The sequence below is a fragment of the Nuphar pumila genome, chromosome 4, assembly GCF_984573655.1.
Source record: "Nuphar pumila chromosome 4, dmNupPumi1.hap1.1, whole genome shotgun sequence".
Classification (NCBI taxonomy): Eukaryota; Viridiplantae; Streptophyta; class Magnoliopsida; order Nymphaeales; family Nymphaeaceae; genus Nuphar; species Nuphar pumila.
Window position 1 is genome coordinate 121,130,418 of NC_143252.1, and position 121,896 is coordinate 121,252,313.

Below are 121,896 nucleotides of genomic sequence, written 5' to 3' on the forward strand. Positions count from 1 at the left end.
TTACAAGTTTCACATCCTCATATGTCTCATTTGTTTTGTGACAATCAGGCTGCCTTGCATATCATTGTCAATCTTATGTATCAAGAAAGAACCAAGCATATTGATATTGATTGCTTGTAAATGAGAAAAAATTGCTCAAGAAATTTCTCAGGTTTTATGTTCATATTGAGGAACAAATAGCAGACTTGTTTACTAAAGCTCGTGAAAAGAAGCAATTCCATCATCTAAGGTCCAAACTGGGTGTTTGTGATCTGAGTGCTCCAGTTTCAGGGAGAGTGTTGAGCTGGCAGGAAGTGACAATATCGGATCCATATCTCATATGTTGAGCTACAACAGTTATTCTATTCGTCTTATGCATAATTTTTGTTGTAAATTAGTTTTCTTTTTTTATTGCCATTTTTTTATTGTAAATCTTTACTTTTTAAAGGCCAAACAGGGGCATTGGTGCACCAAAATATTTTGCTTAAGAAACCTTTTAAAAATTACATAGATGTTTTGTTAGGTTTCCATGTCATTTTTTAAATTTTCAAGACATTCTTAACATTGTCTCTATCATGCACAAGAGAGAGATTAGGAAAATCCTAATAAAGTTACCAAAATAAAATTATGGAACATATTAAAAATTATTGAGATAGATAGATATTAGGAAAACTTATCTTAGTTATCTACATGAGGATATTAGAGAGAGACAGTAGGTAAATCCTACCAAAATTAAAATTGTGAACTATATTAACAATTACCTTAAGTTAAATATGGATAAGTAACCAAGAGAAAGAGAGAGTATTGATCATTTAAAGAATAGCCAAATTATACCGTTGAGCATGAAATTCATTAGGCTCCTTCATCCTATTTATTAAAGGGTCATACCCATGATGAAGAAAGTGAGATTTACTATTCTTATGGATAGGGTGCACATGAGCCGGGCTCGAGGATCTTAGGCTCAAAATGCTAGGCTCGTTCAGAAAAATACATGAGCTGAGCCTGAGTGAAGCACGAGACTGGCTTGGCTCGGCTCGAGCCAAGTTGATTTTTGAAAAAAAAAAATGGAAGGGTGGAATTTGAATTCAAAACACCCACCTTTCCCGTGGACATCAAATACACAAACCACTTGGACAAAACCTTTGTTTGTACCTTTTATCCAAAACAAAATTATACATTGTAAGCAGTGTCACCTCATTGTAACTTGAAACCTTCAAATTTGTTCTCCTGGCCGGAGGACTGTCAGCTATATGGTGTGATGCCCGGTACCGAGAGAGATGTGAAAGAAATTTTATTCAACAAGACAACAAAGCTTTATTTTTCCAATGGGGACAAGGAAAAGCTAGTTTTGTCAGCCTATCAAGAAACCTACTCATCCTCTTCATTGAAATCAACCCCTTGTTGGAAGGGAAGGGGAGGGGGAGAGGAGAGAGGGAATTATTAGATCAAATATATAAATCATGATGATACTATTAGAGCAAGTCTTAGAGATAAATGACACTGGTTGAGTAGCTTCCTTCAAAAAAAAAAAAGACTGTTTGGGTAGCAATGAGTGTCTTAATTGTGATTAAGGCATTTGGTATTAGTCATAATGAGCAATCATAGTTAAGAACCCAAAAGAGGTGTACATTTGCCATTCATATGATCAGTCTTGTGGCCAACTTTCACAGGATTTGAGAGAGAAACATTCTCTAATGAGAATCGCAACCACTACTTGCACTTTCTCGTGTCGCACTAATCTTGAGAAAGTTTTGTGATTGTGATTCGCGGGAAGCTGAGAAAATCCAAGAATTGCATGGGGTTTTAAACTTGTCCAAAGATGTAATAACAGAAAGTTGGTAGGGTGATGCTTTATCATGGTTGGAGAGAGCACGTAAGTTTGGGTGGTCTAAAAAAAAGAAAAAAAAAGTGGGTGGTGATGCTACCACACGGTGACTCAAAAAGATGCTGGCAAAACCATTAATAACCAAAGATAAGCTTGTTTTCTTACATATGCTCTATGTCATATGGCATATCTTACTGGTCTAAAGGCCATTAATGATCCTCATGATGGAACATCGGAACAAACTTTGCAGTTACTAGTAGTACTAATGAGTCTAGCTATCATCAAGCAACAGCCATAAAGGTTTGGCCCAAGGTTGTCAAACTAGGAAGCTAGAGATTTTAAAATTTATTGGAAGCAGGAAGCGAAATATCAATTTGAAAGCAAAATATAAATAAAAAAATAAAGCAATGTGGTAATTGAATAGGAATCAAACAAAAAACAAATAAAATTGATTATTCTTATATTTCATGAATTTTCAATAAAAAATTTAATTTTTGTTAAAATCTATAACAAAAATGGTTACCAATTTAGAAAAAATATATGAGAAGTGATACGAAGCATGAGAGAAAATACATGAAAAATATGAAAAGAAATATAAAAAAAACATATAAAAAGAATAGACCATGTATATAGGAAGCATAGAACATGCAAGGGGAATCGAGATTCACATAAAGTTTCAGAAGTGAAGAGTATTGCACTTCTGAAATGAGTTTTCAAAAAGCATATTTTTCACCTGCCTAAGAAGCTTCCGATAACTTTGGTTTGGTCCAACATTATATATGTTGTTAATATGTAAGGTCCAGAACTGAAACGGAGTTGAACATGCATCTCGTAATCAATGTCAAATATGGATCTGATATGAAAATAATAAATACAATGAAATGGATCAACTCTATTATTTTTATATAAAAAAAGTTTACATTGGTTTTGATCTATTATTTTCAAAAGGTCTTCTCTCTCTCCACAGGTTTGTTAAAGTGGATATGAGGACATTGTCTGTTGGCACATTTCTAGTTTTCTAATTTCAATGAATGTCATAACAAGCACTAGCAGTTACAAGTCCACTTTCAAAAGCCATTCATGCATATTAAAAATATATACAAGTGACTCTTCCAAAAGAGTCTTACAAGTAGAAAGAAGAAACAAATTCATTTTTTCTTTCTCACCCTCTTCTAAACATAGATCAGACAGCATATTCTCAGTTAATTACTTATTTGGGAGCACTGCATGCATGTAGCACTATCATCATTTAAAAACTCGCCGGGTCAACCCAGTGACTCAGTTGACTCGACCTAGATCGCTCACTCACTAGGTCAAAAATGAGTACAAATTCATTTTGTACAAAATTCAGACGAGCGCGAAGTCATGGACAAGTCAACCGAGTCATGAGCAAGTCATGCATATATACATGCATAATATATTTTATATATAATTATATATATTATATAAAATATAATATAAATATTATGCATATTATATATAATATATTGATAAAATATTATAAAATATGTATAGTATATATGTTTATATATTTTATATAAAATATAAAGTTAACGTGACCAGGCCGAGTCACCGAGTTGACCCGATTGAATCACCGGTCACTCTAAGATGAGCCGATTCCATTTGTTAAGTTTTTTTTATGATAAAGGAACCCTCACTGAAAACCAGGTCACTAGCGAGCCCACCTCCCTGCAAAGTAAAACTCCGGGTTGGGCCAAGAACACTGGCATATAGGCCAATGACATACATCTGAATGTTTTGCATTTCCTTATTGATGCAGCCCATGTGAAGCATAATGGTTCTGAAAATGGGCTGAGCTAGATGGTCCAAATCAGCATTGGTCCAAATTTTCTTCTTAACTAATATGATTTGAATTTTCTTACACTTTGCATTGACGATTGGTACTAAAGCATATTCTAGCAATAGACACACGCATACTTGTAAACCAAGCTAAGAGAGTAATGAGTAGGTCTTAAGTTGTGTTATCTAGTAAATTGTCATAAACAAGTGCAAAGTTTCAGGTGTTCGTCTAATTTGAAGCTACAAGTGTGCTCACTATATATCTTACTTAGAAGAAAACATGTACTAGATTAGGCATTTTTAATGCGTAGATATGTTTTTTGAGAAATTGAAATTCAATAACTCAGATTACATTAAATGAAATAAAAAACAATTTTTCTTGTTAATTAAATTGATTTGATCTGAAATGTGGTTTCTGGTAAAAAAGCAACGATAAACACACATGCAAGTTTGGATTAAGCAAAAAACACATTTAACTTTAGAAGTGTCTATAGGACATTTTGACATTAATAAAACAGTTTATATGAGATGTGTGTGTGTGCACTACAAGAAAATTGTTAATTAGCGACGGAAATTAGCGACGGATTTTTCCCGTCGCTACTTAGCGACAGATTAGCTAGAGATAGAATCTGTCGCTAATTTGCGACGGATTAGCGAGGAAACGACTTTTATCGCTAATCTGTCGCTACTTAGCGACGGATTAGCGACTGCATGTTTTTGTCGCTACTTTTGATTACAAGAACACCATTTTAGCGACGGATTTAGAGAGGGAACTCTGTCGTCGCTACTCCGTCGCTAATTAGCGATGGAGTAGCGACAGAATATATTCTGTCGCTTTTTTGGTATTTGGGTTTCGCGACGGCTTCGCGACGGAATTTTTCCGTCGCTAAGCCGTCGCTAAATGTCGCGTAAATCCCTAATCCCATCCCTCTTTCTCTTTTCCCTGTTTCGCTGTACTGCACCCTCCCGCCGCCCGTCGGCCCTCGCCACCGTCCGGCCACCGCCGCTCGCCAGCCGCCGCTCCCCGTCCACCGCTCGCCAGCCGGCGCTCGCCAGCTGCCGCTCCCCGTCAACCTCCCGCCACCGTCCGGCGAAGCGCAGGTTCTTCTTCTTCTTCTTCTTCTTCTTCTTCTTCTTCTTCTTCTTCTTCTTCTTCTTCTTCTAAACGCAGGGGGTACGCCCCTTCCCTGCCGGAAACGGAGGGGGTTTAACCCCCTGCCGTGCTTTCCGGCAGGGGGGGTCGACCCCCTGCGTTTCCGGCAAGGGGGGTCGACCCCCTGTCGGAAAGGCATGGGGGGTCGACCCCCTGCCGGAAACGCATGGGGGGTCGACCCCCTGCCGGAAACGCATGGGGGGTCGACCCCCCTGCCGTAAAGGCACGGCAGGGGGTCAACCCCCCATGCCGGAACTGCCTTTCCGGCAGGGGGTTTAACCCCCTTCCCTGTTTTGAAAAGAATTTTTGTCGGCTGGGCCGGCTGGGCCGGCTATGGCCCTGTCATAGGCTCGCCTAGCACCCAGCCGACTGGGTGCTGGGCCTGGCGCACCTGCCAGCATGCTGGCAGTCAGCCGAGTGCTACTCGGCTGGCTGCCAGCCAGCCAACAGCCACCAACGTGAATAAAAAGATTTTTTTTTTTGAAATAAAGGGATCATACCCAGCCGATCACTCGGCTGGGCCAACAACGAGGGTTCACGGCTTGACTTCGGCTGGTCTGTCAGCCGACACCCATACCACATCGATCGTGCCATGGATTTCTTTTTGAAAAAAAAAAATGAAAAACAAGGAAAAATATCAATATAACATAGTGGATTCGTAGATCCACTGATTCGCCATGGATTTCCATCAAAACATGCATGGAAATCCTACCTCTACCCGATTTCTCAAACGTTTCACATAAGAAAATGCCCGTACCTTGAGAGAAATACCCGATTTTTTTAGTTAGTGTTTCATCTTGTTTCATGATTAGTTAGTTTGTTACTTAATTTGTTTTGTTTTTGTGCAGATTTTTCAACGGAACCAACTCGTGCTCGACCACCTGTGGTAAGTAAATGACAAAAACAATGCAAATCGGGTAAATACCCGTGGTGAGTAAGTGATGCAAACGTATCACATGTTATTTAATTTATTGAATGCAGCACTTTATTGTTCACACACTCACTTAGTTGTTGATATCTAGGACTGCTTTGTTGGAGTTCGGAGATCATGCTGAGCATGATTTTAATGTAGAAATATGGAAGTGTTCTTATTTTTGGAGTACGGAGTCCATGCTAAGCATGGTAGTAGTTAGTGAGATATTGAAGTGTGTTTGCTGCAGGTACATGTTTGCCATTTATTTGATATGAATGATTATGATGTATTGCAATGTTTGATGTAATTGTATCCATGCTTGCATGTAGTTACTTTCAATTTGATTTTGACTTCCATGTGAAATTTTATAATAAAAGCATGCTTCAAATGATTGTATCATGTCATTAATAGTTTGCACATGAAAATATTAAGTTATCAATGCATACATCAAAATTCTTGTTATTGTTTGACATAGTATATTGCATGATAAATTTGATATTTTCTTCATCGTCGCATTCTGATTGTTTTTTTCTTAATTCGTTAGGATACTATTCGTAACATCATACGACAGAATGACTGCAAACCGTGAATGGATGTACCGTAGGATAGTGGACAATGAGTTATCGCATGAATATATGGATGGTGTCGATAGCTTTATTGAATTTGCAACGGCGAGTGTCAGTACGGTAGATCCCACAGGTCGGATTAGGTGTCCCTGCAAGATTTGTAAGAATAATCGATTTGTAGAACCTCATGGCGTTAGACATCACCTATACAGGAAGGGTTTTGTGAGTGATTATCAGAACTGGGCGTTTCATGAAGAAGAATTTAGAAACGATTTTGATGCACGGGTGAATGTGGTGCACGATAATCCATATACGAATTTGATATTTGATGCTGCAGGAACAGAACTGGGTTCTGCTATGAGTTCTAGTGATGTAAGAACTGTCGTAGATGAAGAATCACCAAACGATGCAGCTAGTAGATTTTATGATTTACTTAAAGATGCTGATGAGCCACTTTGGAACGGTTGTGAGAGTCACACTATCTTGTCTGCAGTTCTTCAACTAATGAATTTGAAGTCCGAGTATAATTTGAGTCAATCATGTTTTGACCGTTTGTGCATGATTGTGAAGAGTATGTTGCCTAAAGATGAGAAATTGCCACAAAATTTCTATCGTGCGAAAGTTATGGTCAACGCTCTAGGTATGGGTTACAAAAAGATTGATGCTTGTCCAAATCACTGCATGTTGTATTTCAAGGAGCAGGAAAACGACATATCATGCCCGTCATGTGGGCATCCTCGGTTCAAGCCAAAGACAAGAGGCAATGGTAGCACGAGATCAAAGGAAGTTTCATACAAGTCGCTCCGCTACTTTCCTATCACTCCTAGATTGCAGCGATTGTATATGTCTTCAAAGACAGCTAAACACATGAGATGGCATGCAAATAAAGTTCGACACGATGAAAACAAGATCACGCATCCTGTTGACGCTGAAGCTTGGAAGCACTTTGATCGTACTCATCAGAACTTCGCAATGGAAGTGCGAAATGTTAGACTCGGTCTATGTACAGATGGATTTAATCCATTTGGGGGTAGATCAACTCCATACTCATGCTGGCCAGTATTTGTAACTCCATACAACCTTCCACCAAGCTTGTGTATGAAACGTCCAAATCTTTTCTTGTCTCTGTTGATCCCTGGTCCGACCTCACCTGGCCAAAATCTTGATGTATATCTAAGGCCATTGATTGATGAATTAAAAGTACTGTGGGATGACGGTGTTACCACGTATGATGCCCACAAAAAACAAAATTTCAACATGAAGGCCGCTGTTCTATGGACAATCAGTGACTTCCCTGCATATGGTATGTTATCTGGTTGGAGCACACATGGGAGGTTGGCTTGTCCGTACTGCATGGAGGATTCCAAAGCTTTTAGATTGAGGCATGGAAGGAAGCCTTGCTGGTTTGATTGCCATCGTCGATTTCTACCCAGCGATCATCCGTTCCGACGTCAAAAGAATGCATTTACAGCAGGCACAACTGAAATGGAAGGTCCATCCTCAAGATTGTCTGGCATAGAGATTTTAAGAAGATTGCGATACTTTCCAAATGTATTAACAGATGCCCGCAGTCCTACACCCTTCCGTGGATTTGGGAAGGAACACAATTGGACGAAAAAATCTATTTTTTGGGAACTACCGTATTGGCCGACCCTATTGATACGACATAATTTGGATGTGATGCATGTAGAGAAAAATGTGTTTGATAATGTGTTCAATACAGTAATGAATATTAAAGGAAAAACGAAGGATAATCCGAAGGCCCGTATGGATTTAAAATTAATATGTAAAAGACCAGAATTGGAACTCAAAGAGTATAATGGCAAAGTACTGAAACCAAAGGCGAAGTACGTGCTCGGACCTGATCAAATAAAACATGTATGTCAATGGTTGAGACAACTGAGATTTCCAGATGGATATGTCTCTAACATTGCTCGGGCTGTGAAGATTGACGATGGACAGTTATATGGGTTGAAGAGCCATGATTGTCATATCTTTATGCAACGATTGATACCCCTAGCATTCCATGATATGTTAGACAAACCTATATGGGGGGTATTGTCTGAGTTGAGCGGATTTTTCAGAACATTGTGCGCATCGGAGGTCATTGTATCAGATGTAAAGAATCTCGAGGACTCTGTCATCACCACTGTTTGTCTGTTAGAAAAGATATTTACGCCAACATTTTTCGATGTTATGGAACATTTGATCATACATCTGCCATATGAACTAAGGGTTGGTGGCCCTGTGCAATATCGATGGATGTACCCATTTGAAAGGTATATGTTTTTTTATATTTGTCTCTTTAATGACAGATATTTAAAATTTGAAATGTATATTCTTGTCAGATGCATGTTCGACCTAAAAAAAAAGGTTCGTAATAAAGCAAGAGTAGAAGGCTCTATTTGTGAGGCGTACACTTTAGAAGAGATTTCAAATTTCTCATCTATGTACTTCGAACCTCATATTTCAACACGTTACACATGCCCGCCCCGTAACGATGATGGAGAACAAGTAACTGTAGCTGACAAGCTGTCGATATTTCAACGACTTGGGCATGCATTTGGTAGTTGCCGATCAAGGCTATTGACAGATCGAGAGCAAGATGCAGCACACATCTATATTCTTTTTAATTGTTCAGCGATCGACCCATACATCGAGTAAGTATATGTATATGCAACTCAATTATAAATCCTTTTATGTTCTATATGTGGATACATGGCTCGGTAATATAAGTATTTGTGGTTTGCAGACGATTTGATCTGGAGTTGCAAAGCAAAGTTTCACATCTCACTAATGCAGAAGTACAAAAAGAACGTGAAACTAAGTTTGTGGAGTGGTTGAAACAGTTGGTAAAGAAGCTAACATAAATTTTGTACTTATAAACAACACTAAGTTACTTAATTGATCGTGATCACAATAATTGTTTATGTCTGTGCGTAGGTTCGCCATGGTGATGTTAAAGATCAAGGAATATGTGATTTAGAAAATGGTCCGACCAAAGTTGTGCAATGCTACAACGGGTATATCGTAAATGGTTATCGATTCCATACAAAAGACTACGGTATAAACAAATCAACGATAAATAGTGGCGTGTGTGTCAAGGGTAGCAGCTACGGTGAAAATGAACATGATTACTACGGTGTTATAGAGGAAATAATGGAGTTGACTTACTTAGGCATGAATAACAGGGTTACGGTATTCAAGTGTCATTGGTTTGATCCAACTGCAACAAGACTCGACAAAGCTTCAGGCATTGTGGAGGTGAATCATAAATCCAGGTTTGGAACATATGAACCATTCATATTAGCCTCGCAAGCTCAACAAGTTTATTATACTTCATATCCGAGTATAAAAAAGTCAGATAGAAATGAATGGTGGGCAGTTTGCAAGGTGAAATCCAAACTATACCCCGAGTATGATCAGTTACAAGAAGATGAGTTAGCTGAAGACAGTGATTACTATCAATCAGATGATGTCTGTGACTTCGCTTATGGTCACGATGTTGCGCATGATATGCATGTCATATCTCCATTGGCTGATGAAACATTCATAGAGGAATGTGATCCAAATGATGTACCAAGTGGATGGGCAAACAATGAAGAAGAAGAAGAAGAAGAAGAAGAAGAAGAAAGTCAAACTAGTGACGAGGAAGAATTCTCAAGCTAGTGAAAAAAATCTTATACTACAAACCTCTATTTAAATGCATTGTAATACTTGATGTGAGTTGTATTGCAATACTTGGTGTGAATGATTAAAAATTTTATTTCAATGTATTGTAATACTTGATACGAATGATTCGAATGCATTGTAATTTATCTGAATGTATTATAATTTATGCAATTAACGAATGATTTGAATTAGTGCAATACTTGATGTCAATGATTTGAATTATTTGAATGCATTGCAATGCTTGATGTGAATGACTTGAATGCATTGTAATACTTGATGTGAATTATTTGAATGTATTGTATGACATATGTTATTTGTTAGAATATGGTTCGTGGAGGTTATAGTGGTCGCTCATCCAGTAGTAGCCAGGCTCAACCTTCATCTTCACGGGCTCCTGTGATAGGTATATCATATAACTAATTAGATGCTTGATTAGTTCAAATGCACATTCTGAGAACTTGGTGTGTATTTTTTTACAGATGATGTTGCGCCTGTATACGACCCACCTACACCAGTTGATCGCACAAGTCAACAGCCAACACAGGAAACAGGGTCTTCACAGGCTGGCACAAGAAGACTCATTCGAATAGTGTATATCGATAATCGACCGTAAGTATTTTGTTTTCAATTATTGCATATCTTTTAAATATTTTATATTGATATTTACTGTGTAACAATTCATGTGCAGCACGAGGTTTGAGCCACAAGAAGTAGAACGGGAGATTAGGAATTCACTTCTTCAACATCTACCAGGACCAGTTGCTCAATGGAAAGAGTACCCAAAGGAGGTATTAGACAGATTGTGGTCCTCATTCATGGTATACAGTTGTTCCTCATAGTTAATGTGTTTCATATTTAATTTATTTAAGCAATGTCTACTAACTTTCTGAAAATATTTGTAGGCTTCGAATCGCTTTGCAACTACGGTGGAAGAAAATGATGCAAGGAAGGTGTGGCAGAAGGTGGCTGCCAATCGATTTGCAGACATGCTGCACACTATGAAGACTGCAGCAAAAAAAGCATCTGGCGTAGTAGATGATCCATTACTGTGGAAGGGCCATGGTCCTATTACTATCAGGAGAGATTACTGGGATGAAATGTGCGATATGTGGGCGGGAGATGCATTTAAAAATCGCTCTGCGAAGGCTTCACAAAATCGATCGAAGATGCCCGAAGCCCATCTACACACAGGTGGATCTAAGACATTTGGGAGCCACCTAAAGAAAATGGTAACTCATCAATATATAATATTAATTTTATAAGTATAGTTGCAAATTTGTGTACTAAATCTTTTGTCATTTAACTTCGCAGGAAGCAGAAAAAGGAGGCAGTGTACCATATAAGGATGTGTTTGTAGAAACACATAAACGGAAGACCACGGGAGTCTTCGTATCAGAGAAGGCGAGAACGACAACGGTATGTATTAATTCTATTAATAATCATTGCAATATATATGCAAGTCATCATAATGTTATCATTAATTATTAATGAATACTTTAAACATTATTTTGTAGGAGGCATATGAGCAACAAATGGTAGAGCGATATGGTGAAGACGCTACTCAGCATCCATCATTTGATCCTACAGCATGGGTGACTGCAGCAGGTGAACCCAAAAAAGGTCGCGTGTTCGGGTTTGGGAGTAATATGAATACTTCACCAGTTATTGGTTCTTCCAGTTACGGCTCACCAACTTCTTGCGCCGACATAAGCTCCAAGCAGCCGACTATTCTTTCTGGTGATGATGTACGCGAGATCATTAATGAATCACTGAATAACTACTTCCAATACACCGTCGCCCCCTTTCTCCGAAATGAGATCAAGGCCGTTGTTCAGGATAGGGGATCTTCGATTCCAGGTCCCTCTCAGGTATAATCACATATATAGTTTTTTTGACTATCTTAAAGCACATCTGAGCATGGTAGAATCACATATAGAGTTTTTCTAGATGCCTTAGAACACATATGAACATGCTATAATCACATATTCAATTTTTTTACTGCCTTAGCACACATATGAGCATGATAGAATCACATATATATATATATATATATTTAACTTTTTGTCTGTCTTAGAGCACATATGAGCATGATAGAATCACATATAAAGTTTTTTTGATTGCATTAGAACACATAAGCATGCTATAATCACATATTCAGTTTTTTTACTGCCTAAGAACACATATGAGCATATTATAATCACATATTCTGTTTTTTGACTGCCTTAGCACACATATGAACATGCTATAATAACATATAGAGTTTTTTAACTGCCTTAGAACACATATGAACATGTTATATATCATTTATGATAGAATCACATATAAAATTTTTGGCTTTGCCTGCCTTAGAGCACATATGAGCATGCTATATTCACATATTCAATTTTTTTACTGCCTTAGCACACATACGAGCATGATCGAATCACATATATAGTTTTTTGCTTGCCTTAAAGCACATCTGAGCATGGTAGAATCACATATAGAGTTTTTTTATATGCCTTAGAACACATATGAACATGCTATAATCACATATTCAATTTTTTGACTGCCTTAGCACACATATGAGCATGATAGAATCACATATAGAGTTTTTTTATTGCCTTAGATCACACATGAGCACATGATAGAATCACATATAGTGTGTAATTTATTTCATTATATTTTGTTTATCAATACTGACTGTTCTTTTCTTGTGTAGGCTGCTAGCGATAATCAGGGTAGTGGAGCTGAAGGGACAGATAAAGACAATGAACAAGAAGACGCACAAAATCTTGGCGATGATTAGAGGACTGTGTTGAAGAAGTTCTATTTTTTTTATTTTTCCTAATTGTAATTGTTGAATTGTAAATAATTAAACTTCTTAGTTTTAAGGTGGAACGATTAATTATTATAGATACTTGTTATATGAATTTTTTTGTGTGGTTTGTTTTTTATTTACAGGAAATATAAATTGTACAGGAAATATAAATTGTACAGTTCTCCGTAATTAATTTTTAAATAAATTTTTTTTGATTTTTTTTCGTTTTTGCGGCGGATTAGCGACGGATGATTCCGTCGCTATTCATATTAATCTAGCGACGGCTTAGCGACGAAATTAAATCCGTCGCCACGCCGTGGTCGCCGTTTAGTACCGGCGGATTGGCGACGGAATATAGCGCTCGTTATTCCGTCGTAATTAGCGACGGACTTGGCGACGGAATAATTCCGTCGCCAGTTAGCGTCGAAATATTCGCGACGTAAGCATACTGTCGCCGCGTTGTCGCTAATCCGTCGCTAACATGGTTAGCGACGGATTAGCGACGGATTAGCGACGAAAGGTGGTCGTCGCTAATCTACTGCTCTGTTGTAGTGGTGTGTGTGTGTTGGTGGGGGGCAGAGAGTAAATACTTGGTTCTCTTCATACTTTTTTACTTTTTATAGATCGTATTCTACAAATGTGATGTACATATTTGCTAAGAAATGGGTTTTGAATCATGTTATTATAACATGTAAACAGGTTCTTCAAGAGCTTCTGAAATTAACTCCTACAATATGCCAAAATTTCATGACTTAAAAAAATGATTTTTAGGAAAACCAAGATCAACTTAACCGCTTAAACAAGATCCCTAACTCAGCAGGAAGCCGTAATGCAAAGCTCATCCTCAACAGGTCAAGAACTAGGGATGGCAGTAGTGGACCGAGGCAGAGGCGGGGGACAAGGTCTCTACCCTCACCCCATCTCAAAATCCTACTCTCCATCTCTGACTCCATCCCCTCAAGGGTTTTGATTTTAACCTCCATCCTCATTTCATTTCCACCGTCCTCGATCCAAACAGGATGAGGCAAGGCGGAGCCTCATTTCCCCTAGGACCATTGTCATCCTTAAAGAAGGATTGGGGATGGGGGCAAGGCGGGGATCGGGACAGGGTGGGGAAAAGTGTAAGTCCATCTCGGCCTCCATGCCCGCACGGGTTCTGATTTTAACCTCCATCCCTGCTTTATGTCATCCATCCCCGGTCTAATCGGGGCGGGCCCCGATTCCCCTGGTCCACTGCCATCAAGATCAAGAACATGCAAATTAAAGCAGCAAAACATTATTTGTTGTCCACCATTAATCTTCTATTTTTCACATTGTTCTTTGTTTTTACACCTCTTACCTTTATAAATCACGCCTCCAATCAATTCTTAAATTCATAATCCTCAGTCGAGAACATGGTTTTGCAGATGTCAATGAATGACTAACAAATATGAAAAATATTGACCGACTAATATCGAAAAATGATGCTTGGACATCTCAAGGTCAAACCTCAGGCTGCAATTGTAAGCCCAATGCCACTCTTGGGGCCACAACATGTGAATTCACAAATTTCTTGGAAAAATACATCATGAGAAAATGGATTTTCAGTTATTTAATTTATTAAAGTTATTGTTTGATATTAATATATAAAATATATTTATATTTAAAATATTATGAAAATTATAAATTAATAATTACATGCTATATCTTGGATGAGCCCCATCCCTTTTTCCATGTTGTCCATGATCCAGATAAAGGGTATCGGAAGGGTTTAAAATGGACAGCTCATAGTGAGTCATCTCATGGCTGAAGATTATTTTGAAAATAGTCAAAACCCTAGATTGAGAGTTTAGACAAAAAAAAAAAAACAACCACCACTCACCTTTCAGCTAAAAAAAAAAGTTACCATTCTCAATATAGTGAATTTTTGTTAAAAAAACTATCAAAAAGAAGAATCTAAATTCTTTAGTCCCTTACAATCAAAGATTATTCAAACCCACCTACATTCTGCAGAAGGAGTTAAATGCTCCTAGTCTTTGCTACCTAATGAAATGTATGTATCACAAAACGCCATAAATTCAAAAAATAAATTAAAATCCAGCGAGCCACATAGCGACACACCTCATCAGAAAAGCTTACAAAGCACTGTAATTTTTTACAAGCCTGCTTTCTCCTTAAAGAAGTGGTAAAGATGAACGGCATCCAAGGTGGGCCTTGACGGTAACATCCTTTGACATGATCCTTCCTCTTTCCTAGCTAACCACATGGCTGAAGTACGGCACCATGTGTTCACCTATTCACTTTTGTTGTTTGTTTACTCGAAGAAACTGTCCAGGCTCAGAGATCCAGCCTCTCTGGCTCTCAGCCTGCCATATTTATGGTTGTCCTGTCATCATAAAACTCTAAGGGCTTACCCCTCGACCCCAAGAGAGTCGCCAAGCTTTGGCTTAAGGGAGTGACGCCCATGGGATTTGAACCTATTCTAATAGAATAAAGGTTGAACCCTAAGGGTCTGATTAATATACGGAGTCAGGTATGGGTTGTGAATTTTCATACTAAAGAGTCTGCCCCGAGTTACAACTTAAATTTGCAAATTTTCAATCTAAAAAAGGATAAAAAAATATAAATTTACCGGGTATGGTTCAGGTTTGGTTCATGTAATCTCCAGGTATGTTTTTTCTTATGGTAGGTCTAATTGGACCAGATACTAGCATCTCAAATCAGGTTTGGGTATGGTTTCACTTGAATCCGAACCAGAGGCGGAGCTGGGGGGGGGGGGGAACATGGATCCTAGCTACGCCACTGATCCGAACCAAACCCGACCTGTTGACACTCCTAATCAGATTTTCAAGATCAATAGGGATGGCCATGAGATTGCCATAGAAGTTTGCACAAAGACTATAAGGGCTTTGGGCAACCTGAAAAGATGTCACGAGTTCAAAACTCATTGTTGCATGCCTATGGCATGAGGCCTAAGATGGGTGTACTCTCCGGTAAGCAAAGGAGAACTGTCATTTTTAATCAGAGTATCCAAACGACAAAAAAATTTGATGAAATTGCCTGACCTTTAGGCTTAGGGCATCTCATTCTGTTAGATTTGGTTTTGGATGAATAAAAAATGATGAACCTGACCACAGTGAGTGGTCAGTAGATCATGATGACTGGACCCATATGTCTATGTATTCTGACCTGGGCCCGGTCGTTAACTCGCTGGACGAAACTGGACCAACTAGGGCTGGAACTAATAGAGTTCAGACCTGGATCCAACTTGTATATGCATGCATAGATCCAAATTGAAATTTCCTTTACCCGGACTACACAGACTCCTCCAAATCTGGCATGGAAATGGTGTAGATTTTTCTCTTTCGATATGGGACTCGGATCCAAACCATTACCTGGATCTGTCATAGTGTGTGCTTTTAGCGAATTCGGGTGTCAGTTTTTTCTGATGTCTAGCAATAAAGTGCCAAGACAATACACAGAAAGCAATATGAAGTGAGTGTGGTAAAACCATATAAAACTAATATGAAAGCTTATTATAAAAAATATTATTTTTTAATATAAAAAGTAAGAGAAAGTTAGTGAGAAGTGACAAGAAACGAGAAGGAAACGTCAAGGAAGCGGAAAAAAATTGATTTTCGAAACGATGAGGAAACGAGCTTCCCACTAAAAGAAATCGAGGTCTCATACTTCAGAAGCGGGTTTCTCAAAGCATCCCCTCTTTTTCTAAGAAGCAAAGAGTTTCCAGCTTTCGAAACGAGCTACCTGAAAAAGAAAGCTTTTTCATGTAACAAGAAGCTTCTGATAACTATGGACTGCAGCAATATGGGTGATAATTTTAAAAATATCACAAAAAAAGTGTGATATGCGGGTTGCTCCCCAGTCCCCCGCATAATTTTAAACACCGAAAATATCGTGATATTATTGTTTATACCAAAATATAATTGTTTTATAAGAATATTTACCAATGTTTTGGTACAAAACAAAAGAATTTGGCTGCCGTTTTTTTTGTCGATTTAAACTTTCGTCACGATATCTGAACCTGATCAGCAGGCTTGTTTTTTTAAGAGAGAGAGAGAGATCATTCAACATGAGCAGATGAATGGTCTAGATTGCATGGTGGGGTCCAACAAAACATCATATCACTCACTGCCCATGAATTAGCTGGGCTCGTTTCAGTGTGCAATAAAGCGTCATGGTGGGTCCCACTGCAACTCATGTCAGCTCAATGATCGCATTGGTCCAGGGGGTTCTGTTTCCGGTAGGGCAGGCCAACCCATAACGGCATAACCTGACATCTTGTGAGCCAAGTTAGCTGGGGTTCTTCAATGTGGCTGGTGTGGTGAGTAAGGGTAGGATGGCAACGGGTCGGGTTTGGTTCGGATTCAGGTGGAACCAGACCTGGTCTTGATTTTTTGGTATGGTATCGGGTTCGGACAAAAATCTAATCGGACCTATGATAAGAGAAACCATACCCGAGGCTGATAAAAACTACATAAACCAGACCCGGATCATACCCGATAAAATAATATATTTTTATCATTTTTGCATTGAAAATTTGTGGGTCTTAATCGGAACTAGGGTTGGGCCCGGGTCTGGTATAAAATTTCACAAACTATAACCAGGGCCTTCTTATTTATCACCATACCCAGACCCTATACGGTTTGGTACGGGTCAGGTCCGGGTAAACTTGACCCGTCGACACCCCTACCCGTGACCGTGAGTGTCAAAGTTGTCCGAATTAACAGGGACTCACGTCAGCCCAATAATACCCTTTTGGTCAATAGGGGTGTTGTTCGATGTGCCTTACTCTAGACCAAACCGTTAAGACTTGTGGGCCATCATTGCTCCCACTCTTTTTGGATCCTTTTAATACGTCACAGTGACACGACCTTTTAGAGTTTGTGTCATGACACGATTCTGACATATCATCACAACTTTCATACATTACATACGAACATTATTCTAATATTTTTAGTACTTTGTAATTATATTTTTATAATAACATATTTTTATATGATAAAATATGAAAAAACATGCTTTTTTTTATTATTTAAAGCTTAAATATTCTATGTTCTCGTGTCGTGTCCTATATTTCAAAATGGTACCTGAATCTGGAGCACATGATTCACAAGTCCAACAAAGGCCCAACCTTTTGAGAAGCATCAAGACTTTGCCCCTTCAGGCTTCACATGTACTAGTATTGCTTTTCACCCAAGCAAAGTCTGCAATGAGGATGAAAATTTACCATACTTTCCCTTTTTTTCTGGAACTTTTAAAAGCACCTACATGATTTGGCCGATTTTCCGGATAACTGTAAATCCAGATAAATGGAAGATGATGTAATATTGCATTGTGAAGCATATGATGCAGAGTACCCCAGCTTATCCCACAAGCTTTAACATTTGTGTGGCATGTCCAATCGAGACTAAGGGTGTTAATGGGTCGTGTTTGACCTCAGCCTGACCCGTACCAAACCTTATAGTGCCAAGGTTTGGTAATAAAGAATGAGGTCTGATTAGACCTAGGTCGGACCTAAAGGGTTTGATTAATATATGGATCTGGGTATGGTTTGTGAAATTTCATACCAGACCCGGGTCGGACTCCATTTTTTTGTTAAGACGGAGATTTTTCAATGTAAAAAAGTTAAAAAATGTTATTTTACAGGGAATGGACCAGGTCTGGTTCATGCAATTCTTATAGAGTCTAGGTAAGATTGTCCACGTGGCAGACTTGATAGGACCTAGTTCCAGACATGGTACCCACACTTTTAGTCTGATCTGGGTTTGAACTCACCTGGGTCTGAACCAGATCCGACCCAACACACCTAATTGAGACCATTTATCCACATGAATGGTATACCATAGGATGTTGCAACTTGTTACATCCTAAGTGTGACCTAGCTAATCAGATTATATTGTCCTTTGGACATCAATTATCATGGCCATCTAACTAGAGGGGTGAATCCAAACTCATCTTATATATTGTCCTTTGGGCACATAAACTTATCCAGAAAACTTTGCATCCCTGATATGTGTCCATGGGATTTGTTTCAAATGTGACCCGGACTCAGATACATGCCATCGGGATCTGAGTCTGAGCTCCAAACCCATTTGCATCCCTGATATGTGTCCTTGGGCCCACATTATGACTGGGGGCTGGGCCACGAACGTACATTCTGCTTTGATTAGCCAAGAAAAGGAGAATGTGGGGCCCATGGACACGGGCTCCCTTGAAACTGGCGCAGTCGAGCATGTTCAGCTGGATCACGTGAACGTACCAAGGACCCTTGAACCATTACCAAAACCGATGATCTTGAGATTTTCAACAAAGAAATCATTAAATTTCCAGGATATTCCTGGATTTTTGGTGGCTCTGAAACATAAACAGTTAAATACTATACCTTTAAACTATTACATTTTCTTGATTTTTGATACTCGTAGTAATTGGGCAAGTGCCACCAAGATTTTTGGTATTTGGCATCTCCAGTTACCATCAAATTGTAAGCTTTCAGGACCCACATATCAATAATTTCTAGATTTTCATGCATTTCCAAAACCTGGAAGTCCTTTCAGCTACGGTATCCAACCCATTGCCAACTTATCCGACCCAAAGTTCTGTGGTGGATATCTACCCGAAACCAAACTCGATTTTTATAATGCTGGTATCGACCCATTTCCCTGTGTTAAAAACCTAGACTCAACGAATATTCAAACATTGCCAACTTCAACTTATCCCAATGGGTCCGGATTGGTTCGGACAATGGACCGACCAATTACAGTTATGTTCCCATATCCCCCCATTAACAAATATCATCGCTATTTTTTTGTCTCTTTAGCAATTACCGTAAATTTATTTATTTTTAAATCCCAAAAGAAAAATAAAACATTATTTTTCAAAACGTTTCTTATTTTAAAATATTTTGTTATTAACTCATTATTTATCCAATAGAATATGTTTTAAGCTTTGACATGATTTCTCATAGTTGACCCGGCCGAGTTGTCTCGGTTTCGGCCTTAACCGAGTTAGAGAAACAATATAACTCTTTGCCGGTTCAATCAAGATTCAGTCGAGTTTATCATTGACTCAGCCCAGTTTTTCACTGCCATATAGGATAAATTGGTTTTGTTTAAAATTCAAAATATTAATTAAAAGCATTTAAAGCTTTCTATTTTTCAAAGTTCCAACTCGAACTTTCCAAGAAAAATGTTTTGTGTTGTTGGTCACGGTTCTCTGTGGATGAGAGGATCATAAATAGCATTCAATGGAGAGAGATTGAGAGAGAGAGAGAGTTAATGACTTAAATGATAAATATTAACATTTTTTAATAATAGAATCACGATAAGAATGAAAGATTTTACCAAAGATGACACTATTCAATGCATCTTAAAATCTTTCATCCTCAGAATACAAATATCATGATTAAATTGTGATATTTATATTTTATCAAATATATCAGAATATTTTATAATTATAACTCTAATTTACCATTTAAAATAGTGAACTAACATATCATATTTTTCAGCAATATTTCATAATACATTAAGTGTAACTTAAAAAAAAAATTTCTCTCTCGCCAAAAAACAATAGTCTAAAAATATCGCTACTCAGTCACTATGTGCATATTTATATAAAAATTCTAAGTTGAATGTATTGTTATATATAATAAATCACACTTATATGTTAATTTTTTAAAAATTTGTATTATAAAGTATATATTTATCATTTATTTTTAATAAATTAAACAAAAAAACCTTAACTTGTCCAAGTCACCTAATTGACTCGCCCGAGTCACCAAGTTACATGCAGCCGATAGGATACCGAGTCCTGAGAATGCCAACCATGTGCTTTATTATTTTAATATTTCAAAGTTGCATATATTTTCTCAAAAAAATTTCAAAGGACAATTTTTTTTTAAAATTTATCTTGAGGTTTTCCCTCGCCAAAGGAAATCCTCACACTGGGATTTATGACATTGCCTATACCAAGAACCAAAATGGGTCTCCTAAATCCAACGTCCCCGACCCGGATATTGAGGATCCAACGGTCATCTCCTAGACTCCAACCCGCTCACCATCGATTGACTTCTGTCGGTGGGCACGTGTGCAGGGGAGCCAGCGGGGCCCACCGAACCAAATGAATGAACCGACCGACCTCCCCGGCTCCCTCACACGTGCGAGGGTCCACCACGGGGTGCATCCGTGTCTTCTGATTGGATTATTTGGACGATGTAGGGCCACATTGATTGAAGGAGCAGTCAATTCAGGGCCACCAAGGCAATTTTCTCAGAACAAATGGGAAAGATAAAAGGGGAGGGAGTGGGGAGGACGAGGAGGAGCAATTCTGACGTCGTTAATGGCGATTTGGTTAAGGTAATTAATCACCATTAAGTAGGAAGGTTTGGGTCTCAGCCCAGGTGGAACGAGAAGCAAAGGAGCCAACGTCTAGATTTTGTCTTCCATGGGGAGGAGGGAGGAGCATTCTTGTCCTCTTTCTCCCTCTACCCTTTGTCTTTTGGGCTCTCCCTTCATTTCCCCTTCACCGTTGTATTAAAGCCATCACATTCACACACACGCATTGGCGAGGAAAGATCACCAACCTTTGATTTGGAGTTCGGGGAAATCGTGGATAGTTTTTGGGGAAGGCGGGTGTCTTCAAAAAGATGGTTACTGCTTTCTCATTCAGTGGGGTTGCCTCTTTTTCTTTGTATTTCTTTTGATGCATTGAGTTCTTTTATGGTTTTCTTGGGAAGGTGGGTGGCTTCAGATTGATGGGTTCTTGCTCTTTTGTTGGCTTTTTCACTAGTTGGGGTTCTCTCTTTTTCTTTGCATCTCTTTTGATGGATTGAGTTTCTTGGTCTTCTTTTTCTTCCTTTCTGGATATTTGTTTTAAGGGTGTTTGGTGTTTGTGATTGTGATTGTGGGTTTGGAGGCTCTCTGTAGAATTGGGCTTTTGGGTAGAGGGTGGTGACATTGGTTCGGGAACTTGCGTTTAGCTTGGATGAGTTTGTATTTTTCTTTTTGGGGTGTGATGTGTTTTCTTGGATTTTCATACAACAGTGTAGTTTTTGGGGATTCTTTCCTTTTTTTGATGATTTGATTTGCGGCATTGTTGTTAAGTTTGGGGTGATCCGATTTTCTTTTTAGGAATTGTGTTTATTGTTTTTTTTTTCGCTTTTGTTTAACTCACCATTGTGGCTCATTTGGGTATAAAGTGATTCGATCACTCAATGGGGATGATTTGAGGTCCTCTTCTTTGTAAAGTTTACATTTTTGTCCCTTTTTCCTTTTTTTGTGTTTTCAGAGATTTGGTTTTTGATTTGTTTCTTGCGTTAAAAATTTGGGAATTTGTAAGAGCTGGGCTTCCTTGGGAGGAGGGCATAAGGGCCAACTGGGGTTTTTGTTTATTGCTTCTTTCTTTTCCTTCAAGGATTTTGGGGATCTGTTTGGTGTTTGGGTTTTGGAAAGATTGAATTTTGACGAGACCTCGGGCGAGTCTGGGCTATTGATGATAAATCATAAATGGTGATTCTCAATGATGGTGAGATGAAGGCTGAGAAACTGAAGAATGCAATGCTGTCTCGCTCAAGATTCCAGATTTGGATGGTCAGAGCAACCACCACCGTCCTTCTGTGGACTTGTGTGGTTCAGCTGACCGCATTGGGAGACATATGGGGCCCTAGATTGCTCAAAGGATGGCCTCCCTGCTTCACTCAGTTGCAAACGGATCAATCGTCGCCCATCGAAAGCCGCAAAATTATGCTTCCTCCCAAAAGTGAGTATTTCTCCCATTTTCTCCCCATTCATCTGCTTATATTTTCCTTTAATAGCTTGGATTTGCCGGGACCATGATAATACTCTCATTAGCTCATATTGAAAATAGTGTTTGTTCATATTTATTGTAAATCGATTTCTTGTTTCTATGAAAGTTTTGATCTCATTCTTTGTTGAGAAGAAATTTTCCTTGTTCCAATTTTCATTTTTTTATTTTTTATCTGTAACACCAAGATTTGGATGGGAGAATTGCTGCTAATTTATTTGGTGGATTTTAACCATTCATATTGAACATCATTCTTGACTTCATCTCTTATATGATCTGTCATATTGCTGTAGGATATTACAAGAACAATGGTTACTTGATGGTTTCTTGCAATGGTGGTCTTAATCAAATGCGGGCTGCGGTTAGTTTGCCAGATGCTTGATGTGTTCAATTGGATGTGTTTTCACCTATAGTTGCCGGCTGTTGTTGTTTTTTTTTGTTCTTGTATTAAAAAATTGAGGATTATTAAACTGCAGATATGTGACATGGTTGCTGTTGCAAGATACATGAATGTAACGCTAATTGTACCAGAGCTGGATAAAACCTCATTTTGGGCAGACCCAAGGTTAGGGCCTCTGCTTTCTCTGTATCTTGAATATAATTCTTGTTGATTCGGTTTGCTTTTCATTACTGTATCTTCTTCAGTGCCTCTTTCACACAGCTGATTCCCATGGATATATTGCAGTGACTTTGAAGATATATTTGATGTAGATCATTTTATAACATCCTTACGTGGCGAAGTTAGAATCTTAAAGGAACTGCCTCCAAGGTTGAAGAAAATATCTGATCAAGGAACTGTTTTCTCAATGCCTCCAGTTAGTTGGTCTGACATATCTTACTACCTTAATCAGGTTGGATTTTCTCTGTTTGTTGAGCAGTCCAATCTTTTCATGCCTTCAGAATTAAGCCCCTTTTGATTCGTATGCTAACTATGAGCACATTTTCTAACTCCTTCCAAATAGATTTTGCCATTGGTAAAGAAGCACAAGGTTGTGCATTTGAATAGAACAGATGCTCGATTAGCTAATAATGGTCTACCTACGGATATTCAAAGGCTGAGATGTAGAGTAAACTACCATGCACTGCGTTTTACTTCTCAAATTGAAGAACTGGGGAGAAGAGTAACCAAACAATTGCGACAAAAGGGACCAATTTTGGTCCTCCATCTTCGTTATGAGATGGACATGTTAGCTTTTTCTGGTTGCACTCATGGTTGTACAAATGAAGAAGTGGATGAATTGACACAAATGCGGTAAGTTAGTCAATGTGTTGCTTCATCTTTTTTAGTTAAGTTTTTGATGCCTCAGTCATGGACAATGTAAACCACATGCCTGTAGGTATGCATATCCATGGTGGAAAGAGAAAGTTATTGATTCGGTACAAAAAAGAAAAGATGGACTCTGCCCTTTGACTCCAGAAGAAACTGCTCTTATTCTAAGGGCTCTTGATTTTGAAAAAAACATACAAATTTATATTGCTGCTGGTGCAATATATGGTGGTGAACGCAGAATGGCTAGTCTTTCATCTCCATATCCTAATATTGTAAGTAGTAGAGAGCACCCATTTTTATTGAGATTGGTTGCACGCAACCATCTGTATATTAATACACAAACTTCATTGGTTTAATGTATTGAGGATGTTAAGTGTCCTAGGACTGAGAATTTTCTGCTTGTTGCTGTTGCTGTTTCTGTTTCTGTTTACTGTTGCTTTTGTGAAATTATTTTGGTGGTGCTTCTCCATATTGGTTGATATGTTCCCGTGATCAATGGGCAGGTCAGAAAGGAAATGCTGTTAGAATCTTCAGATCTTAAGCCTTTTCGAAATCATTCCTCACAGATGGCTGCAGTGGATTATATGGTTTCATTAGAAAGTGACATATTCATTCCCACTTATGATGGTAATATGGCCAAGGTTGTTGAAGGCCATCGAAGGTATTTCCTCTTCTGCTTTATGCGTGAAATTTCAGTGCATATTCCTTTACTAAACTTGTTACTGTCTCTGGTGTTGAACTTGAAGATTCTTGGGATTCAAGAGAACAATCTTACTGAGCAGAAAACTCTTGGTTGATCTTATTGACCGGTACACAAACGGATCCCTGTCATGGGATAATTTCTCGTTTGCAGTCAAACAAGCTCATCAAAATCGGAATGGAACTCCCAGGAATAGACTAGTAATTCCTGATAGACCCAAAGAAGAGGATTATTTTTATGCCAACCCACAAGAATGTTTGCCTTCATTGGATGATGATGATGACATGCTAAAAATCGACAAATAATTGCTCAGTTCCATTTTTCGGTGTCTCAAATAAAACAGGGACAGTGTTAGGAACTTAGGATGCTTCATTGAGCACCAACAGAAGATTTGCGACTTCTTGAATGGGTTAATAAGGAGGTGGTTGAATAGTGTACTGCTTGGTCTGGCCCATGTATTTATTGGGAAATGGTTGCTGAAAGTGGCTGAGACAGGAAACATTTCAAGACATCTGAATGGTTTCTCAGTTGGTTACCTTCTGTGTATTGTATTGTTGGATCAGACCACAACCTGCACTCAGTGAAAGCAAGGAATGGACGTGTGCTTAATCATTTGGGGCTTTCTTCTTCCTGTCCATGAGCAGGAGTTCTTCGGTAAGTCCATGGATTTGAAGAAAGGGACATCGAAAACTGCTCATTGCTTCTATGATTGGTATATCTTGTAGTATATTATGATTACATGTTTCTTTTCTTTTTTCAGTTTTTTACCTCTATGTAGCTCGACTGCTTCACACTTTTCCAAGCCTCGTAGGCTCGAGAGGAAGATCCAGAGTTTTAAGTGAACGTTCTTAATGAAAGATTATTCTTTGATTATTCTGCAAATTATGATGCTTCATATTGCTGGACTGCTTTGGATGCACCCTATGTGCTAGCTTTTATAAGAATGGTTGGTTGCTCCATACAGCAAAAATAACACTACCTCAGACAAAGATAACAAGTTCAAATCATTGGTGATTCTTCATGTCAGCTGCCTCTCTTTTTTTCTTTTTTGACAGGTATCACCACTTGAACTGTGGTTTCCCCTCGTTAAATATCAACCAAAAAAAAGAAGTCCAGGGATGACCCAGGTTACTTGGCAAAATGATCTTATGCCTGCCTGCATGACGAATTACTGCCATGAATTGCTTTTGTGTTGTGTGACTCTCTCCTTAGGGTAGATTGGATGATCTGCCAATTCACCAATTGCTGGTGTTTTGAGATTGTCATCAAATATTCCCTTCATGTCTGTTCCTTGTGCAAACGAAGCGGGGTCCATGCTGATAGCCCCCATGACCTCTGGAATGGATCGTGACATGCTCATACAAAAGTCGGTGATTTGGCAGATTACTTGATCTGCTTGCCTCTCTCCTTTCCCTTTAGGCTCCAAAAAAATTTATGACAATAAACTATACTAGTAGGTACATTTTTTTTTTTGATAAACTACATTCATATTCATAATTAGGAACCTTGGTTGAAACTAAACAATATGTTTTCAGTAATAAAAAATTTATTTATAACGGCAAGAATATCATAATAAAATGCATGTAACTTTATTTGATATAAAGGTCAAAGAAAGAACCTTTTATAATAGTGCAATGTAACTAAGCTAAGCTTCTATCTTGAAATGCATTAAAAAGGACTTGATAAAGGAATACAAACATCTTATAAATAAATAACCAATTAATTAGTTAATCCTTAAAAAAATCTACAATGAACATCATAAATGTTTTATAAATAATTAGAACAAGTACATGCCACTTAAAATGAAGAAAAACACAAAACATATTTAATAAATTTTGCTTTTTACCAATTTATCTTTATCATAAGTTTTTCAAATAAATTTTAAAAAATTTATATATTAATGATTACTAACAAGTAATAAGTATTTAATTAGTGAATAAGATCTAAATTAATTGAAACAAATACATGCTAATTGAAATAAAAAGAAAAAAAATACATGCTAGTTGAAACAAATACATGCTAATTGAAAAAAAAAACTAAAACTTTCATCTATGCTAATTGAAGAAAAACTAAAATTATATTATTCTAAGTTCTAACCAAAGTAAAAAATTAAAAAAGAAAAATATAAGACACCCTAAGAGCATAATCTAAATTCATGTTATTTAAACAAATAAAAAATTGAAACACTAATTCATACCAAAGAGCTAACTCTATGGTTTCCCTATAAATTATGGAAAAGATAAGTAGAATTCATCCTTAGTCTATACTTTCTCTAAATGATTTTTAGTTTTATAGACTTCTTTAGAAAATAAATTATTTTTACATATTTTATCTCTCAAAACTATATCAATAGAAAGTCAAAAAATCTTAATTACATGCATAAATAAAGTCCTAAATTGACTGATTATCGAAACAAAAGGATCTAAGCTCTGGAATAAGTTAATACATCTCAGTCTCAACAAAAAATTCCAACATAACACAACCAAATCCGCAAAAACTAACTAAAAAAACCGATCTTCATAAAAAAGAACTCAAAAACTCTACAAAAACCCACAAAAAGAAGAAGGGATGATGATTCCAATGAGAATCCTACAATTTTACCTGAAAGATCTGACGGAATGAATGCACATACTGATGAGAAGTAGATGTCATTTTCAGACAAAGAAAGGAGGGCAAAGCAGGGTGGGTGGGGTCAAGTCGTCAGGGGCGGAGCCTCACAGAGGGCGAAATAGGGTGGGTGTCTGGGGTCAGGGGCGGAGGTAGGACAAGGTGGGTGGGGTCAGGCCATTAGGGGAGGAGCCTCGCAGAGAGCAAAACAAGGGTGCTCGTGCCTGGGTTGGTGGGGTCAGGGGCAGAGGCTAGTAGGGTCAGGTGACTCATGCATTTAAGGGCAGAGTCGTAGACGGGGTGGGCGGGGACAGCAAAGGTAAAACAACCTGGTTTGAGTCAAAACTCAGGCCACAGAGCCTCATAGTGACTGGGTAGGGTCAGCTAGTCAACAGTCGAGCCTCGCAGTCGCAAAGAGAGAGAGAGAGAGAGAGACGAAAGAGGATCAACATTATCACTCATGAAGATCAACAAAATGTTGAACCCATGAACCGAACAAAATAGAAAAACAAAACTAAAATATAGAAAAACAAAACCAAAAGAAAAGAAAAAGAAACTACAGCCAGTTAGCAACAAACAACAAAGCCAAGCTCAACCAGGATCCTCTGGACAAGAAAGAACCACCGATGAGTGAACGTTGTTCAGACAGAATGAGAGGTCTCTAAGATGCATTCGTAGAATCGCGTATACATCAACCAAGATTTTATGGACAAGATTATTAAGGATGACCGGAATTTGATGGAAAGTAGCATCATTGTGTGCCATCCAAACAAACCACCAAGTAGTAAGCAACCATGTCTTCCAGATCAGTCTCCACTGCTTGCAACGTCTAATTTCAATAGGGCCTAGGAGCAGATCAAGCGTAAAAGACTCCTCTTTGACAATTACGTTCGGAGATCTCCACGTGCTATTAAATAGGGCCACGAAGATTGGGCAGGACCAGAATAAATGAAAAGTAGTTTCTTCAGCAGCTTGACACAACACACACCAACTTGGAAACTGAAAGCCCAACTTCTTTAAATAACTGTGAGTCTGAACCCTATCATGCAAAATTAACCAAGCCAAGACCCGAGATCTTGGGGTAGGGCCCTTACCTCATAACGCACACTCAGGGAACCAATCTGCCCCTGGGGGGAGCAACGATCTATACACTTTGTGAGTGTGGAACACACCATTTGGTGCAATAGCCCAATGCAACCACTGATCATAATTACCTGCATCCCCAATTTGATCTCTGAAGGACGATAAGGCTCTCAGCCACATGCTTCGCAAGTGCGAGATCGCCAACCCCCGGGTTCCATGACGAAAAATAGATAAATCAGGAGCACCATATTTAGCATGAAGCAAACGAGCACAAGGAGAACCTGGTTGATGGGCCATCCAACATTGCTTGGCCACAAGAGCAATACTCCTCTGTCTTGGAGCAAAAACACCTAAGCCAGCCATATGCTTAGGTAACATCACCGTTCGCCAACCAACCAAATGACGCTTACTCTTAGGTTGACACCCAAACCAAATAAACTCCGTCATTAAACGACAAATCTGCTTCTCCACGCCCACAGGCATCACGAACATTGACATGAAGATTTCAGGGATAAAAGAAAGAACATGTCTGATTAAAGTCAAACGGCCAGCAATGGAGAGATAAAACGTCTGCCACGAAAAAAGCTTGTTTTCACTTTTTGAATAGTTGGAGCCCAAGCAGCAGAAGAGAGGCACTTCACTTGTAACGGCAGGCCCAAATACGTTATCGGCAACTCAGAGATTGCACAATTGAAAATCCGTTGACCCGCTGCAAGCATAGGATACTGAACATTGAACATAGAAATAGAGCATTTGCTATCATTTAGGGAAAGCCCAGAAAGAGAAAGAAAGAACTGGAGAATAAGCTTGAATCTAAGCATTTGCTACACGTTTGCTCGCCCAAAAATAATCATATCATTAGCATAAATAAGAATATGGTCCGAAAAATCTGGAAGATCTAGAGGATCTATCAGGCGCTTCTCCGCAGCATGCTTAAGCAACACCACGAGACCCTCAGCAATGACATTGAACAACAAAGGCGATAGAGGGCAGCCTTGCCTTAGTCCACGCCCCAATTTGATCTGACCACCTCTAGTGTCGTTAATCTTAATCATGACCTAAGCATTAGAGACCAATTCCCTCACCCACCCAGAAAAACGATGACCAATGCCAAAATTGGATAACATTTGAAATAAGAAGGGCCAATGCACAGAATCAAAGGCTTTATTAAAATCTAATTTAAGAGAAAAATAGGCCTGACCACTAAGATGTAAGGAGTGAATGACTTCAGAGGCCAAGATGAATGAATGTTGAATCCTCTTATTGTGGATAAAGGCGAACTAAGAGTTCGAAAAAATTTGGTGAGCCACGACCTTCAACCTATTAGCCAACACCTTGGCAATCATTCGATAAAGGGCACTCATAACAGAAATCAGGCGAAACCTAGAGATATCAGTTGCAGCATCATCTTTTAGAATTAAAGAAATAATTGCCAAGTGGGTTTGAATAGGCAATCTGGAGTTGCGACAGAACTTATCAAACATGTTAATAACATCAGGCTTCACACAAGACCAAAAAATTCTGAAGAAATCCACATGAAACCCATCATAACCTGGAGCTTTCCACCCAGACAAACCTTTGATTGTCCTAAAAATCTCATCTTCAGAGAACTTCATTTGCATAATTCTAGCTTGATCTTGCCGAATCGAACCAACAGAAACAGGACCAATGTCACCCTTCGCAGAAGGGAAACAAAATATAAATCTTTGAAATACTAAGTGACAGCTGAAATAACGTGCTGATTAAGGGACGAAACATTCCCAATGGTGATTGATGGGATGACATTCCTCCTCTGACGATGAGAAGCATATGAGTGAAAAAATTTAGTATTACCGTCTCCGGCCGCAAGTCATTTCACCCTTGCCCGTTGCTTCCATCTAATTTCCTCTTTGACCCTCCAGTTCTTCAAAAGCGTTGATAACTCAATAGATCTGGCCTGCAAACTTTGCAAGAGCGAATCAGATAGAGACTCCGGGGAAGATATAGTTTGATACAATGCTGAAATCTCTTGCTCCCAAGCAGTCATTTGTTGAAATTTAACCACATCTCGATTATGGAGTCAAGCTTTAATATCCTTAGCGAGACGAGACAGCTTCTCATGACACCGGATAGCTGCCCACTGCTCATTGGAGGGCTTGTTCCAAGAGTCTGAAATAATAGTATGAAAATCTGGCTCTTGGAGCCACCATTGTTCAAACACAAAACTCCTGGCGTAATTAAAACCACCCCCCCAAGTAGTGATTAACTGACCATGGTCCGAGATAGAAGGATCCAGCAAGACACATTTAACATCTGGAATGAGATCAAACAAATTTGGAGTGACAAAAACCCTGTCAAGGACTCTGCAGCATGGGCGAATCCGCCTATTTGACCAAGAGTAACGCTCCCCAATAAAAGGAATTGGGTAAAGGTGATGCCGATGAACAAAATCTTGAAAACCTCGCATAGATGGATTGGGAAGAACGAGGTTATTAGAATCCTGAATAGACAAAACGCAATTAAAGTCTCCCATAACAAAATGGTACTCCCCGTTTGAGACAACGATCCTATTTAAGTCGTTCCAGAAAGCAGGCCTCATGACAGCGTGATTAGGGTCATATATAACAGTGACCACAACCCTCCTGCCACTGTCTTGCAACGTGAAGGCAACAGACAAAAAAAATAGACCCATGTCTAGTTGAGAAATATTTAAAGATTGCTTCCCCAAAATAAGGATATCACCGGCATGGTTGACCGCAGGCTTAAAAAAATAGTCAGCAGAGAGAGAGAGAGAGAGCTTTGTTAATCTAGGGTAAAATCGAGGGAGAGAGGAGGGATTCAATGAGAGGTTACAAAAGGAGGAGGGGGGATTGGGTCGGCATACATGGGTCAGGGTGGGTACTGCTCACACTTACCCTGACCCATATCCCTCTTAAGGGATTTCTCTGATGAATGTGGCTCCACCACTGGTTTTTCTCTTCTGGTAAGCAAAACGGGGGATGAACCCATGTTGAATTGAAGCAGGAAATCCACTCAGTTATGAGTGTGACCTAAGCATCAAGCCATCTCATTCAGCTCCATCAAACTTATTTTGATGAGTATTGATTTTTTTTAGTTAGAAACTGCTCTAGGATCATAGACCTAGTTGTAGTTGTGTTGTCTCTGCCTACAGTACTTACAGTTGATGTCTGGCCAGCATAAAACTTTGAGGGCTTACACCTCACCCCCTGGAAGTCGCCAAGCTTCAGCTTGCTCGGGGTGCAACAACTATGGGATTTGAACCTAGATCACTGCTTAGTGGCTTAGGCTTGATAATTTAAAATTAAAAGATTGATATATATATATATATATATAGAGAGAGAGAGAGAGAGTAATGGGTAGGTGCTAAATGGGTTTTTTTGCTCTTCCATATTTTTTTCGCAGTTCTAACCCTGTAAATGTCTTGGGCATGGCCGATTGATGAGGAATCCACGATTGGATTATGTATTTTTTATGAAAAATATGATATTTGGAGACTTGAAAATTTACAAAGATTTTGGACCATTGATTTTTGGAACCTTATAAAAGCTCACCCATGTATCGGAATTGGACATTTAAAGAGATGATCCCTCTAAAATCAAGCACATAATCACATCTCTACGGTTAGAATTAAAAAAAAAAAACTGAAAAACCTATTTAGCACCTACGCATTACCCTCTCTCTCTCTCTCTCTCTCTCTCTCTCTCTATATATATATATATATATATATATATATATATATATATATATATATTAGTGCATAGATTTATGATCACTTTCGAACATGACCAAAACAAACATCCGTTGAGCATCCATCATGCGTGCGATGGATACTCAATGGAAGTATTTTTGCGTTGGGACTTTTAGCGGTGATTTTTGTTGCCGCTAAAGGTGTTATTCGTCGGAACCTTGCACGGTGTGTTCGTTATGGTCATGTTTGAAAGGGATCATGCACCTACACATTTTTGTATATATATATATATATATATATATATATATATATATATATATATATGAATGAACTGACAGAGAGTGTCCATCACAACGATGGACGCTCTGCACGAGGTTTTGCCAAATAACACCTTTAACGATAGCAAAAGTCGCCGTTATAAGTCACAAGACAAAAACACTGCTATTGAGCGCTAACATAAACCACACTCACACGATAATATAAACCAGACTCACTATACACCAAATAAACTTACACAATCACAAAGCCGACACCTATATCGACAATAACCTCTCTATTCAAAACATTGAATAGAGACTCTCCTCTTATTGCCTTTATATAGATTACAATAAAAGTCCAATACATTTAGATTAGCTTTAGAATTAGGAACACTAATCTTGGCCTATTTGAGCTGTTTTGAAACAATTATTTATTTTGTATCACAGTTTTGAAACAATTATTTATTTTGTAAATCAGTCTATTTGAGCTGGCTTAGTAGGTCTAAGGCCTAAATTATATTATTTTCAACTCAGAAAAATATATCTTTTGTAAACGAGCTAGCTCAAGCTCGGCTTTTGTAAATGTGCCCAGCTCAAGCTTTTTATGAACTCAAACTCGGCTTGGCTTGACGCATGAAATGAGCCTAACTTGAATACACTTTGTTCAGTTCGTTCAACTTGTTTTCCAGCCCTAGTTGCCACCCATGAAAAACATCGATCTGATATATATCCTAAGTTAAATCTATAATAAACATCGATCTTCAATCGATTTCTATTTTATTTTTTTTTTAAGTACGCAAACTCACGTGTTTCTGGTTGTCATTAAAAAAACAAGTTTCGTTGCTGGGATTCGAACCCGGGTCTCTCAGGTAAAAAGCGAGTATCCTGACCAACTAGACTACAACAGATGGTTGATTAAAAATAATCTGTTACATTACTCGCATTAAATTATGAAGGAATTTTTCAAAACGGAAAAATATGCTCCGTTCACGTGCGAAAACGTAAAAATAATTCCGTTGCCGGGACTTGAACCCGGGTCTCTCGGGTGAGAGCCGAGTATCCTAACCAACTAGACTACAACGGATTGGTGAAATCTTGGCTCACTTTAATTTATATATTAATTTCTGATTGAAAAAGGTGGTCCATTTTTTTTTTCTCTTTTGAATGCTAGGATTTGGCCCTTGATAGAAGCACGAAACTTATTGTTGAGCCAGGAAACCTTGTTTTTTCTATAGTTTGATATAGTTTAACCAAGTTAATATTTGTATTTTTAGTTCTAACCTTTTTTTGGTTTTTTTTTTGCTAAGGAACAAACCTTGGATCGTGGTTTTCATATGTAAAAATATGATTTTTTATGCCATAAGATTTTTGTACATTATGGGCCATTGATTTTTTAATCTTTTGAAAAACATACTTATATGTCATAATCATGTGAATCAAAACTCATTTTCTGTTAAACAAGCTTTATAGATCACATCCAATAGTGTGAGATCTAGCTACCAAAAAAAGGTAAAAAGGTAAAAAAATGAATGCAATTTCTACTTAGCGGTTTTATACCTTCATTACTATCAAATATTAACCTTATATTACAACATTTGGATGATTACGTGACTTACGTCTAAGAAAGAGAGGCAAATTAAGAAAAAAAAGAACTCAAGGCAGCAGGAGAGAGAGAGAGAGAGACTCACCACGTTGGAACTCTAAAAACTTTTGCCGGTAGAATAGGTTCTTTTTTTTACAGGCAAGTTGGTGTTAGGCAGATGCCCACCAGTTATACAAAGTACCATTGGGATTTGAACTTGCAACATCCCAACACAAGGTGAGGTGCACTCACAGCTCCTTCCAAACAATCGGAGCCCCCGCTGGTCAATAGAATAGGCTCTACTGATATATAGAGATGGCAGTGGACCTAGGGAAAATGGGCCCGCCCGGCCTCACCCCGTTTGGGCCGAGGATGGAGGACATGAAACGGGGATGAAAGCGGGTATGGAGGTTAAAATCAAAACCTGTGCGGGGATGAAGGCGGGGATGGAATTAGGCTTTCCTCCGCTCCGCCCTATCCTCGTCCCCCATCATTCTTTAGAGATGGTAGTGGATCGAGGGAAAAGGGGGGATGAAGGACATGAAATGGGGATAGAGGTGCGGACGGAGGTTAAAATCAATACCCATGCCAGGATGGAGGCAGGGATGGAGGGTAGGATTTTGAGACAGAGCAGGGTTGGAGACCTTGTCCTCGGTCCTCTAGCCCTGGTCTACTGGCCTCATGGTGGCATGTAGTTGTCAGTGGCAACTATGGTCACCCCAATGAGGTTCTCATAGCATTACTCTTTGGGAAACACTAGTGGAACCCTCTGTTTATCTTTTTCTTGAAGATGTTTATGACCTTTTTCATTTTTTTTTCTTGAAATTACTCTTTGATGCTCTTGTGATACAATATTCATTATTAGCCGCTTGTATATTTTGCATTACTAAGCTTTTATTTTTGTTGTTCAGTTGTTATCAGCATAACAATATATAAAAATTTGTTAAAACATAGATCTGGATAGTTTTTACCCTCAAAATTGTCATGTGATCAAAATAGCCCATTATAATTCCAACTTGGCCCATGTTAAGATCCATGTCCACATAATCAACTCAAATCTGATTCCAATGACAACTTGTTCTCTGAAAAAGCCCTCATACCTAGGCTCATATTTATATGCTAATGTTTGGACCATAGTTAGCCCAAATCTACAAATACCACTGCTTGGTACATTTTTTTAACGCCAATCCCAAACAAGTTGAGAAAGATTCGGTAAATTCATAACTGGAATTTTAAAATGCTCCCAAACAAACAAGTTGAAAATGTAAATCCCATAATATTTGAAGAGTTCGTAGTTGCCTAACTAGCTACCTCTGACTACTGGCTCTCAAACAGTGTTGATGGTGGCACATGATGGTGATGATGATAAGTAAAATAATGAGAAGGCCATGATGTTAAATTGAAGATGAGTTAATATACAAGAGATGGAAATCTAAAAGTAATTTTCCAAAAGTAAATTTTGTTACCCAAACGCCAACTTCAATTCAATGCTCTCGAAAAACAAGTGTTTGAAAATTTTGTTTTAGGGCACATTTGGAACAAAGAAAAAATCTCATAGGAAAAAAAATTGTGTATGAGAAGTTTTGATATGATAATTTGTTCAAATGATTTTTTTTGCTTGTTTGTGTCATAAAAAAAATATGATTGGAAACTTTCTCTCTCTCCACATATCATCAACATGTTCTTTTGAAATGCCCCATCAATGACCATTTTTTTGAAGCATTCTACTTGGTTCTCAACTTAATCATCAAAATGAGATGCCCATCAACGACCATTCTTCTTGGATCTCGCTCTAATTCGTGCATATATATCAACAGCATAAAAACATTGCCTGCCAAAATTTATTTCAGATCAATGCATATACGATAAACTGAAAAGAAACAATGGTATAGGGAAAGATCGACATTTGAGACATTTTTTTGCAACACAATATACTGATTGATGGATTTAATGTGTTGGAACAAGAATGAAATTTCACGGTAATGAATGCCAAGATTCCCATTATCATATTAAACTCAATGACATAATTTTCCTATTTGCACCAGCTGTGGCTAAAAATTCTTTGTCATGGTCAAAACTTAGAGAGCAAATCATATTGGAAGAATTTAATAATCCCCTGCTTTAAGTCTACCCGCACTTTTAACCTACTGATATTTAACAAGCCCTCAAGAAATGGACCGACCAATCCATCAATTTCTTCTTCCATTATTGGGGCATTCTTTGGTAGCCAAGTTGTCAATGGAACTGAAATTACTTCCCTCTGTTCTCATATTTAATCCTCGACCAATGCTGCTGTGTGGTGCTTTTGTTCTGTACTTTCAGTGGTAGCTTGATCAGTTTTCACCTTGTAGAAACTAAGCTGTTTTTAGTTTTTTGAAGTTCCTTGTTACTCTTAACCACATTATTGCTTGAAATGTTTGGACCTGCATATGATTTAAACTCATCATCACTGAATTTAGAATGATAGAATCTCATTGAATCTTGATTGTCACTGGAAAATCGAACATGATCTAGCTTTTCCAACCCCAAATTTTGGTTCTAGTCCAATTCCATGGAGGAACTTCTATTTTTCTTCAGGTTAAATTACTGATTTAAAACTTCCTTGATATCAAAGGATAAGCAATAGACCATCTCCTGCAATCTAACTGCACTTTATTGCTTTCTCTAATGCATCTGCAAAAAATAGTATCTATTGTTATTCTATTTCTTCTTTAATCTTTATTGAAGCTTCTCGCTCCTCCATATTATCTGTGGGTTCATCAAGGAACTCTGTGTAGCACCTCAGTCATTTTCGGTAGCTTATTAGGTTGAGGGTGCAATAGCCACAAACAAAACAAGGCTCCTTTAGGCCATTTGAGCAATTGCGGAGTTGGCAAAACACAACGATGAAGGTTGGACATTGTTCTAAGTTTTTCCTTAAATGTGGAGAATAGCTCAAATAAAAAAACACCATTTTGATGATTTCACTTCTTTGTGGTAGCAGGAACAGCGTAAAACGTGAAAACTCAAAGATCCAACCCAATGCGTCCATTGCATCTAATAGAAACATGGAAAATATTCCACAAAACACAAAACCGCAATAACTCTTAGTGTTCATGATATTCGATTATCGTCAAATGAAAGCAGCTTCAGATAAAGATCACGCCAAACGTGATAAATAGATAGCAAAAATTGTGATAACGATAACAATTATCTTATCTTATTGTTTGTTGTTATAACTGTCGGTTATTTTGTTCTGCGTTAGTTTAATGTATCAGAAATAAATCCGATAACGGCTTACTGATTTTCTCTAAGTATCCATCTTCACATGGTATCAGAGCCGGTTTTCTAACTCTACTATTATCTTCCTCAAAATCCGTGTGAGTGCATTCATCAGCATCTACTGACGATGCAGATGTGATCGACAGTCCCTGCACATGTGCAAGTCCGGTGTCATCCTGTCCGACAACCCAATCATTTGTCGAGACCTGTTTGTTGTTTGTTGTTGCGTGCTCACACCGTCAGCAATAGTAGATCTGCAGACCATCCCTGCACAGCGGTCGTGATATTACGTTATCACATTCATGTTCTCCTAACCACAATTTGCCATGGCTTGTGAAAATGTTTTAGCCAATATTCAGAATCAAGGGAGAGATACAGATTCATCTCCATACTACATCTACCACTATGATAATCTCAGTGCAGTCTTAGTGTCAGCCCAGTTAGATGGGGACAACTATTAAATGTGGAAACAAGCCATGATAATGGCATTAAGTGCAAAAAACAAGTGTGGATTTGTGAATGAAAGTATCTCCCAACCACCCAACGACTCCTCTGAATGACCACAATGAAGTTGCTACAATGACATGATTTTGTCATGGATCCTCAATGTGTTAACAAAAGACTTTGCTTGCAGTGTCATATATGCCGAGACGGTCAAAGATGTATGTGTCGATCTCAAAGAAAGATTCTCTCAAGGTAATGTCACCCGCATATTCTATATAAAGAAATTAATTACAGAACATCGACAAGAACAATCGTCCTTGTCTACATATTTCACCAGTCTAAAAGCCTTATGGGATGAACTCTCATCCTACTCTGGAGTCACCACATCCACATGTGGTGCGTCCAAGGAACAAAGTATCACCCAACAACAAGAGAAAGTATTTTAATTCCTCACGCATCTGAACGAAAATTTCACTAACATTCGAAGCCAAATCCTCGCCATTCAACCCTTACATAACATTAGTAAGGTGTACTCCATGGTACTTCAAGAAGAAAAACATGATTATATCAGCCTATGAGTAATCCATTTGAACCTGCAGTGTTCTATGTCAGAAGTAATGCTCACGCTCCAACCAAATTTACCCTTAATAGCCGCTACCCTGAAAGAAAAAACTGAAACCAACCTAAATGTGATCATTATGGCATGCTTGGACATTATAAATCCAAATGTTATGCCCTTCATGGCTATCTTCCAAATCACCCTAAAGGAGGAAGTTCATCCAATATGGTACTTAAGGACCCAAATAACGATCAAAAGCTTGGATCCTACCTTGCTGCTTTTCATGGGTCGACACCAAGCGCTAATATTGATCACAATATACTACAAATATCTGAGGAGCAGTTCAAGCAAATTTCTTGCTTTTGTCAATAGGGACTATACACCTGCTTCTGTTAATCTTGCAGGTAATGCCTCTCTTAATCATGTAAATAATGTGACTTCTTGGATCATAGACATCAGTGCCTCTGATCACATGACCTCGCAGCTTCATTATTTAAGTAATGTGACGACCTTAGCAAAATCAAAACCGGTTAACCTTCCAAATGGTCAAAGTTTGATGGTTTCTCACATAGGTGACATGTTGGTATCACCCAATCTAAAACTCTCAAATGTCCTTTGCATTCCAAATTTTCATTTTAATGTTCTTTTCATAAGTACACTAACTCAATCATTGCAATGTGCTGTGATTTTTTTTCAACCTTCTATGTTTTTTAGGACTTTTCGTCGAAGAAGTTGATTGGAGCGAGTAAAATGCAGGATGGGCTATACCATCTTTCAAATGTCCCAGTTAGTCGAGCCTTATATGTCGGATCTCCTTCTGATTCTCGTATTTAGCATATGCGACTTGGACACCCAGCCAAAGACCTTATTTCTTTTTTATCACGTGATAATCCTAATATTACTCTCTATTCTAAACCATTTTGTGATGCATGTCATAGAGCAAAGCAAACTCATTTACAATTTTTGGTTAGCACAAATAAAAGTGATTCTCCTTCTGATTTGATTTATTGCAACATATGGGGTGCTTACACTACAAGAAAAACTCTAATTAGTGACAAAAATTTGCGATGAATTTTTTTCGTCACAAATTTACGATAGATTAGCTAGAGAAAATTATTTGTCGCTAACATTCAAATTATTTACAGAATTAGCGACAAAAACATTTTGTTGCAAATTCGTCGCTAATTAGCGACGGATTCGTGATGGAACAATTTCGTCTCAAACACCGTCGCAACTTAGCGACAGATCAATAGGATAAATTTTTTGTCGCAAATCTTTCATTAATTAGCGACAGACTCGCGAAGGAATTTTTCCATCACTAATTTCCCCCATAAAACTCTAATACGAGCCCCTTTCTTTCCCATTCCGTTTCATCCCTCGCATGCCACCCACTGCTCATCGCCTATTGCTAGCCGCCCACCGATCGTCATCCATCGCTCGTCGACCTCTTCCTTTGACTCAGTCCCCCTCTCACCTCCGCTCCCCTCTCTTTCACTCTCATCATTTTTTCGGCCGACAAGCTCCATCCAGCAACCCCCTTCCAACCTCACCCCGTCTTCCTCTCCCGACTCTGGTCTCTCTCGTCTGTCGATACCAACGTCGACTCCTTTCAGGTAACCCCTGACTCCCCTCTCTCTTTCCTTTTTCGTTGGTCGATGAGCCCCTTTCTTTTCCTCCATTTCTTTTTTCGCTAAAAAGAGGTCGAGCTCCCTAACTGTCTCTTTGTCTTATAGGATGCAAGGAAGGGGCTCGGCCCCCTCTCTGTTCTTTTTTTGCCAGGGAGGGGTTGAGCCCCCTCCCTGTCTCTCTGTCTTACGGGATGCGAGGGAGGGGTCGAGCCCCCTCCCTATCTTACAGAATGTGAGGGAGGGGCTCACCCCCCTCCCTGTTCTTTTTTAGCCAGAGAGGGACAGAGCCACCTCCCTATCTCTCTGTCTTACGGGATGTGAGGGAGGGGCTCAACCCCCTCCTTGTTCTATTTTTTCTAGGGAAGGGTTGAGCCCCCTCCCTGTCTCCCTGTCTTACGGGATGTGAGGGAGGGGCTCGACCCCCTCCGTGTTCTTTTTTCGCCAGGGAGGGGCCGAGCCACCTCCCTGTCTCCCTGTCTTACGGGATGCGAGGGAGGGGCTTGACCCCCTCATTGTTCATTTTTTGTCAGGAAGGGGCTGAGCCACCTCCCCGTCTTTCTATCTTACGGGATGCGAGGGAGGGGCTTGTCTCCCTTCCTGCTCTTTTTTCGTTAGGGAGGGGCCAAGTCTCCTCCCTTTCTTACGGGATACGAGGGAGTAGATTATTTTGTATTGTATTGTTTTATATATTTGTGTTTTGTAGGTACGTAGCTAAGCTAATTACGTGATGTTTTGTGCTAAGCATCGCATGCGATTAAAAATGCAATGCAAAAAGAAATAAAAAAAAATGCAAAGGCAAAAGCAATGCAAATCGGGTAAATGCCCGTGGTGAGTAAGTGATGCAAGTGTATCACAGGTTATTTGATTTCTTGGATGCAACACTTTTCTGTTCACACACTCACTTAGTTGTGGATATCTAGGACTGCTTTGATGGAGTTCAAAGATCATGCTGAGCATGATTTTAATATATGAAAATATAAGTGTTTTTATTTTAGAGTTCAGATTTCATGCTAGTCATGGTAGTAGTTAGCGGGATATTGGAGTGTGTTTGTTGCAGGTACATGTTTGATATTAATTGTTTTGATATAAATGGTTTGAATGTATTGCAATGTTTGATATGATTGTATCTATGCTTGCATGAATTTATTTTCAATTTGATTATTCCTTCCATGTGAAATTGTATCATGAAAACATGTTTCAAATGAATATATTGTGTTATGAATGGGTTTGCACATAAAAATGAATGATAAGTTATCAATGCTTTAAACATGCTTCAAATGAATGGTTTTGCACATGAAAATATTAAGTTATCAATGCATGTATCATAGTTCTTGTGATTGAATGACATTATATATATATATATATATATATATATATATATATATGTGTGTGTGTGTGTGTGTGTGTGTGTGTGATATATATCAAATCATTACATTCACCATGAATGCATGATAAATTTGATATTTTTTTCACCATAGCATTCTTATGATTTTCTTTTAACTTGTTAGGATAATATTCGTACTATCATAGGACAAAATGGTTGCAAACCATGAATGAATGTACCGTAGGATACTTGACAATGAGGTATCGCTTGAATATATGGATGACGTTAACAGTTTTATTGAATTTGCAATAACAAGTATCAATATAGTGGATCCCATAGGTCGAATCAAGTGCTCATGCATGATGTGTAACAACAATTGATTTGTAGAATCGCATGGCATTAGACATCACCTATACAGGAAGGGTTTTATGAGTGATTATCAGAATTGAATGCTTCATGGTGAAGAATTTGAAACAATTTTGGCGCACAGGTGGATGTGGTTCACGATAATCCATATGTGGATTTGATATTTGATACCGCAGGACCAGAACTGGGTTCTGCTATGGGTCCTAGTGATGTACCAACTGGGGTAGAGGAAGAAGCAGTAAACGATGCAGCTAGTAGATTTTATGGTTTACTTAGAGATACTGATGAGCCACTTTAAAATGGTTGCGAGAGTCACACTATCTTGTCTGCAGTTCTTTATGTAATAAATTTGAAGTCCGAGTATAATTTAAGCCAATCATGTTTTGACCGTCGGTGCTCTATTGTGAAGAGTATGTTGCCCAACGATAAAAAATTGCCATAAAATTTTTATCATGCGAAGGTTATAGTTATTGCTTTAGGTATGGGGTATCAAAAGATAGATGTTTGTAAATCATTGTATGTTGTATTTCAAAGATCAAGAAAATAACATATCATATCTGTCATGTGGGCATCCTCGGTTCAAGCCAAAGACTAGAGGCAATGGTAGTACGAGGTCAAAAAAAGTGTCATACAAGTCGCTCCGCTACTTCCCTTTCACCCCTAGATTGCAACGATTGTATATGTCTTCGAGGACAACTACACACATGAAATGGCATGCAAATAAAGTTCGACATGTAAAGACAAGATCACGCATCCTGTTGACGCGAAAGCTTAGAAGCACTTTGATCGTACTCATCAGACCTTCGTAATGAAAGTGAAAAATGTTAGGCTCAGTTTATGTACAGATGGATTTAATCCATTTAGGGGTAGATCAACCCCATACTCATGTTGGATAGTATTTTTCACCTCATAGAACCTTCCTCTAAGCTTGTGTATGAAGCGTCAAAATCGTTTCTTGTCTCTATTGATTCTTGACCTGACGTCTCTAGGCGAAAATCTTGATGTATATTTAAAGTCATTGATTGATGAACTGAAAATATTGTGGGATGACGGTGTTCTCACGTACGATCCCACAAAAAACAAAACTTCAATATGAAGGTTGTTGTTCTATGGACAATTAGTGACTTCTTTGCATAAGGTATGTTATCTGGTTGGAGCACACATGAGATATTGACATGTCTGTACTGCATGGAGGATACAGAATCTTTTAGATTGATGCATAGAAAGAAGTTGTGTTGGTTTGATTCTCACCATCAATTTCTACCCAATGATCATCCGTTCCGACAATAAAAAAATGTGTTCAAAACAAACACAACTGAAATAGAAGGTCCACCTACACGGTTGTCTGGCATAGAGATTTTAAGACGATTATGATACTTTCCATATGAAGACTAATGCCCGTAGTGTGAGGCTCTTCTTTGGATTTGGAAAGGATCACAATTACACAACGAAATCTATATTTTGAGAACTACCATATTGGTCGACCTTATTGATACGACATAATTTGGATGTGATGCATATGGAGAAAAATATGTTTGATAATATGTTCAATACGGTAATGAATGTCAAAGGAAAAATGAAGGATAATCTGAAAGCCTGTATGGATTTAAAAGTAATATGTAAAAGACCAGAATTGGAACTCAAAGTGTATAATGGCAAAGTAATGAAACCAAAATCAAGGTACGTGCTTGGACCAAATCAAGTGAAGCAGGTATGCTAGTGGTTGATACAGTTGAGATTTTTAGATGGATACGTTTCTAACATTGCTCGGGTTGTGAAGATAGACAGGGGACAATTATATGGGTTAAAGAGCCATGATTGTCATGTTATCATGCAACAATTGATTCCTCTGACATTCCATGATATGTTAGACAAACCTATATGTGGGGTATTATCAGAGTTGAGTCGATTTTTTTATAACATTATGTACATCAGAAGTTGTAGTAACTGAGGTAAAGAATCTAGAAGATTCTGTCATCACTACTATTTGTCAGCTAGAGAATATATTTCCTCCAGCATTTTTCGACGTTATAGAACATGTGATCATACACTTACCATATGAACTTAGGGTTGGTGGTCATGTACAATATCGATGAATGTACCTATTTGAAAGATATTTGTTTTATATATTTTTCTCTCTAATGCCATTAGAAATTTATTGTATTACAAGATGTATATTGTAACGCCCCAACTTTTTATAGTAAAAAAATTTTGGAGTAAATTTTTTTTTTTTTTTGAAATAGCAGAAGTGCGTAAAATACAAGTCGGGCGCATTACAGGGTAAAACAGAGAAGTACTAAGCATACCATTCATTAATTAAAACATTAATGTCATTAATTACATCCCATAACAGAATTGTAAATCTACTAATCAGAGTTCAAACATAAAATACTGAATAAATGAGATCTCTTGGCTTTATCCAAAACGACACCCCGATGCTCCAATTAGTTGCTACCTGAAAAACATTTAAAGCAGAAGGGTCAGACTCCCCTGTCTGCGTAAGAAGCATTATATTTATATGTGGTGCTCAGTGACCTGTGTACAAATATGTGCAAGTACTGCAGATATAACTAGCATGGAAGTTTATAACATTCTAAGAAGATGATTATGCTTTCTAATTCATGATACAGTGCAAAAGATGACTGAACTAGATGTATATTTAACCACATTAGTACAAGCTGTAGATTCCACAAGTTTTACTAAAGTCAACTCAACATAATGTAATTCTTCAGAGATAAGTTTCTAGTCAACTTAAATTATTTAATGCTTATCTTACTCTTACCCTGTGGGTACGCACGGGCATAGACCTCGTAGCGGACCGAGACCATACGGGGGTCTATTATTTAATAACCCGTATGACTAGCCGTACGGATATCCAAAGGGGACGGTCAGTGACCGAGAGAGAACTCTCCAGTGGCTAGAACAAAAATTAGGATGCACCCTGTACTTCTGCAGAAGACTTGGATCTACCACCTAGGACATACTGGTAGTCCTGGTCCCCTAACTTCGTGGACTGGGGACCGGGTGAGACGCCTAGCTCTCACAAGAACAAGAATGTCCACGAAGCTTGTACCACCTACCCTCTCAAAGGTAGACCATGGGTCCAGTAACATACACCATCTTTCAGGTGTACCCAGAGCCCTGGGAAACCAGTAACATATACCATTTTCAGGTATACCCAGAATCCCACATATTTAATTTATATGTGTATAAATTTTCATTCTTGTTTGTTTGGATCCAGTAACATACATCTTCTTTCAGATGTACCCAGAACCCTGGGAAACCAGTAACATATACCATCTTTCAGGTATACCCAGAATCCCATATTTAGGTTATGTGTGCATATATTTTTTATTATTATTTATTCTCATGTGCAAGTCATTGCACCACAGGGGATTTTCAAAACCCCAACTCATACTCAGGTTGATCTTAGTATATGCACATTACCCATCGAATGCCTCAAAGGCACCAACCACAATTTCTCATAATTCTGGTTCAACTTTGTGTTGAGTACTTAAACATTCAGCATTTTCAGTTTTGTTTATGAGCTCGAGTGTACGTTTCGTACCCACACTGGTTATGCCGCAACATGACATTATCCAACTTTATCATGTGTGTTCCATGTATTGGACATAATCCTAAAGTCCATATGTGAATCACATATTTAGTTTACCATCGAAACTATTTCCTTCATAGATATTTCAATTGCATTCCACTTAAAAAGTCTTTAGAAAAACTTTTCTAAAAGAACCCTTCACGAAAATCATTTTAGAAAACTCTTTACTCAATTTTTTGATGTTTATTAGTCGACCAATAGGCTCACCGGTCGACCAACCTTTTTTACTTCAAATCTTCTAAGCAAAATGTTATTTTTTTGTAAAATTAGTCGACCGAAGAATTTATCAGTCGACCGGACAGAATGTCTGTTTTCTGGAAAAGTTTAGCAGCAGTCGACTGAAGGGTTTATCAGTCGACTGATCATAAAATTAGTCGACCGAAAGTTTAATCAGTCGACCGGACAGAATGTCCGTTTTCTGGAAAAATTTAGCAGCAGTCGACTGAAGGGTTTATCAGTCGACTGAACAGAATATCAATTTTCTAAAAATTTTAGCATCAGTCGACTGAAGGTTTTATCAGTCGACTGATCAGAATATCTATTTTCTGGAAAAATTTTAGCATCAGTCGACTGAAGGTTTTATCAGTCGACTGATCAGAATATCTGTTTTCTGGAAAAATTTTAGCATCAGTCGACTGAAGGTTTTATCAGTCGACTGAACAGAATGTCTGTTTCCTGAAAATTTTAGCAGTAGTCGATTGAAGGTTTTATCATTCGACTGAACATATTATCAGTCGACTAACTATTGTCTCAGTCGACTAATTTTGCCATTTTTTGTAACTTTTAAAAGGGTGTATCTTTTTATTTTTCAAACATTTTGATCATTCTAAATGGACTGTTTTGCCACCCCTTTCATCCTCAATGTATGGAATATTTCAACTATAAATATGAGTGCATTCCACACTCAAAAACATCGAATCCAATCGAATTACCCAATATGAATGATATATCTTTATTTTACCATGATGTGAAATAGCAATCACGTATACATAACTTCAGATTTGATTAAAACCATTCAATCTACAAGGTATGAAAGGTGTATTGAACAAGAAAATACAACCAAACAATAATTTCATGAATAATAATCCGAGATACTTAAGGTTCCACGCCATTTGCCTACTTTATTTTTGTTTCGATCTTGAATCTGTCATGGCTAACACCCACACCAAAAATATATGCATTTTTCCTACATAGATTTGGACTGTAGGTTTTGATATGAGTACTACATATCACCAGGCATACACATAGGAACATAATGCCCTTACCAAGAACACCACAGTGCCCCAACGTTGGCCAAGGGTGAGAACCATTGGCTGAACCGCTACATATTGACCTATTGGCGAGTAGGTGTTTCAACTCATGCCACCTGGGTCTCGAGGCCCTAAACCTACCTACATATAGGTGGTGCTGGTCACGTAAACTCCATGATATTGCAACATAGATGTGCATCAAGGCATCAACCACTTACATACAAATAACAATGCTCCTTACCTCTTTGGAGTCTCACGACGGCAAGGCTGCAATCCCTTCTCTTCGTTAGAGCGGCACCCCACGTCGATAATGGATGTTCACGCGTTCAGCAAGGGAGGTCCACACAGTCCACCAATGGAGGTCGACCACCACCGTGAGAGAGAGAGAGAGAGAGACGTCTAATGTAACTCCTTACCAAAATCTCTCATTTAACTCCTCTATTTAGGGGGAAGTTACCAAATTTTCAAGGCATTAAAACTTCACCCAAATCTTACGTTTTTGGTGGGTGATGTCTATTTCCAACAATGCCCCCTCCTGTCTTTGGCATGATTTCCTCTAACTTCCCTCACTACTTGCTTTATGGGTACCCCTCTTCCATGTCACCTGGGATTCTCCTCAATCTTTGGTAGAGCTAGATGGAAAAGCCAAAAATTTAGGCTTAACATAATCCCACGTTTTTACCCTTTTCACCAAGGTAGAAAACATCACTTTCTTGTGAAAAAAAATAATTTGTGCACAGGGGGTTTTGAATTGAGGTTGCAACTCTACAACCCTGTGCGTCCTACCATAACTCCACTTCACCACTTATTGTTTACTTTTGCGAAAATATTCTTTTTATGTCATATTTGGACATTTTTCCTTGTTGATGGATTTCTTCCATTTCCAAGTGGATTTTTCACCCGTTGGTTTTAAACTTGCACTTGCTTACTTTAAATGTGCTTCGGATCTCACGCTATCATCCCGAAAGCATCGATTTTCCTTACTTGGACTCGTGAACCGGGTCGGATCATCGGATCTCGCCAAGATCCGGATCCAAAACCACTTGTGAGAGTTTGTTATCGGTTTCGTTCTAGAAACCACAAGTCATAAAAATTGTACTGTCTAACTTAAAATCTTACTATTTCCCATAACGGATCCCTTTTATTCATTTAGAATTTCATAAATTTCACGGGTTTTACATATATTGTTGACAGATGCATGTTTGACCTAAAAAAAAGGTTCAGAATAAAGCAAGAGTTGAGGGTTCAATTTGTGAGGCGTACACTTTAGAAGAGATTTTAAATTTCTCATCTATATACTTTGAGCCACACATTCCAACACATTACACTTGCCCACCTCATAATGATGATGGAGAACAAGTTATTGTGGATGACAAACTATCGATATTTAAACCACTTGGGAATGCCTTTGGCAGTTGCAGTCAAGACTCTTGAAAGATCGAGAGCAAGACACAACACAAATCTATATCCTTTTGAATTGCTCAGAGATCGACCCCTACATTGAGTAAGTATACATAATATGTTACACTAAGTTTTCTACGTACATGGTTCGGTAATATAATTATTTGTTAAGTGCAGACGATTTGATCTAGAGTTGCGAAGAGAACTTCTTCATCTCACTGATTCAGAATTACAAAAAGAACGTGAAAATAAGTTAGTGGCATGGTTGAAAGAGTCGGTAAGGATGATGACATGCATTATTTTTATGTAAACAACAATATGATACTTAATTGGCCATGTTTACAGTCATTGTTTATGCTTGTAGGTCTGTCATGGTGATGTTAATAACCAAGGAATATGTGATTTATAAAATGATCCGACCAAAGTTGTATAATGTTATAACAAATACATCGTAAATGATTATCGATTTCATACAAAAGACTACAGTTTAAACAAGTCAATGATGAATAGTGGCATGTGTGTCAAGGGTAATAGTTACGGTAATATGAACTTGACCACTATGGTATTATAGAAGAAATAATAGAGTTTACTTACTTAGGCATAAATAACAGGGTAACTTTATCCAAGTGTTATTGGTTCGATCCCACAATAACAAGAGTCGATAAAGTCTTAGGCATTATGGAGGTGAATCATAAATCAATGTTTAAAATATATGAACCATTCATATTAGCATCGCAAGCTCAACAAGTTTACTATACTTCATATCCGAATACAAGGAAGTCAGATAAAAATGAATGGTGGGCGGTTTGCAAGGTGAAGTCTAAACTATACCCCGAGTATGATCAGTTACAGGAAGACAAGATTGTTGAAGAAGGTGATTACTATCAATCAGATGATATGTATGACTTATCTTATGGTCTCAATGTCAAACATGGTCTGCATGTCACATCTTCATTGTCCGATGACACACGTATAAAAGAATGTGATCCAAATGATATACTAAGTGGATGGGCGCCCAATGAAGAAGAAGAAGACGAAGAGGAGGAAAAGAAAGAAGAAGAATATGAAAGTCAAACAAGTGATTAGGAAGCATACTCGAGCTAGTGAAATACAATTTGTAATGCATACCTTATGTTTAATGTGAATGATTTAAATGATTTGAATGTATTGCAATGTTTGATGTGAATGATTTGAATGTATTTCAATGTTGAATGTGAATGATTTGCAATGTATTGCAATAATTTGATGTGAATGATTTAAATGTATTGCAATGATTTGAATGTATTGCATGAAGTTATTTTCAATTTGATTGTGTATCCATGAAGATATAGAGTTATGTAACTGATCCAAATAAAATTTTTATTTTTTAGAATATGGTTCATGAAGGTCACAGTGGTCGAGCACCTAGTTGTAGCCAGTCTCAGCCTTCATCTTCACGGGTTGCTTCGATAGGTATTTCATTTAACTAATTGTATACTTGAATAGTTTAAATATGCATTATGTGAATTTCTAACTTAATTTTTTATAGGTGATGTTTCACCTGCACATGACCCACCCACACCATCTATTTATACATATCTCGAGACAATGCCGAATGTAGGGTCTTCTCAGTCTAACACACAACGACTCATTCAAATAGTGTATATCGATAGTCGACTGTAAGTATTTCATTGTCACTTATCCAGTACTTATCTTATAAATAGTGTATATTGACAATCGATTGTTAATGTGTATCAATTAATGTGGAGTGTGAGGTTCGAGCCACAAGAAGTAATACGAGAAATTAGAAAGTCACTACTGCAACATCTTCTAGGACTGGTCACTCAATGAAAAGAGTACCCGAAGGAGGTGTTAGACATATTATTGTCCTCATTCATGGTATGCAATCGTTTATCATAACCAATGTGTTTCATATTTAATTTTTTTTATAGTCATGTGTGTTAACTTTCTGAAAGTATTTATAGGTTTCGCATCGCTTCGTAACTGCGAACGAGGAGAAGAACGCGAGGGTAGTGTGACAGAAGGTAACTGTCAATCGATTTACCGACATGTTGCATAATATGGACACTGCAACAATAAAAGCAGTTGGTGGAATAGATGATCCACTACAGTGGAAGGGCCATGACCCTTCTACTATCAGGAGAGATTATTGGGAGGAAATGTGTGACAAGTAGGTGAACAATGAATTTTGAAACCACTCAACAAAGGTTGCACAAAACCGAGCAAAGATGCTCGATGCCCATCTACACACAGGTGGAGCTAGGACTTTTGGGAGTCACCAGAAGAAAATGGTAACTCATCAATATATATTGTCAAGTTTATAAGCATTTATGCATACTTTTTAATTGATTGTTTTATCATTTAGCCTCGCAAGAAGCAGAAAAAGGAGGCATTGTGCCTTACAAGGATGTGTTTGTTGAAACACATAAACGTAAAAGCACGAGAGAGTTTGTATCAGAGAAAGCGAGAGCGATACCAGCATTTATTTATTGTATTAATAAATATTGTAATATACAAGTTACTATGAATTATATTATCATAAATATTGTAATTCTTAATTATCAATTCATATTGTAATCATTACTTTGTAGGAGTCATACGAGCAATAGATGGTAGAACGATATGATGATGACTCCACTCAGCATCCGCATTTTGATCCTGCAGCATGGGTGACTGCAACCAGTGAACCCAAAAAGGGTCGTGTGTTCGGGTTTGAGAGTAACATGAACACCACACCAGTCATTGCCTTTTGTAGCCAGGACTTTCAGAGTTCTCCTACCAGCATCAACTTTCATCGTCTGATTGACCCTGCTATGTCTTGGGATGGTGTCTGTCAGCGTCTTGAGGAAAAAATGTGTGCATTTTTACATGAAATCATTCTCAACCTTGTTCATAATGAGTTGTGCAACCTTTTTCGGGATAGGAGAACTTCGTCTGAATTCAACATGAGCTTCGGTGCCCGTCAGATATAAAGATTCATATAATTTGTTTCTTGTCGCTAGATTTCAAGCTAGTATATGCATGATTGAACACATATAAGCATGATTTTATCACTATAAAATTTTTTGACTGCCTTATAACACATATATGCATGATTGAATCACTATGAAAGCTTTTTGACAACCTTAGAACACATACAAGCATTCTTTCATCACTATGACAACTTTAAAACACACATGAGCATGATATTAGCATATATGAAAGTTTTTTACTACCTTATAACATATATATGCATGATTGAATCAATATGAAAGTTTTTTGACAACCTTAAAATACATATATGCATGATTGAATAACTATAAAAGTTTTTTGACTGCCTTAGAACACATATGAGCATGATTGAATCACTATAAAAGTTTTTTGACAATCTTAAAACACATATGAGCATGATATTAGCATATATGAAAGTTTTTTGACAGCCTTATAAGACATATATCCATGATTAAATCAATATGAAAGTTTTTTGATAACCTTAGAACACATATAAGCATGATTTCATCACTATGAAATTGTTTTACTGCCTTAGAACACATATATGGATGATTGAATCGCTATAAAAAAATTTTACTGCCTTAGAACACATATATGCATGATTGAATCACTATGAAATTTTTTTGACAACCTTCGAACACATATAAGCATGATTTCATCACTATGAAAGTTTTTTTGACTGCCTTATAACACATATATGCACGATTGTGATACATAACACAATTATTTGACAACTTTATAAACATTATATGCATGTGTGAATCACTGTGATATTTTTTTGACAACCTTATAGCATATATCTGCATGATTGAATCACTATGATTTTTTTTTTGTCAGTCTGAATTCTGTTATTGTCCTTTACTTTACTGATAGTTTATGTGTCATTCAGCCATTTACTTTGATTTTATTAGACTAGGTGCATTGCATATAATTTATTTCATTATATTTTGTTTATCAATACTAACATTTCGGTTCTCTTGTAGGATGCTAGAGATAATCAACGTAGAGGAGCTGATGGAGGCATGGATGGAGGGGCAGATCGAGACAATGAAGAGGATGATGCCCCAAATCTTAGCAAGGATTAGATTCATCTGTTTAATTTGTTTCACGTACTTGTAACTAATTAGAACTTGGCAAGGACTGTACTGTAGCTTATAACTTGTGTAAAATTTATTTCACCTGCTTTGTATGTATTTTTTATGTGTACTTTATTTTTTATACACAAGTTATATAAATTGTATAACGAGAATATTATTCGTCGCTAATATCCGTCGCCAATTTAAATCAGTCGATGTTTTGCGACAAAATTTAATATGTCGCTAATCTCTTGCTCAATTGACGAGGGACATTAGCGACAGATATATATTTGTCATTAAATTTTAACGACGGAATACATTCCTTCACAAAACCAAATCAGACCTTATTTAGCGACGGATTAATGACAGACATTATCCATTGCTAATTAGCAATGAATTAGCGACAGATAAATTCTGTCACATTTTAGCAACCAAGATTATGTGACGGTTGATTTCCATCGTTAATCCGTCGCTAAACACGTTAGCAATGAATTAACAATGGATAGCGTCTGTCGCTAATCCATATTTTTCTTGTAGTGTTCTGCTATACCATCACACACAGGCACATATTATTTCCTTACCATAGTTGACAATTTTTTATATTGCACTTGGACTTATTTAATAAGGTATAAATCAAATACATATTATTTTTTAACAAAGTTCATTATCATGGTCAAAACCCAATTTAACACACATGTAAAGAAAAATCGCACCGACAACGACGCCAAATTTCTTTCTCACATAACTCAAAATTATTTTTACCAAAATGATATAGACCATCAACGAATCTGTGTTGGAACTCCCCAACAAGATGCTAAAGCCGAACGCAAACACTGACATCTTCTTGAAGTTGCACGGGCATTGCGATTTCATGCTAACTTACATGTTTCTTTTTAGGTGGAATGAATTCTCACTGTCACTTACCTCATTAGCCGCATGCCTACTCACGTTTTGCATAACAACATGCCCCATGAAACTCTTTTTCAAATCAAAACAAAATACAATCACTTGCATGCTTTTGGGTGTCTATGCTATGCTCATAACCTCAATGCATCCAAGGGTAAATTTTCATCTAGAGCCAAACATTATATTTTTGTTGGTTATCCATTTGGGCAACGCGGATATCGCCTTTATGATTTGGATACTCATGACATTTTCACCAGTTGTGACGTTACTTTTCATGAAGACATACTTCCATTTCAAACGTCCAGTCAGCATCCACCTACCACGACACTCGTCATACTCGTACCAGTCATGACTCTCATATTTGATTTCCCTTCACCACCTGACTCTCCCATTGGTCTCGTTAATGAGTCTGCCGATGATAGTTTTCTCACCTTCCTCAATTATCGGTTCAAGTCCTCCAATGCAGCCTCCTTCCTTGTATCAATCTACCCGTCCACATCTGTGTCCCAACTACCTCTTCGACTATGTCCGCTCTTCTGCATGTACATAGTGCCCACGTGCACTTTACTCGGCTCCAACGGTCACCTCTCTTCAGGTATACCATACCCCATTGCCTAATTTTTACCTACCCACAAAATTAATCCTCATTTCACATTCATCTTTGTTGTTCTTAGAGAGAGGAAACCTCGCACGTTTAGCAAGGTGGTACATAGTCCATATTGGCAACACACAATGTCTACAAAAAATAAAGTTCTTGAGGACAATGGCACTTGGACTCTTATGTCCCTACCACCAGGTAAGCGCCCTATTGGGTGAAAATGGGTCTACAAGGTGAAACATCAAGCAAATAGATCTGTGGAGCGGTACAGAGCATGTTTGGTGGCCAAAGGTTACACCCAAATCGAGGGATTTGACTATCATGAGACATTTGCCCCAGTGGCTAAACTCGTCACTATATGTTGTTTACTAGCCTGTGCTGCCATGAGAGGCTGGTTCCTATGTCAACTGGATGCAAGCAATGCATTTTTACATGGCGACCTTGCTGAGAAAGTCTACATGCACTTACCACCCATATTCCACACTAAGGGAGAGCATCAAGTGTGTCGGATTCACAAATCCATTTAAGGTTTGAAACAATCCTCCCGTAATTGGTTCAACAAGTTGTCACTTTCTTTAAAAATTATGGGTTTTTTACAATTGAAGGTGAACTATTCTCTCTTTACTCACAATACGGGTACTGAGTTTTCCGCAGTTCTGATGTATGTTGATGATCTTATCATCACAGGTAATGATGCACCTTTTATTTCTCACTTGAAGAAATTTCTCCATTCCCGATTTCATCTCAAAGACCTCAACATCTTGAAATATTTTTTGGGCATTGAAGTTGCACAAGCACCCGAGGGTATTTTTTTAAGTCAACGAAATTATACTCTGGATATTTTGAATGATGTGAGCCTTCTTGTAGCTCGACCCACCGATTTTCCTATGGATCAAAAGCTTTGCTTGGCTGCCGATCAAGGCAAACCATTAGAAGATCCCACCCAGTATCATCGCTTAGCGGGCAGGTTGATATATCTTATAGTTTCCAGACCCAACATTATTTATTTCGTTCACATTCTTAGTCAATTCATGCATCAAACCCGTATTCCTCATTATGATGCAGCTATTCGGGTCTTACACTACCTAAAATCCACCTCGGCCATGACATTCTCCTATCCTTTTACAATACTCTTCAATTGATGGCGTATTGTGACTCTAATTGGGCAAACTATCCTATGACTCGCCGGTCCACTACCAGGTATTTTACCATGTTGGATAGCAGCCCCCTTTCGTGGAAGTCTAAAAATCAACCCACTATATCCAGATCGTCCACCGAAGCAGAATATCAGGCTATGGCTACTGCTACTTGTCAACTTGTGTGGGTTTTCTCATCCTCAGCCAATGTAATTATACTATGATAATCAAGCCACACTTCATATTGCGTCTAACCCGTTTTTTCATGAATACACTAAACATATTGAGCTTGATTGTCACCTTATTCGCGATAAGACCCAAGCCGATGTCATTGTCAATGCTCATGTTTCCCACCAACCTGCAGTTAGCTGATATCTTCACAAAACCCTTTAGCAAGGACAAATTTCTTTTTCTTGCTCGCAAGTTGGGCGTTACACGCTCCAACTTGAGGGGGAGTCTTAGTATTCACGATATTCAATTATCTTGAGACCAGAATAATCCCCTGATATTCGGTCTCATGATAATCATAAGTCATCAACACAACAACCGTATAGCAGAAAATGTGGAAGGCCAGTTGGTGAGATGGTGCCAAATGAAAGCAGCTTCAGATAAAGATCACACCAAACATGATCAACAAATAGCAAAAAATGTGATAACGATAACAATTATCGTATCTTACTATTTGTTGTTGTAATTGTCGGTTATTTTGTAAATAGTGTATATATGTAGCAATGTTTTGCGTTAGTTTAATATACAACAACAACAACAACTACGCCTTCATCCCAAAACAATTGGGGTCAGCGATATGAACCAAAAAAGAAATTCATTTTGGGTCTTCCACATGAATCCTTTTCCTCCAATCATTTCTATCCAACGCCATGTCCTCGATGAGGTTCAAAGCATTCATATCCTTTCCAATCATCTCCATCAAAGTCTTCCTAGGCCTACCTCGACCTCTTTTAACTAATATATTTTCCCATTTCTCCAACCTTCTAACTGGAGCATCATTAGGCCTTCGCCGAATATGTCCAAACCACCGTAAACGATTCTCTCGCATCTTATTTTCAATGGGTGCAACACCTACCTTCTTACGTATCTCTTCATTCTGAATCTTATCTTTTATTGTATTTCCACACATCCATCTAAGCATCCGCATCTCAGCTACACTCATTTTTTGAATATGATGTCTCTTGGCAGCCCAACATTCTGTACCATATAGTAAAGCGGGTCTAATAGTCGTCCTATAAAACTTTCCCTTCAACCGCAATGGCATTCTACGATCGCACAACACTCCAGTAGCACTTTTCCATTTCATCCACCCAACCTTTATCCTATGATTTACATCTCCATCCATTTCTCCATACTTTTGAATGATGGATCCCAAATATTTGAAATAATCATTCACCGGTATATCTTGCTCACCAAGCTTCACTACACTCCCATCACTACTTCGTTGCTTACTAAACCGACATTCCATATATTCAGTCTTACTCTCACTCAACTTAAAACCTCTAGCTTCCAATGTCTGTCTCCATAATTCTAACTTAGCATTAACCCCAGCTCTAGACTCATCAATCAAAACAATATCATCAGCAAACAACATACACCACGGTACATTTTCTTGAATTGATCTCGTAAGCTCATCCATCACTATCGCAAATAGGAAAGGGCTTAAAGCAGATCCTTGATGTAACCCAACCGTTATCGGAAAATTGGTTGTCACCCCTCCACAAGTGCGGACATTGGTTACTACTCCTTCATACATATCTTTAATTATACTAATGTACTTGAGAGAAACACCTTTCTTCATCATTGTCCACCAGAGAACGTCCCTAGGTACTCTATCGTATGCCTTCTCTAAATCAATAAAAACCATATATAAATCTTTGTTCCTCTCTCTATATCTTTCAATAAGTTGTCTAAGAAGATGTATAGCTTCCATGGTTGATCTTCCAGGCATAAAACCAAATTGATTCTCCGATATCATGACAACCTTCCTCAACCTAGACTCAATCACCCTCTCCCAAAGTTTCATAGTATGACTCATGAGTTTTATACCACGATAGTTTGTGCAATCTTGTATATCACCCTTATTCTTATATAAAGGCACCAAAGTACTCTTCCTCCACTCATTAGGCATCTTATTTGTTCGCCAAATCAAGTTAAAAAGATTTGTCAACCATTCTAAACCTTTCTCTCCCAAGCATTTCCAAGCTTCGATAGGTATACCACCTGGGCCAACTGCCCTTCTTGATTTCATTTTCTTCAAAGCCTCTGCAATTTCTTTCTTTTGAATCTTGCGCATGAAGTCACGATTTATCTCATGAAAAGGAATGGAGAAGTCTCCAAGATCTTGAGCATGACTATCATTAAATAGCTTATCAAAATAATCTTTCCATCTCTCCTTAATCTCCTCATCTTTGACTAAAACCCTTTGCGTTTCATCTTTGATACATCTAACCATACCCAAATCCTTCGATTTCCTATCTCTCATCTTTGCAATCCTATAAATATCCTTCTCGCCTTCTTTGGTATCCAACTTGTCATAAACCTCCTTATATACCTTAGCCCTCGCGTTTCGAACAACTTTTTTAGCTTCCTTCTTTGCTATCATATACTTCTCCAAATTCTCATTATCACGACTCTTACTTAGATTTCTATAACACTCTCTTTTAACCTTAATAGCTAATTTGACATCCTCGTTCCACCATGATGTATCCTTACCTAGTGGTGCACCGCCTTTAGACTCACCCAATACCTCCTTAGCTACTTTTCTCATACCACCCGCTATCTTATTCCACATTGATTCTGAATCCTCCTCGAGACACCAATCAACTTCCTTAACTACCTGCTCTACAAACATTCCTTGTTTAGCTCCTTTCAGTGCCCACCACTTAATTCTAGGATCTATCCTATGTCTATCCCTTTTGCGGCATTGTCTAATTCTAAGATCTAAAATTAAGACTCTATGTTGTGTAGCTACACTTTCTCCTGGTATAACCTTACAATCGATGCAACAACCCCTATCTCTCTTTCTAAGTAGAAAAAAATCTATCTGACTCGTATTAACCCCACTTTTAAATGTTACTAGGTGAGACTCCCTCTTCCTAAACCAAGTGTTTGCTAAGATCATATCATAGGACAAACAAAAATCTAAAATCCTTTCTCCACTTTCATTTCTTTCTCCTATACCATAGCCTCCATGGATATTCTCAAATCCATCCCTACTAATGCCTACATGTCCATTAAGGTCACCGCCGATGAAAAGCTTTTCTCCATAAGATGTCTCTTGTACTACTCCATCTAAATCTTCCCAAAATTGATGCTTAATGGAATCATCTAAACCTACTTGAGGTGCATAAACACTAATAATATTAATAATGTCCGTACCTAATACTAATTTAATAAGTAAAATTCTATCACCCTTCCTACGGACCTCAACTACATTATCTATAAACTGACGACTCATAACAATCCCTACTCCATTCCTATTCCTATTTATTCCTGTATACCAAATCTTATATCCCCAAGGTTCTATCACTTTAGCTTTCTCACCTACCCATTTGGTCTCTTGAAGACATAAAATATCAATCTTTCTCCTACACATAACATCTACTAACGCTACCAACTTACCAGTTAAAGACCCTATGTTCCAAGTGGCTAACCTAATTTTATGGTCTTGGACTAACTTCTTTACCCCCACCCGTCCAACAAAGTGAGGGAACCCTTGCCTATTTGACACCACACCCGGGCGCCGGTGTGACGCGTCGCTTCTGGGCGACGACCTAGCAACCCTTGCACATTTATCACTGCCTCCGAGCCTAGAGAGTACAGCGCGTCGCTCAGTAGGGAACGCCCCAACGAAATTCTCATATTGGTTCATTTTCATAGGATATGACAAAGTTTTTATGCTGGCTGTCACAAGCCTACCGCAACCCTCCTCCTTTATCCGGGCTTGGGACCGGCAGTGTATAACTACACAAGCGGAGTTTGCGTTAGTTTAATATATCTGAAATAAATCAGATAACGATTTACTGATTTTCTCTAAGTATCGATCTTCACAATGCTTTATCACATTATGTCAATGATATCTATAAGAAAAGAAGTATAACACTAGATCAATCAATTTATAAGATATCCTTGTCTTTTTCATTCTCTTTTTGAGAGAAACAAGAAAGAAAGAGATGGATCGACCATACCCACCATAGAGAAAGAGAGAGAGATCTCAAAACGAAGGTGGAGGACTTGAGAAAGTTGAGTCACACACTAGGAAGAGATGAAGTGCTTTGCTCCAACTTTGGTGGATGAATTTTTTCTTAAAAAAAAAATCAGATTTTTGAAAAAAAATCTTTCAAAATTTTCATTAGTTTGTGATAAATAAAAAAAATATAAATTTTCTTTCCTACCTTCACTTTTCTTATTATTTTCTCACTTTTGCCCTTAAAAGTTCATGCCTTTTTTTCATTGAAGACCTTTTAAGCTCTCTTTGGGTGAAGGGTATCAGAAAAGTTCAGAGGGTGTTAGAGACGGTTACATGACGTGGAAAGTGAAAGGAAGCATATCTGCCAACTCTAAATACCAAAAATTTTAAATTTCAACTTATTTGATAAAAAAATATTTACAATTTGAATCATAAAGATTATGATGGATTTCTAAATTTTCTATGGTTCAAATTTTTTACCTTATTTATCTTAATAAATCTCATATTCATCTATTTTACTCTATTATTAACTAAAATAATAGTGCAATTAAGAGGCTAGCAACCAGAGGTAGGCAATGGACCGACCTGACCCGATAATGGACCGGGCCATTGACCCAGTCGGCCCAATTAAATTTGGGCCTATAAATTGACGGGCTGAGCCAACAACATGCCCATTGAGAAAACCTTGACCCACTTTCCGCTATGCCTGTGGGCATAATCGGGTCAGGTTAGAATTATTATATTATATGTAAAATAAATATTTTATATTATATATAAAATAATATATATGTATATACACATAATATATGTATGTAAATATTATAAAATATATATACATATGTGCTAACCCAGCTCGTTGTGGGTCAAGTTTGGGACTAATTTATAAGTTCTAGCCCAGCTCATGGCAAGCTGAGCCTGGCTAGCCTGCAGGCTACTAGACTCATTGCTATCTGTACTAGGTGTGGCAAAATCTGACCTGACCCGCCAACCCGCTTCTTAGCCGGGTTAGGGTTTGGCTTAAATGGGTCGACCCACCTAACCCGTTTATTAAATGGGTCGTGTTCGTGTTATGGGTATGCCAACCCGTTTAATAAACGGGTTAGGCTGGTGGGTCAACCCGTTTACACGAACCCGTCAACCCGCAACCCGTTTATATATATATATATAACCCTAACTCCTAACTTTAGAGTTGAGTCATCCACCTAACTCCTTCCTACCCAGCCCGAGACCTCTCCTCTCCTGTGGTGGTGTGCGCTTGTGCGGTTATCATGTCTATGTTATTGGGTTGACCCGTTTAATAAATGGGTCACCGTGTCGTGTAATCATGTCGTGTCAACCCGACCCGTTTATTAAATGGGTTAACCGTGTCGTGTTGGGTTACCCGTTTAATAAATGGGTTGTGTTCCTGTTTGCCACATCCGACCAGTTTAATAAACGAGTCGTATTTATGCTTAAACAAAAAAAGGGAGTCCACAATTCAATTAAAACCTATTTTTGTTGAAGTTTAATTTTGTATTTGCCCGACTCCTTGCAAGTCCCTCTAACAGGTTCTCAAGCGGAGCCATCTGGTCCGACCCAAGAAAAACAAGAAAGAAAAAGAAAAAAAATCCGATTATTTTAGCACAAACAACACCTTTCAATCACCGGCATCTTGTCGCATCTGCCGGAAAACCGGATGCCTCCCCCTCCTCCTGCTGCATCTCCCCTTCTTCCCTGACCAGAGAGAGAGAGAGAGAGAGAGAGAGAGAGAGAGAGAGAGAGAGAGATGGACATCCTGTTCGCTCAGATCCAGGCGGACCTTCGGTCGAGCGACGCGCTGCGGCAGTCGGGGGCGCTGCTGCAGGCGCTGCAGCAGTGCGCGGCGGGTAGGGACGTGTCGTCGCTGGCCCGGTGCGCCTGCGAGGAGATCATCGCGTCCCCTGCGTCGGCCGTGTCCAAGAAGCTGGCCTTCGACCTGGTGCGCTCCACCCGCCTCACCCCCGACCTCTGGGAGATCGTCTGCCGCGGCCTCCGCAACGACCTCGACTTCCCAGACCCTGATGTCGCCGCCGCCGCCGTCTCCGCCCTCGCCTCCGTCCCCTCCCACCGCCTCTCCGCGCTCATCCCCGAGTGCACCAAGCAGATCTCCGCCGCCCTCGTCTCCGACAGCCCCTCCCTCCGCCGCTCCACCACAGAGACCCTCGGCTGCATCCTCTCCCGCGACGATCTCGTCACCCTCTGCGAGTCCAACGTCAACCTCCTCGACCGCGTCGGCGGCTGGTGGCGCCAGATCGCCACCAACATGCTCGATCCCTCCGACGCCGTCGCCAAGGTCGCCTTCGAGTCCGTCGGCCGCCTCTTCCAGGAGTTCGCCTCCAAGCGCATGAGCCGCCTCGCTGGCGACAAGCTCGTCTCCAGCGAGAATTCCCTCGCCATCCGCTCCGGCTGGGTCGCCGCCATAGTCGCCTTCGTCTGGACCAAGCGCAACCAGCTCATGGCCAGGTCCCTTGTCCTCCCCGTCGAGAGCTTCCGCGCCAGCGTCTACCCCATCGTCTACGGCATCAAGGCCGTCGCCTCCGGCACCGCCGACGTCCTCAAGAAGCTATCCAAGAGTGGGGGCGAAGCCAATTTGGGGGCCGCAGATCTCAGTTGCAGCGCCGAGAAGGTCGTCGGCGTCTCCGATGTCGTATCCCACCTGGTCCCCTTCCTCGCCTCTTCCTTGGATCCACCGTTGATCTTCGAGGTGGCGATGAATCTGCTCTCCCTGGCGGACGTGGCCGGAGGGAAGCCCGAGTGGGCGTCCGCGTCTATCATTGCCATCCTCACCCTGTGGGATAGGCAGGAGTTCTCTTCTGCGAGGGAAAGCATCGTTAGGGCCGTCGTTACCAATCTTCATCTGCTTGATCTTCACATGCAGGTGTGCTTCTTTTGTCTATCCATCTGTTTTCTGTTTCAAATTCGTTCTTCCATTGTTCTTTTCAGTCAATACGATAGTTCTAGTAAGCCATTCGAAATGGGGACGTTTGTAGAATTGTGGTAGTCGACTAGTTTCACTTCATATGTTATCAACTCTCTATCGATCAACATTCATCAGTCCAGGAGCCAAGAAGTTCATGTGTCAATATCAGTATCTCTCTTTAAGAACACCACGTCACAGTGATCTTTAAGTATTTCAATGGTGGTTCTTCTGTTTTGGAGGAATTTTTGGTGCCCATATGTCAGTACAATCGGTCTAGGAAGGTTTGATGATCTCTCTTCTTGCAGTAGCCATTTGAAACATGGACATGTATAAAAGGGCGGTAGTCTACTACTCTCCTATGATATGTCATCAGATCTCTATCGATCCATGTGCATCAGTCTCGGAGCCAAGACATTCATGTATGAATATTTCCTCTAATCAGCGTCGCCCTTTAATACACCGCTTTAATGATTGCAAAGAAGTTCCATTGATGCAAGTTTATACGCCAAAATTTGTCCTACCAAGCTGAAAATAACCACTAGACCTGTGTTTGCCACCTGCATTGGTATTCTCCTTTGCTGTTATTTTGTATCTGGTTTGAAACAGGTACATGGAAAATTGTGTGCAACTTCTTTCTTCAGCATTCATCATGTAGTCTATTGAAATGTTTGCCCGAGAAAAGTTCTCATCATCTATCTGCCTGAACACACTCAGATTGAGACTTTACTCTCGGTTCATTTCTAGAAGTACAGAAGTTTGCTGGAGGTACGTGCTGCCTATAGCAGACAGTAGGCAACTTACGTAGGGTCAGTTAAAGTTGGTACATACTTTAGACATGTGATCAGGTTTTAATTGCACTGAAAGAATGAACTTTGGAAAAATCTTGCTTTTTGTCTGACTCCATCATCCAGCTTTTGATGTGATCTTAAACTATATTCATGCTGTCTGACAGGAATATAGAATATCACGAAGGAAAAAACGGGAACATTATGATACTCTAAGTTCAATAAAATGAAATATGATTGTTTACAAAGAAATCTTTTTATGATTAACCGCCTAGTTGTTTAGCTACTGGTTACAGCATTTAGTCACGTAAATAAACTATTCAAGTCAACTTATATTTTTTGTAAGAATGGAAAAGGTTTACTCCGGGAACTTTTCTTCCCCTGCGTTATATAGTTAATGTTTTACTGATCTGTGAAAAGTACCTATGTAACATGGGTACTTCCAAAATGGTTCCATACCTATGTTGAACTATGTCGACCCCAGTACTGGTACTTCGTGGGCATAGGTCAGGCCAGTTTCCATTCTGACTGGATCTGGATCTGACCCATTATCTATTATGTCAGTCCATTTCATCCATTCATCATGGTTGCTTTTATCATAGTTACCAAAATCTTCTTGCTACATGGGGGAGCTCGCTTCTTCAAAAATATGCTTCGGAAGCAGGAAACTCCTCGCTTCCCTGAAATGAGGGAAGCTTTGTGACATCTGCTTCCAAAAATATGGTAAACCCGGTTCCCGTTTCTGGGAATCTTGTTTCTCTCTTCGCTTTTGAAATCGATTCTCTCTCACTTAACGTTTCCCTCTCGCTTCTTGTCGCTTTTCCCTCACTTCCTACCCTTTTTATGTTAAAAATAATATTTTTTTGTGACAAGCTTGCGTATTGATTCTTTATCACTTTCTACTCGTTTTCATGTCCCTTCTTATTTGTTTTCACTCTTGCTTTATATTGCTTCCTATGCATTTCCTTTTCGTTTCTTATTCAATTCCATAATCCCTTTGCAATAGCATCATGATTTCTGTTTCATAATATTTTTTAACACTCGTTTCCCAACTTCTGCTTCACGCATTACTTTTGATATCCATTTCAGTTCATAGTAACTGTGATTTTCATCCATTCTTGTATTGTGATACACACGCAAACATATACATACATACATATATGTATGTATGTATATGCATGCTACTGTGTTTCTTGAAAAGCTATTGCTTGGTGTGAATATGCCTGCTACTCTGTGGTTTTCAGTGTTTTCTTAAAACTTTAAATGGTTTGTCTTAAAAAATTCTTGAGCTTCTCTTCACCCATACAAAACTCCAGATAAATAAATTGAGAGGACAATCACAAAGTAACATTACAAATTCAATTCGAAAGAATCCTATGCCACAGTAGTGCATTGTCTCCAATGATGGAGCTTTTATATAAAAGTTAAGGGGGAATGGAGCATCACTGAAGACAAAAAAGCTTTGTTTTATTTATGGTAGTTTTTAAGAAGTCCATCACATAACAATCTATGATAGCGGGTTACAGCATGCCAAGTAAAAGTTTGTCTTATGCTGCAAGGTGTAGAAACTGTCAAGCATTTTGGTAGTCATCCATTCTTCCAAGCATTTTCTCTTTTAATCTTTGCCTCAACTGGGCTTATGCGTTTGAGCTAAATGGCAGCACAGAGCTAAACTGAGGAGTTTTGGGGTTAAAACTGGGGATGAGATTGCATCATCCTTGGAGATAGTGGTAGTTGTCACTGATGGTATATTTAGAAGGAGAATAACTCAAGAACTGTTCCACATTAATTGTTCTAGCGGAACATATAGGATGGGAATTGACTTGTATTTTGTAGCATTTGCTGCTTTCTGCTGTTTATCATGTCGTTATGTGATGCTGCAGCACCTGCCAATTTTTGTTTAATTTAACAAAATGTACTTTGGACTTTGTTGCATCTATGCAAGAGGTTCTTTGTCAGATATCTTTGCATTTATTTTATCTCCTTATCTCCTCTTTTCCTGTTTTGGCAATTGAACTTTTGTGTCAGCTAGTCATTTGATAGGTTTCTTTGGTTTTAGTGCCATGTCCTTTTTGCCTCTATTCTTTTAATGCTGAGTATCTGATTGGACAGCCTGTAATCTAGGGCAGGCCTCAGATTGGAACCATGACCTATGGTTCCTGTCATCTTGTTCTTCTTGTTCAAGTGCTTCATCAGTGGTTATATTGGATTTTTTATGTCAGGATTTTTGTTATAGACATGCATTTGCTTTTGCTATTATTTTTAAATGTGAACCTTTATTCTAGCTTGTAGCTTGATCAAAATCTAGTTTGGATATTGTTGTGTTGCGGCTCATTATCTTATTTTAACTGATCAACATTCATATCATAGTTCATGACCAACTATGTTCTGAAAATAGTTTATCATGTTGGCAGGTTTCACTGTTTAAGAGGTTACTAGTAATGGTCAGAAATTTGAGGGTAGAATCTGACCGGATGCATGCTCTAGCTTGTATTTGCCGTACTGCCCTTTGCGTTGATCTTTTTGCTAAGGAAAGTGTAAGGAGAGGCCAGAAACCGTTATCTGGAACAGATATTGCATCACTTTTTGAGGATGCAAGGATAAAAGAAGACCTAAACAGTATAACAAGTAAAAGCTTATTCAGGGAGGAACTGGTGGCTTCCCTTATGGAAAGTTGTTTTCAGCTATCTCTTCCACTTCCCGAGCAAAAGAATTCTGGTATGGAGAGTAGAGTAATTGGAGCTTTGGCTTATGGAACTGGATATGGTGCATTGAACTGGACAGAGTCTGCACTAGAAGTTGTGGAGGTTTGCAGGCCATGTGTAAAGTGGGACTGTGAGGGGCGGACCTACGCCATTGATTGTTACTTAAAGTTGCTTGTACGGCTTTGCCATATTTATGATACAAGGGGAGGTGTGAAAAAAGTTAAAGATGGGGCTTCACAGGATCAGATTCTAAATGAAACTAGGTTACAGGCCTTGCAAAGGCTTCTTGTAAAAGATCTGCGTGAGGTCAGTTTAGTCATAGATTTGTTTAAATTGAATCATATGATTTTTTATGATCCTAAAGTTTGCTAGATTAGATTACAAAATGTATTGCTTGACGTGAAAGCAATGTTTGTTGTTTCGTTTTCGTTTATTGTGAACTGTTCCCTTGTTATTTTCCCTTGATGATATCTGCAAAGTGCATGTGAGGGGCCTGCAAGTAAGTGCTTATTGTTATCAACTATAGATGGTGTTCCTTCATAGTTCTCTTAAGTTTATTTTCTATTCTGTCTGAAGTTGGTAATACTGTTCAATTTTATGAATTTTTTATGGTTCTTGAAAATACTTTGTTGTTTTTAACTTGCAAATGTATTCTTCTTCCCTCATTTTTTTTTGTGCTTATAGGAGGGTATTAGAAGCAGCATGGGCGTTATGCCCTTTGAGTGTCTTTTTTGTATTGTCAGTGTGTTTTAGCTTTTTAATGTATGTTGTATATGTCACTCTTAGTGGCATCATATAATAACTTGGATTTGTTTATGTCATGGCATACGTATTAGGAATCTTCTTCTGGTCAGGTAGCCAGGTACGAGTAGGCAAGTTTAGGATAGGTGGTTCAGGTCATGGACTCGTGGTAGGCTACTTCTAGGCTCAGTTGCAAGCAAAAAGCGACCTTTGATCCGTCACCCTGGTTACTTTGGTAACTCTTTCTGTTGAAAAAGTGAACAGGTGCGAAGATTTCCAAAAAAGGATGATCAATCCACTTGTGCCAATATGTTGTTCCTCTTTGCTTCTGTCTTTTTTTAGTAACTCTTTCTGTTGAAAAAGAGAACAGTGGCGAAGATTTCCAAAAAAGGATGACCAATCCAATCGTGCCAATCTGTTTTTCCTCTCTGCTTCTCTCTTTTTTTACAAACAAATAAATGAAGTGCTGTAGGTCCCAGTTAACAAAGATTTGTTGGGATGGAAACTGGAAAATCAAGTTGTTCATTTGGCTACTGAAGACGCTCACGGGCATAAGATTTTGATGTTTGAAATCCAATGGTTAAAGTCCATGTACAACTTGGTGAATATGTATCAGAAAAAATATGCATGACTTGTCCTTTTAGTGACCGCATTTTATACATTTGTTTAATATAAAAGAGATTAAGCTTATTAAGCTTAAGAAGGCATGCCACACACATTAGGAATCATGCACTTTCATCTCCATTGTGTTACTCTGCCACCCAGAAACAGGTGGAGTCTTTTTACATTCTGGGATTTGGCCATCTTCCTTCTTTGCACCCCTGTGATGTACTTGTGGAATACAAGTGTTTAGGAACTTGCTTTTTGCCTTAGAAACAAATGGCAAAGGTTAGGAAAATAATGGTATTTATTTCTCAAGCTATATAGAATTGAAAGAAAAAAGGCATTAACACAAGCAAGAAGTGGAATAGGAACTTGAATGAGCATGGCAAACATTGGGAGAATGGGCAAAGGCAAAATCTAAAAGAATGAAAATGGAGCCTTTGTCCTGTATTTAAAGTCTAGTCTACACTCTTGCTTGTGCTTGACTGAAGAATAAAGGACTTGGTTGATGGTTGCAATTGAAGCTTGTCTCATTGCCAAGAGGAAAGCATCCCTCTTGGCCATCAAAAGTTACCACATCTAACTAAATGTAGCTAGCATTTACAATGGAAGACTTTGTGGGGATAAAGATGGAGTCTCCAAGGGCTGCATGGTTCTGCCAATGGTCAGATTTCTCCTTAAGAGCTTGTTTGATCTCCCATCCCATGCCAGATTTCGGACAACGCGGCCGCTGGGAATGGGGGGATCTAACAAATGATGGACGCGCTACATCCTTATTTCGTTGATCCAACCGTTCCACCCCCCTGTTACGCTGAGAACAGGATGGGGGAAGGACTTAAAAACAATAAAAAAGTTGGGCGGGGGAGGGGTCTAACCTCGACCCTCTCATTCTCCCCACCCCCCTCTCTCTCTCTCTCTCACCCCTTTGCAGCGGCTTGGCGAGGCCACCGACGGAGAGGACACCAGCGGCTGGTGAGGCCACTGCCGGTCGGCCACGACACCCTGCTCTCTCTCTCTCTCTCTCTTCTTCTTCTTCTTCTCCTTCTCTCTGATTAGGGCTTTGATTAGAGTTTTGATTAGAGATCTGAATAAAAAATTCTTTGATTAGGGCTTTGAATCATTTTTTTTAATTAGGGCTTTTTATATTTAGTTTGATTAGGGGTTTTCTTTGATTTCTTTATCTCAAATTTTTAATTACTGCTTTTGATATATAATTTGATTAGGACTTTTCTTTATTTGATTAAGTTTTCTTTGATTAAGGCTTTGAATCAAATTTCTTAAATTAGGGTTTTTTATAATTAATTTGATTAGAGTTTTTTTCTTTTATTAGAGCTTTAAATCAAATTTCTTTAAATAGGGCTTTTTATAGTTAATTTGATTAAGGCTTTTATTGTATTCGATTAGGGATGTTTTTCTTTGATTTTCTTTTATTGGGGTTTTTTATATTTTTTTATTATGATTTCTTTGATTTTGTGGCTTATTTATAAATTATTTTTCTTGTAGTTTAAGGTTTTTTGGTTTATTTATGATTTATTTTCTTGTATTTTAGGGTTTTATAATTTTTTTTTTCATTTGTATATAAAATATTATGAATTCTTATTTTTCTCTCAAATTACCCAAAATTTAAACATTTTTTTTCGTACTTGGATCCAATTTGAAGCATTTATATATCAAAAAATTTCAATTCTTATTTTTTTCTCAAATTACCCAAACTTTAAACATTTTTTAGTTTTTAGATCCAATCCGAGATCTATATCCGAAGTTAAAATCCATAATAAACATGTTAAAACACTCATATGGTTGGTCTGATCGAGTCGTACGATCCAAAGCGAAGTTATACGACCCATTATCCATGTGTTTCCATGCTGTCCGCACAGCATAAAACAAACGTTGGACTTTGGAACTCAACTTCCGTGTACAGTTGAAACAAACGTTGGATGGAGTACAGTTCTTACAGAACAGACAAAACCTGTGTTCTGTCTGTTTTGATCTTTCGTTCCGTCCAATCTTGTACAAGCCATCAAACATACCCTAAGTCACTCGGAGAAAAACATGCAACATTTGAACCTATGGCCAGCTCCCCCATTATACTACATTGTGATGGTCTGAGATGAATAATTCAGTGGCAACCCTTCACTATACTGCATTGTGTTGGTCTGGGATGAATAATTCAGTGGCAACCCTTTGCTAAGGAGCACACTTGTGGTTTCCATGAAGAGGTCGGATGGTTATCTCACTTGTATCATACCATAAGGGCTTTTAGAATCTTTCTTTCTGCCAGTCCCCTCTCCTGCCAAGAACTTCTACAACCTCTATCTCATTGGGAAATGAAAGAAAATTTCATCCATGTTCAGTAAAAATAAGAATGGTCTTGGTATAACTTCATTCTCAGTTTCCCAGTACCCTCTCTGACACTAGTGACACACACAAGGAATAAGAAGAGGAAGAACTTAGACAATTGCATACCAACTTCTCTCTCCCTCACATGTGGGGTTCCTTGACCTCTATGGAGTTCACTAAAAAGATTTGGAAATGCCATGCTGGTTTTATATATTGTTTAAGGGTGTTTAAGTAAATTTATAAACAAAAGGCAGATATATTGCTTGTACTTTGGGAACAGGACTTTTTGCCTCTAAAAAGACTTGGAAATGCCATGCTGGTTTTATATAGTCACGTTAAGGGTGTTTAAGTAAATTTATGAATATTGATTGTACTTTGGAAACATGCCATTTTTTAATGTGGTCTGTTGATAATCTTGCTAGTTGCTACCAAATGCATGCTGATGAGAAATAATGCATGAAACCGTCATGTTGTTCAAGGTAAAAAACAAGTGTGGTGCATATCCATGAAAGACCATGCATATTAACAGAAGCAAGCACAATCTGACATTATCATGCAGCCCCTAATTCCTGCATCATTTTCCTTTTTCTCTTTATTGGCTGTCATATTGTTATTAGCTAGTAATATATATTAGTGGGGTCCTGTTGTAATGTTTGTATACGTATTGTGGTGCTCCTACTCTAGGCGTTGAGGCCACTTGTGCATGGTATGGTTGTAATGTTTGTGTTGGATTTTGATTGCCATTTATGAGTGTAAATTTGATTTTTTTAAGATGTATTTTGTGTTAAATCTAAACAGTGTTTTCCTATAATGCCAACCCTCACAGATAGATCCTTACGGGTAAAGCTAACATGTTTAACCTATGTTTTACATCCTCTTTCTTTTCCACATCATAAAATATTAATTGTGAATTTTATGAGTTGTCTATTTTTATTTGTCTGTGCCTTGATATTCTTGTAGAGCAAAAGAGAAATAGTATCTTAAGAAATTTAGGGTATGGTACTTTTCTATTGGTTTTCATTTTGAAAATTTGTGTCTTATTTTAAGTTTAAGGGTAATTGATTATCTTTTTTCTCATGCATTGTCCCTTTCTGGTTTTATCTCTCTTCTGGTCTTATTATCTAAATAGTGCATTTCAGTTTGGGCACGTCATTATCATTTTCTATTAATGGTTGATTTCTTTCTTGACTTGTTAGGTTAATACACCACGAATATGTGCACGTCTTGTTTGGGCTATAGCAGAACATTTTGACCTTGAAGGTCTGGATCCACTTCTTGCTGATGACCCTGAAGATCCATTAAACATCCTCATATCAAATATCCATAAGGTATTATTCAACATAGACCCATCAGCAATTGCTTCAAATAGACTTCAAGATGTGCAAGCAGTTCTATTGTGTGCACAACGTTTAGGATCTCGTCACCCAAGAGCAGGGCAGCTCTTGACTAAAGAGCTTGAAGATTTTCGGAATAGTAACCTGGCTGACGCTGTAAGCAAGCATCAATGTCGTCTAATATTGCAGATTATTAAGTACATCACAAATCATCCTGAAAGCAGGTATATGCACAGTGTTCTACAATTTGTACAATGTCGTGTCACTTGCTCATTTTATTAGTTTCTCTCTTTTCAACGCACATTAATCATGCCATCTTTTCCAATTAGGACCGGTAGTTTTATTTTGTCTATCTTTTGGAAGTATGTATTGTTTATTAAGTTTTGCTGAGAAAAACATATCTAATTTAGAAATTGAAGGTGTCCTATGTCCTTTTCTTGCTATCATGATATCATCATATCTGGCCTCATGCCATTGTCACAGCATAAAATTCCAAGGCCTGTGCACCCTATTTGGATTTAAATTTTATTCATATCAAGGTGTAACTATCTGAACACTTTATTTTGCTGCTGAAATGTAGTAGGGCCATTTTTTTTGATATCGCCTCCTTTTTTTCGTTCCTTTTCCTTCTCTTGATTTGTAAGTTACTGAAGGTTTGTCCAGAATGATTAAGGGAACCCCCTATATTTCTATGCTCTTTAAGTATTTGAAAACCACATTTGTGTTCCTCTTTTTTTTTAAATTGTTTTTGTTTCCAATGTTGTCTTCTTGTGATTTCTTACATGTAGCACAATTACTTCTATGGATTGGGTCACCTAGGTCAGTTCTTGCTTTAACTTCATCAAATCTTGGTTTGTGTTTGGTTAGTCTTTTCTGTCCTCACATCTTTTCTTTAGACCTAGGAGTAGGTGGGTTTGAGGCCGAGGATTGCCATCCCACTCCTCATACCTAAGAGTGATATTTCCTTACACTGACTAGATCAAGTATATGGAATGGTTTTGGCTTTTTGTACCCATTTTTTTATGCATGCTTTGGTCTGAGTGTATATTATTGGAAGGATTTAGAATCATCTCTAATGCATCTTTGCATTCAGTTCTCTGGTTAAAATATTCTCGGTACCTTCACTGAACTATTAGTGAGAGTTGCTTTTATTTTAGTCCAATGCTTAGTTCTTCAACTGGATTTGATTTGTGCTGCTTCTCTTCTTCACCATATGCCATCATAGTGTCACATGTTGGGTTTTGTGTGTTTGTCTTCCTTTTGTGTTCACATGTGCTGTTGTAATGCAATACTATGGTCTTTCATAATATTTTATGTGGTTCTGTAATACTTTTTCTGATCCATTTGAGTAATTTGCATTCAGAAATTATTTGTTTTTTACTGCCATGGCTTTAAATAGTAAGAATTCAAGGCTTCATTTTGATAATATAAGTGTTTATAGCTTTGCTTTTGGTAGCATACATGTTTTCTATAATGTTTGTTCTGGTGGTTCACTTTTTTACTTTGTTCAGATGGGCAGGGGTTGGTGAAGCCAGGGGAGATTACCCATTTACCCATCACAAGCTTACTGTGCAATTTTTTGAAGCTTCTGCAGCTCAAGACAGAAAGCTGGAAGGTTTGGTTCATAAGGCCATCCAAGAGTTATGGAGACCAGATCCTGGTGAACTTACACTTTTGCTAACAAAGGGCATCGACTCTGCTTTTCTAAAGGTGCCACCTAGTGCTTGTACTTTAAGTGGCAGCAGTGATCCCTGCTTTGTTGAAGCCTATCATTTGTCTGATTCAATTGATGGAAGGATTACTCTTCACCTAAAGGTCCTGTTCTTCCCTTGAAGTTACATGATTTTCAAAGCTAATGTTGCTAGACATTTTTAAATTCACCCATCCATCACTTGGTACTCTTACTGATTAATGATGGAATGATACATTGATATTCTTTTTGATTGTGGTGGACTTCCTCTCGAGTTCTTATGAATAATATTGCATTAGTATGCTTGAGTGGATGAACTTGAACTTTAACCAAGAAAAGGCTTCTCATTTGTGTCTAGAATTTCTGTTTATGCAGTGACTTCTGTCCTATATTCCACTTGAATCACCAAGTAGCATTTCAGCGTTCTTCATGTTTTACTGTTGAAATGTTCTTTTGCCCTAAACATTTGATTCTTTTTGGAGGGAAATAATCTATTAGAAATGATGACAAGGTGTCGTTGCAAAACGATGGAACAACCATGAAATTTTGCTTATTATTTGGTTATAGAAAAAAGGTCAAGAAACATGCAGATCTACTCTATGAATTGCCTATTTCTTAAGGTGAGAAGACAATAACTTCAACTATGGATAAAAAACACCTCATGCCCCATAGAACATATACTTATAGTTATATGTAAGAAAAGTAAAGAAAACTCAAATTCAGTAAAGCACAGAAGGAACGAGTTTGCTAACATGACACCTGAGTTATTCTAATCTATGTAGTAGGAACCTTGAAATAGAAAAAGGAGTTGCTGTAACTTTTCAACAACAGTATTCAGGTTTAGTGATTGCTTCAATATGAAAAGACGGTATTGTGAGAATACTCGCCAGAGGAAATAAAAAACAGGAAGCAGTTTATATCTTTAGAGGATTCAGAATGTGGGAAGCGAGTGGAGCTGTATGGAGAATCGTTTAGCAAATGAAATGTGAAATTGTGTGAAATACTGATAAATTGGAGGTAAGAAGAAAACTTTGAATAACTGAAGATCACAGTCAAGAACTATATCATACTATTAGAAAATTTCTAGATCGCTTAAGAGAATATCACACAAAAACTACAAAATATTCAGAAAGCAAAGTCTTAATAATCTTATTTTGGACACTGAACATTGAAATACTAAGGAGTTTGTGCAATAATTTATGCATAGTTTATCAAGTATATTACAAATCTAGGAAACTTCAACTAAGCCTAACTGCATAACTTAACTACTACTAAATAATTTTTGAGCAATAGACAAATATGCTAAGAGTAGAAGCGTTTAAATGGATGTAGTTGTAAAATGATATATAATGCCAATCAGTGTTATAAAAAACACGCCTTGAGGCACAAAAGCCGCGCCTTGCCTTGAGGCGCGGCCCTTTGTGCCTCAAGGCGCAAGCCTGAGGCGCAACAAATATTTTTTTTACAACAAGACTTCTGAGACGTAATCAAAAAGATTTTTGTAGGTTAATCTCATATATTTTCCAGTTATTTCAGTTATGTAATAAGTTTCTTAGTATATTACTATATTTTAACTTTTGTTGGTTAATCTCGTATATTTTTCAGTTATTTCAGTCATGTAATTAGTTTCTTAATATATTTTAACTTTTGTTGGTTAATTTCATATATTTTTCAGTTATGTAATCAGTTTTTTAGTTACTTTTATATGTTAATCTCATATTTTTAGAATAATCTCATATATTTTAACTTTTGTAGGTTAATCTTATATATTTTTCAGTTATTTCAGTTATGTAATAAGTTTCTTAGTATATTTTAACTTTTTTTGGTTAATCTCATATATTTTCCAATTATATAATCAGTTTTTAGTTACTTTTATATGTTAATCTCATATTTTTTAGTACTTATTTGAGATTTTCTATTTCTTATTGGTTGTTATTTCATCAATAAAGCATTTCTTTATTTATTTGTATTTTTAGATATTCTTTTTATAATTTTTTAAAAGTTTTCAATTTTTTTTTGAGGCTTACGCTTTATGTCTCGAGGCTTACGCCTCACCTCGGTTTTTGGTGGAGCGCCTCGCTACGCCTCAACACTTTTCACTAAAGTAGAAAATCATTTGTTCTTTTCGTCTAAAAGACAAACTTATAAAGAAATGACAATATATTCATATTATCTCAAAAATTGCAAAATGTCTAACATCTAAACAATGTTATACATATATCACTGATTCACTATCAGTTTATAAAAAAATTTAAAATTCAAATGGTGTCTTGACTTGGAATCGGGATTCCCATGATTGGGATTCGGGATTTTTACTTTTAAGTGATTCCGGTAACTATGGCTGTGACTATGACCTAATCATAGCAAGTGTATATATTTTGTGTTTATGGTTTTCAATGGTGTGTGTTATTTCTTTTTTCTCTGAAATATTTCTGTGGTCTGAGGTACATGGGTGCTTTACATTGCTTTCAACTCTTATGCCTAACACATATGATGTCATTCTATGTCACATGGACTCTTCTAAAGGGTCGCCGCAACCGCGTCGACGCGACGCGACACGACGTGGATGCGGCTATTTTAAAAATCAGCCGCACCGGATGTGGTCAAACTTTTCTGGATGCGGTCAACCACACCCAAGGTTATAAGTGTCCAGAAATGGACATTTCGGTCTAAACAAAATTGTGTAAAAAAAAATCGTGTTAGAGCACATTTGTACAAAACACAACCCCCATCCTATTCTCGACCCTTCCTCTGCGCCTCTCGTCCCCACTCCTCCTCCTCCTACCGGCACCCACGACGACAGGTAATCCTCCTCCTCCCTTCTTCTTCCTCCCCCCATGCCTCCTCCTATCTCTTTCTTCCTCTTCCTTCTCCTCGTCTTCCTCTTCTCTCTCTCTTTCCTTCTTCCTTTTCCTCCTCCTCCCCAAGGTGGCTCTCATGGTTGTTGTTGCTGCCTCTTGTTTCATTGCTACTTAATATGTTTATATTAGGCTTCAACAATTTACCTGAATACCCTTAATACAGAAACATTTTACATGGTTTACAAGAATACAATGGTGAACTGGTTCGCGGATCTATCCTGACCCAATCCGGATATAATAAGACATCATTTTCTAATAGCCTCCCTCATGTTGTACATGTTGATTGAATCATGGACAACTTGCTCTTTAGGAATCATAATCTTGCTCTTGTAAGACCTTTGGTGAAGATGTCCGCAACTTGATTATGGAAATCAACATACTTGGCTTCGATCTCTTTGTCCTCAATCTTCTCTCAAATGAAGTGTGAATGAAGTGCTGATTTATCTGGATATGCTTGGTCCTGCTAAGATGGACAGGGTTCAACGAGATCTTACTGGCACTTTGATTGTCATAGCATATAACAAAACATCAATCTTTTGATTCAGCGTAGACATAATGTGTCTGATCCTATGTCACACGGACTCGGCTAAAGGGTTGCCGCACCCGCGTCGACACGCACAGACTCGGGTGCGGACTCGGGTGCGGCTTTGGACTCGGCCCGGACTCGGTCAACTCCGAGTCGGACTCGGTCAACGAGTCCGGGCCGAGTCCGACCACATTTTGGACTCGGTCAACTTTGACCGAGTCCAAAATTGTCCAGTTCGAGTTTTAAATTTTGTTTTGGATCTGGGTCGGGTCGGGTCCAAACCCGACCCAGATCCAAATTTTTTTGGCAGCCGAACCCTAAAAGGGGTTTATCGACAAGGAGAGGGGCTTACCCTCTCGATTTTGCCTCTCCCCCTCAGCCCCTGCAGCTTTCTCCTGCAACCACGCCGGCGATCCGAACTCCGGCGACAGGCAGCCACCGTCTCCCCCTCCGTCAGGTATGTCGACCCTGCTCGTAGCCTCCCTCCCTGCACCCTCTGCTCGCAGAGGAGGGGCTCGGTCCCCCTCCCTACACCCTCTGCTCGCAGGGGAGGGGCTCGGCCCCCCTCCCTGCACCCTCTGCTCGCAGGGGAGGGGCTCGTCCCCTCCCTGCACCCTCTGCTCGCAGGGGAGGGGCTCGGCCCCTCCCTGCACCCTCTGCTGGCAGAGGAGGGGCTCGACCCCCCTCCCTGCACCCTCTGCTCGCAGGGGAGGGGCTCGGCCCCTCCCTGCACCCTCTGCTGGCAGAGGAGGGGCTCGCCCCCCCTCCCTGCACCCTTTGCACGCAGAAGAGGGGCTCGACCCCCCTCCCTGCACCCTTTGCACGCAGAAGAGGGGCTCGGCCCCTCCCTGCACCCTCTGCTCGCAGAGGAGGGGCTCGGCCCCCCTTCCTGCACCCTCGGTTCGCAGGGGAGGGGCTCGGCCCCCCTCCCTGCACTCTCTGCTCGCAGGGGAGGGGCTCGGCCCCCCTCCCTGCACCCTCTGCTCGCAGAGGAGGGGCTCGGCCCCCCTCTTTGCACCCTCTGCTCGCAGGGGAGGGGCTCGGCCCCTCCCTGCACCCTCTGCTCGCAGGGGAGGGGCTCGGCCCCCCTCACTGCACCCTTTGCACGCAGAAGAGGGGCTCGGCCCCCCTCCCTGCACCCTCTGCTCGCAGGGGAGGGGCTCGGCCCCTCCCTGCACCCTCTGCTCACAGAGGAGGGGCTCGGCCCCCCTCCCTGCACCCTCTGCTCGCAGAAGAGGGGCTCAGCCCCTCCAATATTCCCTGTTTTATTAACTTTATTTTATTTACTTATTTAATTATTTTCTTTTCAGTTTTCACTTTTCAGATATAATGGCGAGTTCTAGCGGTAGTGTCAATACATTTGGTTCAAGTTCTAACCCTGAATTAGATGTTTCTCAACCACTTTGGAGGCTTGTGACAAAAGGGATAAAAGCTAGTAGTGGTGGTGGTGGGAATGTGCAGTTTCATTGTAATTTATGTAAGACTGTTTTCACAGGTTCTTATACGCGTGTGAAAGCACATCTTTTGCATATTCGTGGTCAAGGAATTAGGGCATGTTCTGGGGTTGACAAAGACATGTTAAAGCAATTAAAAAAAGAACAAGAGGAAGCTGAAAAGAAGAAAATTGCAGAGATGAAAAGCGATTCGATTAATTTGTCTTTTCCTACTGCTAGTGATACACAAGAAGAGCTTTTAAAGAAAAGAAAGATGGAAAACAATAAAACAATACAAGCGTCATTCAAAAACATGGCAAGAGCAGAAATTGATAAAAAGATTGGTCGATTCTTTTACTCAAGCTCAATTCCTTTTAATGTAGCTAGAAGTCCATACTGGAAAGATATGATTACATCTTTGGCTAATTGCAATTTGAGTGGTTATGTGCCTCCTAGTTCAGAAAAACTAAGAACAGTCATTCTTGCAGAGGAAAAAAATAGAATTGAAGAAAGATATTGCACTTGATGATTCAGAATTTTACAATCATGTACATTCAGTTTTAGTGAGAAGATGGGATAAAAGCAATACACCTTTACATTGCATGGCACACTCTCTCAATCCAAAATACTATGCAAAAAAATGGTTGACAGAAGGTGTTGGTCGTGTTTCTCCAAATGAAGATCCTGAGATATCAAGAAATAGAATGATATATTTGGGAAGAGTTTTTAATGATCCTCACATGTTTAAGGTTGTAAATAGTGAGTTTGGCAAGTTTTCTACTGGAAGATTTGATTCTTTAGCAGCACTTGTGGCAAGGGACGAGGAAGATCCCCTTAATTGGTGGGCAACATATGGATCAGAGACACAAAATCTGCAACGTCTTGCAATGAAGTTGTTATCTCAACCTGCTACATCATCTTGTTGTGAAAGAAATTGGAGTACATATGCTCAAATTCACAACATTAAAAGAAACAAACTCACTAGTAAAAGAGCAGAGGATTTGGTATATGTTCACTCAAATCTACGATTAATTTCTCGCCGCACCAAAGAAGAGTATAGGTACTTTTTTTTCTTTGTATTCAAAGTTTGTATTTAAATATTTCATATTTGTATTCAAAGTTTTAAGTTAGATACTAATATAGTGATTTTTTGATGCAGTTGTGGACCATCCAAGAATTGGGATGTAAATCCAGAAGATTTTGACTTGGAGGGAGAACATAATTTACATACTCTCAACATGGACTACATCGATCATGTTCTTCCTTCTAATTCAGACGATGAGGCAGATTTATGATAAGTTTTGTTGTTTATCACACTCACAAGCTTCTTTATGTGTTATATTTTGGTAAGTTTGTGTTGTTAAGAATTGCTTTTTTTTTGCTTTAAAATTTACAATCTTTATGTGTTAATTTATTGTTATATATATATAATTATAATATTTAAAATATATATTTTTTAATATATATATATATATATATATATATATATATATATAGCCGAGTCCCCGTGTCCAAATTTTTTGGAATTGCGCCGCACCCGTGTCGCACCCGCACCCGCACCCGCACCCATGTGACATAGGTCTGATCTGCTCCAAGATACTAAGTTGTTTCTCAAGAACACATAGTACCCTGAAATGGACCTCCGCATATCAGGATCTCCTGCCCAGTCAGCATCTGTGAACCCAAAAATGATTAAAGGATCCCACTTATTTAGAACATATCGTAAGCCATTACTGAGAGTGCCTTTATTATATCTTAGAATACGCTTTACAACTTTCATATGCCCTTCTCTCGCTTCGTGCATAAACTACGGCACTTGGCTAACTGCATACACAATATCTGGACGAGTGAAACTCATATATTGTAGTGTTCTCACTATACTTTTGTAGATTGTTCCATCTTGAATGAGTTGACTTTCATCAATTCTCTGTTTCTCATTAACAAGCATAAGGGTGGAAATCGGCTTACAATCCTTCATTCCAGTCCTTTTTAATAAATCTATGGCATATTTTTGCTGAGAAAGTAACATTTGATTTGTTGTTCGATCAATCTCAACCAATGTTGTAAGAAGCGTTGAGGCATAGCGAGGCGCTCCACCAAAAACCGAGGTGAGGCGTAAAACGTAAGCCTCAAAATTTTTTTTTGAAAACTTTAAAAAAATTATAAAAAAATATCTAGAAATACAAATAAATAAAGAAATGCTTTATTGATGAAATAACGACCAATAAGAAATAGAAAATCTCAAATAAGTACTAAAAAATATGAGATTAACATATAAAAGTAACTAAAAACTGATTATATAACTGAAAAATATACAAGATTAACCAAAAAAAGTTAAAATTTACTAAGAAACTGATTACATAACTGAAATAACTGGAAAATATATGAGATTATTCTAAAAAATATGAGATTAACATATAAAAGTAACTAAAAAAATGATTGCATAACTGGAAAATATATGAGATTAACCAACAAAAGATAAAATATACTAAGAAACCGATTACATAACTGGAAAATATATGAGATTAACCAACAAAAGTTCAAATATATGAGATTATTCTAAAAAGTATGAGATCAACATATAAAGTAACTTAAAAACTGATTACATAACTGGAAAATATATGAGATTAACCAAAAAAAAGTTAAAATATACTAAGAAACTGATTACATAACTGAAATAACTCGAAAATATATAAGATTAACCTATAAAAGTTAAAATATATGAGATTATTCTAAAAAATGTGAGATTAACATATAAAAGTAACTAAAAACTGATTACATAATTGGAAAATATATGAGATTAACCAACAAAAGTTAAAATATACTAAGAATCTGAATAACTGAAAAATATATGAGATTAACCTACAAAAGTTAAAATATATGAGATTATTCTAAAAATTATGAGATTAACATATAAAATTAACTAAAAAACTGATTACATAACTAAAAAATATATGAGATTAACCAACAAAAGTTAAAATATATTAAGAAACTAATTACATGACTGAAATAACTGAAAAATTTACGAGATTAACCAACAAAAGTTAAAATATAGTAATATACTAATAAACTTATTACATAACTGAAATAACTGGAAAATATATGAGATTAACCTATAAAAACTTTGTTGATTATGTCTCTGAAATCTTGTTGTAAATTTTTTTTTTGCGCTTCAGGCTTTCGCCTTGAGGCACATAGGGCCGCGCCTCAAGGCGAGGCACGCCTTTTGCGCCTAAAGGCACGTTTTTGATAACACTGATCCCAACACCTAGGAAAAACTTGAGGTTTCCCAAATCCTTCATCTCAAAACACCTTTTCAAGTATTCTTTTAGTTCTGCCATACGCTGATCAGAACTTCCAGTAATCACAATGTCATCTACGTATATCAACAAAATGGTAATTCCATGCCTTCCAATGCAAACTAAAAAGAAAATAATCTACTTGGCTTCGTTGAAAACCATATCTTCGAATTTCATCAGAAAACATTTGAAACAAAGCCCTTGAAGCCTGCTTTAATCTATACAATGATCTCTATAAAAGGCATATCTTATTCGCTGGGTCTTCCTATGAAAAGCCCATGGGGTTGTTTCATATAGACCTCTTCTCTGATCGTGAAGGAAAGCGTTCTTTACATCCATCTGGTGCATTCCCCAATTATGCATCAATGCGAGTCATAAAACCAATCAGATAGTTTTCATATTTATTACAAGGCTGAATGTTTCATCATAATCCAATCCGTATTCCTGTCCGTGCCCTTTTGCTACAAGATGGTATTTAAAACACTCTGGGCTGCCATCCGCCTTATGTTTTATCTTGTATACCCACTTGCTGCCAACGACATTTTTGTCAACAGGTCTGTCCACTATTTTCTATGTTAGACATGCATGCAACACACTCATTTCTTCGTTCATAGCCTCAACCCAACGATAATCTTTTGCTGCTTCTGAGTAGTCTTTGGGTTCTTGGACCTCCATCATTGTATGAAAATAAACCTAATAATCATGACTAAAAGCATTACAACTCACCCACCGGCCAATGAGATGCCTCTTTCTAGTGGATCTGCACATTTCAGTTGCTGGTTCTACCGGTTCCTGTTTTCCCGTATCACAGTTCGCCTCAATGTTAGCATGCTGATCCATATCCTGCTGGACAACACTGTTCGTCATTTCCTTTTCTCTTATATGATAAACCTGTCCAAATCTTTTATCATTGACAGTGGGTACACTTGCTGAAAAATTATTTCTCGCTGCATCATTTGGTTCACCTCTAAAAGAGGCTAGCCAGTGGTAGGAACCATCAACTCTTTCATGTTCCATGTCTATACAAGGGTCTGTTATCCCCAAAGTGGTCACCATGACTTTCTTGACAATGAACCTCGGCATCCTGCAACATGGGCATATTCATCCAATCATGCATATCATAATTATGGGAGGGTTTTTTCACATTGGAGTCTTTTTTTGTGAAGACAAAATTATGCTCATAAAAAAAATGTCTGAACACAATAATAAAACATTTTACCGGATTCCAACAACGATACCCTTTGTGTTCATCCTCATACCCAACAAACCTACATATTGATGCTTTAGGAAGAAATTTGTTACGTTGAGAATCATCAACGTGTACATAGCAGACACACCCCCAAACCTCTAATTCAGCCAGATAGGGATCCTTCATAAAAATAACCGAATAATGGGTTTGATTATCGATAATCTTCATCAGTAATCTATTTATAGTGTGAACAGCAGTATGAAAAGCCTCACTTCATAAGCCCAAACAAGCATGGCTCACGTGGATCATCATAATCACACTCTCAATGATGTATCGATGGTTTCTCTTGGCTATACCATTTTGTTCAGGAGTATGAGGGCATGATTTCTAATGTACTATGCCATGGATTTATAAGTATTCTTTAAAGGCATTAGAATTATATTCACCTCCTTCATCACTATGCAGGCGGTTAATGGATTGACCAAACTGTTTTTTGACAAACTCATGGAAATGACAAAATAGACCGAACACTTCAGATTTTTGCTTAATGAAAAAGATCCATGTGTGGCGAATGTACTAATCTATGAATGTCAGCTTGAAAAATAAGAGGCAATAGGAGTTGGGTCTCAAACATCAAGTAAACAATTTCAAAGGAAAAAGAAGGTCTTAACATAGATTCTTTGTCATCTTGTCATCAACTTTTTATTACAAAAGAAACAAGACACCAAACCAGAACTAACTAATGTTTGTAAAAAAGGATGACCACAATGTACCAGCCGACGATGCCAAAGGTCAATTGATGGGTTTGAAGGAGACTGTCTCAGAAAGAAGTAGCTGGAATTTCGGAGCATCTTTTATCACATATAGGTTCTCGTTTCTCTCTCTCTCTCAGCATACGTTTCCTTCGAATCCAGTCCCTTCACACTAACAGACGAAGGAGTAAAAACAACAAGAATTATTTTGTTGATAAAGTTGGGAAACAAACACAAGATTACATTTGAGGCCTGAAATGAGAAAAGTATTAGACAAAGTTAGGGGTTTAGGAACACTAGAAACATGAGTATTTCTTGTGTGAGTGATGGGGTGCACAGTTCCATCGGCTGTAATAATCTTACAATGGCCTGTGTAAATTTTGAGTTTAGAAATCTTACCCTCATCACCTGTAACATGATGCTGTCCCTGAATCCAAGATCCACGCTGGAAGGCTGCAGCCAAAGCTTCATGATTTCAATGTTGTTCATTACCAAACTGCAGTTGAGCATAATTGGCATTGTGTTCCACCTTCTTCGCTCCAGCCGCATAACTGGGCAAATCCCAACAATCAGTAGCAATATTGCCTCTTTTCTTACACAATTGACAAATAAGGCTTCCACGGTTTTGGTTCTGAAAATTTTGATGCTGTTGTTATGGCGAGGCAATCAATCTTCTTTTCCCTTGTCCATAGTTCCTGCCTCGGTCTGTAACTGTTCTGCCATCACCGACATCTACCTTGCCCCACATTAATATTGTGTACCTCGATAGGCTTATCCTGGTGATCATCACCACCTTTATGAATATGTGAGGCCTCAAATTGCAGTAAAATGGGTTGCAGTTTTTCATACGAAGGAAGATGTTTTTGGCACTCAAGGGATATAACCAGCGTGGAGTATTCTAGTCCAATCCCTACAAGGATTTGTTGGACCTTATCCAATCAAGGCCAGCTCATCGGTGACAGTTTTCATTTTGTTCATGTACTCCATGATTGATGATGAATTGTGTTTCATGTTAAAAAATTCAACTGCATTGCCCTGGATTCAGACCTTGGACAGAGCTCCCTCGTGCTCATTCCATCATCTATGCTGATAAGAACAACCTGCAAAAGAGCAGATAAAAGATATGCTACTAGCATCTTGTCCTGCCTAAGCCATTGGCGATATGCTTGATTGCGTGTGAGACCGCTTCCAATTTTCCCTTCCCCATCCTGTTTCTCTCTTAGGTATTCAACAGGCTTTAGATCAGAGTCATCTAGGTGTCCCATCGTATCCAGGCTTTCTATGAAAGGGGTAATCTAACGTTTCATATGAGATAGTTGGATGAAGTTAATTTCTCAGGGACAAGTGAAGAAAGAAGAGAGGGATTCATAGGAACAGTAGTAGGAAATTGAGCCATGAAAACTAATTGGGTGCAGAAAAATAGCACGACAACTATGTCACAAGGACTCGGCAAACCGAGTGCCGCACCCGCATCGACGCGACGCGGGTGCGTGTGTGGCACTTGGTGCGGTCAACGCACCAGGGTCATTTGTGTCCAATTTTTAGACTTAAAAAAAAATTCTGCCCTATGAAATATGCTGCGGAGGGGAGGATTAGGGAATTTTTTTTTGCCCTAATCCTCCCTTCCTCTCCTCCTGAAGCCGACGCCGATCAACCTCTGCCGGACCCCGTTGGCGCCGCCGACCGCTCCGGCCAACAGGGAGCGCAAGGAGGGGGCTCGACCCCTCCTCTGCACAAAGAGGGCGCAGGGAGGGGGCTCGGCCCCTCCCCTACAAACAGTGAGCACAGGGAGGGGGATCGACCCTTCCCCTGCACAAAGAAGGCGCAAGAAGGGGGCTCAACCCCTCCCATAATTGATTTTAATATAATTTTTTTTTGTGTTTTTAAGACAAAAATGATGGATGAAGGGAAAGGACTTGCATCATCCTCACCCCCACATGTGAGATCTGCTGCTAGTGTTGCTGATAGTTGTAGTGAGAGCGATGATGTGGGGCCACTATGGGTACATGTAGATAAGCTTGCAAAAACTGGAGAAGGAGGTGGTGGAAACAAGAGATTTCGATGCAAGCTCTGCGAAAGAGATTTTGTTGGGTCTTACACAAGAGTTAAGGCTCATTTGTTGAACATACCAGGACATGAAATTTCATGATGCAGAAGAGTTGATGAGGCAATGCGAAAACAATACAAGAAAATACATGAAGAATATGAGAAGAGGAAGACAATGAGTGATTCTTGTGCAATTAGTGTGACATTTTTAAGCCACCAAGAAGATGCTAAAAAAAAAGAAAAGTGAACGTAGGAGGTAGATGAACGATACAAGCATCATTCAATACATATGGAAGGGAGGAGATAAATATAAAAATAGCGAGGTATTTTTATTTTAGTTCACTCCCATTTAATGCAGCTAGAAATCCTTATTAGAAGGATTTAGTTACTTTTTTGACAAATTGTAATTTAAGTGGCTATGTACCTCTGAGCTTAGAAAAAATACGAACCACACTTCTTATAGAAGAGAGGGCAAATGTTGAGAGATCGCTAAAAATTAAAAAATATTCATGGGAGCAAAATGAAATTTCCATTGTTTCTGATATGTGGACAGATATTCAAGGGCGTCTACTAATCAATTTTATTGCTTTTTTGCTTAGTGACCCAATATTTTTGAAGGCAGTTGATGCATCGGGGAAATATAAAAATGCTGAGTATTTAAATGGGTTGTTTATAAAAGTAATAAAAGAAGTGAGTTATCAGAAAGTAGTACAAATCATCACAGACAATGCTCCAGTTTGTAAAAGTGCAACATTGAGTTTGGAGAGTGAGTATTCTCATATTTTTTGGACTTCTTGTGTAGCACACAACTTGAATTTGACCCTCAAGAGCATCTGCAACCCCAAAAAAGAAGAAAATTCACCAACATATGTTTTATGTTCATGGATTAAAGAATTATAAAAAAATGTCAAAAGCATTAGAAATTTTGTTGTCAACCATCATCATGCTAATGCTATATTTAATAGGCATTCTAACCTGAAATTGTTGAAGGTCATTGAAACACGTTTTGCGTCCATCGTTGTGATGGTGAAGATGATTAAGGAAGTGAAGAATGCTTTGGTTAACATGGTAACTGATGAAAATGGGACATTCTATCGTGCTGATGATGATGTCAAGGCTCAAGAAATTAAGAAATTTATTGTTGATGAGTTTTGGGACAGGGTCATATATTTTTTTCAATTTACTCAACCTATTTGGGAAATGCTGAGAGAAGTTGATAAGGATGAGCTCATGCTTCACAAAGTTTATGAAATGTGGGATAGTATGATTGAAAAAATATAAGTTGTAGTTTTCAAGCACGAAGGAAAAAATCCTGCGTCACACAAGAGTTTGAAAACACATTCTCTTAATCCAAAATATTATGCAAAAAAGTGGCTGGAAGGTGGTATTGGTCGTGTCCCTCCAAATTTAGACCCCGACCTTTCAAGACATAGAAATATGTGTATGACAAGACTTTATCCAGAATCACATATTCTAAATCAAGTCACACAAGAGTTTGAAAAATTTGTATCTTCGAGATTATATGGACAAGCATAACTCGTGAGAGAGGAGGATAATATAGATCCTATTACATGGTGGTCAACATTTGGATCAGAAACACTTATTCTTCAACGTCTTGCATTGAGATTGCTATCCCCGCTTGCTAGTTCATCATGTTGTGAAAGAAATTGGAGCATATATTTTCAAATCCACAATATGAAGAGAAACAAACTCACCAACAAACGTGTAGAGGATTTAGTATATGTTCATCCAAATCTTCGACTAATTTCGCGAATCAATGATGAATACATGTACTAATTTGCTCTCTTAGATATTTTACTATTTCTTAGTTTTTTCATTTAAATATACTTGTATTTAACATTTTCAAATTGAGTTTGTAATACAAACAAAGATCATCCAAATTTTGGTATGTAAACCCAAAAGAGTGACTTAGAGGGAGAGCATGATTTCAACATTACAAACATGGATTTATCTGAGCCCAACCTTCCTTCTACCGATTCATTTGATGACGAAGAAGAAAATTATTAGGATTCATTACCTCATCGTCATATACGTTGTGTAAGATATATTTTTGGTATGTAATTATGCATTTTTTGTTTCTTTTGTTAGTATACTATATAATTTACTTCTTTTTTGCTTTACTTATTTGATTGTTTTTATAATTGTGGTGTTAGTTTTTATGACGTAGAATAAAGTTGTAGATTATTAATTTGATTTATTGCATGCATGATGATGAATTGATTTGATGATATTGTGCTAATTATTTTTTATTTCATTAGTGTTAATGTTGTTAACTGTTAAAGCTTATATATATATATGCCGCACCCCGCACCCAAGTTTTTTGAAAGTGCCGCACCCCTGAACCCATGTGACAGCACGACAGGAAATAAACACGATGAGCAATTTTTTTTCGCTCGACTTAATCATGCTAGATGATCAGAAATCAAGAACACCTAGATCTGAAAGATCATATTAAGCTCAAATGTATATATATTATTATTATTTTTTGAAATGAGATCAAGTTTTGGGAAGGGATGTGCTATTTCTTTTTTACGTCAGATTTTGTTTTTTTTAATGCAGCAGGTAAATAGATTTTCGATGGTAAGGAAAAGGTAGATAAACAGGGAATAAAAATCACAAAAAGAAAAAAAGTAAGCAATTTTAAGTACAAAATGAGGGATCACATTTTTTTAAAAGGTTGATAAAACGTGAACAATAAAACTGAAATGTGGCCAAAGATAATAGGAAAGATGATCAACAATAACGTGAAAGACGATAAGCAAGAGAAAAGAAAAAAAGAAGCATGAATCAAGAAAGAAAAGGAGAAATGTAACGACCCCAACTTATCTTCTTGAAAAGTGATTGCTTATTTTTATTTTTTTTCAAAATAATTGTGGAAACCAAACCCAAGAATTCGGGGGCTCAGAAACTTAATAATTACCAAACCACAAGATATTATGCATTAAATCAACAAAGGAAATAACCAACTTTATTAATCAATAAAATGAATGTCAGGAAACATAAATAAATTATGTAACATAGAGCTATAGTGTCAATTACATCAGAAACATGCAAACTCGCAGGCTCCATGTGGCAGTCACCCCTATCACTGAGCTCCGGGTCCTGAAAAACATTTTGAAATATTGGGTAAGAACTAAAGATTCTTTGTACGAATTCCTTTAAAAATTCAAGCAGAAAGAAAAGAGCATAAACCAAATTCATGTGTAAATTTAGAAGAATATCATTACAACAATTTTATAATTAATTTACTATTTAAGCATTTAAAACAAGTAGCATGTAATAACAATTTTCATGTAAGACAAAATAAGTAAGAATGCATGAACTGATGCAAAACAGTGAAGATGCATGATTCAATGACATGCATGAATAAGCTATTAAATTATTTTCAGAGTTTTCTTTTGCTTGCAAGTCCCTATTAAATGAATAAAATTTTAGTTTCACTTTTCATTAAACCCGCGAATACTCAAAACGAGCACAATAATTTCCAAAGTCCAAGTTAGGTTACCTAACACACAATTTGTATTTTATTATTGGGTTCTATACTTATTTCTCAATCGATATAAGGAATCAACACAATCCATTGGAACATTAGAAATCATCTATCAGGGAAATCAACATCCACTGATGCCACTTTCTTGGTATACCAATACCAGCAACTGTGTCAACACCACCACCTCCAGGCAAAGTGACTGAAAACTCTCTAAAACCGTGGCCGGGATGTGAACTACTACATCGGGTTAAGGGGCACGAACGCACACGGAGTTTTAGTATTCTCATGGTTTCTCCAAAACCGCCATCCATGATTCACACACCCTGGAAGGGACATCCAGGGGGATAGTTAATTACACAGTTTGTCTCTTTTAACTTTTTAACAAAAATCAAGTTCTTTACACAAGAACCGTTTTGTAAATCAACATGCAAAACCCAACTCGAGACTTGGCCCGCTATCATTTTAACAGTGCAATTAAATTAGAAAACCCATATTTCTAGAACAAATTTTGCAATGTATAAAAACAAATTTTGGAGCAACACATGCTCCTGGCCCATATGGCCTGCAGTGGTTCACATCTAATCACAAATGCATTTTATGCAAAATCCTTAGTGAACATGCACACACAATTGTTTAAAACATGTCCACAATGCACACTTGATCACACACAACAAGAATGCACATATAAAATAATTTGCATGCACATGCGAATAGATGCTTGCAACATATAATATCATGATCCATTTTTATGCATAAGCTCTCAACATGCACATGATCATATTCATGCATACAATAGAATAAACTTTATAGTTTTCCATGCGTATGACATAAGCATTTGCAACAAGATAATTAAATGGATGCATATTCAATAGTACATACAACTCAGATATGAACATAACTACATTGTCCAGGAAATCATAACATACCAATCATTACCAATCTAATCAAAATCCATGTGTCACACCCCATAGAAATCAAATAAGATTGTACATGAGTCGAGTAGGGGCAAATCTGGTCCAAATTTTCCCCGACCAAGCTCTGATCGACAGGCCATGCCTATGGCGCAGCACATGCACAAGACATTATGCTGCCGCTGGGCATTGGCATGCTGTTGGCAGCATGTTTCTGCTACAAAAACATGTGGCAACATGATGTGGACAGCGGACTGTGTTGCACAAAAATGTGCAGCCCTGTCATGCCCTACAACAATCCACAAAACTCGTATGTATAACATTTTTTTTTCATCGTAGGGTGGACCCAAGAACAGTTTAATATTCAGCCAATCATGACAGCATAAAGAAAATATTTCAACATATTACTGACAAAGGTCGACAACCACGATTTCAAGTTGTTTCAATGCCAATCCATATGGCAGCATCAAACAGCTTTGATGTCAACAGAACATCAACAACCTGCTCATAATCCTCATAGAGGTCGATTTAAAGTACTCATGCCATAATAATAAAAAATTCAGGAAAATCAGCTCTAACGACAGTATTAACATATTTTTTTTGTTTCTTTTCCTTTAATAACAGCCAACTGATTTTTCGGTATAAAAATTTTTGGCCAGACTTCTCACAGTGAAAGTTCAGTGGTCAAGTCAGATTTGATTTCAAAACAAATCAGATCTGAGGATCAACACACTATGACAGTCGGACAAACATCAGATTTAATAAAAGCTGATTAGATCTGCTATCAACCGATGTTAAAACCAGAAACGAGTCCAAATAACCATCTATAATTAGTTTAGTAGTTCCTAAAAACAAAACAGAATTACAGCAGTTCATAAGTATATATTAAAAACAGTTTTGACCAGTCTAGCGGCATCAAATACAGATTTGATATTAAATAGTTAGTAGTTCTAAAAAAACAAACAGGATTGCAGCAATCCATATGTCGATATTAAACTGTTTTGACAAGCCTAACTGCATCAAATACAGATTTGATAACACATCTTTCATCAGTTCATAAACAGCATATTGAGACCTGCGACAGGCCTGGTTTGGATCAGATCTGATCCCAAACCAGCACCTCGATTGATCATCCAGATTCATGGCCGATCCTTATATATATTGGGCCCTACAACAGGTCTGGTTTGGATCAGATCTGATCCCAAACCAGAACCTCGATGGGTCATCCATATACATGGTCGGTCCACTAACACACACACACACACACACACACACACACACACACACACACACACACACACATATATATATATATAATCAACATGCTTTGCTAGGAAAAAGGAAATTAACTGATTAGAAATAGGGGGTTATACATGATTAAACAAGTAAAACGAGGGCATGCTTTCATCAAAATCAAATTACATGCAATCGTACATCAAGGCATGTGATTGAATATGTTTTAAAAATCTGGTTTATTATTTTTCCAGCTAGAATCTTCACATGAATCTGATTTAGAACTATTTCTCCCCGTTCGAATCAATAGTGGAACCCGTACCTTAGATTAGAAACAAAAAAAAGTCGTTGGACGATCGACACGGGAGATGGACTTCCTCCTCTCCTTCCTTTTTTTTTCTCTCTCCCATGAGTTTCACTCTCTCTCCTCTCTCTGCCTCTTTCTCCCTCTCTATCTAGAATATCGATTCTAGAGAGAGGGCAAAAAATCCAGCTCTTAAATAGACTTCTAGATTTTATTTTTTTATCCCCCCCCCTTTTTTTTTGTGTTATATCCTAATAGGATCCTCTAGAGGGTGACACCCCCTCTAGAGTCCTTATTCTATTGAGGATAGTAGAACTCTATCTCTCTTTAACTACCTCTCATTATCTATATGTATATCCTTATTTATTTATTTATTTATCTTTAACTACTTTTGGGATCTTTCTAGAGGGTGACGCCCCCTCTAGAATCTCCTTATTAGGTAGAGTTCTACAAATGTAAAACTCCACTCTAACTAGATAATTAAAATTCCGAAATTCATTAATTAATATATATTTATTAATTATTTAATATTTAAATTTTAAATAATAATTTTTAAGAATATTCCAGAGGGTGTCTCCCCCCTCTAGAAGTCCTCTCAACATGGAATTCTCGCTCAATTTAACCTTTAGATCAAATTTAAAGTTTTAAATTGGTTGAAGTTGGATTTCAGATCCGGATCAAAAATCCAAATCCATATCCAAAATCCATATGGATCTCAATCTTGACCAGATTCTAGTTAATATGGGTCTTGGATTGGGTCCAAATCTATATCAACTCGGATCAAATGGATCACATCGGATTTGATCCAATCCAAAAAATGATAAAAATAGAGGCGGGTCATTTTTGAAAAACGCGATTTTTGGGCCAACCTTTACCTGATTTTAGGAAAATGAAATATCAATGTTCTCAGAATTACGAGACACATCTAACAGTATACTTACCTGATTTTCGCCTGAATTTAACCCGAATTTTGCTTGATTTTCACTTGATTTTAAAGGTTAAAAACAAAAAGTTATCAAATGTTATTCGCCTTTTTTTGGTCTTGTTAGTGGGCCCTGGGCCATGCCCAGACCCAGCTGACGTCACCTATAATTGATGATATTTTCCATGATTTTTATCAACTTTATAATTTAAAACTATGAAAAAACACACGATATTACAAGAAAGAGAAAATATCAAGGTACGTGAATCAAGAATAGAAAGGAATAGAGATAAGGGAGGGAATTCCAATGTAGATCAGATCTGATTAACGTTACCTTACCTGGATGAAGATCCTTGCTCTGATACCGTGAAAGAAAGTGATTTCCTTGATTACCTGCAACAAGAAGGTGAGAAAGAGGAAGAAGTTGAAGATGCGAAGAATAGAGGGGCAGTCCACGATTTCTGTTATTGTTGCTGCAGAAATTATGAAGTTTAAAAAGGAGAAAAGAACGATCATGAGGTTCTTTGGAGCAATTAGTAGGGCCCATTGGGATTATACTTGGGGAAAGTAATGTTTGTGTTAAGTTGGAAATGTTTGCCAAATTATGAGAACCTTGTTTTTGTAGTCTTAATATTTGGACAATAGCCTGTCTGTATTACTTAGAATTCCTACCAGCCATCCTTGTGCATCACACTGCATGGACCCTTGTATTCTTAGTGCATGGAATGTCCGATATTTTTTAATATGCAATTTAAGTGTTTCTTCGACATCTATGGATACCTATGTCACATGGATAGATGCGGGAGCAGGACATGATGCAGGTATGCTTGGTATGATACGATAAATTTAAAAAATTAGCACACAGGGACGCAGTTGTAAACACACAAATGTATGTTCCTGTGTGTATGAATAAAACAACAATTCTAAATCACTATAATTAGGAACATCAAATAATGAAACTAAGTTGAAATTGAAGTGTAATGTAATTGGTGACATTTTAAAAGAAAAAGAACTCAAGTGAATACAAAATAGGTAAATAAGATCATAAAAGAAAATAGATAAAGTTAATGACACAATGTTGACTGTGTGAAGTTGGTTTGACTGTGTCCATGAAGTGTTGTGTTGTGTCGTGTCTGAGTGCCTTATCGTGTGGACACAGGATATACATGCTCAGTGGAGTGTTCATGTGATATAAATGGATGCTCTTTTTTTTAATTGAAACATGCTTTGTAGTTAAACTTGTCTAAAATTACATGCATCTTGATAGTTTAGTTTTGAAATCATAGTCATAGTTTTATGGAAAAAAAATGAGCAGATAATTATAGAAAAAAGTATTATTATTTTATCATTTTTTAGCCCATCATACATTTTGTTACTGGTTTGAATTTCCTGTCTCTTTGTATTTCAAAGTTTGAACATGTCTTACCCTGTGTGTATATCAGTATATGTGTGTGTGCACGCAAGCATGCACGCTCGCATGTTTGTGTCTGTGTATCCATATCTAGTTTTCTGTCTTAAATCTGTGTGTGCTCATTCATACACGTGTACCCACAGCAAGTTTTCTGTCTTAAATCCATTCATATCCATGTGCAGTACTAACACTTAAAATGAGTATCCTGGACCACTGGTAATCACTTTTTACTGGAATGAGTGTTTGGATGATTGTGGTTTTGTGATATGTAATCCTCTAGTCTGTTTATCATCCTGTTCTTGTTTACACTGTCATCATTGTCCCACTTAAAGTTGTCGTTGTCAATGTCACATCATCACAACCTTCTATTCCATCATCATCATCATTATCTTTTCATCATCATCATCATCATCTGTTTCTCTTTTTTCTTGTCATCTTCATCGTCATTGCTTGTGTCACTGGCTTCATCATCATGATGCCTTCTTCTTCACCATTATAATGAATGCATCTCACTTTCTCTTTCCATATCTCTTCCTATATTATGTCCCATCTCAGCTTCATAGCATTAGTTCGGTCACAGGGGGATGGATAGTAAAAGTTCCATTCCTCCAATCTTCCACCATCTTGTGGCCAGAAAAAACAGGCTACAAGGATTTCATGTGGTTCTTTTTAACTGGAATGGCTAGTGATCGCTTCTTTGCAATAAATACTCACCTACATGGCTGATAGTATTCCAAGATCATTGGGTCACTAATCATCATTGAAGGTCTGGCTCCAGTTATGAAATGGGTGGTTCAAGGTTTCAAATGGCTGGGCATTTGCTTCTAGAAGGATAAATAGGGACAGTTTTTGCTTTCAGCTAGATTCCTGGCAATTTTTTGCACGTTCCAGGTTCAAAGATTGGGTCACGAACCATTGGCTTGGTCATGGTGTTTGCCATGGGGTTCTCCAGCACCTTCCTAATGACTCAAAGATCAGTAAGTGGTAACTTTTGATGGTGAGCTCAGAGCTGGAGGTTGACTGATGAGGAGGATGATTATCTCTAGTAATGCTCAAGATCCAGGGCCTTTTGTGTCTAGTCATTCTATAGATCTCTCATCGAGCTACCTGTTCCCTCTTCCCTAAAAGGCCATTTATTCTGGACTTACCCAAGGGCTTCCACTTTTACTTGGATACTTGCCCTTGAGGGACCTTTAATCAGTCCCCTGTAGCAAGGGGATCTTCTTCTGGTCAGCCAGTGCTTGCTTTGCTACTTCAACAAGGAAGTTACATTTCATTTCCTTTTGCTGTCCTTTCTTCCACTTGGCTGAGGCACATAGCTTCAGCTGATCAGACAATTAATCAGTTCCACTGTCACTGATATTGGCATCAGCAATTTCTCGATGAGTGCTTTCTTAGAAAGTTTTTTTCCCTAAAAAGTGGCCTTTCTTGGGCCTAGCATTTGAAACAGAAATAATGAAAAATAAGAAAAGAATCGGTTTGGTATTATTTTTCCTTTAAAAAATATAAAGAAAATTTAAAATAAGTTTTAAAATCTAGAAATAAAGGTTAATAAAAAGAATATAAAAATAAAAAATAAGGATATAATTAAATATTAAAACTAAAAAATAAAAAATAAGAGATCTTTTAATAATATAATAATATGTTCATTATAGCGATTTTTGCCAATATTATGATGTTTTTCATTTTTTTCCCTTTAAAAGACTTCTAAAATGTGTTATTTTCAGAAAAGGGCTGATAGAGGTGTCTATGATTGCAAATTTATTGCCAGACATTGGATCCATCTTATTGGTCACTTGAATTAATGCAAAAGGGAAAATGTGGTGCCTCATATGGAAATCATGCTGATAGTTGGCTTGGTGGAGTGTTCACAAGTGCACAATTCTTGGCATTTTGCTGCCACTGCAAGCAATTATAAGGCCATCTGTTGTCACATCAAGCATTCTAGGTGGCACCTAGAATGGAGAATATCATTGTGATTGCCTTAGATTGTTTTCATCTATGTATTTTTGCTTGCACCTGCGACCTGTCACCATCAGTGCGAATAGCAATATGAATAAATTAATTGTTCTGTCAAAAAGAAGTTTAAAGAGAACTTCATGTTGGTGGTCCCTTGTATAAGATGGTGTGACTGTAACGAGATATTGCGGAAATATAAAGAGTGCATACAAGCACTTACAACAATGAATAAAAGAGACAATATCACAAGTCCACAAAGGGACAATACAAGCACAAGCCTTTAAGAAGGCAACAATATAAAAAGCCTCTTATTGAGAAGAGAGAAAGCTCTCAAGAATAAAAATACACAAGGGGTTCACCCCTATTTATACAAGAGGGAGAGGAGAAAAAGGAGGGCCAAAAGGCCTCAAAAGAAGAGCCAAAAGGGGGCTCCCATGGAGTCGTTGGGAGCCCCCAACGGTCACATTTGTGACCGTTGGGGGCTCCAACGACTCTATGGTTGGAGCCCCTTTTTGGTTCTAAAAAATACAAAAATAAAAACTAAAAAATAAATAAATAAATTTACATTTAAACAAAATAGTTGTTTTCTAAAACAACTATGTAAAATTACAAAAATACCCCTATCGGGTATTGATGTAATATATATATATATATATATATATATATATATATATATATATATATATATATATATATATATATATGAGGTACATTTTAACAGTGACATGCAAGATCCTGAGCCTTGCTGTTTTCATAGAAAATGAGGCTATAATTACCATAAAAATCAAGCTGGTTAGCAGGAACTTAGAGTTCACTTGTTTGAATTGATGGAATATGATCATTTCATATACTTCCATTGCTACCTTTCACTATATATATTAGTCAAAGTTTTGTTGGAGGCGTTATTACAGCCTATTTGCTCTCCTCTTGAAAGAACAAACTAGTATAGAATGTAATAAGTAGCATTTGCAGGTTCTGAATTTGACTGACCTGGAGCTTAACAGAGTAGATATTCGAGTCGGTTTATCAGGTGCCTTGCATTTTATGGATGGTTCTCCTCAAGCAGTGAGGCAATTGCATCATCTTGTTTCTCAGGTTTGTACATTAATGGTTTCAGTTATTTATATTATATAATCCAGGTGGCCTCACTTTCATTGTATGGTGTTTTTTTGGCCTTGCATACAATGAAGTGTGCTTTATAACTTCAAATATATTGGTCCTTGAGGGATCAAAATTATAATTTTAAATTGGTAATGTCACACCTTTTCCTTTTGATAAAATTGGATGGATTTATATTATTCAGCAAACTTCCACTTGTTTTCAGCAAGTTCCATGGGTATGTTGGGAAGAAATTGTAGTTAGAAAGATAAAGGGGAAATGGGTACCATGCTGTCATATTCTGATTTATCACCATATACTTGTTTAAATGTATGCCATGTGTCTTAGAAAGTTGTCTTAATTGCTAGTAGGACTTACTAGTGAAGATATGGAAACTGGGTTCCATACTAAAATAGTGGTTGCCTCTTGTGGTTTAATTTCTTAAGTAAGAATCTATAGAGTTTTGCTTCATATCATGTTTAAAAAATCCACATCACTGCAATGTTTATTTCCCTAATTTTTGTCGAAAAAACACTAGTGACTAGTTTTAAAATCTGGGGATATTTCAGCCACTTATATTCGCTACTGTTGGTGTGGTCAATTTTCATGGTATAATTTATAAATAATTGTTTTATTAAGAAATTTTAGTATCTAAAAAGGTAAAACTAAAGTATATAGATCAATAAAAGTATGATTAATTTTTTCTATAACAGCACAAAACTCAATAGAGAAGCATTAAAATTTTGGAAAAGGGAAAATTAATATTCACTGGAAATTAAAAAATTAAGATATCATGGTACTTGTAAAAGAGTTTAAAATGGTGGTATTTGCAAAATACATTGATATTTTGCTAAAATATTGTCATTTGACCAAATATTGCATAATATTTTTTGTTGGGCAATGCTGTTATCTGTGAGTATTATTATGTCCTAATAAATCAACTTTTATCATGGCCATCATCTCACACAGACACTCAATTTGCTCCCCCCCCCCCCCCCCCCCCCCCTACCCGTGTCGACACACGTGTCCCCACGTCGGCATCTGGACACACCATTTTACCCTCTGTACATACAAGTTTGTATTCAGTTTATAATTTATAATTATATTTTCAGTTTATTTTCAGTATATAATATATATTTTAGATATAGCATATATATTTAGATTATATTCAGTTCATCTTGAATTTGTTTTGTATTTATGTGATATTTAATATCTATCTATATATATAGTGTCCCCATACCCACATTTTTTTAAATTTCTGTGTCGTACCCTCCATACCTGCACCCATACCTATGTTGCATAGCATGGGCATTATTGCTTCCAAGTTCCAACAATAGAATTCAAGAGATATGGTAAACAATCTGCTTCATGGATACACTTCTAAAATAGACCTTTCTGCAGCAATTGTATTGGAGACTTTGTTTAATGTGTGTGTGTGCACCAAAAAATTTGTCAGTAATTAGTAGTATTTTATCACTTATGCAGTGTTAAGTAAATCTGAACATGTGGTTTGATTTATGATGTTTCATTTACTTTAGGACATACCTGAACTAATGATTTTAAATATTAAAAAGCATTATGAATAAGGATAAAAATGAATAGTCCAGATTGCACCAAAGTGCAACTATAAAAGAGAATGCCTTTTATATCCAAATTCTTACACTAAACACATGATTTGTACTAAATGAACCATGTTAAATCCATCCATATGGTCCAATCAACTTGAAAATGCATGAATAGGTGAAATTGAAATCATTGGTACAGTATGAACATCCATATCAGAGTCATCCCTGCATATCTATAGGCATTTGTGCAACAGAGACCTTGTCAATACATGCAGTTACTTGATCCATGCTTGATCAGGTTTTTGTTGTAAGGAAACCAATCATTTAATCATTTTTGCATTCATAATGTCCTCTTTTTAGTAGAATAACTTTAAAGATGAGTTTTCTTAAGGGAATTTCTGTAACTGGCAAAGCAGAACATACCAAAACCAAGTCGAAGCTTTCAAACTCAGAATGAAGGTTAAAATTGTTTCTATATTGTCATGTTTCTATCAGTTTGTGATTGTTTCTTGCAGAATGTGATTGTTACTTTGGCCTGGAAGAATGCCTTCAATGAAAGTCTCCTATTTTACTGGTCTAAAAAAGTAAATCCAATTTTGGGAATTCATGTTTCTCTTTCATGAGATACGAGTTGTATCCAAACATGGTGGTTAATTACTGAACTGTGCTTCATCTTGTATAGGATCCAGTCCTCTGCAGTGTAACTGTTGGTGTCTCGCACTTTGAGCGGTGTGCTCTCTTGGTCCAGGTATTATACTATCCCTTTCATGGAAGTGGAGGTGCAGGAGACTATGGTGATGGTGACTATGGGGAAGAGGACCCTTCCCAAATCATGAGGCAGAAGAGGACTTTAAAGCCAGAGATTGGAGAACCAGTTATTTTGCGGTGTCAGCCATACAAGATTCCTTTGACAGAGCTCATGTTACCTCATAAATGTTCTCCTGTTGAATATTTCCGCTTATGGCCAAGTTTACCTGCTATACTAGAGTATTCAGGTGGATACACATATGAAGGAAGCGGTTTTAAGGCCACTGCTGCTTTACAAAGTGGAACTCCCCCTTTTCTTCGTGGACTACGTTCACTTTCTTCTAAGCCCTTCCATCAAGTTTGTTCACATGTTCTCAGAACCGTTGCAGGATTTCAAGTAAGAGAAACACTTGTCCTTAGTTTGTGATCTGTCTTTGATCCTTCAATTTGAAAATTTCTGTCATTTGCTATATAGCTTTTTAGTGGTTCCCTTTATTCTGTAAATCCATATCTCTTACTGATTTATTGTCGTCTGGCTGATTTGACTTTAGGACTTGGTTCCTAGTTTCTGAATACTGCTTTGGTCTTCCATCTTATTATAAGGTAGCAACAACCCCACACAGCAAAGGCCTGTGGTGATGAATTTCTAACTCTCCGGTGGATATGTGCATAGGATATTAACCTCAATGTGAGGAGATGAAGAAGAAAACAGATGATGATATTTAATATAGACAGGAACTTACTTTGGGATCTTTTTATATTTTGATTGCCCTGGTTTTTGCTAGGTGTCTGTTTGAAGTTTAGACTTCAAACTTTTATCTAATTGAAGTCATGGTTATAGTTGCCTTAATTTGTAGATGGTCATGGGCTTTGTCTTACATGGAGACGAAGCATAGGGACATTGTGGGGACAAATTCCACTGCCAGTCTGACCTGTTAAGGCCAGACCATAGTTACTGAATCCCTGCTTCAGGCTGCAACGACCCATGACCCTATGTTCTGGGCATACCAGGGTCCTCTTTTGGTCAATGTTCGTAGTCCAGTGTAGTACGGCCTTGTTCCTTAGTAAAGCCATGACACTGGTGCCCATGGACCAGATGTTGGCTCAGGCCCATCTACTGGGTTCAATATGCTTAAGTGATCTGGTTTGGTAGTATTTGAATCCCACGTTTGTCCATATGAGGTATCCTTGGCCCAGAACAGCATCTTAGTCATATTTAAATTGCGAAACAAATAAAAAGAGTTGAATCTGCCAAATTATGTCTGTCCATTTTTTCTCAATCAGATCCAGATCAAGATATCCCCAAGCACATTCCTTTTAACCTTTGACAGATACAGGTGAGAACTCCTCAAGGTCCGAGACTCTCCATGAACTAACCTGTATGTAGGACCTACAGTTTTCCATTGTAGGGGAGTCTTACATCTTCTTGAAAATCCTTAGGCTAGATACATTCATTACAAATGTTAGTAGACTGCAGTTCTTGGCATGACATTCTCATTCTTCCTATGTCTTTTTCAGTCTTATTATTTGTGGATGCATACTATTATTTCCTGATGTTAATAATTCCAACAAAAACAGCTCAAATAATCGATGTCAAACGAGATAGCTTCATGGTTGGGTCACACTATCATAATTGAAAGATCTCGGGTTCAAACCCCACTGGGGTTGCCTATAAAAAAGAAAATAAAAAACGGCTCAAATATTAATACAAGGTGAAAGGTCCTCTCTCTCTCACCCTATATGTGTGTGTTGGTGTAAAAAGTGGTCTACAATCCACTTTTCTATTACCACAACCAAAATATACATCCAAGATGAGTGTTCATTCACGTCCTGTCCAAAACAGGCTCATTACATGGTTCACCTTAAGAGAGAAATATGAATCACTGATCCTTAAATCAGGTGGGTCTTTATGTGTATGTATATTGCAATCTGTTGGTACTTATATTTTTTTTGTTGCTCACTTAGTGTCTTTTTATATTGAAACTTCAATCGATTCACATTATTAACATTCTTTCTTATGGTTGAAAAACTTTATCCATGATTTTATACTTTCCATTTTCCCCCTTTTGGCCAAAGCTTATACAGATTTTGACTATGGAAACTTGATGACAAACTTCCGCATCTTCATCTGAAACCTATCTGATATAATTTCTGAGCTTGGGAGACTATCTAGCTTTTTGTTACTACAGTTTTCAGGTATAATCTAATCACCTTGCAGTCTCTCCGCCTCATTGTGGCAATCGGTTTCAACCATGGGTAGAGCCACATTGGGCCTAGTGTGGGAAAGTGCCCACCCTGACCCTAAAATCATCTAATAGAGGGGTTCAGACTGCCCACTTTGACCCGAAATATGTGCGAAAGCCACCCCCCCCCCCCGAAATGAAATAACAAAAAATATAGAAACCACAATACAAGAGGTTATAAGCCAAGATCACAAGCCACTGAGGGCAATACAAGAACCAATATAGGAAATACAAACAGCCACTATGGGCAATACAGTGCACTAAGTCACAAGAGCAAGCACAACAATCATAAAAAATAAATATATTTCATTCATAATAAAGCTCTCAAAGGAGTGAGCTTACAATGGAGAATCATCCCCTATTTATAAACTTAAAGCAGCCAGTTCTAGCTGTTGGGCATGTTAGTTTTGGATCATGGATCCGACCCGCACCACATTCCAAGGATCCATCTTGGGATGCGTGGGCGGTGGCATGTTTGTAATTTACTTTTATTTATTGTGTAATGTCATACCCTGTACAACACTTATAAATAATAAGTAAAAGAGGGAAAACCCTATTGCCGCCGACTTCTCTCTTCTATCTCCTCTCTCTTTACCTCACCTTTAACACTTGCAGGTCGACATTTCTGACATGGTATCAGAGCACAGGCGCGGCGCCAATCATCTAGAAGACCTATAAGGACCAGCACGTGCGTCAAAGGACGTAGGCTTTATTTCTGTCTTGTTTCCTTTAATCAAATTTCTTTATTTCTCATTTTCTTAATCTGATTTCACGTCATTCTAGTTTCCCTTTTTGATTCTTCTCATTCTCAATATTTCTGGTACGCACGTCTTAACATCCTGTTTCAGTCTGCCGAGTTTTTGTTTTTCTCTCAAAAATATTTCTGATCCTTTCTTTTATTTCTGGTTCGCACGTTACTATTCATCTGTGTAACGTGTGTGCTAATATTGTTTTCAGCACACAACATTGCTGTTTCCTTTTCTCTGAGTAACGTGTGTGCTGATATCATTTTCAGCACACAACAACATTGCTGTTTCCTTTTCTCTGTGTAACGTGTGTGCTGGTATTATTTTCAGCATACAACAACATTGCTGTTTCCTTTTCTCTGTATAACGTGTGTGCTGATATTATTTTCAGCACACAGCAACATTGCTGTTTCTTTTTCTCTGTGTAACGTGTGTGCTGATATTATTTTCAGCACACATCAATTGCTGTTTACTCTTCAATACACTGTTAGAACAGTTTGGCTTCTCATTCTTCATATAATCCATGGATTCCAAGTTGAACCCTAGTTTTCTTACTCACCTCATGACCCACAAGTTATCTCATGATAACTACTTACTTTGGAAACGTCAGATTGTGCCTTTTATTCGCAGTCATGGTCTTTATGGGCATCTAGATGGGCGATCACCCGCTTCACCTACACATATCATGCAAGAAATAACAGGTGAAGATGGGAAGGTGAGTCAACTTCGAACCACCAATCCTGCTTATGACATATGGGTACAACGGGATCAGACATTAGTTGCGTACATAACTTCCACACTTTCTGATCGTGTTTTATAAACTATTTCTGATGATCAATCTGCTGCCGAGTTGTGGAATGGACTAACTCATTCTTTTTCTCAAGTTTCTGAATCTCGGGCTTTGCAACTCAAGTGGCAATTCCAATCCATGCGAAAAGGAAACAAATCTATTACAGAGTTCATGGGGGATGACAGGGTTATTACAGATCAGTTAGCTGCCATTGGAAGTCCTGTATCAGATAAGGACATGATACAACATGTATTAGGTAGCCTTGGACCTGAATATCGCATGTTTTGCACAACACTCCAGGTTGTCTCAGTTCTTCCATGTTTTGATGATCTTCAATCTAAGCTTTTGCAATATGAGGTCAGTTTAAATCAGGAACACGCGTCAGATGATACTCATCCTATGATGATGGCACGTATGCCTATTCAAACATGAGTTTCATTTACTCCTCCTCGTCCCAATGGAACAACTATAAACAAAGGAGGATTACTACCTACACCAGGTGGAGGAGGCCTTGGCTCAGGCAGTGTACCACGAGGGGGATGTGTTCCTACTTGTTTTCTATGCAATAAGCGGGGACATGTGAAAGCAAATTGCTGGTACAATCCTCAGAACCGGAACAAAATAGGGAGGCCAGGGCAGAGGGCAACTCAAACGTTTGCACGCACTCCTCAGGGACAAGTTCTTCTACAGGACGTACAAAATATCCTTATGACTACTTTCAATCAGATGAACTTGCGCCAAAATAATGAAAGTATATGGTATATTGATTCAGGGGCAGCAACACATGTTACTTCTGATGCAGATAAATTTTCTCACTTGACTCCTTACACTGGAAATGACACTATAGTCATAGGAGATGGATCTCACCACCCAATCTCTCACACTGGAAATGTCTCCCTTTCTTTGCCTGAATCTCAATTACCCTTGTCAAATGTCTTACTCACACCTGCTATTCAAAAGAATATTCTATCTGTGTCTAAATTAGTTGATGAAACAAATTCTTCCGTTGAATTTACTCCTTCTGTTTATCTTAAGGATCTTCACACCAAGAAGACGCTCGCTAAAGGTGAACGGCGCGGGAACATGTACGTCTTTGAAGAATCTCATGTGCCTTTGAAGACATCGTCTTCCGTAGCCGTGGCTTCTTCAGCTCCTTCCTTTCCAACATTTTTGAGTCGATCCACAGATTATAGTTCTTCATCTAGAGTCTTGAAACTTAATAAGCCAGACTTATGGCATCTTCGTTTGGGTCATTGTAGTCAAGTTTTTCTTGACAAGTTGTCTGCTAAAGGTCTAATACCCGCAGTCAGTTTAGAGTCAAAATGTCCAAGTTGTCATTTATGCAAAAGTCATGTACTTCCTTTTCATAGTATCAATAAAAGAGCAACAAAGCCTTTTGAGATTATATGCTCAGATGTTTGGGGTCCTACGCCCATTGCCTCTCTTTCTGGATCTCGATACTATGTACTCTTTCTTGATTCTTACACTCGATTTAGTTGGATTTACTTCATGAAAAACAAACATGAAGTTTTCAAGTTGTTCAAACAGTTTCATGCACTAGTTCAAAACCAATTCAATACCAATGTTGTATATTTCCAGTGTGATGGGGGGGAGAATACATATCCCATGATTTTAGTGAATATTTGAAGGAGCATGGCATTACACGTAGCATTTCTTGCCCTCATACCCCTCAACAAAATGGAGTAGCTGAGAGAAAACACAGGCATATTGTTGAGACAGCCTTGAGCATGATGCACACTGTGGGTATTCCCTTCTCTCTTTGGACCGAAGCTTTCCATACAGCTGTTTACGTTATCAACAGGTTGCCCATGACCATCCTTGAAGATAATTCTCCGTATTTTGTTCTTTATAATTGTCATCCATCATATGAAGAACTACATCCTTTTGGTTGTGTATGTTATGTTCACATTGATCATTCATTGAGAAATAAGTTTCAAGACAGAGCTGTACAGTGCAAGTTTCTTGGGTATGCAGATGACTATAAGGGATACAGGTGTTATGATCCTCGTACAGGCAAAATTCGGGTATCTAGAAATGTTGTTTTTTATGATGAAAATTTTGACACTCTGGGTTCGTCTTCCACAGATGCACAGGACAGTTATGATCCTTGGCTCAGTGACTCACTTTTATATGACTCGTTGCCTTATGAGGATTCATCTTCATTGACAGACAATGAACCCTATACTTCCGATGTGGAACCGCATATGAAAGACATTCCTCCTACAACAACATCCTCACGTTTTTCTGGTCTTGTTTATTCTCGTAGAGCTCATCCATTCAATGATGAGACTCCTCTACGACGTTCCACTCGGATTAGACATCCTATAGATCGCTGGGTAAGTTATAGCCATTTCTCTTTGGATTTTCAAACATTTCTAACCAGAGCGTCCAAAGAAACAGAACCTTCCTCTTTTCATGAGGCTTTACATTCCCGTGCCTGGGTAGAGGCGATGAATGAGGAAATGGAAGCATTACATGAATGCAATACATGAGAAATTGTACCAAGGCCAGATAACAAGAATGTTGTAGGATCCAAATGGGTGTACAAGATCAAGCATAAACCGGATGGCAGTGTTGAGCGCTATAAGGCTCGTCTGGTCGCACGAGGCTTCACACAACAGTATGGGCAGGACTACGATGAAACGTTCAGCCCAGTAGTAAAATTGGGCACCGTCAGGATTATCATTGCATTGGCGTTACAACATGGATGGTCACTCAGTCAACCTGATGTTAAAAATGCTTTTCTACATGGTGAACTAAAGAAAGAAGTTTACATGGAGCAACCACCTGGTTATAGTATGCATGATTCATCCAATTGGGTATGTAAACTTCGACGCTCTCTTTATGGCTTGAAACAAGCTTCTCGATCTTGGTTTGAGAGTTTTTCCACGGAGATCCAGCATCATGGGTTCACTAAAAGTGTTCTAGATCATTCATTGTTCATATTCAAAAGTGATTCAGTTATTGTTTGGGTACTTATATATGTTGATGACATCATTATTACCGGGAATGATGAGGTTCACATATCTTGGGTTAAGTCTATGTTGATGGCTAAATTCAAGTTGAAAGACTTGGGTCCCTTGCGATATTTTTTGGGTGTGGAAGTTGATAGTCGACATGAGACTATTACATAGAGCCAACATAAGTACACCATTGATATTTTACTTGCTACAGGGATGGAGAATTGTAAACCAATTAGCACACCTTGCCTTCTAAATCATAAGCTAAGTGCTAAAGAAGGCACTACTTATCATGATCCTACTTTGTATCGTCGAGTTGTAGGGATGTTACAATACTTAACATTCACTAGGCCTGACATAGCATACTCTGTCAATCAGGCTTCACAGTTTATGCATGCTCCTACAGATGTACATATGGAAGGAGTAAAAAGGATCCTTCGGTATTTAAAGGGTACGATTGGAGATGACTTGATGTACACCAAGGACACAGCTTATATGTCAGGACATCGACTATTCACCTACACAGACGCGGACTGGGCTAGTGATCCTGACGAGCGCAGATCAATTTCGGGGTATTGCATTCTTATCGGCAATAATATTGTAACATGGAGTAGCAAGAAGCAAAAGGCAGTGGCGCGATCTAGTACTGAAGCAGAGTATCGTGCAATGGCAGCAAGAACAGCCGATGTTACTTGGGTGAAACATCTACTGCAAGAATTACAAGAACCGATCTCGTCCTCTATGCTTCTTTGCGATAATCAGAGTGCTATTAATATTGCCTTCAATCCCATCCTTCATTGTCGCATGAAGCATATCGAGATCGATCAACACTTTGTTAGGCAAAAGGTGGAAGAAAAAGAAATTGAACCTGCATATGTTCGGTCAGATATGCAAGTTGCTGACATCTTTACCAAGGGATTATCCACTCATCAGTTTTGGGCACTCAAAGACAAGTTGAGCATGATCAAAGACCATACTCAACTTGAGGAAGGCTGTTAGTTTTGGATCATGGATCCGACCCGCACCACATTCCAAGGATCCATCTTGGGATGCGTGGGCGGTGGCATGTTTGTAATTTACTTTTATTTCTTGTGTAATGTCATACCCTATACAACACTTATAAATAATAAGTAAAAGAGGGAAAACCCTATTGCCGCCGACCTCTCTCTTCTATCTCCTTTCTTCTCTTCTCTCTCTCCTCTCTCTTTACCTCACCTTTAACACTTGCAGGTCGATATTTCTGACAAGGCACTCCCTACGGCTAGTTGAACAGCTATATAGTACAAAATATAAAAAACAAAAAATAAAAATACAGAAAATGATGATATACTTTAATATAATATATAATACATACACTAGCTAAATGGTATGATACATACTAGCTATTTTATATATATATTGTACATTAACAATATATATTTTAACATTCCCCCTCAAACTTGCAGTGAGATCATCGAAAGTTTGTTGAGAATAAAAAAATCATGATAATGGAAGGCCTTTAGTGAAGAAATCTGTGATCTTATATTCAAACGGTACATATGGAAAATCAATAATCTCCTTCAAGCACTCTTCCCGAATGTAATGGCAATCCTTCTCGATGTGCTTGGTTCATTCTTGAAAAGTATGATTACTGGCAATATAAATGTCACTTTTGTTATTACAACACAATTTTGAAATTTTTGAGACACCAACTCCCATATCTTTAAGCAACGATCATAACTGCACGACCTTAGTTGTTGTTGTAGTCATCACTCTGTATTCAGCTTCCGTGGAGGACAACACTATCTTCTATTTCTTTTTACACTGCTAATATATAAGAGAGACACTTAAGGAAACATAAAAGCCTGGTTATTGGGATCTCCTCCCAATCAGAGTCAGTATATGCAATAATATTTAAAGATGAGGATGAAGACAAAAAAAGTCCTTTGGATATAGTATTCTTTATGTATCAGACTATTCGCAACATGACACTCATATGAGATGAATTCGGTGCATGCTGAAATTGACTTGGTGTATGTACATCATTATCAACATTCTCACTGGAATCATAAATCTCAATATTATCATTTTATTTAGGCAATAAGTGAAACAAGAAATTGAAGATCAAATCCTTTTTCTTTTTCATGAAAAAGTAACATTCCTAGAAACATACATTTTATCAATTTTCAAATCATAACACCAATATCCTTTTTTATTATCGACATATCTAAAAAATACACATTCTATGACTTTGGATGAGAGTATGTCATGTTTTTCAAGAAGAACAAACACTTACATCCGAAAACCCCTAATCTATTCAAATTCGGGCTAATTTTTAAAAGTTTTTCAATTAAAGATTTGTTTTCTATAATTTGAGAGGGCATTCTATTTATCAAATATACTGCAGTAAGAGCGGCTTCGGCCCAAAACTTTTTTGGAACTTCTTTTGAAATCATTTAAGTCCTAGTTGTATCAACAATATGGTGATGCTTTCTTTTGGCAACTCCATTTTGTTAGAGAGCTTTGAACATAATTTTTGATGTACAATCTCATCATTTCTTAAATAAGTTTGAAATTCATTTGAAAGAAATTCTCTCCCTAAATCAGAGCAGAAGATTTTAATGTTAGTCGTTAATTGATTTTTGACAAGATTATGAAAATCTTTAAAGCATGGAAAAACATCTAATTTAAATGTAAGGAAGTTGATCCAAGTATGTCTACTATAATCTATGTCACATGGGTGCGGGTGCGGGGATTCGACACTTCCAAAAAACCCGGGTGCAGGGGTGCGATAGGGGCAAAAATGTAAATATATATATATATATATATATATATATATATATATATATATATATATATATATATATATATAAGGGGGATCCGGGGGAGGGGGGGGGGCTAGCGGGGGGTTATAGGGGGGCAGCGCCCGACCCCCCACAAGATTTTTTTTTTAAATTCCGCGGCCCATTTCATAGGGCAATTTTTTTTTAAATCCAAACAAATAGACCGAAATGACCCTGGGTGTGGTCAACGCATCCAGCGTCGGGTTGACCGCACCCGGTGCCACACCCGCGTCGAGTCGCGGGTGCGGCACTCTGCTAGCTGAATCCCTATGACAGAGACTATAATCATCTATAAATGTAACATAATATGTAAAATCACCCTTTGAGATGACGGAAGTTAGTCCCCATACATATGAATTCATCAATTCAAACAATTCATTTGACAAGAAAGTTCTAGATCCAAAAAGAAGCATTTTCATTTTTTCAAGTATACAATCATTACAAACAAAGTCTTTTTTCTTACAATATTTTTCCAAAAATGGAAAGAGACAATTCTGATATACTTGGGTGTCCCAATCTTTTACACCAAAGAGCTAAGTCAAATTCTTTGGCATAATTACAAAATGAGTCTTTTGAAAGGCATAAAAAATCCATATAATAGAGGTCTCTTCTGCGGCCTTGCCTAATCAACTTCCTTGACTGGAGATCCTGCACCCAACAAGCCTTAGATGAGAAGAAGACCTCACACCCATAATTAAAAATTTGAGAAACAGAAAAAAGATTTAGATTAAGTTTTGAAATAACTCTTTAACATTTTGGAACAAAAAAATTCTTTGAATCTTTTGAAAAACTTTTCAAATTTCATATACTTTTGATATTCAAAGATGTTCCATCAGTTAAGAATATAATATACCCTATAAGTTGAGGGTATTTGTGTTTGTTTATAATTTAGCTTTTACTTGTAATTTTCCCATATGCATAGGGGTATTTTTGTACACCAAAGTATATTTATAAGACGGGGCGTGACCTAGGCAGGTTAATGACCCACTGCAGTTTCTTCTCCCCTTTTTATCTCTTCTCTTCACGTGCAGCTGTGGGCTCAAGAGCTGGAGGTCCATTTCTGTCATGGTATGAGAGCCAGGCAAGGATAAGTCCCTACAAATCAAGACTGCTGATCTTGATCAAGAATTTTAAATCTTCCAGGTTAGTGACAACCTTCATCTTCCTTTTTTTTGAAATCTGTCCTTCCTTTCAAAATCTTCTTCTATCTTTCTCTTTTCTTCTTTCTTTCTTTTCTCTTTGCTTCCTTGATATCACGTCTATTAAAAAAAAGGCCTGTATTCAGATATTTTTTCCGATCTGTACTGTTTCAGACCTGTTTTCAGATCTGTTCCCTGAATACAGATCTGTATTCAGTTCTTTCAAAAGAAAAGAAAGAAAAAAAAAGGAAGGAAAAACGTTGAGTCTACTTCCCTGTTTCTGTTTCTCTTCTTTCCAACTCCTTACCTTCCCCTTTCAAATCTTTCCCATTTCTTCTTGCCTTTTTGTGTATCAGATCAGATCTGATTGTCAATCCCCAAACAAATGGAAAACACTTGCTGAATCTGAAATATTTCTCTTTCAAAAAAAAGAGGAAGGGGAAGAAAAAGAAAACCTTTTTAAAAAAAGAGGAAACCTTTTCAAAAGAAAGGAAAGGAAAAGGAAATGTGACAGGTTCAGGTCTGATACACGTAAAAAAAAAACTGGCTTTTCAGATTTCGGATTAGGTCTTTCATCCCCCATTGCAAACAGCAAATATCTCTTATTTTGAATCCCGTTCTTCACAAACTCCTTATGGCTTCATCTAATCCCCTTGCTTCTTCTTTCCTTAGCTAGTCACTGATAAGCTGAATGAAGGTAACTTCATTACTTGGAAGAAGCAAATTCTTCCCTTTATCAACAGTCATGATTTGGTGGGGCACCTTGACAGAACTGAAACTATGCCTCCAGAATTTGTTCCTGCACGCCGCTCAAGAGAATAAGAAAGATTCTCAGACAGGGGAACCTTCATCATCAGACAAGCATTCATTAATAAAAAACCCAGAATTCATATCATGGAGAAAGAATGATCAGGCTGTTGTTGCCTTTATCACAGCTACCTTATCCCCGGAGGTACTGCTGCATATTCCCACCGGTGTTTCTGCCCGTGACCTATGGCAGATATTACACAGCTGGTTCGAACATATCTACGCCTAAGATATGCCATCTGAAAACGGAGTTCAGGATCATGCAGAGAGGTCATTCCAGCGCCCAGGAATTCAATAAAGTTAAAGTTATATTGGATCAGTTAGCTGCCATTCGGAGTCCTATATTTGATGAGGACATATGTACTCAGACCCTTAGAGGGTTGGGACGAGTACAATATGTTTGTGACTATGTATATGGGCCGCACACCAATGCCCACTTTCGATCAACTTCACTTCATGTTGCTGGAATTTGAATGAGTCTTTAATTTGTCGTTAAAGAAGGAAGGGCAACATGTGAATCATGAAGTGTTGGTGGCCAATACCTCGTCCCGTAACTTCAATAATGCCCCTAGATCTGGTGGATGAGGTAGAGGATATAGAGGGGGCAACAATCAAGATAATGGAGGTCTTCCCACCCCTCCTAGTGGGCAGCAAGGAGGATCACGAGGGGCACGTTCAAATTTCATCTGCCAGATATGTGGGAAGAAAGGACATGCTTGCTCAGTGGCATTATGTTCCCACCTACAAGCCACCTACAGTCCCTTATTCACCATCTTTCAGAGCATATATGCCTTCTTCTTTCGAGCCGCGACCCAACACTGCTCAATCGGCATATCCTGCGTCCTTATCTGGGTCAAATCGTGATGTTGATGCATTAATCATGTCCTTCAGTCATGTTGATCTGCATTCTAATGTTACGAAAAATGTGATACAGAATGTTTGGAACGGAGGTCAAAATTTTTCAGAATAGGCAACATCTTCAAATTCACAATCTCCTACACAATACATGGTTGGTTGACTTAGGCACTGCACATCATGTGACGTGATTCAGGTAAGCTCTTTAGCCTTATGCCCTATCCTGATAATAGTAGTATAGTTACGGGAGATGAGAAACATCATCCCATTGCACACATAGGAATCACCAATTTCTCTACTAGTCGCGATGTTCTCAACCTTCCCAATACCTTTCTTGTTCTAAATATACACCACAATCTTATATTTGTCTCCCAGTTAATTGATCAAAGAACTTCTCATGTTATTCTCTCTTCTGTTTCTGTTTCTGTGAAGGACCTTCTCACGAAGGAGATCTTCGTTGAAGGGGGAAAAAGGGAAATCTTTATCTCATGCACGAAGCTCAAAGTCATCCTAGTTGCAGTTCATCCGTTTTGGTTTTTGAAGTTGTTGAGGTCTATGTCACATGGGTGCGGGGATGCGGCACTTTAAAAAAACATGGGTGTGGCAAAAAAAAAAGACTCGGGTCGGATTCGGATCTGACCCGGATCCAAACCCGATAAAACATACTCGTGCTTATTTAAAGCACGTAGGGTAGGGTTTCTCATTCGAGAAACCCTCGCTGCTCACTCTCTCTCCTTGCTCGCCTTCTCCCCCCGCCACAGGCTCCCTCTCTCCCGTTCATTTTTCGGCCACCTGTCGCCGGCAAGCCCCACGTCTGGCGACCCTTGCTTTCCGGCCACCCGACGCGGGTCCTTTCTGTGCCTGTGATGCGCCCTCAGACCCCCTTTCAGGTGAGCTCCCTCTCGCCTCTCTCTTTCCGCATTGTCTTGTTCTTCTTCTTCTTCAGGCGAGCCTCCCTCGACGTGTTTTTCTTTTTTTTTACATAAATGACTCGACATGTTTTTTCTTTTTTTTTACATAAATAACCCTGGGTGCGGTCATGCACCCAGGGTCGGGTTGACCGCACCAGGTGCCGCACTTGCACGGTCGGGTTAACCGCACCAGGTGCCGCACTTGCACGGTCGGGTTAACCGCACCAGGTGCCGCACTTGCACGGTCGGGTTAACCGCACCAGGTGCCGCACTTGCACGTGCAACCGCGTCGTGTCACATCGACGCGGGTGTGGCACCTGGTTGGCTGAATCCCTGTGACATGGGTTGAGGTCAATAAAGAAGCCCAGTTATGACAAGCTTGGTCATTGCAAATCTAGTTTTATTCAAACCTTATGTAATAAGGGTCTTATCTCATTAAAGGATAAGGCTCAAAGGGTGTCATTCTTTTGTTCTAAGTGTCGTATGTATAAGAGTCATGAATTATCTAATAAAGGAGCTTCGTTTCCATTCGAGTTGGTCCATTCAGATGTTTGGGGTCCAACTCCCATCCTTTCTATGTCGAAGTCAAAATTCTATGTGATTTTCATTGACGATTTTACTAAATACACTTAAATATACTTCTTAAAGCATAAAGATGAGGTCTTTCAAGTGTTTCAAAGGTTCAAGTCCTTTGTTAGACCCAATTCTTCCAAAAAATCCTTTGTTTTCGTAGTGATAGCGTCAGTGAATGTGTCCCTAGCTTTTACTAACTATTTACACGATAACGACATATTGCTAGAGATGTCTTGCCCGAAAACCTCCTAACAAAATGGGGTGGCCGAAAGGAAGCATTGACACATAGTTGAGACAGCTTTGACCATGCTGACCGATTCTAATATTAGGAAAGACCTTTGGACTCAGGCATTTCATACAACAATATATTGCATCAATCAAATGCCCTTTCTCTAATTTGGGAGGAGAAAGTTCTTTTTCATTACTCTATGAGAAACACCTAGATTATTCTCTAATGCGAGCTTTTGGGAGTAAGTGTTTTGTACACACAATAAACTTTCTCCCAAGACCTAGGAGTGTCAGGTTTGGAGGGTGTGATGATGAGTTTTTGGGATATAGATGTTTTAACCCTACATCTCAAAGGTTAATGATTTCCAGTCATGTTATTTTTTATGAAGATGATGTGTGTCAAGCATTGGTGCAGAAAATCAATCTGAAAAGAAAATTTAAGCATTTTTTAGCCCAATACTACATGCCCAGTAACAGAAATTGTAGTTGGCCCAAATGAAAATACAAATGCAGCATCAACCAAAGTCCAATATGCTCATTCAAATGAATATGTCCAGCCAACTCAATCAGTTTTTCAGTTCCTTCCCAAATTATATACTCAACGCAAGGCTAAATATGCGCATGCACATGCAAGCAATAGGGCCCCAACAACACCACATTTATTGACTAATGTGCAACAAGCAGCAGCCGATTGTAGTGTAAGGCAAGGGGCGGTTGATCGTAGTTTGCAGCCAGTTAAATGTAGTTTGTGTGATGTTGCATACTCAAAACCAACATCGACTGATGCAACTTCAAATGCGGTCTCAGTTGAATCTCACATGCATTTATCATCACCGTCTAGAGTGTCCGCAAGAGTGAGACACCCCCACAAAGATGGGTATCTTAGACTTATGGTGCTTTCACAACAGATTTTCAGATTTTTGCAGCAATCCTTCTTCAAGAGAGAGAACCCAAGTTTTATTATGAGGCTTGTCGAAATCAATGGTGGATTGAGGCCATGAATAAGAAAGTTTCAGCCTTACGTGAATGTGTCACTTGGGATGTGGTTCCAAGAACCTCAAATAAGAATGTTGTAGGATGCTGCTGGGTGTATAAAACTAAATACAAGAGTGAAGACAACATAGAACATTATAAAGCACGTTTGGTGGCTAAGGAGTATATCCAAGAGCATGGGCTTGATTCCGATGAGATGTTCAGTCCCGTAATACGCATGAGAACTATTCAAGTAGTTCTTTCTCTAGCAGTTACTCATGGTTGGGAGCTGAGTAAGCTAGATGTGAAGAATGCCTTCCTTCATGACGTGTTTTATGAAGAGGTACATATGGAACATCCACCAAGGTATGCAGAAGAAAATCCTGAGGCCACGATACTCAAGTTGAAGAAGGCCCTTTATGGCCTCAAACAAGCATCATGGGCATGTTGAAACTTTTAGTGGTGTCCTATGCAGCCTTGGCTTTGTCCAGAGCCAATGTGATTATTCGTTGTTCCTTTATCATGATCACCAACATATCACATTGGTCTTAGTATATGTTGATGACATTATCATCACAGGCAGTGACACCTTTCGAATCACGAAACTGAAAGAACTTCTAAATTCCAAGTTTCATATGAAGGACCTCGGAAGCCTCAGATATTTTTTGGGTGGTAAAGTTGATAGGGGACATTAATCCATAACTCTCACACAACACAAGTATTCTCTTGATCTCCTCAATAGGTTTGACATGTCCGACTATATGCCTGTGTCCATGCCCATAGCGGTAAATGCTAAGCTAAAAATGAGTGGGCCTAATGATGCTCTTGCTGAATCGAAAGCTTTTCGTAGCTTGGTTGGAGCATTGCAATACCTCACCTTTACTCGTTCGGATTTAGTTTTTGTTGTGAATCAAGCCTCTTAGTTTATGCATGAACCCATAAAGAGCCATATGAATGTCGCTAAAGGAATATTGAGCTATATTACAGGAAGTCTCATGGATGGATTCCTATATAGAGAGAGTCCCAACAAGGGTACAAGCCTCTCCTTGGTGATATAGGCGTATTGAGATGCTGATTGGGCAGGCGATCTTGAGACTAGACCCTCTGTGACAGGGTATGTAGTTTTCCTTGGGGACCACCTCGTATCATGGGCTAGTCGTAAGCAACAGACTGTGGCAAGATCATACCGGGCCATGGCAGTTACTACAAAAGTCTTGTGGATACATCTTCTCTCTTCACTACATTAACCCATCACTAGATCTATATTATTTTGTGACAATAAAAGTGTTGTTGCTATTGCATCCAATCCAGTCCAACATGGGAAGATGAAGCATGTAGAGTTAAACCAACATTTTATAAGAGAGAAAGTTGAAACCAAGGTGATTCAACCCCTATTCATTAATGGTGAAGGGCAAGCAACCGATTTATTCACCAAACCCCTAACATGTGCCAGACATTGGTTTCTTAAAGACAAACTGAATATAGTTATGAGGGACCCATAGTCAGTTTGAGGGGGCGTGTTAAAACTATAATATACCCTATAAGTTAAGGGTATTTGTGCCTGTTTATAATTTAACTTTTACTTGTAATTTTCCCATATGCATAGGGGTATTTTTGTACACCAAAGTATATTTATAAGATGGGGCGTGACCTAGGCAGGTTAACGACCCACTGCAGTTTCTTCTCCCCTCTCTATCTCTTCTCTTCTTTTTCTCTTCACATGTAGCTGCAGGCTCAAGAGCTTGAGGTTCATTTCTGTCACCATCAACGATGGAGACACATGAAAAATGAGTTGGTGCATTCGGAAAGTAGGGATTTGTTTGGTGTCATATGAAAGGGGGGCTCTCAAATCTAAAATCCAAGAGGACTTACCTGAAGGGGAAGATACCAAAGAAGATGACATAGCAGCACCAGATGTAGATAGGGTAGCCTTTAGATATTGTTGAAGAGTCTCTGCAAATTGAGCAATTGAAAAGTCTTTGAGATCGCCTCCTCTTTGACTTGTCTCTTCTCGTTTGGTAGCCTCTTCAGTCACTCAGGCCACCTTTCTTTTGAGTTTATGGCATTTCGGTTTTATGTACCCGGTTCATTACAATGATAACAAATAATTTTTTTCTCTATTGAATTTTCTCTGAAAGTGAGGGGGCTTATACGTCCTAACATGGTTCCCGGGCCTTGATATGGCAAGAACCTCTTCATTTGTCTTGTGTGTTTCAAGTCTTGTTTATGCTTGGCACACTTTGGCAAAAACCTCACTTATAAGAAAGAGACAAGTTTTCTGGTCTTGCGAGGTGGTTCTATGAAGGAGGGAAGACCTTACGTGCTCGAATTTTGGTTTAAGTCCATACAAGAAAGAGACAAGTTTTTCTCTCTTAACTTGTCTTTGTCTCATTTCTATTGCAACACCTTCCTACTTAGGTTTGAGCATTGCTAATTTATCCTATAATGGTGATAAGAGACCATAATAGTCTCTAACACTTCTATCTCCTTGCTTTCTTGTTCAAACTTTTTCTTGGAGGTAGTGGAGGCGAGCTATATCTTTTTGAATGAAAGTGCTCTTGAGGAATACCCATGCATCACATGCCTTTTTGAATTTAATGATGTTGGTGGCAATTTTGAAATCCATCGTATTCATGAACCATGAGATTATTTATGCATTGGTCGCCACCCAATCCTCCAACCTGTCTTGATATTCTTTTAACACTTCTTCCTTTTCTTCCTCGGAAAGGGCTTTCCCTTGATCTCCTTCTATCCTTGTAAGCTTCAATTGAAGTTCGGTAGTGGTTCCATTAACAAAGCCCCATAGTTTCTTCCCTTTGATGTAGTTTTCTATAGTAGTTGACCACACCAAATAGTTAGATTCATTGAGTTTGAAGGAGATGACTGAAGATTCCCTCTCGGTCATAATCACGATCAATATGAAAGGGATGACTTGAGAGCATAGTCACATATATTGTCGATATTTTGAAAATATCATGATATTATCACTGTCAAATGAACAAATGATATTAAAAGCAAAATATCATGATATTTTCAAAATATTTGCAACTTATATATATCGCGATAATATCGTTGTCGCAACCCAGGCAACAACTTTTTCTAAAACTGTAGGTGTAGGGGTATGTGGGGGTTTTTAAAAAAAGGGATACATGTGTCTTTAGTTTTTCTTTATTAGGTTACTTTGGATTTAAAAATATACCTTTTTTGTTAGGGTTTGGGTTACTTTTTAAGTTTTAACTTTTAAGAGACCCAAAAGAAAAGAAAAGGGGCTGCAGTCAACGTGAAAGTGAAACAAATAAAAGAAAGAAGAGAACCGTGAACAAGGGGCTGCCCCATATCTTCCACTTCTCCAGCAGTCCAACACTCCACTGTGCAAAGGGAAAGAAAGAAGAGAAAGAAGAGGAAGCAAGGAAAGAAGGAAAAAAAAAGAGGGAAGGAAGAAAAGAATGAAGAAAAAAAGGGAAAAGGAAAGAAGGAACAAAAGGAAAAAAAGAAGAAAGGAAGGAAGAAAAATGAAGGAAAGAAAGAAAAGAAAAAAGAAAAGAAAAAGAAAGGGAAGGAAGACCCAAAACAAAGAAAGACAAGGGAAGGAAGAAAAAAAAAAGAGGAAGAGGGAAAGGGGTCTTTAGATTTATTTTTTCTATTTTTATTTATTTTTTATTTTTATTTTTTAAATTATGAGATTTGCCTGAGATTTATTAGAAAACCGATAATATCCCGATATTATACCTCACCAAGATATAGCTGATACCGAAATTTGTGACTATGCTTTTACAGGAGCCCAAGGCTCTAATACCATGAAATGAAATGACAAAAATATAGAAACACAAATACAACATGCTATAAGCCAAGATCACAAGCCTATTTCACTTAGGTGCGGGTGCGGGTGTGGGTGCAGCACTTTAAAAAAACTTGGGTCCGGGGGTGTGGGAGGGTATATATATAATTATATATATAATTTTTAACAATTAATAACAATAACACTAATGAAATAAAAAGCAATTATCATATCATCAATTCAATGCTTGAAATAAATAAAATTAACAATCTACAATTGCTATTCTTCATCAATAAAAAATAACACCTCAATTAAATCAACCTAAATATATTATGGCTACACTAAGTGAATTAGGAAAACAAGAAACAATCAAACAAGTCAAGCAGAAAAGAAGTAAATTATACTAATAAAAGAATCAAACAATGCATAATTACGTACCAAAAGTATATTCTACACAATGTAAAACAAAAAAAATTGTTAAAATAAAATTCAAAAGAGAAAGAAGAGTTATTCAAAAGTTATTGGTTTGACTTTGCTGAACCCAACCCCACTGAACCCATGGGTTCGGCTTTGTAGAGCCGAACCCAACAAGCTTACTGGGTTTAGCAGAACCAAACCCAGAAGGGCTGGGAGCCGAACCCAGCTCAGCAGGGCTGGGTTCCACACCTGTGGCAACGAGGGAAGAAGAAGAAGAAGAAGGAGAGAGAGAGAGAGAGAGAGAGAGAGAGAGAGAGAGAGAGAGAGAGAGAGAGAGAGAGAGAGAGAGAGAGAGAGAGAGAGAGAGAGAGAGACTTGCACTTGTAGCCAGAGGAGGAGAGGAAGGCTGCCTTGTTGTCGTCCATCGGAGGAGAGGAGGGCTCAGGGGAGGCGTCGGGGGAGGAAGGTGTTGTGCCCTAATCCCTCTGACATAGTCAGAAGCCACTAAGGGCAATACAAGAACGAATATAAGCAATACAAACAACCACTATGTGTAATACAATGCACTAAGGCACAAGAGCAAGCATAACAATCATAAAAAATAAATGTTTCATTCATAATAAAGCTCACAAAGGTGAGTTTATTGTGAATCATCCCCTTATTTATACACTTAAAGCAACCGGTTCTAGTTGTTGGACTAGCCGTTGGGCACTCTCAACGGCTAGTTCAACAGCTATGTAGTACAAAATATAAAAACAAAAAAGAAAAATGCAGAAAATGATTATATACTTTAATATAATATATATAATACCTACACTAGCTAAATGGTATGATACATACTAGCTAGTGTGTGTGTATATATATATACATATATATAAACTGCACATTAACAATATATATTTTAACATCCCCCCTCTTTCGGACTTTGATTCCCTCCCTCTCTCTCTCCCTCTTACCTCACTATTGCTAAGAAAGCCCCAACTTTTTTCTCCCCACCGCTATCTTCTCACCTTTCCCATCCTCAGCCTCCTCCCTCCATGTCATTCGTGAGCCTCTAGTTTTTTTTTTCCCACAGCGGATCGGCTTTAGTTGCTCTCTCTCTCTCTCAATGAGTTTAAGTTTTTTTTTTAATTATTTTATGAATCACTTGATAGGGTTTTTCTTACTGTCAATTTGCATGATGTTTGATAGGGTTTAGATTTTTTATTCAGTTTTTTTATTGCATGAATGTTTAATTAGGGTTGTAGAGTTTTTGTGTTTTCTTTTCAATTAGCATTAGGCATGACATGAATATTTAATTAAGTATTTCTGTGTTTTTTCAATCAACATTAAATATATTGCATGAATGCATGCTTTATTTTGTTTTGAATTTTAAGGTTTTTTTTTTCAGTTAGCATATCTATGAATGATGTTTGTTAGGATTTAGGGTCTTTTATTTAGCTTTTTTAATGGCCTAAATGTATGATGTTTGTTAGGATTTAGGGTCTTTTATTTAGTTTTTTTAATGGCCTAAATGTTATGATTCTATGAATGAATGCTTGATTTTGGTAAGAATTTAGGGGTTTTGATTTTTTTTTCAATTAGCATATCTAGGAATGATGTTTGTTAGTATTTAGGGTCTTTTTATTTTTTTTAATGCCTTTTTCCCAATTAGCATTAGGCTTGACATGAATATTTAATTAAGCATTTCTGTTTTTTTTTTTCAATCAACATTAAACATGATTCCATAGATGAGAGATAGGAAATCAAAGGATTTGGGTATGGTTAGATGTATCAAAGATGAAACGCAAAGGGTTTTAGTCAAAGATGAGGAGATTAAGGAGAGATGGAAAAATTATTTTGATAAGCTATTTAATGATAGTCATGCTCAAGATCTTGGAGACTTCTCCATTCCTTTTCATGAGATAAATCGTGACTTCATGCGCAAGATTCAAAAGAAAGAAATTGCAGAGGCTTTGAAGAAAATGAAATCAAGAAGGGCAGTTGGCCCAGATGGTATACCTATCGAGGCTTGGAAATGCTTGGGAGAGAAAGGTTTAGAATGGTTGACAAATCTTTTTAACTTGATTTGGCGAACAAATAAGATGCCTAATGAGGGGAGGAAGAGTACTTTGGTGCCTTTATATAAGAATAAGGGTGATATACAAGATTGCACAAACTATCGTGGTATAAAACTCATGAGTCATACTATGAAACTTTGGGAGAGGGTGATTGAGTCTAGGTTGAGGAAGGTTGTCATGATATCGGAGAATCAATTTGGTTTTATGCCTGGAAGATCAACTATGGAAGCTATACATTTTCTTAGACAACTTATTGAAAGATATAGAGAGAGGAACAAAGATTTGCATATGGTTTTTATTGATTTAGAGAAGGCATACGATAGAGTACCTAGGGACGTTCTCTGGTGGACAATGATGAAGAAAGGTGTTTCTCTCAAGTACATTAGTATAATTAAAGATATGTATGAAGGAGTAGTAACCAATGTCCGCACTTGTGGAGGGGTGACAACCAATTTTCCGATAACGGTTGGGTTACATCAAGGATCTGCTTTAAGCCCTTTCCTATTTGCGATAGTGATGGATGAGCTTACGAGATCAATTCAAGAAAATGTACCGTGGTGTATGTTGTTTGCTGATGATATTGTTTTGATTGATGAGTCTAGAGCTGGGGTTAATGCTAAGTTAGAATTATGGAGACAGACATTGGAAGCTAGAGGTTTTAAGTTGAGTAAGAGTAAGACTGAATATATGGAATGTCGGTTTAGTAAGCAACGAAGTAGTGATGGGAGTGTAGTGAAGCTTGGTGAGCAAGATATACCGGTGAATGATTATTTCAAATATTTGGGATCCATCATTCAAAAGTATGGAGAAATTGATGGAGATGTAAATCATAGGATAAAGGTTGGGTGGATGAAATGGAAAAGTGCTACTGGAGTGCTGTGCGATCGTAGAATGCCATTGCGGTTGAAGGGAAAGTTTTATAGGACGACTATTAGACCCGCTTTACTATATGGTACGGAATGTTGGGCTGCCAAGAGACATCATATTCAAAAAATGAGTGTAGCTGAGATGCGGATGCTTAGATGGATGTGTGGAAATACAATAAAAGATAAGATTCGGAACGAAGAGATACGTAAGAAGGTAGGTGTTGCACCCATTGAAAATAAGATGCGAGAGAATCGTTTACGGTGGTTTGGACATATTCGGCGAAGGCCTAATGATGCTCCAGTTAGAAGGTTGGAGAAATGGGAAAATATATTAGTTAAAAGAGGTCGGGGTAGGCCTAGGAAGACTTGGATGGAGATGATAGGAAAGGATATGAATGCTTTGAACCTCACCGAGGACATGGCGTTGGATAGAAATGATTGGAGGAAAAGGATTCATGTGGAAGACCCAAAATGAATTTCTTTTTTGGTTCATATCGCTGACCCCAATTGTTTTGGGATGAAGGCGTAGTTGTTGTATTAAACATGATTCCATGAATGCATGTTTGATTCTGGTTAGAATTTTAGTTTTTTTTTAATTATCATATCCATGGATAATGCTTGTTAGGATTTAGGGTTTTAATTTGTTTTTTTTTTTTCACTGTGCGTTTGTGCCCACCTTAGTATAGATTTATGGCTCCGCCCCTGGTTTCAACTTAAAATGTCTTTGACACCAAAATTGTTTTCTTGAAACATGCTACCTGGAGATCTGGTGTAGTAGGTTGCAGAGGGTGGTGCTTGCCTTTGCAGGCAATGTTGGGTCATGGTTGTCTGATAACCTATCCCACAAACCCTAAGGAATAGCCTCTATGATATTCAAACCGATACCCTGCAGTTTTGTTACTGTGACTTTACTATCTAGCTACCTCATTTGAGTTTTTGGTTGAATAAGATTGCTGGACCGGTTTTAGTTTCGCTATTTTTAACGGAGGGACACATTGGAGTGATTCCCTAGCTTGACTATCAAAAAGAGTAGATGACACTCAGACATCATAAACAAGACAAACCAGCCAGGTTTGTTTTGTTTATGATGTCCGAGGAACTGATCTTTGTTATAAGCATAAAAGCATGTGCCACTTAAGTATATGGTTCCATGAAAGAGTAGCCTAGTGGAGAAATGGTCATCATTTCTTGTTCTACTTCTAAAATTTTCCGTATTTTACATTTTATTGACGTGATGATATGATTTAACAGCTTTGCTATGCTGCCAAGACCTGGTACGGTGGCTTTGTGGGTATGATGATCTTTGGTGCCAGTGAAGTAAGCAGAAATGTAGACTTTGGAGATGAGACTACCGCAATGCTGTGCAAGTTCGTGATAAGAGCCTCTGATGCTTCTATAATAAAAGAAATAGGATCTGATTTGCAAGGTTGGTTAGATGATATCACAGATGGGTGTGTGCAATACATGCCAGAGGACGAAGTAAAGGAATCTGCAGTGGAACGATTAAGGTTCTCGATGGAAAGAATAGCATTATTAAGAGCTGCAAAACCTCCACCTCCACCTCCTAAGTCGGATGATGAAGAGAAAGAGAAAGAAACTCAAGATGCAGAAAAGAAGCCTAAGGAGCCTTCGACTTTGTCAGAGCAGACAGTAGAAGAACAAGAGCACCGTGCCCTTCAGGCTGCAGTCTTACAAGAGTGGCATACGCTGTACAAAGGCAGAGCAACAAAAGTCCACTGAGAATAGTTGCGTCAACAACACTTACCGTTGTAATTACATTTCCTTTTCCATATTCTTTTGGGCTTGCAAGGTGTTTGCAGTTTTTCTCGCTACGTGAAGATATCCATCCTGTTAATAGTGCAACCCTAGCTACACTGCCTTGGTCAGTGTGGTTAAGTTCAAGTATGATGTTCAATTTGGCTTGTGCTGCTTGAATTTTTGATGAGCTTGTGTACACATTTGTGCAATGGAAACCAAGAAAAGATCATGGGGATTCATATTGTGATATGTGAAGAACCACAGATTGGCTATTGTACTCCATGTCCGTGCTGGTTCTTAGACAATTTTTACTAATTATTTTTTTTTATGGCTTTATGTTTTTCTTGCTGTGAAGTGGCATTTCTCTTACCCTAGCGGATCAGGCATTTTTCCTTTTCCAGGGGGATAGTTTGTATTTTCTTACTGTTAATAAGGTAAGCCTGATCTAACGGCATGGCATGCTCTCTCTCTCTCTCTCTCAATAAAAATAAATTCGTTATTTTGCTGCATGAAGGCAATTTCATGCACCCCAAAATGCATCTAACTTCATATATCATGATAAATGCAAGCGGAGGATTCTTTCTTCAAATTAATGGCGTC

General features: G+C 38.1%; 2 protein-coding genes and 1 non-coding gene across 3 annotated transcripts; 2 read left to right on the forward strand and 1 right to left on the reverse strand.

Moving 5' to 3' along the window:
• Window positions 1–22,205: 22,205 nt before the first annotated feature.
• Window positions 22,206–25,583, forward strand: LOC149840844 (rhamnogalacturonan I rhamnosyltransferase 1-like). The gene is made up of 9 exons (XM_090005145.1): window positions 22,206–22,458; window positions 22,797–22,864; window positions 22,980–23,068; window positions 23,189–23,354; window positions 23,466–23,755; window positions 23,841–24,045; window positions 24,277–24,434; window positions 24,520–25,127; window positions 25,234–25,583. The coding sequence occupies exons 1-8, from the start codon at window positions 22,206–22,208 to the stop codon at window positions 24,776–24,778; spliced, it is 1,488 nt and encodes a 495-aa protein (XP_089861271.1). The 3' UTR covers window positions 24,779–25,127; window positions 25,234–25,583.
• A 7,536-nt stretch (window positions 25,584–33,119) lies between these two features.
• Window positions 33,120–33,192, reverse strand: TRNAE-CUC (transfer RNA glutamic acid (anticodon CUC)). Its single transcript has one exon. It is a non-coding gene; the product is annotated as a tRNA-Glu (tRNA).
• Window positions 33,193–60,056: 26,864 nt separating this feature from the next.
• On the forward strand, window positions 60,057–121,628 carry TPLATE (ARM repeat superfamily protein). The gene is made up of 7 exons (XM_090003376.1): window positions 60,057–61,343; window positions 64,585–65,181; window positions 69,756–70,117; window positions 71,405–71,708; window positions 94,913–95,035; window positions 97,286–97,747; window positions 120,790–121,628. Exons 1-7 carry the CDS (start codon window positions 60,213–60,215, stop codon window positions 121,276–121,278), a joined length of 3,468 nt encoding a protein of 1,155 aa, XP_089859502.1. The 5' UTR covers window positions 60,057–60,212; the 3' UTR covers window positions 121,279–121,628.
• Window positions 121,629–121,896: the final 268 nt, after the last annotated feature.

Excerpts from the sequence above, each read along its gene's own strand:
- TPLATE (XM_090003376.1), top strand. The coding sequence starts at position 60,213 with ATGGACATCCTGTTCGCTCAGATCCAGGCGGACCTTCGGTCGAGCGAC. Across the intron at positions 70,118-71,404 it reads ACAAATCATCCTGAAAGCAG|ATGGGCAGGGGTTGGTGAAG; the intron begins GTATATGCACAG and ends TACTTTGTTCAG. Across the intron at positions 71,709-94,912 it reads GGATTACTCTTCACCTAAAG|GTTCTGAATTTGACTGACCT; the intron begins GTCCTGTTCTTC and ends TAGCATTTGCAG.
- LOC149840844 (XM_090005145.1), top strand. The coding sequence starts at position 22,206 with ATGGTGATTCTCAATGATGGTGAGATGAAGGCTGAGAAACTGAAGAAT. Across the intron at positions 23,355-23,465 it reads TATCTTACTACCTTAATCAG|ATTTTGCCATTGGTAAAGAA; the intron begins GTTGGATTTTCT and ends CCTTCCAAATAG. Across the intron at positions 24,435-24,519 it reads GTTGTTGAAGGCCATCGAAG|ATTCTTGGGATTCAAGAGAA; the intron begins GTATTTCCTCTT and ends TTGAACTTGAAG.